Here is a 144179-nt window from a genome sequence, read left to right as displayed (position 1 = left end):
GAAAATGGTTGTTGCATTAGATAAGAAAGGCCTTCTAACAAAACAGAAAAAGCAATAGAAGAAAAAGGTTGATATAAATATAGTAAATCACCATATAAACATTTAAAACTTCTGTATGATAACATAAACCATAAACATGTTACATATTATGGAAGAATATCAGCAACATGCATAATAGAAGAAGGGTTAATATCCAGAACTAGAAATGACTCCTACAACTCAATATGGAAAAGACAACCCTGAAAGAAAAACTAGACAGAGTTTACAAACAGTTCATAAAGGATGGGCCAATAAACATAGGAAATGATATTCAACTTCACCAATGATGAGAGAATGAAAATTTAAAGCAAATAAACATGTTACCATTTTTTTCATCCATCAGATTAGTAAACAATTTAAAGGTCAGAGTCTGAGGAAACATGAAGATATACTGATGATGAGAGTGAAAATTGGCATAATGCTTTTGAAAGGCAATTTGGCAGTATTTATTAAAATTTCAAATGTCCATACCCCATGTTCCAGCAACCCACTTTTGAAGTGTCCATCTAGAGAAACTTGACTGAGCTCAGGAGGCCCCTCCTAGTATGTTTGCTCCCACTCTGTATTAGAGAAAAATGAAACCACTTTAAATATCCATCAGAGGCTAGGGGTATATCAATCTTGTTAATTCTTTCAAAGAAGCAGCTCCTAGTTTCATTGATCTGTTCTACTGTTTTTTAATTTCTATATCATTGATTTCTGCTCTAATCTTTATTATTTCTCTTCTGCTGGATTTAGGCTTTATTTGCTGTAAGGTTAGGTTCTGTATTTGAGACGTTTCTTATTTCTTAAGGAAGGCCTGTACTGCTATATACTTCCCTCTTAGGACTGCTTTTGCTGCATCCCAAAGGTTTTGAACTGTCATGTTTTCATTTTCATTTCCTTCCATGTATTTTTTTTTTAATTCTTCTGTAATTTCCTGGTTGACCCATTCATTCTTCAGTAGGATGCTCTTTAATCTCCACGTATTTGTGGTCCTTCCAAATTTTTCTTGTGGTTGATTTCAAGTTTCATAGCATGTGGTCTGAAAATATGCATGGTATGATCTCAACCTTTTTGTACCAGTTGAGTCCTGATTTGTGGCTCAATATGTGATCTATTCTGTCAAAAAAAAAAAGAGAGAGAGAAATAACCCACATAAATAAAATCATGAATGATAGAGGAGAGATCACAACCAACACTGCAGAAATACAAACAATCTTAAGAGAATATTATGAGCAATTATATGCCAACATATTAGGCAATCTGGAAGAAATGGATAAATTCCTAGAAACCTACAAATTATCAAAACAGAAACAGGAAGAAATAGAACCTGAACAGACACATAACCAGCAAAAAAATTGAATCAGTAATCAAAAATCTCCCCACAAACAAGAGTCCAGGGCTGGATGGCTTCCCAGGAGAATTCTACCCAACACTTAAAGAAGAATTAATACCTATTCTTCTGAAACTGTTCCAAAAAATGGAAATGAAAGGAAAACTTCCAAACTCATTCTATGATGCCCAGCATTACCTTGATCCCAAAACCAGACAAAGACCCCACCAAAAAAGAGAATTACAGACCAATATCCCTGATGAACATGGATACAAAAATTCTCAACAAGATACCAGCTAATAGGATCCAACAGTACATTAAAAGGATTATTCACCATGACCAAGTGGAATTTATTCCCGAGCTGCAGGGGTGGTTCAACATCTGCAAATAAAGCAACACGATACACCACAATATAATGAAAGAAAGGACAAGAACCATATGACCCTCTCAATAGATGCAGAAAACGCATTTGACAAAATACAGCATCCTTTCTGGATGAAAAAACCCTCCACAATGTAGGGATAGAGGGAATATACTTCAGCATCATAGGGACCATACACAAAAGACCCATAGCAAATATCATCCTCAATGGGGAAAAACTGAGAGCTTTTCCCTTCTGAGGTCAGGAACATGACAGGGATGTCCACTCTCACCACTGTTGTTCAACATAGTACTGGAAGTCCTAGGCTCAGCAATCAGATAACAAAAAGAAATAAAAGGCATCCAAATTGGCAAAGAAGCATCAAATTTTCACTCTTTGTAGATGACATGATACTCTATGTAGAAAGACTCCACCAAAAAATTGCTAGAAGTGATAGAGGAATTCTGCAAAGTTGCAGGATATAAAATCAACACACAGAAGTCTGTTGCATTTCTATACACTAACAATGAAGCAGCAGAAAGAGAAATCAAGGAATTGATCTGTTTACAAGTACACCAAAAACCATAAGATACATACGACTAAAGCTAACCAAAGAGGTCTGTACTCTGAAAACTATAGAAAACTTACAAAAGAGATTGAGGAAGACACAAAGAAATGGAAAAACACTCCATGCTCATGGATTGGAAGAACAAATATTGTTAATATGTCTATGCTACTGAAAGCAACCTACACATTCAATGCAATCCCTATCAAAATACCACCAGCATTATTCACAGAGGTGGAAAAAACAATTCTAAAATGTGTATGAAACCAGAAAAGACCCCAAATAGCCAAAGTAATGTTGAAAAAGAAAACCAAAGCTGTAGGCATCACAATTCTGGACTTCAAGCTCCATTACAAAGCTGTCATCATCAAGACAGTATGGTACTGGCACAAAAACAGACACATAGATCAATGGAACAGAATAGAGAGCCCAGAAATGGACCCTCAACTCTATGGTCAATTAATCTTCAACAAAGCAAGAAAGAATATCCAATGGAAAAAGTCTCTTCAACAAATGGTGTTGGGAAAATTGGACAGCCATATGCAGAAGAATGAAACTGGACCATTTCCTTACACCACACACAAAAATAAATTCAAAATGGATTAAAGACCTAAATGTGAGACAGGAATCCATCAAAATCCTGGAGGAGAACACAGGCAGCAACCTCTTCGACCTCAGCCTCAGCAACTTCTTGCTAGATACGTCCCCAAAGGCAAGGGAAACAAAGGCAAAAATGAACTATTGGGATTTCATCAAGATAAAAAGCTTTTGCACAGGAAAGGAAACAATCAACAAAACTAAAAGGAATGTATGGAGTGGGAGAAGATATTCACAAATGATATATCAGATAAAGGGCTAGTATCCGAATCTATAAAGAACTTACCAAACTCAATACCCCAAAAAACAAAAAGTCCAGTCAAGTAATGGGCAGAAGACATGAACAGACACTTCTCTAAAGAAGACACAGAAATGGCTAACAGACACATGAAAAGATGCCCACCACTCACTCAGCATCAGGGAAATAAAAATCAAAACCATAATGAGACACCACCTCACACCAGTCAGAATGGCTAAAAATAACTCAGGAAACAACAGATGTTGACAAGGATGCAGAGAAAGGGGAAGCGTCGTACACTGTTGGTGGGAATGCAAACTGGTACAGCCACTCTGGAAAACAGAATGGATTTTCCTCAAAAAGTTAAAAATAGAGCTACCCTACCCTATGACCCAGCAATTGCACTTCTAGGTATTTATCCAATGGATACAAACAGTGATTCAAAAGGGCACATGTACCTCAATGTTTATAGCAGCAATGTCCACAATAGCCAAACTTTTATGGAAAGAGCCCAAGTGTCCATCAACTGATGAGTGGATAAAGAAGAAGTGGTATATACATCCATGGAATATTATTCAGCCATGAAAAATAATGCCATTTACAATGATGTGGATGGAACTATAGTATATTATGCTAAACAAAATATGTCAGTCAGAGGGGCACCTGGGTGGCTCAGCTGGTTAAGCATCTAACTCCAGCTCAGGTCATGATCCCAGAGTCCTGGGATCAAGCCCTGCATCGGGCTCCGTGCTCAGCGGGAAGCCTGCTTCTTCCTCTCCCACTCCCCCTGCTTGTGCTCCCTCTCTCACTGTCTCTCTCTCTCTCTCTCTCTCTCTCTGTGTCAAATAAATAAATAAAATCTTAAAAAAATATATGTCAGTCAGAGAAAGACCATATGATTTCACTCATATGTGGAATTTAAGAAACAAAACAAATAAAACAAGGGGAAAGGAAGGAAAAATAAAATAAGATAAAAACAGTGAGGGAGGCAAACCACAAGAGACTCTTAACTATAGGAAACAAACTAAGGGTTACTGGAGGGAACGTGGCGGGGGAGGGGTAATTGGGTGATGGGAATTAAGGAGGGCATTTGATGTAACAAGCACTGGGTGTTATATGCAACTGATGAATTGCTAAATTCTACTCCTGAAACTAATAATACACTATAGGATAACTAAATTGAATTTAAATAAAATATTTTAAAAATATATTCATCAGAGGAGTAAGGAAATAAATCAGGACTTGTCTGAGTTATGGAATTCCCTGAACAAGAATTCCAAAAAGAAAACAAGGTTGATTTTGGTTTTGGTAGAAAGATTTCCAAGACATATTGCCAAGTGAAGAAAGCAATTAACCAAATAATATGGAGAGTATGATCCTATTCATGTGAAAATGATAAATATCCATACTAACCTCCATATATCTGTGTTATTATTCTGTCTCTACCCACTGCCAACACAACTCCCAGTGGAGAGGAGCTTGGTTAGGGCAGTGAGACTGTTTGAGTGGCTACAATCCTCTAAAATCACCTACCTCATAATTACCATCCAACAGTAGTTGGAGGCTGCTACATAATTTGTGGGGCTCAATGCAAAATGAAAATGGAGGGCTCCTTGTTTAAAAACCAGGGGAGAGGTGGAAAGTGTAGTTAAGGTACTAAAATATAAAGATTTTTCCTTTAAAAATATTTTACTTATAAAATATAATGGGGGTGAGGTTGGAAGATGGCAGCATAGTAGGAGGACCCTAGGTTCACCTCCTCCTACATAATTATCGAGTCATCCTAAATACCCCAGAAATTGAGCTGAAGACTGACAGAACAAACTTCACAACTAAAGGGAAAGAAGGGGCCACATTGAAGAAGGTAGGAAGTGTTCAGACTCAGTTTGGGAAGAAACAGATTGTGGCTGCTGGAGTGGGGAGGGAGCTGTGTTCACAGAGAAGGCAAAAGACAGATAAGCAAGCAGGGAAAACAAATCCCCATGGCAACTGGCTTGGAATGTGAGAGGGGCCAAATTTCGTGACTTTTGGCAACCAGTGGGACTTAAAGACTGGAGATTTAAAGGGCTTGGCTAGGATAGAGTCTGGATGACATTGCCCTCCCTGCTCTTGGACAGAAGGCAAGCAAACAATCTGCAGACATACAGTGTAGAAAGGGTGATCTGAAGAGCACCTGGGGCACAGTGGGGAGGTTATTTGCTCATCTGAGAGCATGTTCCATATGGACATCATTTAGGGAGAGACCCCTCCAAGAACAAAGGAAATGGCCAGCACCATTTCCCTCTCCCACCACTCAGTATAAGCACAGAGCCTCCTGTGGGAACCAGTGCAGTGCCAACACTCACTACCTAACTCGCTTATGCTAAGCCCTGCCACCCCAAGCTCCAGTGGAACTGCCCTTCTCAGGCACTCTTGCCTCAGTCCCAACACAGTGGGGTCTTTCCATGAGAAGACAGGTCCAACCCCTGCTCACACCATGTCTTCCAACACGGGAGTCTACTGTAGCCTCAGTTCCTGCAGGGGTGGTGACAAGTCTCATTTCACAAATAGAACAGAGCACACCTAGTTGAAAGGCACAACATTCAGGCCAGGGACCAAACACTGCCCACAACAGGCAAACAGAACTTCTGCCTCAAGGAAAAAGTGGCCAGGACACAACAGCAGAGCACATGCAGCACACACTGGAGACACTCCTGGAAGCTCCAGGCCCTGGGGAACAAGGTACAGCACAGGAAAGGGCACTACAGGACCTCTTATTGATAGGGCCATTACACTCATGTACAAGAGACATTGTTGACTTTTCTATCAAACAGAAACAGGCACAGAGACTTGGACAAAATGAGAAGACAGAGAAATTTATCCCAAATGAAAGAACAGGACAAGGCCACAGCCAGAGATCTAAGTGAAACAGATATAAGTAACATGCCTGATAGAGAATTTAAAGTAATGATCATGAGGACTCTCACTGCACATGACAAAAGAGTGGAAGACATGAGCGAGACCCTTAACACAGAGATAAGGAATAATATAGCGAAATAAAGGGCTCAATATACAAATGAGAAGCAAGCTGGGTGGAATGAACAGCAGGATGGAAGAAGCAGAGGAATGAATTGGTGACCTAGAAGACAGAATAATGGAAAGTCATCAAGTTGAACAAAAGAAAAAAAATAATTATGCAACACGAGAATAGACTGAATAGACGTAGGGAACTCAGTGACTCCATCAAAAGTAATAACATTTGTATAGGAGTCCCTGAAGAAGAGAGACAAAGAGGGGCAGAAAATTTATTTAAGGAAATAATAGCTGAAACCTTCCCTATTCCGGGGAAGGAAACAGACATCCAGGTCCAGGAGGCACAGAGAACTCCCATCAAAATCAACAAAAGCAGAGGGGGAGGAGCTAGATGGCGGAGGAGTAGGAGACCTAAATTTTGTCTGGTCCCAGGAATTCAGCTGGATAAGGATCAAACCATTCTGAACACCTACGAACTCAACAGGAGATCGAAGAAAGGAATAGCAGCAACTCTCTGAACAGAAAAGCGACCACTTTCTGGAAGGTAGGATGTGCAGAGAAGTGAATCTGAGGTGAAATTTGGGAGGATAGACGGCGGGGGAGGGGGACTCTGTCAGCCGCTACCGGCAAGTGATAGAGCCGCGGAGCACAAAATCGGAACTTTTAGAAGTCTGCTCCGCTGAGGGACGTCGCTCCAGTGGCTAAGTGGGGGGTGGAACTCTCGCTGGGACAGTGTGGTCTCAGGACCCTCAGGGTCACAGAAAGACCGGGGGTGCCTGAGTGTGGCAGAGCTCCCAGGTAACGGAGCAGGGAAGCTGGCTGCAGAGACGGAGCTGAGGCACAGGCTCTCAGCTCGGAGTTGCCATAAACCGTGATCCACGGCACAGTCGGGCCACTGCTCCTCCAGCAGGGACCCAACAAGCAGCAGATCCGGGGAGATTCCACTTCCTCCCCCAGGAGGAGCGGCGCGGGAGCGCACCACAGGGATCTGCTGGGTTTGGAGACTCCACACCGAGTCGGGTGCCAGAGATAGAAACGTTCGGTCACAGGCCGGGTGAGCACAGAGATGGGAGTGACTGACTGCTTTTCTCTGGGGGCTCACTGAGGAGCGGGGCCCCGAGTTCTCGGCTCCTCCGGGGTGGAGATTGGGAGGCCGCCATTTTCACTCTCGGCCTCCAAAGCTGTACGGAAAGCTTGCAGGGAACAAAAGCTCCCGAGAGCAAACCCGAGCAGATTACTTAGCCCGGACGAGCAAGGGCGGGGCAATTCCGCCTCCAGCAAAGACATCTGGGAACTACGGCAACAGGCCCCTCCCCCAGAAGATCAGCAACAACAGCCAACCAAGACCAAGTTTACTGATCAATGAGAATGGCAGAACACCAGCGATAGGGGAATACCGCACATAGAATCCATGGCTTTTTTCCCATGATTTTTTAGTCTTTCAAAGTTAATTTTTTTAACTTTTTTTTTTTGAATTTTTCTTTTTCCCTTTTTCAACCAACATCTTATCAATCCCTTTTTTAAAAAATCTTTTTTATTTTTCATTTTTAGAGTCATATTCTATCCCTTCATAGTAGTTAACCTTAATTTTGGTGTATATATATATATGTATATATATATATAAGTTGTTCTCTCTTGAAAATTTTGGGATACAGTTTCTTATACTGTATACCCTAAATCTCTAGTGTATGGCTTTGACCAAAATATACCCTAAATCTCTAGTGTATGGCTTTGTTCTAGTCTCCTGCCTGATCACATACTCTCCCTTTTTTTTTAATACTCTTCTTTCTTTTTTCAACCAACTTCTTATCAATTCCTTTTATAAAATCTTTTATAATTTTCATCTTTACAGTCATATGCCATCCCTTCATCATATTTACCCTTATTTTTGTACATATATAAGTTTTTCTTTCTTTAAAATTTTGGGAGGCACTTTCTTCTAACAGACCAAAATATGCCCAAAATCCAGTGTGTGGCACGGATCTATGCACCAGCCTGATCATACTTGATCATATTCTGTTTTTTTGTTTGTTTTTATCTTTTACTTTTTCTTTTTTTTTTTCTTTTTCCTTTCTTTCCCTTTCTTTTCCCCTGGTTTCAGGTCTCTTCTGATTTGTTTAGTGTATATTTTTCTGGGGTCGTTGTTACCCTGTTAGCATTTTGTTCTCTCATTCATCTGTTCTCCACTGGACAAAATGATAAGATGGAAAAAATCATGTCAAAAAAAAAAAAAGAACAAGAGGCAGTACCGACTGCCAGGTACCTAATCAATATGGACATTAGTAAGATGTCTGAACGAGAGTTCAGAAACATACTAGCTGGGCTTGAAAAAAGCATGGAAGATATTAGAGAAACCCTTTCTGGAGAAATAAAAGAACTAAAATCTAACCAAGTCAAAATCAAAAAGGCTATTAATGAGGTGCAATCAAAACTGGAGGCTCTAACTGCTAGGATAAATGAGGCAGAAGAGTGAATTAGTGATATAGAAGACCAAATGATGAAGAATAAAGAAGCTGAGAAAAAGAGAGATAAACAATGACTGGATCACAAGGGCAGAATTGGAGAGATAAGTGATACCATAAGACAAAACAATATTAGAATAATTGGGATCCCAGACGAAGAAGAAAGAGAGAGGCGGGCAGAAGGTATATTGGAGCAAATTATAGCAGAGAACGTCCCTAATTTGGGGAAGGAAACAGGCATCAAAATCCAGGAAGCACAGAGAACCCTCCTCAAAATCAATAAAAATAGGTCAACACCCCGACATCTAATAGTAAAACTTACGAGTCTCAGAGACAAAGAGAAAATCCTGAAAGCAGCTCAGGAGAAGAGATCTGTAACCTACAATGGTAGAAACATTAGATTGGCAACAGACCTATCCACAGAGACCTGGCAGGTCAGAAAGGACTGGCATGACATATTCAGAGCACTAAATGAGTAAAATATGCAGCCAAGAATACTATATCCAGCGAGGCTGTCATTGAAAATAGAAGGAGAGATAAAAAGTTTCCAGGACAAACAAAAACTAAAGGAATTTGGAAACATGAAACCAGCCCTACAAGACATATTGAAAGGGGTGCTTTAAGCAAAGAGAGAGCCTAAAAGTAACATAGACCAGAAAGGAACACAGACAATATACAGTAACAGTCACCTTACAGGCAATACAATGGCACTAAATTCCTATCTTTCAGTAGTTACCCTGAATGTAAATGGGCTAAATTCCCCAATCAAAAGACACAGGGTATCAGATTGGATAAAAAAAAACAAGACCCATCAATATGCTATCTGCAAGAGACTCATTTTAGACCCAAAGACACCCCCAGATTGGAAGTGAGGGGGTGTAAAACCATTTACCATGCTAATGGACACCAAAAGAAAGCTGAAGTGACAATCCTTATATCAGAGAAATTAGATTTTAAACCAAAGACTATAATAAGAGATGAGGAAGGACACTATATCATATTTAAAGGGTCTATCCAACAAGAAGACTTAACAATTGTAAATATCTATGCCCCTAACATGGGAGCAGCCAATCATATAAGCCAATTAATACCAGAAGCCAAGAAACACATTGACAACAATACAATAATAGTGGGGGAATTTAACACCCCCCTCACTGAAATGGGCAGATCATCTAAACAAAAGATCAACAAGGAAATAGAGACTTTAAATGACACACTGGACCAAATGGACTTCACAGATCTATTCAGAACATTCCATCCCAACAACAGAATACACATTCTTCTCTAGTGCCCATGGAACATTCTCCAGAATAGATCACATCCTAGGTCACAATTCAGGTCTCAACTGGTACCAAAAGATTGGAATCATTCCCTGCCTATTTTCAGACCACAATGCTTTGTAACTAGAACTCAATCACAAGAGGAAAGTTGGAAAGAACTCAAATACATGGAGGCTAAAGAGCATCCTACTGAAGAATGAATGGGTCAACCAGGAAATTAAAGAAGAATTTAAAAAATTCATGAAACAAATGAAAATGAAAACACAACTGTTCAAAATCTTTGGGATGCAGCAAAGGCAGTCCTAAGAGGAAAGCATATAGCAATACAAGCCTTTCTCAAGAAATAAGAAAGGTCTCAAATACACAACCTAAACCTACACCTAAAGGAGCTGGAGAAAGAAGAGCAAATAAAGCCTAAACCCAGCAGGAGAAGAGAAATAATAAAAATCAGAGCAGAAATCAATGAAATAGAAACCAAAAAAACAGTAGAACAGATCAATGAAAGTAGGAGCTGGTCCTTTGAAAGAATTAACAAGATTGATAAACCCCTGGCCAGACTTATCAAAAAGAAAAGAGAAATGACCCAAATAAATAAAATCGTGAATGAAAGAGGAGAGATCACACCCAACACCAAAGAAATACAAACAATTATAAGAACATATTATGAGCAACTCTATGCCAGCAAATCAGGTAATCTGGAAGAAATGGATGCATTCCTAGAGATGTATAAACTACCAAAACTGAACCAGGAGGAAATAGAAAACCTGAACAGACCTATAACCACTAAGGAAATTGAAGCAGTAATCAAAAATTTCCCAAAAAACAAAAGCCCAGGGCCAGATGGCTTCCCAGGGGAATTCTACCAAACTTTTAAAGAAGCATTAATACCTATTCTTCTGAAACTGTTCCAAAAAATAGAAATGGAAGGAAAACTTCCAAACTCGTTTTATGAGGCCAGCATTACCTTGATCCCAAAACCAGACAAAGGCCCCATCAAAAAGGAGAATTACAGACCAATATCCGTGATGAACGTGGATGCAAAAATTCTCACCAAAATACTAGCCAATAGGATCCAACAGTACATTAAAAGGATCATTCACCACGACCAAGTGGGATTTGTCCCTGGGCTACAAAGCTGGTTCAACATCCGCAAATCAATCAACGTGATACAATACATTAATAAAAGAAAGAACAAGAACCATATGATCTTCTCAATGGATGCAGAAAAAGCATTTGACAAAGTACAGCATCCTTTCTTGATCAAAACTCTTCAGAGTATAGGCATAGAGGGTACATACCTCAATATCATAAAAAGCCATCTATGAAAAACCCACAGTGAATAGCATTCTCAATGGGAAAAAACTGAGAGCTTTCCCCTTAAGGTCAGGAACACGGCAGGGATGTCCACTATCACCACTGCTATTCAACATAGTATTGGAAGTCCTAGCCACAGCAATCAGACAACAAAAACAAATAAAAGGCATCCGAATCAGCAAAGAAGAAGTCAAACTTTCACTGTTTGCAGATGATATGATACTTTATGTGGAAAACCCAAAAGACTCCACAACAAAACTGCTAGAACTCATACAGGAATTCAGTAAAGTGGCAGGATATAAAATCAATGCACAGAAATCAGTGGCATTCCTATACACCAACAACATGACAGAAGAAAGAGAAATTAAGGAGTCCATCCCATTTACAATTGCACCCAAAACCATAAGATACCTAGGAATAAATCTAACCAAAGAGGCAAAGGATCTGTACTCAGAAAACTATAAAATACTCATGAAAGAAATTGAGGAAGACACAAAGAAATGAAAAAACGTTCCATGCTCATGGATTGGAAGAACAAATATTGTGAAGATGTCAATGCTACCTAGAGCAATCTACACATTTAATGCAATCCCCATCAAAATACCACCCACTTTTTTAAAGAAATGGAACAAATAATCCTAAAATTTGTATGGAACCAGAAAAGACCCCAAATAGCCAGAGGAATGTTGGGGAAAAAAAAAGCAAAGCTGGTGGTATCACAATTTTGGACTTCCAGCTCTATTACAAAGCTGTCATCATCAAGACAGTATGGTACTGGCACAAAAACAGACACAAAGATCAATGGAACAGAATAGAGAACCCAGATATGGACCCTCAACTCTATGGTCAACTCATCTTTGACAAAGCAGGAAAGAATGTCCAGTGGAAAAAAGATAGTCTCTTCCACAAATGGTGTTGGGAAAATTGGATAGCCACATGCAGAAGAATGAAACTGGACCATTTCCTTACACCGCACACAAAAACAGACTCAAAATGGTTGAAAGACCTAAATGTGAGACAAGAGTCCATCAAAATCCTAAAGGAGAACTCAGGCAGCAACCTCTTTGACCTTAGCTGCAGCAACTTCTTCCTAGAAACATTGCCAAAGGCAAGGGAAGCAAGGGTAAAAATGAACTACTAGGACTTCATCAAGATAAAACGCTTTTGCACAGCAAAAGAAACAGTCAACAAAACCAAAAGACAACCGACAGAATGGGAGAAGATATTTGCAAATGACATATCCGATAAAGGGCTAGTATCCAAAATCTATGAAGAATTTATCAAACTCAACACCCAAAGAACAAATGATCCAATCAATAAATGGGCAGAAGACATGAACAGACATTTTTCCAAAGAAGACATCCAAACTGCCAAAGACACATGAAAAAGTGCTCAACATCGCTCAGCATCAGGGAAATCCAAATCAAAACCTCAATGAGATACCACCTCACACCAGTCAGAATGGCTCAAATTAACAAGTCAGGAAACGACAGACGTTGGCAGGGATGTGGAGAAAGGAGAACCCTCCTACACTGTTGGTGGGAATGCAAGCTGGTGCAGCCACTCTGGAAAATAGAAAGGAGGTTCCTCAAAGTGTTGAAAATAGAGCTACCCTATGACCCAGCATTTGCACTACTGGGTATTTACCCCAAAGATACAAATGTAGGGATCCGAAGGGGTACATGCACCCCGATGTTTATAGCAGCAATGTCCACAATAGCCAAACTATGGAAGGAGCCAAGATGTCCATCGACAGATGAAAGGATAAAGAAGATGTGGTATAGGGGCGCCTGGGTGGCTCAGTTGGTTAAGCAACTGCCTTCAGCTCAGGTCATGATCCTGGAGTCCCGGGATCGAGTCCCACATCGGGTTCCCTGCTCGGCAGGGAGTCTGCTTCTCCCTCTGACCCTCCTCCCTCTCATGCTCTCTGTCTCTCATTCTCTCTCTCTCAAATAAATAAATAAAATATTTTTTAAAAAAATTGGTTAAGAAGATGTGGTATATATATATACAATGGAATTTTATGCAGCCATCAAAAGGAATAAAATCTTGCCATTTGCAACGACGTGGATGGAACTGGACGGTATTATGCCGAGCGAAATAAGTCAATCAGAGAAAGACTTGTATCATATGACCTCACTGCTATGAGGAATTCTTTTTTTTTTTTTAAGTTTTTTTTATTTATTTGAGACAGAGAGAATGAGAGAGAGAGAGAGCACATGAGAGGGGGGAGGGTCAGAGGGAGAAGCAGGCTCCCCGCCGAGCAGGGAGCCCGATGTGGGACTCGATCCAGGGACTCCAGGATCATGACCTGAGCCGAAGGCAGTCGCCCAACCAACTGAGCCACCCAGGCACCCGATATGAGGAATTCTTAATCTCAGGAAACAAACTGAGGGTTGCTGGAGTGGTGGGGAGTAGGAGTGATGGGGTGGCTGGGTGATAGACATTGGGGAGGGTATGTGCTATGGTGAGCACTGTGAATTGTGTAAGACTGTTGAATCACAGACCTGTACCTCTAAACAAATAATACATTATATGTTAAAAAAAAAAAAAAAAGTAGAACATAGCAGGAAGGGAAAAATGAAGGGGGGGAATCGGAGGGGGAGACAATGCATGAGAGACTATGGACTCAGAAACAAACTGAGGGTTCTAGAGGGAAGGGGTTGGGGGATGGTTAGCCCAGTGATGGGTATTAAGGAGGGCACGTATTGCATGGAGCACTGGGTGTTATATGCAAACAATGAATCATGGAACACTACATCAAAACCTAATGATGTAATGTATGGTGAATAACATAACATAATAAAAAAAAAAGAAATGATTAAAAAAAAATCAACAAAAGCAGATCCAACCCAAAACATATTGTAATTACATTTGCAAAATATAGTGATAAAGAAAGTATTATAAAAGCAATCCAAAAGAAGACAGTTACATACAAGTGGAAACTCTGTAAGACTAACAGGGGATTTTTCAGCAGAAACTTTACAAGCCAGAAGGGAGTGGCATGGTAAGTTCAAAGTGCTGAATGGGTAAAATCTGTAGCCAAGAATACTCTATCCAGTAAGGCTATCATTCAGAATAGAAGGAAAGATAAAAGAGTTTCCCAGACAAATAAAAGCTAAAGATGTTCATGATCATTAAATCAGTCCTGTAAGAAATATTAAAGGGGATTCTTTGAGTGGAAAGGAGAGACCATAAGTGAAGCATAAAGGTAGGAATAAAGGCAGTAAAAATTAATATTTCCATAAAAAAATCAATCCAGGGCCTCATAAAATAAAAGGATGCACAATATAAAAACCTATACCTAAAAAGTGGGGAGGAGAGGAGTAACAATGGGTTCAAACCTAAATGATCATCAACTTAATATAGACTGCTATATGCAGAAGAGTTTTTATACAAACCTAATGGCAACCATGTGTCAAAACCCACTAATAAATATGCAAAGAATAAAGAGAAAGAAATCCAAATATATAAAGAAAATCAGCAAGCCATGAAAGAGAGAAAGACAAGAAAGGATCAGAGAAAATATTTAGAAACAATTACAAAACAAATAATAATATGAAAATAAATACATATCTATCAATAATTACTTTGAATGTAAATGGACTAAATGCTCTTATCAAAAGACATAGGTACAACCACTCTGGAAAACAGTATAGAGGTTCCTCAAAAAGTTAAAAATAATAAAAAAAAATTTTTTTTATTTTTTAAAAGTTAAAAATAGGGCATCTGGGTGGCTCAGTTGGTTAAGCTACTGCCTTCGGCTCAGGTCATGATCCTGGAGCCCCAGGATCGAGTCCCGCTTCGGGCTCCCTGCTTGGCAGGGAGTCTGCTTCTCCCTCTGACCCTCCCCCCTCTCATGTGCTCTCGCTCTCTCTCTCTCTCTCTCTCTCAAATAAATAAATAAATAAAATCTTTTTAAAAAAAAGTTAACAATAGAGCTACCCTACGACCTGGCAATTGCACTACCAGGTATTCATCCAATGGATAAAAACATAGTGATTTGAAAGGGCACACACACCTCAATGTTTAGAGCAGCAATGTCCACAGTAGCCAAAATATGGAAAGAGCCCAGATGTCCATCAACAGATGAATGGATAAAGAAATGGTATATGCATACAATAGAATATTACTCAGCCATCAAAAAGATTGAAATTTTGCCATTTGCAATGACATGAATGGAAATGGAGGGTATTATGCTAAGCAAAATAAATCAGTCAGAGAAAGACAAATATCATATGATTTCACTCATGTGGAATTTAAGAAACAAAACAGATGAACATAGGGGAAGGGAAGGAAAAAACAAAATAAGATAAAAACAGAGAGGGAGGCAAACCATAAGAGACACTGAACTCTGTTTTTTTTTTTTTAATATTTCATATATTTATTTGACAGAGAGAGTAAGAGAGCACAAGCAGGGGGAGCAGCAGAGGGAGAGGGAGAAACAGGCTCCCCACTGAGCAGGGAGCCTGATGCAGGGCTCGATCCCAGGACCCTGGGATCATGACCTGAGCCAAAGGCAGATGCTTAACTGACTGAGCCATCCAGGCACCCTGAGACACTGAACTCTAGGAAACAAACTAAGGGTTGCTGGGAGGAAGTTGGGTGGGGGAAAGGGATAATTGGTAATGGGCATTAAGGAGGGCACTTGATGAGCACTGGGTGTTATATGCAACTCATGAATCACTAAATTCTACCTCTGAAAATAATTTTTAAAAGTCATTGCAAAAAAGAAAAGACATAGAGGGACAGAATGAATAAAAAAACAAGACCTATCTATATGCTGCCTAAAAGAGACTCATTTTAGACCTAAAGACACCTACAAACTGAAAGTGAAGGGATAGAGAAATATCTATCATGCAAATGGATGTCAAAAGAAATCTGGGGTAGCAATACTTATATTGGACAAAATAGACTTTGTAATACAAAGATTGTAGGGGCACCTGGGTGGCTCAGTCAGTTTTGCCTCTGACTCTTGGTTTCAGCTGGGTTCATGATCCCAGGGTCCTGGGATCAAGCCCCACGTCAGGCTCTGTGCTCAGCATGGAGTCCACTTGAGGTTTAATTTCCCTCTCCCTCTCCCTTTGCCCCTTCCACTGGTGCTCTCTCCCTCTCTCTCTCTCTAAAATAAATGAATGAATGAATGAATGAATGAATAAATAAATAAATAAATAAATAAATAAATAAATAAATAAAACAAAGACTGTAATAAGAGACAAAGAAATACACACATAAAAATAAATGGGTCAATCCAACAAGATGTAACAATTATAAATATTTATGCAGCCAACATAGGAGCACCCAAATACATAAGACAGTTAATAACAAACATAAAAGAACTAATCAATAATAATACTGGGGACTTAACATTCCCACTTTCATCAATGAACAGATCATCTAAGCAGAAAATCAACAAGGAAACAATGGCTTTGAATGACACACTAGAACAGATGGATTTAACAGATGTATTCAGAACATTCCATCCTAAAACAGCAGAATACACATTCTTTTCAAGTGCACATGGACATTCAACAGATCACATATTAGCCCACAAGATAAGCCTCAACAAATTCAATAAGGTCAAAGTCATATCATGCATCTTTTCTGACCACAATGCTATGAAACTAAAAGCCAACCACAAGAAAAATTTCTGAAAAGACCACAAATACATGGAGGTTAAAGAACATGCTACTAGAGAATGAATGGGTCAATCAGGGAGTCAAGGCAGAAATTACAAATGAAAAAGAAAACCCACAGTCCCAAACCTTTGGGATGCAGCAAAAGTGGTTCTTAAACAGAAGTTTAAAGCAATACAGGCCTCCCTCAAGAAGCAAGAAAAATCTCAAATAAACAAACTGACCTTACACCTAAAGGAGCTAGAAAAGTACAACAAACAAACCCTCAAACCAGCAGAAGGAAGGAAATAATAAAGATTAGTGCAGACATAAGTGATATACAAAATAAAAAACAGTAGAACCGGTCAATGAAACCAGAGCTGGTTCTTTGAAAAAAAATCAATAAAATTGATAAACCTCTAGCCAGACTTATCAAGAAAAAAAGAGAAGGGATTCAAATAAATAAAATCACAGTTGAGAGAGAAGAAATAACAACCAACACCACAGATACACAAACAAACATAAGAGAATATGATGAAAAACTATATACCAACATATTGGACAACCTAGAAGAAATGGATAAATTCCTAAAACCATATAAATTATCAAAACTGAAAACAGGAAAATATAGAAAACTTGAACAGACTGATAACCAGCCAAGAAATTGAATCAGTAATAACAAAAACTCCCAACAAACCAACGTCCAGGACCATATGGCTTCACAGGCAAATTCTACCAAACGTTTAAAGAAGAGCTAATACCTATTCTCAAACTATTCCAAAAAAGAGAAAAAACTTCCAAATTCGTTCTTTGAGGCCAGCATTATCCTGATGTCAGAACGAGATAAAGATACCAGCAGAAAAGAGAACTACAGGCCAATATCCCTGATGAACATAGATGCAAAAATCCTCAACAAAAAAACTAGCAAACTGAATCCAACAATGCATTTTAAAAAATCATTTACCATGACCAAGTGGGATTTATTCCTGGGATGCAAGTGTGGTTCCATATTTGCAAATCAATCCACCTGATACATCACATTAGTATGAGAAAGGATAAGAATCATATGATCATTTCAATAGATGTAGAAAAAACATTTGACAAAATACATCATCCATTCATGATAAAAACCCTCAACAATGTAGGTTTAGAGGGAACATACCTCATCATACTAAAGGCCATCTATGAAAACCCCATAGCGAACATCATCCTTTTTTAAAAAAAATTTATTACAAGTTTTTATATAAGTTCTAGTTAGTTAACAGATATGGTAAAATTGGTTTCAGGTATAGAATTTAGTGATTCATCACTTACGTGTAACACCAGTGTGAGCATCATCCTTAATGGGTTGAAACTGAGAGCTTTTCCCCTAAGGTCAGCAACAAGACAAGGATGTCCACTCTCACCACTTTTATTCAACATAGTACTGGAAGTCCTAGCCACAGAATCAGGCAACAAAAAGAAATAAAATGCATCCAAATTAGCAAGGAAGAAGTCAAACTTTCACTATTCACAGATGACATACCATATGTAGAAAACCTGAAAGACTCCACCAAAAAACTGCTAGAACTGAGAAACAAACTCAGTAAAGTCGCAGGATACAAAATCAATGTACATAAACCTGTTGGATTTCTACACACCAATAATAGAGAAGCAGAAGGAGAAATTAAGAAAATCCCATTTACAACTGCACCAAAAATAACTAGATAATAATAATAAGGAATAAACCTAACCAAAGAGTTGAAAGACCTGTACTCTGAACAGTATAAAACACTTACGAAAGAAATTGAGGATGACAGAAAGAAATGGAAAGACATTCCATGATCATAGATTAGAAGAAAAGATATTGTTAAACTGTCTATACTACCCAAAGCAATCTACACCTATGATGCAATCAAAATACCAACAGCATTTTTCACAGAACAAGAGTAAACAATCCTAAAATTTATATGGAGCCACAAAAGACCCTGAATAGCCAAAGCAATCTTGAAAAAGAAAAGCAACGCTGGAGGCATCATAATTCTGGACTTCAAGTTCTATTGAAAGCTGTAGTAATAAAAAAAAAAACTATGGTACTGGCACAGAAATAGACACATAGATCAATAGAACAGAATAGAAAACCTAGCAATGAACCCACAACTCTATGGTCAATTAATCTTCAACAGAGCAGAAAAGAATATCCAATTAGAAAAAGACAGTCTCAGCACCATTTATTGAAGAGACTTTTTTTTTTCCATTGCATGTGTTTTCCTGCTTTGTCAAAGATTATTTGATCATAGAGTTGAGGGTCCATATCTGGGCTCTCTATTCTGTTCCATTGGTCTATATGTCTGTTTTTGTGCCAGTACCATGCTGTCTTGGTGATCACTGCTTTGTAATATAGCTTGAAATCGGGCAACCTGATGCCCCCAGCTTTGTTTTTCTTTTTCAACATCTCCTTGGCAATTCGGGGTCTTTTCTGATTCCATACAAATTTTAGGATTGTTTGTTCCAGCACTTTGAAAAATGTCATTGGAATTTTGATTGGGATGGCATTGAAGCTATAGATTGCTCTGGGTAGCATAGACATTTTAACAATGCTTATTCTTCCGATCCATGTGCATGGAATATTTTTCCACCTTTTTGTGTCTTCTTCAATTTCTTTCATGAGTGTTCTGTAGTTCCTAGAGTATAGATCTTTTACCTCTTTGGTTAGGTTTATTCCGAGGTATCTTATGGTTTTTGGTGCTATTGTAAATGGAATCGTTTCTCTAATTTCTCTTTCTACAGTTACGTTGTTAGTGTATAAGAAAGCAACTGATTTCTGTGCGTTGATTTTGTATCCTGCCATATTACTGAATTGCTGTATGAGTTCTAGTAATTTGGGGGTGGAGTCTTGGGTTTTCCACGTAAAGTATCATGTCATCTGTGAAAAGAGAGAGTTTGACTTCTTCTTTGCCCGTTTGAATACCTTTTATTTCTTTTTGTTGTCTGATTGCTGTTGCTAGGATTTCTAGTACTATGTTGAACAATAGTGGTGAGACTGGGCATCCTTGACGTGTTCCTGATCTTAAGGGGAAGGCTCTCAGCTTTTCCCCATTGAGGATGATATTCGCTGTGGGTTTTTCATAGATGGATTTTGTGAACTTGAGGAATGTTCCAGCCACATGCAGAAGAATGAAACTCGACCATTCTCATTAGAGATAAACTCAAAATGGTTGAAAGACCTCAGTGTGAGACAGGAATCCATCAAAATCCTAGAGGAGAACATAGGCAGTAACCTCTTTGACATCAGCCACAGCAACTTCTTTCAAGATACATCTCCAAAAGCTAGTGAAACAAAAGCAAAAATGAACTTTTGGGACTTCATCAAGATCAAAAGCTTCTGCACAGCCAAGGAAACAGTCAACAAAACAAAGAGGCAACCCACAGAATGGGAGGAGATATTTGTAAATGACACTACAGATAAAGGGCTGGTATCCAAGATCTATAAAGAACTTCTCAAACTCAACACCCAAAAAACAAATAAGTCAAAAAATGGGCAGAAGATATGAAAAGACACTTCTCTGAAGAAGACATACAAATGGCTAACAGGCACATGAAAAAATGTTCATCATCTTTAGCCATCAGGGAAATTCAAATCAAAACCACATTGAGATACCACCTTACACCAGTTAGAATGCCAAAATGGATAGGGAAAGAAACAACAAATGTTGGAGAGGTTGTGGAGAAAGGGGAACCCTCTTACACTGTTGGTGGGAATGCAAGTTGGTACAGCCACTTTGGAAAACAGTGTGGAGGTGCCTCAAAAATTTAAAAATAGAGCTACCCTATGACCCAGCAATTGCATTCCTGGGTATTTACCCCAAAGACACAGATGTAGTGAAAAGAAGGGCCATATGCACCCCAATGTTCATAGCAGCAATGTCCGCAATAGCCAAACTGTGGAAAGAACTGAGATGCCCTTCAACAGATGAATGGATAAAGAAGATGTGGTCCATATATACAATGGAATATTACTTAGCCATCAGAAAGGATGAATACCCAACTTTTACATCAACATGGATGGGACTGGAGGAGATTATGCTAAGTGAAATAAGTCAAGCAGAGAAAGTCAATTATCATATGGTTTCACTTATTTGTGGAACATAAGGAATAGCATGGAGGACATTAGGAGAAGGAAGGGAGAAATGAAGGTGGGGAAATTGGAGGGAGAGATGAACCATGAGAGACTATGGACTCTGAGAAACAAACAGGGTTTTGGAGGGGAGGGAGGAGGGCGGATTGGTTAGCCTGGTGATGGGTATTAAGGAGGGCACGTACTGCATGGAGCCCTGGGTGTTATATGAAAACAATGGATCGTGGATCACCATATCAAAAACTAATGATGTATTGTATGGTGACTAACATAACATAATAAAATTTAAAAAAAGAAAAAGAAAAAGACAGTCTCTTCAACAAATGGTGTTGGGAAAAGTGGACCACGTTCTTATACCATACACAGAAATAAATTCAACAAGGATTAACCACCTATATATGAGACCTGAAACCATAAAAATCCTAGAAGTGAACACAGGTAGTAACTTCTTTAACATCAGCTATAGCAACTTCTTTCTAGATATGTCTCCTGAGGAGGGAAATAGAAGCAAAATAAATTGTTGAGACTACATCACAGCGAAGGAAACAATCAACAAAACTGAAAAGCAACCTACAGAATGGGAGAACATATTTGCCAATGACATATCCAATGAAGGGTTAGTATCCAAAATATATAAGAACTCATATAAAATGCAACACCCCAAAAATGAATAACCCAATTAAGAAATAGGCAGGAGGCATGAATAGATATTTTTCCAAAGAAGATATACAGATGGCCAACAGGCACATGAAAAGATGATCAACATCACAGTGGACTATTACTATTACTCAGCCATAAAAATGAACAAAATCCTGCCATTTGCAATGACATGGGTGGAGCTAGAGAGTGTTATGCTAAGCCAAATAAGTCAGTTACAGAAAGACAAATACCATATGATTTCACTCATGTGGGTAATTTAAGAAACAAGAAATGAGCAAGAGAAAAAAAGAGAGAGAGAGCAAACGAAGAAACAGAGTCTTAACTACAGAAAATAAACTGATGGTTACCAGAAGGGAGGTGTTTGGGGGGATGGGTTAAATAGGTTTTGGGAACTAAGGAGTGCACTTGTGATGAGCACCCCGTGATGTATGTAAGTGTTGAATCACTATATTGTACACCTGAAATTAATATTACACTGTATGTTAACTAGCCGCAATTTAAAGAAAAACTTTAAAAGAAAGAATTTAAAAAATGTTTTTCTGGCTCCCTTTTTGGCAAATTCAATTAGTCATCAAAATTTATATTTTTAGGAACCTCATTTTCTTTAAAAAAAAATTTTTATTTGCGTAGTTTGCACACAATGTTACATTAGTTCCAGGTGTACAACATAGTGATTCAACTCCTCCATACATTATGCTGTGCTCACCACAAGTGTAGCTCCCATCTGTCACCATACAGCACTATTACATTATCATTGACAATATTCCCCATGCCATACTTTTACTACCATGACTTATTCATTCTATAATTGGAAGCCTGTATCTTTCATTCCTCTACACCCATTTTGCCTATCCCCCCAAACCTCTCCCCTCTAGCAAACATCAGTTTGTTCCCTGTAGTTACAGGTTTGATCCTTTTTTTGTTTATTCATTCATTTTGTTTCTTAGATTTAGCAACTTTATTTCCAATCAATATAATGGAAAGCACCATCAGTCACAATGTTGCAAATAATATCTGATAACTTTTCATTTTGAAAGGGACTCTCTGTTGGTGCAACTGTTACTGGGACTGTTTTTTGTAGGCTGTGGCAACATTATGATGAATTTCTGATAAGTTGTTTCAAAAGAAATATTTTACTGCATCTAGAGCTGATGATTCTTGTGGAAGAATTTTTCTAACAAAAATTAACTCTTGGGCGCCTGGGTGGCTCAGTCGGTTAAGCATCTGCCTTCAGCTCAGGTCATGATCCTGGGGTCCTGGGATCAAGCCCCACATCGGGCTCCCCCTGCTCAGCGGGGAGTCTGCTTCTTCCTCTCCCTCTGCCTGCCACTCCCCCTGCTTGTGCTCTCTCTCTCTCTGTGTCAAATAAACAAATAAAATCTTTTTTAAAAAATTAACTCTTCGGGGCGCCTGGGTGGCTCCGTCGTTAAGCGTCTGCCTTCGGCTCAGGTCATGATCTTGGGGTGCTGGGATTGAGCCCCGCCTCATGCTCCCTGCTAGGTGGGAAGCCTGCTTCTCCCTCTCCCACTCCCCCTGCTTGTGTTCCCTCTCTTGCTGTCTTTCTCTGTCAAATAAATAAATAAAATCTTTTTAAAAAAATTAACTCTTCATACAAATCACTTTTGTGAAAGTCTGAATTGAATTTTAGATATAAATTTATACAATGGCATTTGGCGTTTCCTCTGACATTTCCTGTAACTTGTGGAGGTCTGCTATAGACTGAATGCTTGTGTCCCCGTCCCCAGCTTTATGTGTTAAAATCCTAACCCCCAATGTGATAGTATTAGGAAGTGGTGCCTTTAGCAAATGATTAGGCCTTGAGGGCAAAGCCCTCATGAATGGGATTAGTGCCCTTATAAAAGAGACCGCAAAGAGCTCCTTCACCCCTTCCACCACACAGCAAGAAGATGGCCATAGATATGAATCAGAACGTGGGCTCTCACCCGACACTGAATCTGCCAAGCCCTTGTTCTTGGACTTCCTCGCCTCCAGAAATAAAAGTTTGCTATAGCAGCCTAAACAGACTAAGACAGGGTCATACAAGACATGGAAAATGGCTCCACAATTTATTTATAACTCAAAATGCCTGTTTATGTATTCTAGCACTGTATCTTCAGTTACAAGGAAAACACTTTTAAACTGTCTTCCTCATTAATAATCAGCTCATCAGAAGCTTTCATCAAATGTGCCTAATGTGATGATCTTTAAATTTCATTTCCATTTTTATGCCTGTGGTTATTCGCTGCAGCGTTGCAGCAGTTTTCAAAACCAGAGATTCTAAACTCTTCAGAGAATTGTAACTCCCGATGTACTGTACTGCACCGTCCTTGCATACACTTTTATTTTGTAACAATTTCCTGACAAAGTTTACTGCCCTGGCACCAGCAGTCCCAGTGCTCAAGCCAGAGTTCATATTTGTGCAGACGCTGCCAGGACACACTCAGCTGACAGAAGGGCAAGATTGCCTCTCACCCCGGGCCCCATCACCGCCTCTAGGCAGAAGCCATCCTCTCTCTTGGGGCTATAGCCGCCCCACCACCACAGCTGCTTCTGCTACCGCTGCCACCATTGTCGCTGGCCCACTGTCTCCCCTCTGGGCTGCATGGTGCCCCGGACTGCCCCAGATGTGCTCGTGCACACCAGGCAGCCTGACCAACCGCTCAGCACGCACATAACCTACCGTGCCCCTGTGCTGTGCACATTGCCATCCAGTGTATCTCCACCGTTCATGTGTATACTCCATAGTCACGTTGGACTACAATTACAAGACTCAAGTTCAAAGACAAAATTATTAAGAATGTCAAGACAGCAACCCCACAGGTGGCACATTCTTAAGGCAAGCCCTGGAGGAGTGGGTTGGTGTCCTTAACCTACCTAGTTTGGCACCTGAGGGACCATCCTGCTAGTTTTTATCCCAAGTGAGTGTAAACCCTATTTTGCTTTCTGTGATTCAAATTATGCGAAGAATGGTTGATTACCTTCCCCCCCACTACATCGATCTTAGAAACACCAGTTGTTTTTAAATCCAACTAGTGGAATAATGGAGTGGTGAGGGGCATAGACTCTGGACCTGTATCACCAGGAACTCCATCTTGGATACGGACTAGCTATATGACCTCGAGCAAGTGGTAAAGTCTCTAGGGAGGCATACCTCATTTTATTGCACTTTGCTTTATTGTGTTTTGCATATAGTAGGGTGTTGTTTTTGTGTTTTTGTTCTTGATTTTTTTTTTTAAAGATTTTATTTATTTATTTGAGAGAGAGAGAATGAGAGAGAGCACACGAGAGGGGGGAGGGTCAGAGGGAGAAGCAGACTCGCTGCCGAGCAGGGAGCCCGATGCGGGACTCGATCCAGGGACTCCAGGATCATGACCTGAGCCGAAGGCAGTCGCTTAACCAACTGAGCCACCCAGGCGCCCTTGATTTTTTTTTTTAAATTGAAGGTTTGTGGCAACCCTATATTCACCAAATCTATTTGCGCCCTTTTATCCAACATCATTTCCTCACTTTGTGTCTCTGTGTCACATTTTGGTAATTCTTACAATACTTCAAACTTTTTCATTATTATTATTATATTTGTTATGGTGCTCTCTTATTAGCAATCTTTGAGGTTACTATTGTCATTGTTTTGGGGCACCATGAACTGTGCCCATATAAGGCAGGAAATTTAATTGATAAATATTGTGTGTTCTGTTTGCTCCACCCTCCAGCCATTCCCCACCTCTCTCATTCCCCTCAGGCCTCCCCATTCCCAGCAATATTGAAATTAGGTAAGTTAATAACCCTACAATGTCCTCTAAGTGTTCAAATGAAGGGAAGAGTTACAGGTCTTCAAATCAAAAGCTAAAAATGATTAAGTTTAGTGGGGAAGACATGTTGAAAGCCGAGACAGGCTGAAAGCTAGGCCTCTTGCACCAAACAGTCAAATTGTGAATGCAAAAGAAAAGTTTTGGAAGGAAATTAAAATTGCTACTCTAGTGGACACATAAATGATCAGAAACAGCCTTGGGGCGCCTGGACATCTCAGTCCATTAAGCGTCTGCCTTCAGCTCGGGTCATGATCCCAGAGTCCTGGAATTGAGCCCCACGTCAGGCTCTCTGCTCAGCGGGGAGTCTGCTTCTCCCTCTGCCTTCCACTCCCCCTGCTTGTGCTCTCTCTCTCTCTCTCTGTGTCAAATAAATAAGTAAAATCTTTATTAAAAAGAAAAGAAAGTGAAACAGCCTTATTGCTGATATGGAGAAAGTTTAGTGGTCTGGATAGAAGATCAAACCAGCTACAACATTCCCTTATGGCAAAGCCTAATCCAGAGCAAGGCCCTAACTCTTCAGTTGTGTGAAGGCCCAGAGAGGTGAGGAAACTTCAGAAGAAAAGTCTGAAGCTAGCAGAGGCTGGTTCATGAGGTTTAAGGAAAGAAGTAGTCTCCAGAACACAAAGGTGTAAGGTGAAGCAGCAAGTGCTGATGTAGAAGCTGCAGCAAGTTCTCCAGAAGATCTAGTTAAGGTAATGCATGAAGGTGGCTACGGTAAATGTGCAGACAAAATGGCTTTTGATTGGAAGACGATGCCATCTAGGACTTTCATAGCTAGAGAAGAGAAGCCAATCTCTGGCTTCAGGCCGACTCTTGTTAGGTGCAAATGCAGCTGGTGACTTTTAGCTGAAGCCAAGGCTCATCTACCATTCTGAAAATCCTAGGGCCCTTAATGGGGTGCCTGGCTGGCTCACTTGGTAGAGCATGCAACTCTTGATCTCAGGGTCATGAGTTTGAGCCCCACATTGGGCATAGTTTACTTAAAAAAAAAAAAAAAAAGAATGATGCTAAATCTACTCTGCCTGTGCTCTATAAGTGGAACAAAGCCTGGATGACAACACATCTGTTTACGTGGTTTACTGAATATTTTAAGCACACTATGGAAACCTATTGCTCAGAAAAAAAGATTCCTTTCCAAAAGACAATGTACCCAGTCACCCAACATTTCTGATAGAGATGTACAATGAAGTTAATGTTGTTTACATGCTTGCTACACAACATCCATTCTCTAGCCCATGAATCAAGGAGTAATTTCAAGTTTCAAGTCATTATTTAAGAAGTACCTTTCCTAACAATATAGCTGCCACAGTGATTTCTTTGATGAATCTAGGCAATGTAAATTGAAAACCTTCCAGAAAGAACTCGCCATTCTAGATGCCATTAAGAACATTCATGATTCATGGGAAGAAGTCAACATATCAACATTAACAAGAGTTTAGAAGAAGTTGATTCCAAGCAGAGAGTTTTCCCTATCAGAATCTTGATCCCCCTTCAGCCAAAGAAAAGGTGACTGCTTCATAGGCTTGTGCCTATATCTCGGAACCTGCAATGGCCGTCAGATCCCCTGGGGGGATTTCAGAGATACTGAAGGAGAAAGGGGGACTAATCCTGTCTGCACAGCTCCAGATGGTTCTTCACCCCTCTCCCTCCACTCACTGCCACTAAGGAGTTGCTGATCAGGATCCACCCAGGTGGCAGAGCAGACAACCAGAGCTGCAGGGCCCCTTCCCTTCACAGCTTGGAGAGGGGCAGAGTGCCTGCCACCTGAGCCCTTTCTACCAGGGGTCTCATTCTTCCTCTGAGGCTCTGGTGGAGGTGGGTGTCTTCTGCTGGGCCCAGCACATGATGTGAAGAATGAATTCCATGCCAAGTTCTTACTGTTAAGGTTTGATGTGCAATCACAGCTGCCGTGATAGATAATTTTATCAGTGCTTGGTTGGTTTTAAATAAAATGCAAGCTATTTTTTTTTTTTTAAGTCATGGATGACGTTTGACTTTGAGGTGTTCAAGAATTCAGTGGGGGAAGTACTTGCAGATGTGGTGGAAGCCACAAGAAAACTAGAATTAGAAGTGGAACCTGAAGATGTGACTGAACTGCCATGATCTCATGATAAAATTAATGGGTGAGTTGCCTCTTATGGATGAGCAAAGAAAGTGGTTTCTTGAGACGGAATCTACTCCCGGTGAAGATGCTGTGAAGACTGTTGGAATAACAAAGGCTTTAGAATATGACATAAACCTAGTTGATAAGCAGTGGCAAGGCTTGAGGGATTGACTTCACTTTTGAAAGAAATTTTACTGTGGGTAAAATGCTATCAAATGGCACCACATGCTACAGAGAAATCATTTCTGAAAGGAAGAGTCAATCGATGTGGCCAACTTCATTGTGGTCTTATTTTAAGAGATTGCCACAGCCACCCCAGCCTTCAGCATCTACCACCCTGATCGGCCAACAGCCATCAACATTGAGGCAAAACCCTGCACCGCCAAAAAGATTACAACTCGCTGAAAGGTCAGATGATTGTTACCATTTTTTAGCAATAAAGTATTTTTTTAAGTAAGCTCTATGCTCAACATGGAGCTTGAACTCATGACCCCAAGATCAAGAGTCACACGCTCTACTGACTGAGCCAGCCAGGAGCCCCAACAATAAAGTATTTTTAAATTGAGGTATCTATGTTGGTTTTTTAGACATACTGTTATTGTGCACTGAATAGACTAATATAGTGTAAACATAACTTTTATATGCACTGAAAAACCAAAAAGTTCATTTGACTCACTTTATCATGATATTCACTTTATTGCAGTGTTTAGGAACTGAACCCATCATATTTTCAAGATATGCCTGTAATTCCTTATCCTTAAAATGGGGATAGTACCCGTCCTTAACTCATAGGGTTGCTTTAAGGACTGAGTGAGTTAACACATGCATGTAAGGAGCCTAGAACAGTGCTTAGCACATAGTAAGTCCTCAGATAATGTTATTATCTTTATTTTTCTTTTGTCATTATTTTTCTTTTGTTTTCACTGTCCTTGTACTTCTCAGTCTGTTTTGGAGCAAGCCTGTTCTTCCTCATGTTATTTTTTCCATTTTCCCTTCTTTCTCCTGTACTTTATAGTCCACTTTAGCCCTTCTCATTTTGCATCTCAACAGTTAAATGTACATAACATATGCAGAGAGATGAATTGGAAAAGAGGCCACTGAGGTTCCCCCTAAGGAAGTAAACAGGGATTGAGTGGTGGGCAGGGGTATCTTCAGCCTGTCTGAATGTTTACATTGGGAAGGCATTTAGTATTGCTTCTACAGTTAAAAGGAAATTTTTATTTTTTAAAAAGATTTTATTTATTGATTTGACACAGAGAGAGGGACAGCGAGAGAGGGAACACAAGCAGGGGGAGTGGGAGAGGGAGAAGCAGGCTTCTCGCTGAGCAGGGAGCCCCGATGCAGGGCTCGATGCGGGGCTCGCGCGCAGGGCTTGATCCCAGGACCCTGGGATCATGACCCGAGCCGAAGGCAGACAGACACCTAAGGACTGAGCCACCCAGGCACCCCTAAAAGGAAATTTTTATAACTGTTAAGTGGAGGTGGGGTAGGGGAGGAAAGACTCCAGGGCAGCCTCCCTGTCAGCTTTGCCTTTCCCATTATCCTTTAGCACCCCCACCCCACCTCCCGAGAACACTGGGGAGGAAGTTTCAGGGATGAGTACTACTATACCTGGGTCAGACGTCAGCTCCTGTGAAGGCTTTCCCGACATACCAACGGAACACGTTTGAATCAACTGTGGCTCTTTGTTCCCACACATGTTGCTGATACCTGTATAGGCAGAACTTAGGGTTTGACTTTTTTTGGCCTTGTATTGTTCAATGAACCTAGACTCCCTCATTAGACTGTCTACTCCTTAAGGGTAAATACAGGGTCTCTTATTCATGGCTGGAGACCCCACCCCAGTCACCCCCTGTATCTGGGCCAGTCCATCATAAATGCTCAGGAAGTGTTATTGAAAGGGTGCCCTGAACTGCCCTCCCCCCACCACCACATTAAGACTTTTGCACTTTTGGGCGCCTGGGTGGCTCAGTTGGTTAAGCAACTGCCTTCGGCTCAGGTCATGATCCTGGAGACCCGGGATCGAGTCCCGCATCGGGCTCCCTGCTCGGCGGGGAGCCTGCTTCTCTCTTTGACCCTCCCCTCTCTCATGTACTCTCTCTCATTCTCGCTCTCTCAAATGAATAAATAAATCTTAAAAAAAAAAAAAAAGACTTTTGCACTTTTTATTCCTTCTGCCCTGTCCCTGGTCACTTCGTATTGTTCAGATCTCAGATCACATGTCACCTTCTCCAAGAGGCCTTCCTTGAGTACCCTATCTAAAACAAACTAACTTCTACCTGAATCTTTCTCTATCTCATTACTTGCTTTATTTTCCTCATAGCACTCACTGCAATCTGAGATTCTCGTGTTTGACTCACCTTATTGTCTATTTCCCTAGCTGGAATGTGAATCACAGGAGGGCAGGGACCTGGTCTTTTTGTGTTTGCCTTGAGTCCCCGGTGCTTAGAACAGTGATTGGTATATAGCAGGTGCTCAATAAATATATGAATGAAACTGTATTTGTTTGGTTATTGACTGATCCCCAAGTAGAATGTCAGGTCCATGGAGGCCAGGATCTTATCTGGGTTACCACTACATCCTCAGCACCTAGCATGGTGCCTGGTGCATAGTAGATGCTCAAGAATTTCTGGGTCAGTGAATTAATGTCCCCCACACACTTAAACTCAACGTGCTCCAAACTGAACTTAGTTTCTTCTTCCCCACCATACCTGCTTTTCCTTCTGTGCACTCTAGTTCAGTCAATGGCACCATTATCCACTCCTGACACCCAACCCAGAAATGAACTTACACTCCTTTCACTCCTTCACCTACTATTTTCAATTAGTACCCAAGCCCTGCCTATTAAATCTCCAAAATACACCACTTATCTAATCCTTTTCTACCTGTGTGGCAGCTGTCCTGATTCAGGCCTCATCTTTTTTTCATTACTAATGCAACAGCCTCCTCCCTCCTGTCTCCCTTCATTTTTCCTTTTTATTATGGAAGACTTCATAACATTGCATGTCATCCTTGTGCAGGGGCCATGTTAATCTTCTTTGTGTCTTTCCAATTTTATTATGGCCAAAGTGAGCCCCCTTCTGCCTCCTTGTGAAGCTAAGAAAGCTTTAGCTGCAGGACCTATCACTTGTCATATGGTCACATGGTCATAGGTTTTTATAAAGTTTGCAAACTCTATTTAAGGCATAATTGGTTAAAACTGCTTTCCCCTTCCACTGGTTTCCTCCTAGTCACTCACACTTTCTCTTGTATTAGGTGGTGTTGGAGCTGCCTGACATTTTTGAGACTCAGCTAAGTGGAAGTTGATTTAGGGGTTACATTTAGTTTGGGTTTAGTGAGCCATTGTATCTCTTCTATTTATAGTTATTACTCAGGTGTAGGAATAGCTTCTAGAAATACTGTCTACCTTTGAGCCTAATTTTGTACTCACAAGTCTATATTCTTTTCTTAAAGTCCTACCTCACAAACTGTACAAGCTTCAGGTCCCACTGAACCTTGATTTTCCCCTGGCTAAGACAAAAATGTGACTCAGTTGCTCTCGCTCAAACACTTTCAGTGGTTTGTTATCGCTTACAGGATAAAATCTAATATTTGTCTCTTTGTAAATGTTTTCCCATGTGCCTCCATGCATTTGCACATGTTGATCCTTTTATCTACAATGCTCTTGCTTGTTAATTTAGAGAACCTTCAGGTCTCCCTGAAACCTACTTTGACAGGAGTAAGCAGCTTCTGATGCACTTTCCTGACTTTATTTTTGCACTTTGCAAGAGGTACCTGTGTGCTTACTGGACCTAGTAATCCAATTGTTGACTCGCAAGCTTGTCTCCTGCCCTGGCTGGCAATTTCCCCACTGCAGAGTCCCTCTTCAACATTGTATCCCCAGGGCCTAAGCCACCACCACTTAGGAAATTGGTGTGCACACACATATTTTGTTTAAAGTGGTGGGACCCTTTAAGAAAATGAAATAATGAGGATTCCTAGAGAATATTCTAGAATGTCAGGAAACACCAGCGCCATCTTGAAGCATGTGTGTGGAGTTCCATTCATTTAACCTCTTCTCCCACCCCACCCGCAGGCTGTAGTCAGAAAATCCTGGGACTTGGGCACAAAAATTCTTGCACTGTATCTGAAGCAAACTGAACTGAAACAGTGGAGTCAAAGAAAAGAGAGTTCAGAGGAGTTGGGAAGTCGACAGCAGCTTTATGGAGGAACTAGGATTGAGGGACCGACTGAGGGACCAAAGACAGAACGCGGGGCAGGTAGAGGGTGCAAAGTTCAACTTCCCGGCTCTGAAATTCAAGCCACTTGTCTTCCCTAAGTCCGTGTCCTCACCTGGGGATAATAACAGAGCTCTCCTTACAGGGCGAAGAATAAACGTTTCGGAGACCGTGCAGAACAGCCTAGCCCGCTGAACGTGCTCAAAGAACAGGAGCTGCTGTGAGTACTCCACCCCTTCCCTGGCCGAAGCCCGCCCCCGCCGCCACCCATTAGTTTTGCAGTTTGCAGTCACTGAGTTCACCTCCTCTCATAGGACAAGAAGGCGCGGAGGGAGAGGAGGGGGTGGAGGAGGAGGAGGAGGGAGGGGGTGTGGGTGTGGGTGTGTGTGTGTGTGTGGAGGAGGAGGAGGGAGGGTGTGTGGGGGTGTGTGTGTGTTGGTGCCGGGGTGGGAGTGGGGGTGCTTAACTCCTCATTTACCCGGAGGAGGAGGAAGGCTGGGAGGGTTCTGGCCCCACTCAAAATGGAGCCAAGCGACTGCCTCGCCTAAGATGGTGGCTTAAGGTCCTCAGCGTCGATTGGCTACCTAGAGGAAAAGAGCAGGTCCAGAGGTAGCCGAATCCCGTCCCCTTTTCTCAAGGTGGTGCCCCGCCTCTGCTGGCGTCACGCGGGAGCCGCTAGCCTCCCTTCCCCGCCTCTGCCGCGGTTACCTCGTGTGCCCAGCCCTCATAAGATGGCGGTCGGATAGCCTCCCCGCGGCGGCGCCGCCACTCTCAATATGGTAGCTGTTTACCCCGTATTTCTCCTCCCCTCTCCGCTTCAACTTCCTCCTTGTTTTGAATAAACTTTATTGACTACTTCGAATCGCCTACTACCGCCACCGGTCTTCTCCCGGCGGCTTTCCGGGCAGTTTTCCCTCCGACCTGGCCGCCGGCGCATCTCATTCCTGGTTGGTTTGCTCGCGGCGATCTCCTGCTGGCCCAGCGACGACGCTGTTTGCTTGTTCACCGGGCGGCCACCGGACTAGGCCCGAACCGCGGGCTCCAGTAGGCCCTAACGCCGGGCCCGGGGCAAAACCGTGGGGAAAGCTGCCCTGAAGCACCGCCCGGCGCCCAGGGCCGCACGACCCAGCGGGTGGTTCTGGGGGAAGGCGAGCAAGGTTCGCAGCGTTGCCGTGACGATCCCAGAATTCGGCGCGCGCTGCCGGTGGGGCCGGAACTGCTGGCCGATCGTCCGCTGAGCTAGGCGCCCAGGCGCTCCAGAGCGAGCCCAGCAGCCGGCGCGTCGCTGGAACTGAACTCCGCGAGAGTGAGCAATCCCTGCAGCTTTGCAGATGAGGAGGTCTCTGTAGGGCTTGGGACGAAAGACATTCTTGTCAGGTTTGGGGCGTGAGGAGGTTCCTGTCATTTGGGAGGCGTGAGGAGATCTCGTAAGTTTCGGGGGCTGCAAGAATATTCCTGTCAGTCTTGGGATCTGTGATGAGATCTCTGTCAGTTTTGGGGGACAAGGGAGTCCTCCTCACTTTGAGGGGGCTGTGAGGAAATGCCTGCCGGCTTCTGATGGGTGAGGCAAAAAAATCCTTGCTTAGTTGCAGGAGTGTGAAGAAATTCTAGTCAGTTTCAGGGGTTTGGAGGAGATCCTTTTTAGTTTTGGGGGTGCAACGGGAGCCCTGTCGTCTTTGAAGTAGAGGACGATCGGATCAGTTCTGAAATTAAGATTTATTTCATTTGTTGGGGTGATGATACTCCTTCGGGAATGGAATGATTTTGAGAGTGAAGGAGAAGACCATTTAAGCTCTCAGCACGACCCCAGAACTGTGATTTGAGTTGGGCGCCTAGTCTTGTTTGCCTTGTTCCTGAAGGCATCGAGGTAATTCTCGAGTAATCTGAGCCAACTTCCAGGGATCCCTCATCTCTCTCTAGTTGCCCCTAGAGAGATTTTGGGGATGAGAGAAGGGGCTTTTTCTGAGGTACCCCGGCCCATTCAGGCTCTAGTTTGCGTCATAATAGAGCCCTAGAAGAAAGGTGTGAGCAAGGAGAGGGTACCGTGAGGGATTAAAGAAGCTTCCTGAAAAGGCGTCAGATATTTCCCTGAAACCCGGAAAGAAGTTATCACTGACTCTGGGGGCCCGAAGGAGGTAGGGAGGGGAAAAACACACACACACACACACACACACACACACACAAAAAACCCTCGACGGTCGAACGCCGTCCTTTATTTGTTAAGGAAATTCTGGAGGCGGGTGGACTTTTCTCCGATTGCCCCCTACAGCCACACCAGCTGTGTTGCATCCCGGCAGCGCTAACTGCCCATTCGTGAACTGCGGGTTGGCACCCCCGGGGGAGCTGTTTCACTAGGTAAAAAGTGTTGTTTGTGCCCAGCCATCGTCCAGAAAGGACGCGTGCTGCTGCCTCCTGCTTCTCTTGACGCTACGAACCTGGCCCGCCGCCGAGCGCTCCAAGGCCGGGCGAAGATGGCCTCAGTGCCAGTGTACTGCCTCTGCCGGCTGCCTTATGATGTGACCCGCTTCATGATCGAGTGTGACATGTGCCAGGACTGGTTTCATGGCAGGTAAGGGGGGCAGGCCAGGCTGGACAGGTGCTCACTTGCTCCTTTCTCGGCCCTGTTTCAGGTTCCCGCTCTCAAACACCCCCCCCCCCCCCCCCCCGCCCCTGCACAACTCCGGGGCGAAGAATTACCTCCAACCCACCTCCCAGACCCAGGTTCTCTCATCCCTCCTTGCAGACCAGGGCCTAGCTGACGTTGGCTTCTGGTGTCTCTCTCCCCTTTTTCTCTTTTCCCATATATGTTTCTTCTTTGCTCCCTTTTGAGTTTAATTTACAAAATATTTTTTCAGCCTCACAGAATGTATCATTTTTGTATCCTGGCAATTTTGTTTTGCCTTAGACTCCGACTTTGTAGGATACAGTACCCTATTCTTGAGATAACTGAGTCCGATAAATATGGCTTTCCCTTGTGGCTTTGCAACTTAATATCAGAGTGTCCTTGGGTAAGTTGCTTTGCCTCTCTGAGTCCCATTGTCTTCGCCTATAAAATATATCTAATACATCTGTGCTGATTACTTAAAGCATTTTGCATGCACTCAGTGAGTGGAGGCAGAAATGCAATAGTATTTATATTTCTTCAGTATTTATCTGCAGAACCATTCAACTTATTGAGTTAAGCAGAAGAGATATTGGGTAAAACAGCAGGAGTAAAACCACTAATGAACTTCCTCCAGTTAACCATGTGTGCGCATAAGCACCTGTCACCCAGGATCCCAGAGAGGTAGGTTAGTGTGTGGGGAAAAAAACCGATGTTATCCCATTATTGGGACTTAAATCCCAGCTATGGAAAGAAAGCCATGAGAGGAATTTCTGCACTGGAGTACAACAGAACAGTATATGGTGCCCTTCTCCTGTTGCGTGTTAGATTCTACAATTTTCAGTTGTCGCTAGTCCCTTCCAAATGAGTTTCTATTGTTTGACCCAAGACCAAACTGAAGGTGCTGGTACTGCTAAAATTGTGCTCTCAGCAGGGATTGCCCCTTGCAGCACATTCACATTCATGTTCAGCTGATCTTTATTGAGTATTTACTGTGTGCCAGGTGTGGAGTTCTGTTTGCTGCTTCATGTTATTTCATTTAAGAGAGGACAGACCTAGAGGATGGGGCCGCCTTCTTTCCTCTGGAAATCAGCAGGATTAAGATGATTCTCAGGATTCCTGGTATCTTTGCTAGTGCTGATCAAGTCACTCCTCTGTTTAAAATTCTTTTGGTGGTTCCCCTACAGAATAAAATTCAGTCTCCTTTGTGTAACAGACAAGACCTTTTGTGATCTACTTGTTCAGTCTTATTTCCCGCCACTCCTCCTCCCGGTTCTTTCTTTATGTCCCAGCAAGACTGAACTACTTATAGTTCTGGGAAAATTTTATACTCCTTTATGCCTCTTTCTTTGTGCGTGCTATTCCCACTAATGTCCTCCCTTTTACAACTTACAGCGTATACATCCTCTGTAAAAGGCCTCCTTCCTCCTGGTCCCCATTGCCCTTTGTGTACATCTTTATTGAAAGTAATTATTTCATCATATCATAGTCATAAATACACCTGTGTCCCTCATTAGCCAGAGCTACTTGAGGGCAGAGATATCATCTTTTCAGTTTTGGTATCCCCAGAACCTAGTTCAGTGCTAAATATGTCATAGATACTGAGTGCATTTTTGAATGAATGAATGAATGTGTGAGTGAGTGAATGAATGAATGAATGAATGTGTCTTCTTAAAAAAGGCTATTGCCTGTGGCCTTTGCTTTGGATTATGTGAGAAGTGTGTAGGTTCAAACCTGGAAAGTGAATTCCATCCTGCGTAACTGCACAATCTAGGAACAGAAAACTGGAACAAATGCTTTCTCATGTGCCAGGCCCTATGACAGAGACTTTGCATAAATTATTTCAATCCACACCCAACCCTGAAAGTTAGATATTTCCTTTTTTAAATAATATTTTAAGTTCTTTCCTGATTATATATGTGAGATATGCTCATTGTAGAAAAGACAAAAATAATAAAAGAAGGAAATAAAAATAATCTATGGAATCTGCTATCCTGCGTAATCCGCTGTTAAATGTTTCATTGCATTAACGCCTGTCTTTTGACTTACAATATGAAACTGTATTTTAATAACACAAGATTGTATTATAAATACCATTTTGTAGCCTGATTTTTATTCCTACTTAACATTATAATGTATTTTACCAGGTCATCAAATATTCTTCTAAACCTCATTTCTGATATCCCACCATATGTATGTATCATCAATTACTTGGTCATTTCCTCTGTGGTTGGATACTTAACATTATTTCTACTTTTTTATAATAAAATATTGTGATATGAGGGAGACTTGGGGAATTCTGGAAATGTTTTTCATTTTGATATGGGGTGCTGGTTAAAACAAAAAGAAAAACATTATGGTGAACATTGTTGCCCAGTAGAGACTTGACACTTACAATGAACACCACAGAGGCCTTTAAGAATTCCAAATTTACAAATATGGAAATGGGTTTATGGGCCAGTCTCCTCCTTAATCACATTTCTGTGGTGAGTCCTGTGTTTCTGTGAACACCCTGACACAGGTTAATTGCCTTAATTTTTTTTTTCTATGCAAGAGACAAGTTTTTATCTCTTTTCATGCTTCTCTCTATGGGCCAGCAGAAAACAAGGAAGCCACCTGAGAATCAGGTCCTTCCTTGGTGGGTTGCTCTTGCTTACTCAGTGCATTGTGTGCATGCACATGCACACACACACGCCAGGCTCACAGTGCTCCATATAAGATTGTACTTAAGCACAATTGAAAAGTGACTCAATATTGTGGACTTTTCATGGTTGCTAACAATAGTTAAGCCCACAAATGCCTGTAGGTGATACAAACCTGTCCACGTTTCTGATGACTTCCATAGGCTAGATTTCTTAAAGTCTGGTTAGGGAATAGTAATGCCAGGTTACTTCCTGCAAAAGTTATAACAAGGAAGGTGACTATTTCATTTTGCTGGTGAGAATCTACAATTCATGGAATTACTTTCTAACTCTGGATTTAAACTTAGAATTGGCTGGCTCCAGAGCCCAGATTCTCAAAAGTGGAAAAAAGTTGGTATTAGCTTTATTTCTCCTACTATAAAGGGCTGGGTTTTTGCAAATCACTTTGATTTGTAGAACAGTGGTTCTCAAACTTTAGCATGCATCAGAATCACGTGGGAGACCTATTAAAAGACAAGATAGGTAGGCCCCACTTGCAGGGTTTCTGATTTAGTAGATGAGTGGGGGCTACCCTCAGAACCACTGATTTAGAGCATTATTCTGTCTCAATTCCTTCCCTTTCTGTGGAGTGTGACAGCTTCTGATGTTGGGGGATGGGCAGGCTAACATATCATTATTGTACACCATTCTCAAAGTGTGGTTCATTAACGGAATTTGTTAAAAATGTGAATTCCTGGGCTGGGATCCAGCAATCTCTAATGAAAAGGAAGATTCTGATGCACGCTAACTTTTGAGAATCATTGTTGTACACTGGTGGAGAGTTAGTTGGTGAGCATTTATTGACGTCTGGGGCTTTGGCAAAACTTCACCCCTTTGCACTTTTCCTATCTATAAAGGAAGTATTGGTTGGCATATCCCCTGGGGGTGATTCTAAACTCTAGAGAAAATGGCACTGCTTTCAGAACTGGGTTCGAATCTCGACTCTTTTTAGCAAAGGATTTCATCTCTGTGAAGCCTCAGTTTCCCCAAGAGTGGTTGTGATGATTTAAATAAAATGATAATGAAAAAAAATAATGGCCTTTGTTTATCAAGTACTAGCTAATGTGGCAGCCACTATGCTAAATACTTTGCCTAATTAACTTTGTTTAATCTTTTGTAATCATTTTAAAATTATGGATTATATTTATTTAATAGTTTTAGGACTATTAAAGTTATATATTTAATATCGGGTACGGGTACGTTATGGTAGTTTGTGTTTGCCAAGGAATTGATACATTTCATCTCAGGTGTTAAATTAAGTGTGTAGAATTGTTCACAGTGTTCCCACAGGCTGGCTGTGTGGTGATATTTCATTCCTGATAGTGAAAATTTGTTATCTTTTTTTTTCTTTCTCAGTGTTGGTAGACATTTGTCAGTTTTGTTATCTTTTCAAAGAACAAGTTTTTTGTTTCATTGGCATTCTCTGTTGTCTTTCTGTTTTCAATCTCATTGATTTCTGCCTTTATTATTTCCTTCTGCTTACTTTGGGTTTATTTTGTTCCTCTTTACCTAATTTCTTGAGATGGGAGCTTCAGTTATTGATATGAGACTTTTCCTGTTTTCTAATGTAAGCATTTAGTGTTACTAATTTCCCTCTTAGTACTGATAAAGCTGTGTTCCACAAATTTTGATATGTTTTCCTTTTTGTGTAGTTCAGTGTAATTTTTTTTTAAGATTTATTTATTTGAGAGAGAGGGTGAGGGGCAGAGGGAGAGGAAGAGAATCTCAAGTAGACTCCACGCGGAGCCCGATGTTGGGTTCGAACGCATGACCCTGAGATCATGACCTGAGCTAAAACCAAGAGTCAGATGCTTAACCGACTGAGCCACCCATGTGCTCCTAGTTCAATGTAATTTTTAGTTTCCTTAGAGACTTCATGTTTGACCTTTGAATTGCATAGCAGAGTGTTGTTTAGTTTCTGAGTGTTTGTAGATTTTCCTGTTATTCTGTTACTGATTTCTGGTTTGGTTCCATAGTGGTCAGAGAATATACTCTGTATGATTTCAGTTTCTTTAAATTTATTGAGGTTTGTTTTATGGCCTGGCATATGCTCTGTCTTGGTAAATGTTCCATGGTCACATGAAAAGAATCCTGCTGTTGTTGGGTTGAGTTTTCTATAAATGTCGATTTACTCCTGTTGGTTGATGGTATTGCTGAATTGTTCTCTGTCCTTGCTGATTTTCTATCTAGTTCAGTCAGGTGTTGAGAAGGAGGTATTGAAGTGTCCAGCTACAAGTGTCAATTTGTCTATTTCCTTTCAGTTCTATCATTTATTGCTTCATATTTTGCAGCTTTGTTGTTTGATGCATATGCATTTAAGATTGCTATGTCTTGGTGGATTGACCTTTTGTTATTATTATGATGTCCTTCTCTGTCTCTGGTAATTTTTTTACATGGAAGTCTACTTTATATGATATTAAGATAGCCACTCCTTTCTTTGGATTAAAGGTTGCATGGCATATCCTTTTTCATCTCTTTAATTTCAGTTTACATCATTGTATATAAAGTGAGTTTCTTGTAGGTAGCATATAGTTGAGTATTATTTTTTACCCACTCTGCCTGTCTCTTTTAATTGGTATATTTAGACCATTTCTACTTAATGTAGTTATTGATATGTTAGGGCTTAAGTCTGTCATTTTGTTTTGTTTTATTTTCTGTTTGTTTCCTCTGTTCTTTTCTCTGATTTCTTTATCCTACCCTCCTGTGGAATTTTCTAGAATTCCACTTTGACTTACCTGTTATGTTTTTGAATATATCTCTTTGTATAGCTTTTTCAGTGCTTGCTCTAGGTACTAACATAATACATACATAACATACCACAATCAACTGGTATTGACATCTTACCAGTTAGAGTGAAGAGTAGAAACCTTACTTCCCTTTACACTACTTTATGCTTCCCTGTTTATAATATAATTATCTTGAATATTTTCTCTACATACATTGAGAAGCACATCAGATAGTGTTACAATATTTGTTTCAACTGTCAAACTTGATTTAGAAAACTCAAGAGGGTCAGGAAAGTATACTGTACACATGTTTTTACTCCTTCCCTTGTTCTGTCTTACTTCCTGATCTTCCCAAAGATTCCTTCCTTTATCATTATCTTTCTTTTTAGAGAGCCTCATTTAGCCATTCTTTCAGGATAGGTCTGCTGGCAACAAATACTCTTATTTTTCCTTCATATGAGAATGTCTTGCTTTCCCTTGGATTCCTGAAGGTCTTTTTTTTTTTTTTTTTTTTTTAATATTTATTTATTTGAGAGAGAGTGAGAGCAAGAGAGATCACAGAGGGAGAGGGAAAAACAGACTGGCTGCTGAGCAGGGAGCCCGTTGCGGGGCTTGATCCCAGGACCCTGGGATCATGACCTGAGCCGAAGGCAGACACGTAACCAACTGAGCCACCCAGGCACCCCTGAAGGTCTTTTCACTTGATATTAGATTCTGGGTTTTTAGTTCTTTTCCTTTAGCACTTGAAAACTATTGTGCTACTTCCTTTTGGCCTCTGTAGTTTCTGATGAGAGATCCTCAGTCACTTGAATTGGCGTTCTCCTTTAGGTAATGTGTCATTTCTTTATCACTGCTTTAAAAATTTTTCCTTTGGAGGTGCCTGGGTGGCTCAGTCAGTTAAGCATCCGACTCTTGATTTTCACTCAGGTCATGAACTTAGGGCTGTGGGATTGAGCCCCACGTCAGGCTCCATGCATGGAGCCTGCTTAAGATTCTCTTCCCCTCGGGGGCCTGGGTGGCTCAGTCATTAAGCGTCTGCCTTCGGCTCAGGTCATGATCCCAGGGTCCTGGGATTGAGTCCCACATCGGGCTCCCTGCTCGGCGGGAAGCCTGCTTCTCCCTCTCCCACTCCCCCTGCTTGTGTTCCTGCTCTCGCTATCTGTCTCTCTCTGTCAAATAAATAAATAAAATCTTTAAAAAAAAAAAAAAAAAAAAAGATTCTCTTCCCCTGCTGCCCCATGCCCTCTCCCCCCACTCTGCTCTCACGTGCTTGCTCACTCTCTCTGAAAAAAAAAATTTTTTCCTTTGTCTTTTGTGTTCAGGAGTTTGATTACGCTATTTTTCATTGTAGAAATATTTCAGATTGTCTTTGGTTTTAGTTTTATAGGTTGCTGAAGCTCTGTATTTTTTAATCTATTTTTTCTTTAAATTTTGTTAAGATATAATTGACATATAGTACTGTGTAAGTTTAAGGTGTAGAGTATAATTACTTGACTTATATATTATGAAATGATTACCACAGTAAGTTTGGTTACTATCTATCACTTCATATAGATACCCCCCAAAATAAAAGAAAACAAAACTCTTTTTTTTTTTTTTTTGCTTGTGATGAGAACTTTTAGGATTTACTCTCTTAGTAACTTTCAGATATACCATATAGCAGTGTTAACCAGAGTCCTCATATCATACATTACATCCTTTGTAACTGGAAATTTGTACTTTTTGGCAGCCTTCCTCTAATTCCCCCATCCCCAATCCCCCCACCTCTGGTAACCACAGGTCTTAGCTCTTTTTCTATGAGTTTGTGTTTTCTTGTTTTGTTTTTTGTTTAGATTCCACGTATAAGTGAGATCCTATATTATTTATCTTTTTCTGACTGACTTATTTAGCAAAATGCTCTCAAGGTCCATCCATGTTGTTGAAAACAGTAGGATTTCTTTTTTTATGGCTTAATAAAATAGTATTCCATTTTGTGGGTGTGGGTGTGTGTCACATTTTCTTTGTCCATTCATCTTTTGAGAGACACTTAGGTTGTTTCCATTCTGCAGTGAACATGGAGGTACAGATATTTCTTCAACATAGCGATTTTGTTTCCTTTGGATGTTTACCTAGAAGTGGAATCACTACATCATGTAGTTTTATTTTTACTTTTTTTGAGGAACCTCCATACTTTTTTTCATAGTGGCTGTACCAATTTAAAATCCAACCAACAGTGTACAAGCGTTCCTTGTATGGACATTTTAATGATATTCTTTCAATCCATGAACACAGGTTATCTTCCCATTTATTTGTATCTTCAATTTCTTTTATTGATGTCTTATAGTTCTCAGTGTAGAGATTTTTCACCTTCTTGGTTATTTTTATTCCTAAGTACTTTACAATTTTTGATGCTGTTGTAAATGGGCTGATTTTCTTTATTTCTTTTTTAGATGATTTATTGTTAATGTAGAGAACTGTTACTGATTTTTGTATATTAATTTTGTGACCTGTAACTTTAGTGAATTCATTAATTAGATCTAAGTTTCTTGGTGGAGAATCTTACAATTTTCTATATATAAAATCATGTCATCTGCAAATAGTGACAATTTTACTTCTTCCTTTCTAATTTTGATGCCTTTTATTTATTTTTCTTGCCTGATTGTTCTGGTGGGGATTTCTAGTACTGTGTTGAATAGGAGTGGTGAGAATGAGCACCCTTGTCTTGTTCCTGATCTCACAGGAAAAGCTTTTAACCTTTCACCACTGAGTATGATGTCAGCTGTGGGCTTGTTGTATATGGTCTTTATTATGTTGAGGCACATTTCTTCTATAGCCTGTTTTTTGAGAGTTTTTTTTTTTTTTAATATGAACAGATGTTGAATTTTGTCAGATACTTTTTCTGTGCTTTCTGAGATGATTACATGATTTTTTTTTCATTCTATTAATGTGATGTATCACCTTTCTTGATTTGCTTATATTGAAACATCCTTTCATCCTAAGGATAAATCCCACTTGATCATGGTAAATGCTTATTTTAATCTGCTGAATTCAGTTTGCTAGTATTCTATTGAGAATTTTTGCATCTATATTCATCAGGGATATTAGTGTGTAGTTTTCTTGTAGTGTTTTTTAGTGTCTTTATTTGGCTTTGGTATCAGGATAATGCTGGCCTACTAAAATGAGTTTGAGACTCTTCCCCCTCTTTGATTATTTTTGAAGAGTTTGAGAAGAATTGAAATTAATTCTTCTTTAAATATTTGGGTAAAATTCCCTGGTGAAGCCATCTGGTCCTGGGCTATTCTTAACTGGAAGTGTTTTGTTGTTGTTGTTGCTGATTCAGTCTCCATACTAGTAATTGGTCTGTTCAGATTTTCTATTTTTTCCTGATTCAGTCTTGGTAGATTGTATGTTTCTAAGAATTTATCCATTTCTTGTAGGTTGTCCAATTTTTTGGTGCAGAGTTGTTCATAGTTCAATCTGTTTTCTTTCTGTTGTTCAAGTCGGGTAATCTCTGTTTTATCTTCAGGTTTACTGTTTTTTCCTCTGTTGTCTCCATTTCGCTGTTGAGCCCATCCAATGAATTCCCATTAAAATTATTGTAGCGTTCAGTTCTAAAAGCGCCATTGGTTCTTTTCTGTCTCTTCTACTTTTCAGAAATTCTCTATTTTTGCTGACATTTTCTATCCATTTGTTTCTGGCATGTTTGTAATTGTTCGTTGAAGCATTTTTATGATACACCTTTAAAATCCTTGTCAGATAATTCCAACATCTGTGTCATCTCAGCACTGAGATTATTGATTTCCTTTGCTCATTCAAGTTGTGATTTACCTTGTTCTTCGTATAACGAGTGCTTATTTTCATGATCTCCTGGATATTTGGAGTATTATGTTATGAGATTCTGGGTATTATTATATCTTCTGGTTTTGCAGGCCTCTTTAGACACTGCACTTTAGTGGCAGGGGAAGGGGGTGCTACTTAGTTACTGACAGGTGGGAATAGAAGTCCAGGTCTCCTGGTCTCGGTTGACCCCCACTACTTCAGGTCCTGCTGTCCCTAGTCAGGTTGCCTTCTTCTCTCCATCTAAGTTCGTGTATCCAGTAAGTGGCAGAGGTGATTCAAACCCAGGCAGTTTGGCTCCCAATGCTTTATTTTTAACCTCTGTGCTATAGTGCCTCTGAATACTGTATGAATGCCCCAATTGTGGAGATTAAATGTGATGATATATGTATCATTCATAGCTCAGTTTTCTATTCAGTTCCTTCTATGCAGGCTTCACATTCACTCGTTTTCCCCTCATCCCCTTAGCCTGCTTTTACTTTTTGCCACTTGTGAAACTTTTGGCACCGCTTGCCCGTCTCCCCCTCTAGATTGTCCACTTCATGAGGACAGTGGCTGTTCTCAGTCAGTATTTATTGAATTTGTGCATTCACTCCTTTAACAAATCCTGCTGAATGCCTACCATGTACCGGGATCTGTGGCACACGTTGGGGATAACTCATCTTAATCTTGAGACTTGATGCTGTGATAATTGGCCTCTTCACTAAGGAAGCAAATTAACATTTAGGACCCTGGGTCCCAGGTGATAATTTTTTTTTAAAGATTTTATTTATTTATTTGAGAGGGGGAGCGGCAGGCAGAGGCAGAGGGAGAAGCAGGCTCTCCGCAGAGCAGGGGGAGCCCGGTGTGGGACTCGATCCCAGGACCCCAGGATCATGACCTGAGCCGAAGGCAGCCACTTAACCAACTGAGGCAACCACTAAACCAACTGAGCCAACCAGGTGCCCCCCAGGTGATAATTATTGAGACAGTGCAGCCAGAAGTCTGGTTTTCATTCATCTGTCTTCCTGATGTGAGGAATTCTCTAGCCCAATGAATATTGAATTGAGTTGAAGAATAAATAAAACAGGACTTGGGAGGGGGCACCTGGGTGGCTCAGTCGTTAAGCGTCTGCCTTCAGCTCAGGTCATGATCTCAGGGTCCTGGGATCGAGCCCCACATCGGGCTCCCTGCTCCGTGGGAAGCCTGCTTCTCCCTCTCCCACTCCCCCTGCTTGTGTTCCCTCTCTCGCTGTCTCTCTCTGTCAAATACATAAATAAAATCTTAAAAAAAAAAAAAAAAAAAAAAAACAGGACTTGGGAGATGGATAAGGTGAAGACTTCTGGTGAACAAGATCAGTGCTGTCTGCCAAATGTAGTGGGGGCAGATAGCAAGTAAATGAGCAGTTGCAAGTCCACATGGTGAGTGTTGAAATAGGGATAGTGTGTGGGGGGTGCCATGGTGGCAGGGAAGAGGAAGAGTAGGAATGTTCTAGGCACAGGGAGCCATGTGTGATGAGATCCAGAGACCAGAAAAAGCATGGCACTGAGAGACCAGCTGACTTTTTAGAGCAGGTCTGACATCATGGGCGTGTGACCAGTCACACAGAGCCTCATTCGAAAGGGGACCCCATGCTTGAGTTTTAATGCTTTGTGGTTGTTGTCTTGAAATTCTTAATAACTTTACCTTTGAATTTGTGTATTGTATGTGAAATCCAGTGGGACAGTGGAGTGTGTCCTAGAGACTTAGAGCTTTCGCTCACATGTGGTCCTCCCTCCTGCAGCCTCCCTACTCCCTAAACAGGTTCTCGGTTGGCTGCCTGGGGCGCCAGGCCCAGATGCAAGTGCAAGAGAGTCAGGGTTAGGTGCATACATCCTATGCACTGAGTCACAGGCCGTGGCCTGTACTTGCCCCTTGAGTATTCTCATGCCAAGGGAACATGACAATAAATAACAAAAAGCCCTATGACAAGTTGAGAGAGAGACTGCAGAAGAAAGGAAAAAGCTTTTTTTCCCCCCTGTTTTATGAACAAGGGGCCCCTGATTTTGATTTGCACCGGGCCTCACCAATTATGTAGCTGACACTGCGTGTCAGAGGCCAGAGGTGAGGCCAGAGAGGCAAGGCCTTTTAGACTGTGGTAAGTTTAGACTATACCTTAAGAAAAATAGGAAGCCTGTGAGGGGTTTTGAGCAAGGGTTGACAGGATCAATTTGTGTTTTTAAAACGATCACTCTGGCTGTAGTGTGGAGGGCCAGTTGGGTGAGGACAGAGTAGAGGCCAGGAGCCCAGTTAGGAAGACAGGACAATAAATCCCAGTTAGAGGTAACAGGGGCCTGGATTAGGGCAGGGGCAGGAAGGATGACAGCAGGGCACAGCTGATAGCTAATCAGGAGACAGAGCGATGGGACATGATGATAACTTGAATGGTAATAGCAACACGTACAGACACTTAACTGTGTACCAGGCACTGCTGTAAACACCTTGTATGGATTAACTCATTTACTTTTGATAACCTTATGATGTACATACAGTTTTTATCCCCACCTTAGGGATGAGGAAACTGAGGCATGGAGAGGTAACATGCCCAAGATCCCACAGCTAATAATGGCAGGCACAGCCAGGATATAAACTCAGTCTGAAGTTACGGTGCCAGTTGCGAAGAGAGGGAGCAGGTTTAGGGTGCAGGCAGAGGGAGAGTTTGAATTTGGGCATGTGAAATTTGAAATATGTAAGGAGGCTATCCAGTAAAGTACAGGGAGGCATTTTGAGGGAGGGGTCTGAAACTCAGCAGAGGGATCTGGCTTGCTGTTAGAGGTGTGTAAGATCAACAAGGGAAAGTGAGGGGAGAAGAATGCCTAGGCAAGAAGGCCTCAGAAACATCAACCTTTAAGGAGTGGGCAGAAGAAAAAGAGTGTAGTGGGAAACAGAAGTAGCAGCCAGAGACATAATTAAGGTCACATCATGTCCCTATTCATAATTGTCCCATGGATTTCACCCAGTTTTTCACTCAGGAAAAGCCAACATCCTTTATGATGGCCTACAAGTCCCTAATACATGAGCCCATTGCCTGACCCACTGTCCCCTCTACTCTCTCCATTCCAGAACACTGTCCTCCTCTCCATTGCTTCAATAAGAAGCACACTTCTGCCGCAGGGCTTTTGTACTTGCTATTCTCTGTAATTGTGATGCTCTTCCCTCATATCCATATGGCTTGCTCCCTTACTCCCTTCAGGTCTTTATTCAAAAGTCATTTTGTGAGGCATCTGGGTGGCTCAGTGGGTTAAGCGTCTGCCTTCGGCTCAGGTCATGATCCCAGGGTCCTGGGATCAAGCCCAGCATCGGGCTTCTTGCTTGGTGGGGAGCCTGCTTCTCCCTCTCCCTCTGCCTGCCGCTCCCCATGCTTGTGCTCTCTTTCTGTCAAATAAATAAAATCTTTAAAAAAAAAAAAGTCATTTTGTCATTGAGTTCCTACATAAAATTTCAGTGCCTTTTGGCTTCCCTACCTAAAATTTCAGCACTGTTGTCATCCCCAACCCGTGTGTGTGTGTGTGTGTGAATATATATACACATGCATATATATTCCCCTTCCTGCTGGATTTCTCCGCTTGGCTTTTCTCACTATGATCAATATATTTTACTAATTACATTGATTTATTTTGTTTCTTGTTTGCTTCCCCCACTAGAATGTCAGCTCCATGAAGGCAGGTATTTTTATATGCTTTGTTCTGTCTTTACCTCCCTGGCACTTGGACCAGGGCCTGGCAGATGCTCATCAACTCTTGTTAACTGAAGAATTGGACATCAGACAGACGGGGTGTTCTGGAAGTCAAGGGTAGAGAGCTTGTCAAGTGGAGAGAGCAGAGGGTCAGCACCCTCTGTGATAATGCCGCTAAGAGATCAAGTGAGATAAAGGAGAGAGGTGCTTATTGCGTGTATCCCTAAGGAGGTCAGAATATCGATGAGCTCTGTTTTAAAGGTTTTGGCTCTGGTAAAACGTCTCTGGACAATACCAGGTGGCAAGAAGTAGGTGGACTTTTCACTGTATACAGTTTTATACCTTTTGAGTTTTGTACTATGTATAAGTGACGACTGTCCAGATAAGTCATTATGAACCTGCACAGGTTTAAGCAAAGAAGCTATTTGGCTGTGAAGCGGCAGAGAGGGGCAGACCGGAGGGAGCGTCTTCTCCTTTTTATCTGTAAAGATCCAGGTGAGCTTGTGTAAATGCTATTGTGAAGGAGAAGGAAGAAAGGAGGGCGGGAGAGGTTGAAGATACTGAAGAAAGAAGGGTTAATTGATTGAGAAGATAAAAAAGATGTGACCCAGGTGGAAAAGCTGACTTTAGTAAGGAGGAAGGATATTCCTTTCTTTGTAACAGGAGGAAAGGATGGGTGCAGAAGGAGGTGGCTTCAGTGTGGGAAGCCGAGATAGTTCCCCTCTAATTACTTCATTTTGCCTAAGAATCAGGCAGGGTCATTTTCTGAGAGAGGAGAGGGAGGTAGTAGAATCAAGGATTTGAAATAGCCACTGTGGATAATGGGAGAGAGACCGGAGCAGGGAAATACAGGAGGATTGTGAGGAAGCATGACCCAGATATTTTTTCAGTAGACTTTATATTTTAGAGTAGTTTAAAGTTCCCAGTCAACTTCAGAGGAAGGTAGAGAGATTTCCCATATTCCTCCTGTCCCCACATTCATAGCCTCTCCCACTGTCAACATTCCTCACCAGAGTGGTACATTTACCATCGACAGACCTACATTGATGCATGATTATCACCCAAAGACCATAGTTTACATCAGTGTCTACTCTTGGTGGGTGTACATTCTATGGGTTTGGACAAATGTATAATGACATACATCCACCATTATAGCATTTTCGTATCATTCAATGCCCTAAAAAGATTCTCTGTGCTCTGCCTATTCATCTCTCTCTCCCCTCCTAACCTCTGGCAATCGCTGACATTTTTACTGTCCCTGTGGTTTTGCCTTTTCCAGAATATCCTGTAGGGTTGGAATCATATAATGTGTAGCCTTTTCAGATTGGCTTCTTTTACTTAGTAATATGCATTTGAGTTTCCTCCATGCCTTTTCATGGCTTGATAGCTCATTTCTTTTTAGCGCTGAATAAACATTTCATTGTTTGGATGTACCACAGTTTATTTATTCATTCACCTACCTCTTAGTTGCTTCCAGATTTTGGCAGTTATGAATAAAGCTGCTATAAACATCCATGTGTAGGTTTTTGTGTGGACATAGTTTTCAGTTCCTTTGAGTAAATGCCAAGGAGTGTGATTGATGGATTGTATGTTAAGAGTATGTTCAGTTTTGTAAGAAACTGCCAGACTTTCTTCCAAAATGGCTGTACATTTTTGCATTCCTACCAGCAGTGAATGAGAGTTCCTTTTACTCTGCCTCCTCATCAGCATTTGGTGTTTTCAGTGTTCTGAATTTTGGCTATTCTGATAGATGTGTAGTGATATCTTGTTTTAATTTGCATTTTCCTAATGACATGTGATGTGGACCACCTTTTCACATGTTTATTTTCTATCTGCATATCTTCTTTGGTGAGGTGTCTATAGAGATCTTTATGCCCATTTTTTAATCGGGTTTGTTTTATTGTTAATTTTTAAGAGTTCTTTGTATATTTTGGATAACATCCTTTATCAGATATGTCTTATGCAACTATTTACTCCCAGTCTTTGGCTCCTCTTTTCCTTCTCTTGACAGTGTCTTTCGAAGATCAGGTTTTTAATTTTAATGAAGTCTATTTTATCAATTCCTTCTTTCATGGATCATGCCTTCAGTGTTACATCTAAAACGTCATTATTGCCATACCCAAGCTCATCTAGATTTTTATCCTATGTTATCCTCTAGGAGTGCTGTAGTTTTGCATTTTACATTTAGATCTGTGATCCATTTTCAGTTCATTTTTGTGAAGTGTACAAGGTCTGTGTCTAGATTCATTCACTTGCATGTGGATGTCCAGTTGTTCTAGTACCATTTGTTGAAAAGACTGTCTTTTTGTCCCATTTGCTCTATTGTCAAAGGTTAACTATATTTACGTGGATCTACTTCTGGGGTCTCTATTCTGCTCTATTGATCTGTTTGTCTATCTTTCATCAGTACCACACTGTCTTGATTACTGTAGCTTTATTTTTTTTTCAAATCTTTTTTGTTTTTTATTTTTATTTTTTTAAAGATTTTATTTATTTATTTGAGAGAGAACGAGAGAGAGAGCACATGAGAGGGGGGAGGGTCAGAGGGCAAAGCAGACTCCCTGCCGAGCAGGGAGCCCGATGCAGGACTCGATCCAGGGACTCCAGGATCATGACCTGAGCTGAAGGCAGTTGCCCAACCAACTGAGCTACCCAGGCACCCTCTTTTTTGTTTTTTAAAGATTTTATTTATTTGAGAGAGAAAGAGAGAGTGCATGCATGAGCAGGGGGAGGGGCAGAGGGAGAGCGAGAAACAGACTCCCCGCTGAGTAGGAAGCCCGACATGGGGCTCAACCCTAGGACCCTGGGAGCTGAAGGCAGTCGCTTAACCAGCTGAGCCACCCAGGCGCCCCTGATTACCATAGCTTTACAGTAAGTCTTGAAGTTAGGTAGCGTCAGTCTTCCAGCTTTGTTGTTTTCATTCGATATTGTGTTGGCTATTCTGTGACTCAGATATTTTGGACAGTGTGAATTTTTTGTGGCACCAATCCAATGGGTGATTTTTCTCCAGCCATGTCCAATGGTCCAGTGTTACGTGGTTGGATTGAGCCAGGGTTGGGATTTGCACATGGGGGTGATGGAAAGGCAGCGGGACAAGGGAGATATCTGTAGGAGAATGGCTGAAGTGAGGAATGCTAGAATATAAGCCGGATTGGGGAAAAGGGGTGAAGTTAAGAATAGGTGAAAAGTAGGATCAAGGGATTTTGAGGGCAAAGAACATGTATAATGAATGAGAGCTGGATGATTACATTTGTGGTCACATTGTGTGATGTATGAGTTTCATATTCCAGATGTGGAGCAATTGCAAGTGTTGACAAGGTCTGGTTGATGACCATGAGAATTGATAGCTGAAAGGGGAGTGGGCAGAGCAGCCTCTGAAGATGAGAAAGTCAAAGAGCTAAGAGGCCAGGATGTTGGGCCTCTGCATCAATACTGATGTCATGTGGGATGTTGGCAGGACGTGGGATGGAGAGAAATCTGTGAGCCGGTTCTTTAATGAGTGAAAGGGTTATGCTGAGGAGTTGAGTAGCTGACAGTGAAGAGGAGTGGGAAGAGGCATGGCTAGATGATACGAAGCTCAAGGGAGTAAGAGATCTTACACAGGGGTAGAGGAGAGATGATCTCAAAGTCTCACTGGAGAGTGAGGGGAATGTCTACCCCCAGCGCAGCCCTGAGTTACAAGGGGCTGGTAGAATGCACAACTTCTGCCTGACAGGGCTCTAGCACAGTGCTTCTTAGACTTTCTGTGGCTAAGAACCAGATTGGTTGGTTTAACTTTCCAATCCGTAATGGACCAATCATTTGGCAAAATCAAAAATGAATTGCTAGAAAAATGGTTGAACAAAAAAAGCTATACAAAGTACAAGCCCCAATTTTTTTTATTGTTAGATTCAACAATAGACATAAAATTACTCAGCCAAATTGCCATACAAGTTTTTGGATGCTTACTCTGACTTTTTGTACTTAACATTAGTCTGTGGACCACAGTGAGTGGCACTCGTACAGGGAAATGGCTTTCTCCTAGGAGAAGCTGCCATCAGTTAAGCCAGGAAGGTGAAGAAGGAGTTTGTTGAAGGGGATGTGAATTAGAGAGGTTTTTTTACCAAGGAATGGGGTTGCTGGGGGTACAAGAGAAAAGTTAAGAATGTCGATGACCAGTGGATGTTTGGGGGTAGAAAACACACATAGCTATATGGGATGAAAGTTCAGGAGAGAGGAACAACTGGAGGGGTTCCTTCTTGAGCGGTGTCCAAGGCTAACGAGTGTAAGACAGAAAGTATATAGTCCAAGGAAGTGAGTTAATGCTACAAGGTCTGGGGAATATATTTACAGAAAGTTTAGGGGTGCCTGGGTGGCTCAGTCGGTTAAGCAGCTGCCTTCTACTCAGGTCATGATCCCAGGGTCCTGGGATCGAGTCCTGCATCTGGCTCCCTGCTCAGCGGGGAGCTTGCTTCTTCCTCTCCCTCTGCCTCTCGCCCCTTGCTTATGCTCGCTCGCTCTCTCTCTCTCTCGTGCTGTCTCTCAAATGAATAAATAAAATCTTAAAAAAAAAGTTTAGGCAGGTGAAGGGTGAGGTGTGCTTCTCTGTGCTCACTGTGCTAAGCACTTTATATACATTCTCTGAGCCCTTAAAAAAAAAACCTACCAAGTTGATGGTGATATCCCCAATTTATATTGATATGCAGCAGGTTTTACAGGCATAGGGTTAGCGGTTGGGACGGTGGTGGGGTCCTGATCCCAGGAAGTCACTTTGTGAACATGATCTCAGACAAAACAGTTAATAGAGTTCTGCCCTATTTTTATGCTCCCTGCTGTGTGTGGCTGAACAAGTAATTTAGGAGTTTGATCTTAGCCAGAAGTTATTAGGAGGGCTGCTGATGACTTCTTTGGTGAGGAAGGGTTTAATTTTGTAAGATTGCCACCTCACATACATGCAAACTCAAATTTTCAAAATGAAATCTTTTTTAGACATTACAGTATGAAATAACACATGTTCATTGTAGAGAATTAGAAAATGCAAATAAGGAAGAGAAAAATGATTACTTGTGATCCTTTGCTCAGAACCACTGTTGATTATAAAATACTCTTTTCAGTCCTTTTCATTTAGTCAAGTAAAATAGCTCAATAAAGTTTAAATTTTTTTTTTAAGGATTTTATTTATTTATTTGAGAGAGAGAATGAGATAGACAGAGCATAAGATGGGGGAGGGTCAGAGGGAGAAGCAGACTCCCTGCTGAACAGGGAGCCCGATGCGGGACTCGATCCCGGGACTCCAGGATCATGACCTGAGTCGAAGGCAGTCGCTTAACCAACTGAGCCACCCAGGCGCCCCAATAAAGTTTAAATTTTTGATTATATGTTGAAGTAAGAATATTTTGCACATATTGGTTAAAATAAATATTAAAATTAATTTCACCTGTTTCTTTTTACCTTTTTAATATGACTATTAGAACATTTAAATTTACATATTTGGCTCACATTATATTTCTGTTGGACAGCACTGTTCTAGAATCTCTTCTAGCTTTGACCATTCTGTGTCTTTTTTTAAAAAAAATAAATATTTATTTATTTTAGAGAGAGAGTGTGTGTGAGCAAGGGGAGGGGCAGAGGGAGAGGAAGAGAATCTAAAGCAGACTTCCTGCTGAGCATGGAGCCCGATACAGGGCTCGATCTCAGGACCCTGAGATCATGACCTGAGCTGAAATTAAGAGTCAGATGCTTAACCGACTGAGCCACCCAGGCTCCCCTTGACCATTCTGAGTCTTAATGAAGCTTTGCTGTCTACATTTTAAGCTCTGTTATAATTGTTTTAGACCAGTGTGGTTCAGTATAACTTTTTGTATTAATGAATATGTTTGATGATATGCCCAATACAGTAACTTTTAGCCACATGTGGCTCCTGAGCTTTTGAAATATAGCTAGTATGATGCAGGGAATGCATTTAAATTTTATTTAACTTGAATTAATTTAAATGTAAATAGCGATGTCTACTGAACAGCACAGTTCTAGACCTTATGAAAAATAAAATTTCTATAAACCTTGACTGATTTTTCTCTTTTCTAGTTGTGTTGGTGTTGAAGAGGAAAAGGCCGCTGACATCGACCTCTACCACTGCCCCAACTGTGAAGTCTTACATGGGCCCTCCATTAGTAAGTAGATCTTGGGGTTTCCAAGAGGAGATGGTCCAGAGGTGAGACAAAGCAAAGGAAGCTTGGAAGGGAGATTGCCTTTGCCTGAATGCTTGGGAAGTAGCAAAAGCCTGTGTAGGCCCTGCAGGCTATAGCAGCTGTCCCACTGAGAGGGCAGAAGTGCAGAGCTTTATCTCCCTCAGGACGTCCCCAGAGGAAGCACCAGCCTCACCAGGAACTTGCCCTGAGTTTGTCAGGGCCTCGTTGACTCCAGGTGCTCCAAGAGGTTGTTAGATTGGAAGAGAAGCAGGATCTGCTGAAGCCTTTGCTCTTGGAACCATAGCTCATGGCCATTTGGACTCACAGTCTCATGTCTTTTTCTGGCTTAGTGAAAAAACGCCGTGTATCTTCAAAAGGGCATGACACACACAAGGGGAAGCCAGTGAAGACTGGAAGCTCTACATTCATTCGAGAGCTCCGGAGTAGGACCTTTGACAGGTAAGGGTTGGTGAATGCCAGGGCTCTGGGAGGCTAGGATCCATCTCTTCCCAACTTTCCCACTAGCTGTCCTATTAGGTGCCTCCCCCATTTGGGAATATCTGTAGGGTTCTGTGTGTTCCCTTTGGGGAGGGATCTTCTGTTTTAGTCATTTTCTTTTTTAAGATTTTATTTATTTATTTGAGAGAGATCAGAGAGAGCACAAGCAGGGGGAATGGCAGAGGGAGAGGGAGAAGGTGACTCCCTGCTGAGCAGGCAGCCCAATGTGGGGCTTGATCCCAGGACCCTGGGATCATGACCTGAGCCGAAGGCAGACACTTAACTGACTGAGCCACCCACGCGCCCGTTTTAGTCATTTTCTAAGAAACATTGTTAGAGTTTCATTTAACATGCAGAGTATGTTAACGTCTGCTTGTAAAAACTTTTGGTAGATTGGGAATCAGTTTTCGCCTGTCAGGAGAGGGTAGTTACATGCGCCTAAGGAATGCTTCAATTAGGAGTCTAAAAATTAGAAAGTTTAATTCTCTCATTGTAGAGAAAAGGAAACTTTAAAAATAAAAAAAAATGTTTGGGTGGTCAAGTATTTCTTTTAAATCAAAAAATATTTCCCCCTTTTAATCTGTGTTTTTTTTTTTTTTAATTTTTATTTCAAAATTAAACTCTGCCCAACATGAGGCTCGAACTCATGACCCAGAGATCAAGAGTCTCATGCTCTACTGACTGAGCCAGCCAGGTGGCTTTTTTTTCCCTTTTAAAAATATCAAAATGGGCTTATTAAAAATAAAGTACTTGAATAAAAATGAGTTAGAAAAAGTAATGAATAAAGTACTCTCTTTTGCTTAGCTTTTAATTCATGCAACCATTTTCAGTTTTCCTGTAATTGAAATGTTATTTAGAAAATATGTGTTTCTTCAACTTAATATTCTTTGATGTGTTTATTCAAAGGCAGTGAGTCTCCTTTCTCCTCCCTCAGATCTCTTCAGCCAACCAATGTCTTGTGCATTCTTTAAGAAATAGTTTTGTTTATATAAATGTGTGTGTGTGTATGTGTGTGTGTATCCTGCTTTTTCTAAAAAAGCATAAATACACTCTGTATTCTGCATCTTGCTTTTTTTTTTTTTTAACTTAAATTATATATCTTGGAGATTAATCCATAATAGCATATACAAATGTTTTTCATTCTTTTTCATGGACATTTAGTATTCCATTGTATGCGTATATAACTTATTTAACCAATCCCATATTGAACATTTAAATTGATTCTAGTATTTTGCTGTTAGAAAAAAGTGCTGCAGTGAATGTCTTTGTACTTAAGTTTTTGCATATGTGGATAAGTATATGTGCAGATTTACTACCTAAAGGTGAAATTGCTAGACCAAAGAATATGTGCTTTAAAAATGTTTATAAATGTTGCTAAATTGTTTGCAAAGTGACGATCCATTTCATACTACCACTAGACACTGAATGAGGGTGGCTCTTTCCCTGTATCCTGGCCAAAGCACTCTTTACTATCAAACTTTTTTTTTGCCTTTCTGATAAGATAAAAGTGAAATGTTTTCCCTTGCATTTAATTATGAAGAAGGCACATATATTTTTGTGCCTTTATAAGTCGTCTTTATTTCTTTTTCTGTTTGCTGCCTGCTTATGTCATTTGACAATTTTTCTATTGGGTTACTGCCTGTTTTTTAACTGATTTATAATAGCTTTTCTGGAAGAAAATTTTATTTAAGCATGTATTATTGTTGAAGTATAATTAACATACAGTGTTATGTTAGTTTCAACTATACAGTATAATTGAGCAATTCTATGCATTACTCAGTGATCATCGTGATCCACATGAGTGAAATCCTATAGTATTTGTCTTTCTCTGACTTACTTCACTTAGTTATATCCTCTAGGACCATCCATGTTGCAAATGGCAAGAGCTCATTCTTTTTTATGGCTGAGTAATATTCTGTTGTGTGTGTGTGTGTGTGTGTGTGTGTACACCCACATCTTCTTTATACATTCATCTATGAATGGACATTTGGGTTGCTTCTATATATTAGCTATTGTAAATAATGCTACAGTAAACAATGAGGTTATCACCTTACACCTGTCAGAATGGCTAGAATAAAAAAGATAAGAAATAACAAGTGTTGGAGGGGATGTGGAGAAAAAGGAACCCTTGTGCACTGTTGGTGGGAATAAAACTGGTGCAGCCACTGTGGAAACAGTATGGAGGGTCCTCAAAAAATTAAAGATAAAAATATCATATGAACTGGTAATTCTACTACTGGGTATTTACCCAAAGAAGATGAAAACACTAATTCAAAAAGATATATCACCCCTAAGTTTCTTTGTAGGAAATTTTAATTTTTATATAGTTAAATTTATTTATTGCTATTTTTAATTACTACTGGGCCTTTGGCTCTCCCATGTTTTTTCTACTACTCTATGACTTCATGTTTTTCAATTTAATCTTAGATCCATCTAGAATTATGTAAAAGAGTGAGATAAACATTGAGCTTAATATTTTTCCAGATGTTTGTTCCAACACAACTTGGCCAAATAGTCTATTTCTAGCATGATTTAAAAAAAAAAACTGTTTTCTAGTTAACTAAGTATATGTGTTGAGAAAGTGGTTGTAAAAATTGTTTTTTTAATCAGTCTTGTCTTTTTCTTCTTTTTTAAATTTATTTTAATTCTAGTATAATTAACATACAGTGTTATATTAGTTTCAGGTGTACAATCTAGTGATTCAACAATTCTATACATTACTCAGTGCTCATCATAATAAGTGTGCTCTTTAATTCTCGTCACCTATTTCGCCCATCCCCTCCACCCACCTCCCCTCTGGTAACCATCAATTCGTTCTCTATAGTTAAGAGTCTGTTTTTTTGGTTTGTCTCTTTATTTTTCCTTTGTTTGTTTTGTTTCTTAAATGCTACATTTGAGTGAAATCATATGGTATTTGTCTTTCTCTGACTGATTCATTTAGCTTAGCAATATACTCTGTAGCTCCATCCATGTCATTGCAAATGGCAAGATTTCATTCCTTCTTATGGCTGAATAATATCCATTGTGTGTGTATATATATATACACATATATACCACATCTTCTTTATCCATTTATCTATTGATGGACACTTCGGCTGCTTCCATAATTTGGCTATTGTAAATAATACTGCAATAAACATAGGGGTGCAGATATCCTTTCGAATTAGTGTTTTCATATTTTTGGGGTAAATACCCAGTAGTGTGATTATCGGATCATATGGCAGTTCTGTTTTTATTTTTATTTATTTTTAAATATTTTATTTGAGAGAGAGAATGAGAGAGAGAGAGAGCACATGAGAGGGGGGAGGGTCAGAGGGAGAAGCAGGCTCCCCGCTGAGCAGGGAGCCCGATGCGGGACTCGATCCAGGGACTCCAGGATCATGACCTGAGCTGAAGGCAGTCGCCCAACCAACTGAGCCACCCAGGCGCCCTTTATTTTTATTTTTTTGAGGCATTTCCATACTGTTTTCCATAGTGGCTGCACCAGTTTGCATTCACACCAACACTGCATGAGGGTTCTTGTTTGTCTACATCCTCGCCAACACTTTTTTCTTGTTTTTGATTTTAGCCCTTCTGACAGGTGATATCTCAGTGTAGTTTGGATTTGTATTTTCCTGATGATCAGTGATGTTGAACATCTTTTCGTGTGTCTGTTGGGCATCTGTATGTCTTCTTTGAAGAAATATATGTTTGTGTCTTCTGCCATTTTTTAATTGGATTACTTGTGGTTTTTTGTGTTGAGTTGTGTAAGTTCTTTATATATTTTGGATACTAACCCTTTATTGGATATGTCATTCAAAAATCAGTCTTTTCTCTTTATTTGCCAATGTTTTAAATGGGTGATGCTGCTCTGGGTTAGAGGAAATTAGCTAAATTTGCAGATACATCTTTTCTTTCTGAGCAGGCTATTGGCTGATTTCTTCTTTTGCCATGCAGCGAAGAGTACCCTATTGACAAGATATCCTAGGTTTAGCTCCCCACCTCTGCCAGTGACCAGGCTTCTTGCCTCAGACAGGTCATTTCTTTCCTGGCACATGAGGTGTGTGCCATTAGTTGCCGGCCCACATTAAGGTCCACTAAGGAAGGCCCCACCCCTTGGTGTGAATGACGTGAATGACGGCATCAAGTGAGGCCTTCAGTGGCAGAGCCTCTGGGGCTCAGGCTTTCTCTCACGTGGCCCACAGCTCAGATGAAGTGATTCTGAAGCCCACTGGAAGTCAGCTGACTGTGGAATTCCTGGAAGAGAATAGCTTCAGTGTGCCCATCCTAGTCTTGAAGAAGGATGGACTGGGGATGACGCTGCCCTCACCATCATTCACTGTGCGGGACGTGGAACACTATGTTGGTAAGCACCATGTACCCTCTTAACTGTGACATTGTTTACTCCCATCAAGTCTCGTGACCCTTCCCCTCCAGTCTACCTTTGCATTTCTTTTCTAGCCATCTTGGGAATCTGAGGTAAAGTGATTTACCCAGAGTCATTCTTTGGCAAAACTAGAACCTAAATCCTGCTTTTCTTTTCCTTTTTCTCCTAGTAGGCCACAACCCCCCAGGCTGAGCCCCATTTTTTCTTTTACTTGGGGAATTCCAGGGATCATGGTGGTCTCTCTTCTATTGAGATGAGAAAGCCTTTGACTTTTGCCCTCATGTGCCAGTTGTCTCCTGGGCATGAGTGTTTGGGGATAGCAAGAGAAGTGAGGAAACGGCCCAGGCACATAGATTGTACTGTGAGTGAGGCTGTATGTCAGGCTGTTCTGTTGCTCTAGCAGGCCTGGATCCAACACATAGATCTAAGGAGAGTGTGAGGGATTTCTACCCCTACCTCCTAAACATGTGCACACAAATACAGTGTCTGAGGTGAGAAGTTTTGAGCGTCAGTCCATTCTAGGGACAGGTGAGGAGGGGAGGGAGGCTTCCCTGTTCCAAGACCACTTGGTGCAGAACCCATCTTTCTATTCCAGGTTCTGACAAAGAGATTGATGTGATTGATGTGACCCGCCAGGCCGACTGCAAGATGAAGCTCGGTGATTTTGTGAAATATTATTACAGTGGGAAGAGGGAGAAAGTCCTCAATGTCATTAGTTTGGAATTCTCTGATACCAGGTAGGAAGGGCAGGGGTAAGTAAAAAGCTAACAAAGTCCCTGGAACTTGTGATATACTGAGTATAAGTCTTTCTTTCCCTTCCTCTTGGTAGTTTCTTCCTTTGGGATGATGAGTTGGTTTATACTTTCTAGGGTAGATACCAAATTGTGTTTCTCTTCTACAGTTTCTAGCATTGGATAGAGTATATAGTAGCTATTTTAATTAATTTTTGTCTCCTTCAAGAGCTAGGGCAGCTTTCTTAGACCTTTTTTTTTTGGTATTTAGACTGTGATATGGTCATTGTTTAACTCCCAGGATAGGTCCCTGGAAATAGATTTACTGAATTAACCCCAAGTAGTTTCTCTAGGGATAAAGTTTCTTAGATTTAAAAGAAAAAAAAAGCTGATAACCTTTAAATTATTCTCTGTGGACTCATGGACTCAATAGATATATGTAGTCTTCTCTGTGCTCAGAACTGTGGGAGATCCCCCAAAATTATAACATATCTGTACTTAGAAAGCTTACTGTCTGATTACTTATTTAACTTTTAATTTTGACATAATTATAGATTTACAGGAAGTTGCAAAAAATACACAGGGAGGTCCTGTGTATTTTTCAGCCAGTTTCCATCAATGGCAGCATCTTACATAACTATAGTGCAATATTAAAACCCTTGCTGTTGGTTTTAACATACAAAGTTAACAACCTGAGGATTTAAAAAAAACTGTTTGTACCTCACTTCATCTTGAAAGACTGTTTGAAGTAGCTTACAGAGATACAGAGGGAAAAAATAGACAAAATTAGAACAAAAGGAAAATAAAGGTGGGGAAATAGGATGCATCTGGTGGGTGATCTGCACACAAAATGCATGTATGAGTGTCTGGATAGTTGGTAGAGAAGGACTGTAGAGTTTTCATTGAATTTCCTGAAGGTCAGGACAAGGAAGGGAGTGCAATATTATAAGGTTTGTGGTTTTACATAAGATAAAAACAACCAGATATTTGGGAGAAGTACTCCTTTACCTGAAACTGAGCCCTTGAGAGGTTTCTCTAATGATTCCTCATAAAGACAGTATGGGATGGGGACAGTACAGTAACTGTTATTGACCAAGTACCAAGTGAGTGGATCTGGGTTGGGAGAGTTATGAGCATTTAGTGGAGGAAATGATCTCCTTTAACTGGGGAATTCTGTGGAGCTGGGACTTGAGACTTCTAGAGCTGAGTGGAATGAGGATGCTGGCCAGACTTACTGAAATAAGTGTTTTGTCTTATTTGACTCTCACTGGGATGGGGAACATTTTATTCAGGCTTTAACCTTTAATTCCCAGTCAGCTGACATCTGCTTTCCACCCCTTCCTTGCTAGGCTTTCTAACCTTGTGGAGACTCCCAAGATTGTTCGGAAGCTCTCATGGGTGGAGAACTTGTGGCCAGAGGAGTGTATATTTGAGAGGCCCAATGTGCAGAAGTATTGCCTCATGAGCGTGCGGGATAGCTATACAGACTTCCACATTGACTTTGGTGGCACCTCGGTCTGGTATCATGTGCTTAAGGTAGGAATGAATGTGACTTCTAGAGGCAGCCTGGCCTTGGGCCTCCCTCTGTTTCAGGTGGCAGCAAAAAATAGGCTGCTGAGGTCTACCAACCTCCCAGATTCTGTTTGGGTGACATTTCCATATAACTACTCTTTTGTGGTTGGGCACTTAGTGGATATGCCATATAACTCTCTCTACAGTTTTGATGCTTAACATTTTTTTTTTAATAACCTAAGGTTTTCTCTGACTTTTTATCTTAATTGAACCAATCTATACTCCTATGACTATGTATGGAAATGTCCATATTTACTGTAGAAATTCTTGGTAACATGAGGAACTTCGCCTCCCCCTTACCATCTTTATTGAGATATAATTTATACACCATAAAATTAGTCTATTCCAAGTGTATAGTTTGATGACTTTTGACAGTTATATGTAGTCACATAACTGCCACTACCATCATAATAGAGCATAGGGGCACCTGGGTGGCTTAGTGTGTTGAGCGGCTGCCTTCGGCTTGGGGTATGGTCCTGGCGTCTTGGGATCGAGTCCCACATCGGGCTGCTGCTCGGTGGGAGTCTGCTTCTGCCTCCTACTCTCCCTCTGTTCTGTCTGTCTCTCAAATAAATAAGTAAAGTCTTATTTAAAAAAAAGATAACAGCATATATGACAAGTTTTTTTTTTTTAATGTCAACCTTCCTATGGGTAGTTTCCCTTTTAGTGGTTGTTAAAATTTTGTAATTAGCATATTAATTATCAATGACTATGAAGGACTTTTGAGGTCTGGAAAACAAATTTCTTAAGTATTTTTGATTCTTGTCCACCATCACACTATTTAATTTTCTTATCAGAAATGCCAAGGAAAGAGCAGAAAACTTGGATATGGCTCTTGTCCAAATGATCACGAATCTTAAACTAGTTGTTTCCATTGGTTTAACATGAAATTGGAGAATGTAAATCACTATTATGCAAATGTTAGACTTAACTTTTTTATTTTATTTTACTTATTAGAGAGAGAGCACAAGCGGGAGGGGCAGAGGGAGAGAGAATCTCAAGCAGACTTCTGCACTGAGCACGGAACCCGATGTGGGGCTCGATCTCATGACCATGAGATCACCACCTGAGCCAAAACCAAGAGTCAGATGCTTAATTGACTGTGCCACCCAGATGCCCCTAACTTTTTTATTTTAAGATAATTCCTTTTTTGTAGAAAAATTTCAAAATGGTAGGAAGAATTCCTGTGTGCCCTTTACTTAGATTGCCCAATGTTACCATTTTATTATATTCTTTCTCTAAAGCAAACATAATACAGTAGTTGCCTCTATATATTTTTTTCTGAAACATTTGAGAGTAGTTGCAGACATGGTATCTCTATCTTATAATAATTCAGTGTGTATTTCTTGAAAATAAGAGCATTCTCTTATAACCACAGTATAGTTATCAAAATCAGGAAATTAATATTGATATAATACTATTATCTAATCTGATCTGATTCAAATTTCTCCAGTTTTACAGTAGGTAATTTCTAATGTTGCTTTTCTACATTGAAACTTATTATCATGAAATATTGGTTAAACTAATCAAGCTGTAGGTTGGGGATATTTTTGTACTAGTGGGCTTTTGTTTCTTTTCTGCCAAATAATCTATCTGGTGATTGCCCAAGCAAAACATAATTGGGAAATAAAATGTTTTTCCAACAGATAATCACCTAACATATAATCTTCTAGAAGTCCTTGGGCAATTACTGAACTTTTAAAGTTTTATTAGCTTTGATTGCAGGTGTGAGAAGGAACACTCTCTGTAAATGGCATTTAAAGGCAAATTCAATTTTCTTTTCATCAGTAATGTGGCCTTAAATTCTCTTAGGGCTAGTAGTATTGATCTACTCATCTATAGAGGCCATTTCTCATTTGGCATTGCATCTAAAATAGGAGCTTTTGGTGTACATTTGTCCTAAGTTGAAAATTTTGTTTGAAATGCCCTTTCCAAATTTTTTTGTCAATCTTATAGAAGCTTAAAAGCACAAAGTGCAAAAGGACCTTTTAAAGTTTTCAAATCTACATGAAAATGATTCTTGGATGGGGTTGGGAAAGAATTCTGGCATATTACATGGTCTTGGAGCATGAGAGAGAGAATATCCTTTTGGAGATCCTCTGGAGGATTTTTCTGGAAACTTGATATTTTTGGCACCTCAACCTCTTTTTGTTTCAGGGTGAGAAGATCTTCTACCTGATCCGCCCAACAAATGCCAACCTGACTCTCTTTGAGTGCTGGAGCAGCTCCTCTAACCAGAACGAGATGTTCTTTGGGGACCAGGTGGACAAGTGCTATAAGTGTTCCGTGAAGCAAGGACAGACACTTTTCATTCCTACAGGTCTTCCCTGGGTCCCTCTGGGAGGGTTTCAGGAGGGCGGGAAGCAGATGGGAGGTTGTGGCACCAGAGCCAGCGCCTTCCCATGATGTATTGATTTGATTATGTGGGATATCCCTCTCATATCAGCTGATAACTCAGAACTGGACCACAGGAAAATTCACATGATGGCCAGTGGGCAGCATGGTCACTTCATGAGGTTGCAAGTGGGGAGTTCCAGGAAGAGGTTGATGGACTCCCTTGCACTGGGCTGATGTCAGCTTGGTGAACGGATAGGGAATAGGTCTCTCAGCCCCATGACTCTAGGGATAGTGACTGGGAGGCTGGCATTGCAGGCTATAAATCAGAGTGACTTGGGGTGGGGTGGGGCTTTTCCCCCCCTAAACAATACATTCCAAGGCTTCACCCCTAGAATTATGAATTTGTAGGTCTGGGGTGGGATCTCAGTTTGTGTTTTGAATAGGTTCCCCCAGTTGTCTCAATTTGGGGAAGTTGACATCTTTACCATGTTGAGTCTTCCATGAACGCAGTATGTCTTTCCATTTATTTAGATTTTCCTAATCTAAATAGGGAGGCGGGGAGAGAGAGAATCTTAAGCAGGCCCCCAGCACAGAGCCTGAGATGGGGCTTGATCTCACAGCCCTGAGATCACGATCTGAGCTGAAATCAAGAGTCAGATGCTTAATCGACTGAGCCACTCAGGTGTCCCTGTTTAGAGTTTTAGGGTAGGTCTGCTGGCAATAGATTTTCTTAGTTCTCCTTCATCTGTAAATGTCTTGATTTCCGTTTTATTCCTAAAGGATATTTTTGCTGGATATAGAATTCTGGGTTGATAGTTCTTTCCTTTAAGCACTTGGAAGAATGTTGTGCTGCTTCGTTCTGACCTCCATAGTTTCTGATGAGATTTTGGCTGTCATTCAAATTGTCTTTTCCCTTATATGTGTCATTTCTTGCTATTTGTAATTTTTTTTCTTTAGTTCCTAATAGTTAGACTATAATGTGTCTTGGCATGTATTTCTTTGGGTTTATATTACATGTGTTCATTGAGCTTCCTGAATGTGTAGGTTTATATTTTTTGTCATATTAGTGAAGAAATTTTTAGCTATTATTTCTCTGGATGCTTTTTCAGTCCCACACTCTAACTTCTTTTCTTTTGGATCTCTGATTATATGAATGCTATATATATTTTGTTGTAGTCCCACAGGTCCCTGAGTTTATGTTTTTCAGTCTATTTCCTCTCTCTTGTTCATATTGAGTACTTTTTCTTGTTCTGTCTTGAAGTGTTTTGATTCTTTTCTCCATTGTCTTTATTCTTCTGTTGAGTCCGTTTCATTATTTATTTCAGATATAGTATTTTCCAGTTCTAAAATTTCCATTTGTTTCTTATTTATATCTTCTCTTTTTTTGTTTCAAACATGTTTATAATTGTTCATTGAAGCATTCTTATGATAGCTCCTTTAAAATTGTCATATGGGGTGCCTGGCTGGCTCAGTCAGTTAAGTGACTGCCTTCGGCTCAGGTCATGATCTCAGGGTCCTGGGATCGAGCCCCACATCGGGCTCCCTGCTCAGTGGGGAGTCTGCTTGTCCTTCTTCCTCTGCTCCTCCCCCACTCGTGTGCTTGCTTACTCTCAAATAAATAAATAAAATCTTTTAAAAAATAAAATAAAATTATCATATAGTTCTAGCATCTTTGTCCAATATGATATTGTATAATTCTGGATTTTCTTTTCTGTTGCACATATCTGTCTATTCATATATCAATATCATGTTGATTTGATTACATTGGTTTTATATAGCATGTTTAATATATGGTGAGGCATGTTACCTCCCCCCATACCCATCCACTTTTCTCTTTTATAGTTTTCTGTGCCCAGGCATTTATTAATTCATTTATTCATCTTTGAATCCTTTGCCTAATAGGGTGTCACATAATACCTTTTCTACTCTGGGCATTTAATAACTGTTTGATGAATTGAATTCGCCTACCAGAGATTTCAGTTGGATTGATTCGCTTATTGGTATGAAGTCCCATGAACTGGGTATAATCTACTTAGTTTCACAAGTATTGCGTATCTACTGAATACCCCCACATGGGGCTAGGTGCTAGAGACAAAAGATTGATAGGCCATTTCAGTATCATGTTCTAATAGCCACAATAGAGACATTTACCGCAAGTTTTGGGAGTGTGGAGAAGAGCACTTAGTCTAGCTGGAAGTTTGTGAAAATCTTCTCAGAAGAGTGACACCTGACAGGTAAGTATGGACTGACCAAGGAAAGAAAGGCAGAAAAGTCCTCTCAGACATAGAGAAAGGCATAAGCAAAGCAAGGCTGTGTGAAGTAGTTCATGGATACTGGAGCCTAAAGATCAAGGAGAAAGTGAAGCTGAAAAGTAGGCAGACTGAACTTATCCCAGAGGTGACTGGGGGACCATTGAAGGTTTATTTGTTTATGTAGCAAAAGAGACAAAGAATAATATAATAGACATTTATGTGTTTGTAACCCAACTAAAAATATAAAATATTACACATATATTTGAAGACTCCCATATACCTCTTCTCAATTCCATTCCCATTTTTCCCTCTCTGAGCTAGCCATTATTCTGAAGTTGGCAATATCCTCATGCATTTCTGTTCCTTTATTATACAGGTAATGGCTCATCAAGCCAATACCTAGGATTGTTTTACATGTTTTTGAATGTTATATAAATGGAATCATATTAGGTAATTCTTCCCAACTTGCTTTTTTCTCTGAACACTATGATTATGAGATTCATGTTGATAAATGTTCACTCATTTTACTTACTTTCCAGTATTCTGTGTATGAGTAAATGGCAATTTATCCATTCTCCTGTGGATGTACATTTCATTGAAGAATTTTGTGCGGGGATGACATGGGCAGATGTGTATTTTAGATATATTGCTTAGGGTTGAGATGTGGAGGATAGACCTCAGAGATTGAGATTGGTATAGAGCAGTGGTTTGCAAACACTTTGGACTCAGGACCCCTTTATACTTTTTAATATCACTGAGGACCCCAAGACTTTTATTTATGTGGTTTGTATTCAATATTTACCACATTATAAATTAAAACTGAGAAAAATTTTAAATATTAATTCATTGGGAAATAATAAACTCATTACATGTTAGCATGACTAATAATTTTTATGAAAAATAACTATTTTCAAATCAAAAAAATGTAGTGAGAAGAGTGACATTTACATTTTTGCAAACCTTTTTAATATCTGGATTAATAGAAAATGACTGGACCCTCAGGGCACCTGGGTGGCTCATTTGGTTAAGCGTCTGCCTTCAGCTCAGGTCATGATCCAGGGTCCTGGGATCGAGTCCTGCATCGGGCTCCTTGCTCAGCAAGGAGCCTGCTCCCTCTGCTTGTGCTTTCTCTCTCTCTCTCTAATAAATAAATAAAATCTAAAAAAAAAAAAAAAAAATGACTGGACTCTCAAGTCTGCTTCTGCATGTTGTGATATCATGTCATTTACCCTCTGGAAAACTCCACTGTATACCTGTGAATGAGGGTGAAAAAGACAAATAACTTCTTAGTATCATCATGAGCATAGTTTTGACCTTGCCTGTGCTCTCAAGGAGTCTCAGGGAGCCCTAGGATTCCCTGGACCATACCTTGAGAACTGCTGGTGTAGAGGAGCCAGTTTGAAGACTGTTGCAAGTAGCCTAGGTGACAGGTAATGAGGGATCTGAACATTGGTAGGATGGATGGATGGGGAAAGGGAGATGAATATGAGAGAGGTTTAAGAAGAAAAATTAGAAGGTCTCAGAAGGCAGTGTAGAGTCAAGGGGAAGGAAAATAATTGAGTTCCAACTAGGTGCATACTTCACAACCAACATATGAAGTAGATGTTTAGCTGGAAAATGGCAGACTTTGAACTCAGGTTTATTCAACACAAAAGCTCTTTGTGTTTTGTTTTTTTTTTCCAATATTTTATTTATTTACCTGACAGAGAGAGACAGAGAGGGAACACAAGTAGGGGGAGTGGGAGAGGGAAAAGCAGACTTCCCGCGGAGCAGGGAGCCCGATGCGGGGCTCGATCCCAGGACCCTGGGATCATGACCTGAGCCAAAGGCAGACGCTTAATGACTGAGCCAACCAGGAGCCCCCAAAAGCTCTTTGTTTTACCTAGAGTAAAGTTAGAAAGGGGAGACTTGGCGAGGAGGTAATGCCCTTCTAAGAGATGAGAGAGAAGATGGGCGAGGCAGCAGAGAGACTCGAAGTCAAGAGGAGGGAAGTAGAAGGAGTTTAATAACCCCATAAGTTGGTGCAGTTCAGGGTTATAATGGTGGCAGAATGGGTATTGGGAGAGTGGAGGAACTAGAACTTTCTAGAGTCACTGCCAGGTTGGCTGCTCTAAGAAGTTGTGTTTGAGCTGATTTGAGACAGTGATGTCCAGAGGAAGTAAGGCCCTCTGCCAGCTGTGATTTTGCCATGTTACCTACAGGATGGATTCATGCTGTGCTGACCCCGGTGGACTGCCTTGCCTTTGGAGGGAACTTTTTACACAGCCTTAACATCGAAATGCAGCTCAAGTGAGTGCTGAAGCTATTGTTATCCCAAGCTGGCCATTCGCATCTGCTAGAGTCCTTGGGTTCTCCCCTATAGTGAGGAGTGCAGCATAGGAGGAGGCAAGATGATCAGAAAGGAATAGATACTGGTTCCTGATAATGATCAGTGTGAGGATGAATACCCCTTCTTCACTTAGTCATTTATGTGACTTTGGGCAAGTCACATAACCTTTGAGCTCAAGTTTCCTAACCCACAAAGTTGGATTTTGCAGGGTAGTTGTGAGGATTAGAGATAATGGATACAAAGCATTCTAGAACATACCCCATGCATAGTAGGTGCTCAGTAAACAGGATCCTTGTTATCATCGTTGTTGTTGTGCCTACTTCTTCTAGAGCCTATGAGATTGAGAAGCGGCTGAGCACAGCAGACCTCTTCAAGTTTCCTAACTTTGAGACCATCTGTTGGTATGTGGGAAAGCACATCCTGGACATCTTTCGAGGTATGGATCCCTTTGCCAGCTGCCCCTTTTGCCCTGCTTCCCTGAGCGTGTGCATGCACGTGTGTGTGTACGTGCAGATAACCATCACCTCAATGAAGATACAGTACTATTCCATTGCCTCAGAGATCTCCCTAGTGCTACCCCTTTATAGTCTCACCCATTCTTTCCCTTTGCATTATCCATAACTTCTGGAAACCGCTGATCTGTTTTCCATCTCCGTAATTTTGTCATTTCAAGAATACTATAAAATGGAATCATATATTGGGGCGCCTGAGTGGCTTAGTCAGTTAAGCGTCTGCCTTCGGTTTAGGTCGTGATCCTGGGTTCCTGGGATCGAGCCCCGCATCGGGCTCCCTGCTCAGCGGGGAGCCTGTTTCTCCCTCTCCCACTCTGCCTGCTTGTGTTCCCTCTCTCGCAGTCTCTCTCTGTCAAATAAATAAATAAAATCTTAAAAAAAATAAAAAATAAATTTAAAACATGGTATCATATAGTGTGTGAACTTTTGAGATTGGCTCTTTTACTAAGTATAATGTAAGGTAGAGCATGGATTTTAACTTTATTTAGCAAAGGTGGCTGAAAAAATTGAATTACAGTGAAATTATCCCTATTTGCTGCTAATTAAAGTAAAACTCAATCTGGACAATCTCAGAGTTTCCTGAGTGTGCTTCCTATGGGGTGGGGACAAGGCCCAGTCCTGACCAGCCTGGCATCATTGTGTTGGTTCCCAGGTATCAGCCCAGGTAGAAGCCAGCCTGCTTTGATTCCTCTTTGCTGGTCTGTTTTGAAATAGAGAAGCTCCCTTGCTCAGACCTGAGATTCTTCAAGGTAACTTGGACATGAGGAATCCGTATTTTAGTTACAAAGAACCTCAGAAGCAGGGGTGCCTGGGTGGCTTGGTCAGGTTAAGCATCTGACTCTTGGTTTCAGCTCTGGTCATGATGAGATCGAGCCCTGCATTGGGCTCTGTGCTCATTGTGGAGTCTGCTTGACATTCTTTCCCTGCCCTCCCTCCCTTCTCTGCTCCTTCCCCTGCTTGCATGTGTGCACGTTCTCTCTCTCTCAAATAAATAAATAAAATCTAAAAAAAGAACCTCAGAGTCCAGTGAGTACAGTCTCCTACCCACTACTTCAAGCCCTTACTCTGCTACCTAGACTGGCTATCACTTAAGTGTTCTATCAGAGGCTAGATGACTAACCAGTTATTGCCTGTTCAGAACAGCTCGGTTCAGTAGAAAATTCTGTATTGAGCCAAAATATGGCTATTTTTCATAACCTCCTCCTGGAGTAACTCAGAATAAGGGCATTTATTAATGGCCCTTCAGATCTGTGTAGGTGGCAGTCAGGGTCCTCCTGAGTATGGTTGCATTTTGAAACCCAAGAGGCAGAGCACTTCCAGTGTGGTAGAAGGAACACAGGCCTCAGATTCAGATAGACATAGCTTCAGTCTTGGCTTTGGCTCTTACTGGGTATATGCCCTTGGTTAAGTCTCTTTGCCTCTCTGAGCCTCAGTTTCCTGAACTGTAAAGTGAAGATAATGATACTTGCCTTAGAGGGCGGGCATAAGGATTACTGAGATAGTAGATATTAAATGCCTGGCATGTAGTAGGTACTCCTTAAATGAACGCTCTTATAAGAACTGAGATCTGGAGTTATGCTTAGAACTTTGAGTATTTTCTCTGGTTGCCTGAAAAAAAGTAACAATTCCTTCACTTCCCTGCATGGCTTCATGACCTTCTGCCTTCCTCTTTCCCCCTTTAGGTTTGCGAGAGAACAGGAGGCACCCAGCATCCTACCTGGTCCATGGTGGCAAAGCTCTGAACTTGGCCTTTAGAGCCTGGACAAGGAAAGAAGTAAATACACATTTTTCTCTACGTCCTCTAGAGTTCTGCCCTCAATAGGGGCTTGCTTTGAGTAGATGCTTTGGGGAGGTGGAAGAGACTGGGGAGGCTTGTGGGCTCCTGGGGTTAGAATGGAGGACTGGCCTAGGACTTCTTGGATTACATTTTTAAACCTTTCTCTCTGATTATAAAAAGTAATACATGCTTACTCTAGAGAATTAGAAAAAATGCAGAAGAGTATAGGAAGGAAAAACATCACCTGTAATTTTAACACTCAGAGGGAATTAACATTAACATTTGGGTATATTTTCTTCTGGTCTTTTTTATATGCATTTAAGAAACATGATTGCTATCACTCTGTACAGTTTCGTATCTGAGTTTGTTGGCTTATGTTCATTTTCCTGTGTCCTCAAAGCTCTCCAGAAACATTTAATAGTTAAATGATATTGTTTTGCAGGGTTGTACCATCCTTACCTAAGCACTTGTTCATTGTTGCTTTATTTATTTGGGGGGTAGTTATAGAAAATCATGCAGTGACTGTCTGCACCAAGCTTTGTCCCTCATCTCTTGATCATTTCTTCAGGATAGATTCCTAGAAGAGCAATAATTGGCTCAAAGTATATGAAAAAATGTAAGGCCCTTGATGCATACTGCCAAAATGGCTTTTTAGAAATAACACCTATATCCATCTATCCAATTGAATATGAAACAGCTGTAAAAGAGATTAAGGAAGTTTTCTCTGTACTGACTTGGAAAGATCTCCAGAATTTGTCAAGTGAAAGTGTACAACCATGTGCATAATGTGCCACCTTATGTGTTAAAAGGTGTGTGTGGGGGGGGGAACAAGAATTATATTTGTATGTGCTTGTATTTGCCTGAAGACACAATCTGGAGGGATGTAGAAGACAGTAATAAAGGTGGTTACCTGTGGGTGTGGGTTAATGGGACTGATGGCAGGGACAAATATATATTGAGGCTTTTCAATATGTATCTTATTATATTGTTCGATTTTTGAGCTATGTAAACGGATTACCTACTCAAAATGTTGACTTTAAAAAAAAATTTTAAGAAATGGAAAAAAACAGAAGAAGAAATATTGATATGTTCTCTTATGCTTTTGATATTCTTTGTAGACTTTTCCCCCTGTATACAGTGGCTTAAGGAGACGTTCCAGCCATTATACGCTTAACTTGTACAATCTCTCCATTCTCGTTGCCAACCTTCCCCTCAGATATCCTTGGACTTCATGTTTTGGGCCTTCTCTTCTCCTTGGACATATCTACACCTGGGCCTTAGCCTAGTCTTCTGTTTCTCCATATCCCTCAAGTGTGGCTACCTTGGGTTTCATTTCTGATGCCCCCCCCACCATGAAGTGAACTTTAGAGGGATTCTGTCCCAGGAACAACAAAAGGGAAGGGGGATGAGTCCTAATTACTCATGCCCTGAGCCAGGATGGCCCCAAATAGCGTGGCCAAAGGGAGCTGGAGAAGAGTAGAACACAGATCCGAGGAGCCCATTCTCATGGACATAGTCTTTTGTGAAATGAAGATGACTTCCATGGGAGGTATTTGCTCCCTCACCTTTCCAGTGCCCCTGGGCCAGGAGGAGGGAGCTATTAAATTTATCCAGCTGGATCACATGGGTTCTCAGACCGCACCCCTGTCCAGCCACCAAAATAGATTCCAGATGGCTTAAAAGAATTAAAAAGAATCAAACCATGGGAAATAAGAAGGTAATGCTGAGGAAGTTTTATCAGTCCTCTGGATACAGAAGTGAAGTGAAAACTGGTAGAAAAAAATCACAAGGGAAAAGCTTGAGAGATCGGTCTACATAAAGATGTAAATCTTGAGGACTCAAAAAGATTGCAAACAAATTAAAAGAGAGACACCCAAGAGAGGTCTCAGCCTGGGTTGCTGTTCCACTTCATTACAAGTGGAGAGACTGGGTTGTCCCCAGGGATCTCCTCCAGGTCTTGACTTTTTGAGGGGTATGGCCCAAGCCCACCACTGAGTTCCTCACACCCCTGGTGTGTGAGGTTTTGCAAATATTTCCTCATAGTCTGTGGTTTGTCTTAACAGCGTTTTTCAAAGAGAAGTTTTAGTTTTTTATTAAGCCCAATTTATCCGTTGTTTTTCTTTTAAGGTTCATGCTTTTCGTATCCTCAGAAATCTTGGTCTAACCCAAGGTCACAAAGATTTTCTCCTCTGTTTTCTTCTAAAGGGGTTATAGTTTTAGATTTTACATTTCAGCCTTTGATCCATTTTGAGTTTGTGTGTGTGTTGGGGGTGGGCGCGGTACAAGATATGGATTGAGGTTCTTTTTTTGCATATGGATATCCAGTTGGTCCAGTACCAGTTGTTAAAGAGACTACCCTTTCTCCATTGAATTACTTTGGTACCTTTGTCAAAAATCAGTTGTCCGTTTATGTGTGGGTCTATTCCTCATGCCTTTTGTTTGACAGGCTCTGCCAGACCACGAGGATGAGATTCCAGAGACAGTGCGGACCGTACAGCTCATTAAAGATCTGGCTAGGGAGATCCGCCTGGTGGAAGTAAGAAGCAGGGGAGCAGGGGAGGCGTTTGGGAAGGGCTCAAGGCTCAAGTGGCAGGTCAGCCTTCTTCAGTTGGCTTGAGAGCTCAGGGGAAGGGTTGGGAAAACCCCACCAAGGACTCTGTTTATTCATTTAAATAATTATTGTGCGCCTCGAGTGTGCCTCACATTGGGCTAGGTGCTTATAATACATAAATAATTCATTGCCCACAAAGAACTCAGAATCTTGTAGAGGACCCTGGGCAAAGTCCACTGCCTGAGCCCCAGTTTCCTTGTTTCTAAAGTGGGGATAATTATACCTACTCAGGGGTTGTTAAAAGGGTTAAATAAGGTCATACAGGCCGAGCACTAAGGATAGTCCTTGGCACATAGTAGGTGTTCAATAAATTCTAATGGTGGGTCATGGTAGTTGTGGGTGGAGGTCATAGTAGTAGTCGTTGGTATTACTATTTTGACTCAGTCTCTGCATTCTACAAAATGACAGTTCTCCCAGGTTAAACATGATTACAAAGCCATCTTTCAACAGGTGGCTTATACCACAAGGCAGTAAGGTGTAGATGGTAAGAGACTCAGAGAAACTTGGATTCCGGTTCCTGCTCCGTCACTTGCAAGCCTTTCAGAGCCTTAGTATCCTTATCTGTAAAGGGGGAATAACACCACCTTTTCAGAGTTTTAGGCTCAAGAGCTAACGTATGTAGAGCCCCTCGCACAGTGCCTGGCAGAGTAAGTACTCAATAAATGCGAGCCATTGTTATTAATAGACTTTGCAGCAAAGAGAGAACTCGGTGTGGGCTGGTGAAGTAGCAGAGGCACCAGAGGAGAATTGGACTTATGGAAGTTTAAACTCTCCTTTAGCTCAGGAGCTGTCAGTTTCCGTTTAGCACTCAGGCTCAAGGCACTAAGTCTATGCTGAAGGGTGGTCAGAGTGAGCTACTGGGAGGTTGGGCTTCTAGCCTCACCGCCTGCAGCATGTTTCACTGCCTACACCATAGCTTACATTGTCCACCTCCTACCTCCTTTTCCTCCATTCCCATCTGTCAGAATCCTTCAGAGTTTAGTTACAAGGCCTACCTTTTCTCTGGCTCTTTCCACTTAAACCAATTTTGTATATACAAAGCTCTGGGCTCATTAGAAAAGGACTTAGAGATGGATCATATCTGGTCCACTGGCTTTCAAATGTTTTAAAGTGATGGAACTTTTTTTTTTTTTGTCAAATGAGATCTTACCTGGAAGGTCAGTATGCAACCAATCAAAGCATAGCCGCTGTGAATAAGGTGAAGGCAAGAGGCTTCGACTTCCACATGTTCCTCTTGTTTGCCTTCCACCTACCTCCAGTCTTCAGGGCTCCTCCCAAGAAGTTCAGAGGAGCCACAAGGCATCTCTGAAAACCACCTTTCCAGTCTGCTCCTTTAATGTTGTAGCCGAGCAAACAAGGCCTCAGAGTAGTCCAATCACTTACCTGAGGTCACAGCAGACTTCGGACTAGAACCTGTCTCACATCCCGCAGTCCTTAGCGTTGGCCCCACACCATTTAGTACTCAAGTATTTTCTGTCTCATGCCAGCTGCATTTGGAGTCTTGTCTCCAATTTTGACAGTAGTGCTGGGCTTTTTCTCTGCTCGTCTTCTCCTTACTTGTCAATGGCCGGGTGAAGGAATGCCACCCAGTAAATTCTTGATGACGGACTCGTTGTGAAAAAACTAGGGTGTGCATCTGGATGTGGAGCATCTGGAAGCCACTTCCACGGCAGTACTTCCAGTGCCATGAACAGACCTCTGCTCTTAGCATAGAGAGAACCCTGGAGTAAGCGCTAACCCCGTCGTGTACTGATACTCTTGTAGGATATCTTCCAACAGAACGTTGGGAAGACGAGCAATATCTTTGGGCTGCAGAGGATCTTCCCAGCTGGCTCCATTCCCTTAACCAGGCCAGTCCATTCCACTTCAGTATCCATGTCCAGGCTGTCACTGCCCTCCAAAAGTGGTTCAAAGAAGAAAGGCCTGAAGCCCAAGGAACTCTTCAAGAAGGCAGAGCGAAAGGGCAAGGAGAGCTCAGCCTTGGGGCCTGCTGGCCAATTGAGCTATAATCTCATGGACCCATACAATCATCAGGCACTGAAGACAGGCTCTTCCCAGAAAGCAAAGGTGGGTGCTGGCCCATGGGTTCAGCCCAGCCCTTTTGGGTCCCTTGGAAGAGCAGGGGATCGAAAGGATTGTCCTGTCTTCCCACCTCCCTTAGGGCCCCTGGTGTTTAGCTACCAGTCCCACTCATTTAACAGGCATTTATTGAGACCTTGTCTGTGCTGGGCACTGTGATAGGTGCTGTGACCATAACCCTCAAGAGGCTGACAGGCTAGTGAGAAAGACAGGCATAAAAACAAATGAGTGCAATGAGGTATTGAGGATGCCATAATCAAGGGTGTGTGGGGGACCTTCAGACACAGAGGGGGGATGAGTTTATCCGGTTAGGAGTGATGGTCAGGAGCTCTTCTCAGAAAACATGACACTTGAGCTGAATCTTGAAATGCTGGATGGGAATGACATTTAAGAACATGGCATATGAGTGTCAGGTTGGAGTCTTGAACAGGTCCTTAAGAAAAGCCCTTCTCCAGGGCTCCACCTTGCTTCAAGATTGTGGTGCTCTCCATGGGCACGTGAAGATGCACTCCCTTCTTTTTAGGGAACACGTTTTGCAAGATTGATAGGTTTCCCCTGAGGTAGCCATACGTTCTCAACCTCCTGTTCTTGTGATCATTGGGGGTGGGGGTGGGGGACAGTGTAGCAGGAGGCCTTGGTTCAGGTGGTTTTAACAGTGAACTCAGCCAGTGAAACCGGAAGGAACTGGTCATCGTGATTCACATGGGAGTCCCAGACAGGTGACAACTGAGCCTCCTCCTTCTGCAGTTCAACATCACTGGTACCTGCCTGAATGACTCAGAGGATGACTCGCCAGACTTGGACCTTGATGGGAATGAGGGCCCGCTGGCCCTGTTGATGTCTAATGGCAGGTGAGGTGGGAAGAAGGAACACAGAGATACTGGGACTGTCAGTGGCAACATGTCACTGAGACCGGGCATGGAGTTGGGACCTGGGGCTGGGACATGGGTGGGGGAGGGACTGTACTTGGGGAAATACATTATCGGGTATCATTGCTTAGTTCAGAGAACCATGGTAGTGTTGTGGGAGAGGCCTGGAATCTAACTGGCAGTCTGAGAAAAATCTTGTATGAGTTTTAGAAATTTCAGATAGTCAGTGGGTCAGAACCACTGGCAGAAATAAGAGGGGATATAGCATGCTGATTAAGAGCATTAGTTTTTGTTTTTGTTTTTTAAAGATTTTATTTATTTATTTGAGAGAGAGAATGAGAGAGAGCACATGAGAGGGGGGAGGGCCAGAGGGAGAAGCAGACTCCCTGCTGAGCAGGGAGCCCGATGCGGGACTCGATCCAGGGACTCCAGGATCATGACCTGAGCCGAAGGCAGTCGCTTAACCAACTGAGCCACCCAGGCGCCCAAGAGCATTAGTTTTTTATATGCCTTTTGCTATTAGATTTTTAGGAATTTTGCAGAAATATTTACACAGGTATGTTAAGAGAAACGTTCAGTGTTTACAGCATCGTTGTTTGTAAATAGTAATTGGAAACGTGTTCATCAATAAGGGTTGGTTAAATGAATCATGGTACCTCTGTAGAATAGAATACCATGTAGCTGTTAGAGAGAATGAGTTTAATATCTGTTGGCATGGAAAGGTGTCCAGGATATATTCTTAAGTGAAAAAAATCAGGTTACAAAATAATACATAATAATAGTCCTATTTTAATTTTTAAAAGAAAGGTGTGTGTGTGTGTGTGTGTATGCTTGTGTAGAAAAGTGGCATAGAAGACTTCTTTATTTTTAATTTAACTTTTTTGAAGAGGTTTAAAATTTAATATATGCAGCTTAAAATTGAAAAAGTATGCAACAATATAGAGTGAAAAATTTTATTCCCGCTCCTCCCTGTTCCCCAGCTCCCCTCCCCACAGACAACCAGTGTCAATGATTTTCTTCTAGAGATAATCATACATATTCATGCAAATATATTTGTTATATATTTTATACTTGTCATATTAAACTTATAAGAGTAGTTGTCTCTGGAAAGTAGGATAAGGGAGCCAGGAGAGGAAATTTTCACTTCAGTAGCATTTGAATTTTGTACAATGAGCATGTATTACTTTTCTTAAAATAATTTCTAACAGAACATTTTCTAAAAGAATAAAATAAAAGCATTCACAACAAAAAGCATGGGCTTGGGAATCAGACAGTCCTGAGTTTGAGTCCCAGCTCTGAACATGAATTCACTGTGTGACCTTGGCAAGTTAATTAACCCTGCACCTCAGTGTCCTCATTATAGCTCTTCTATAGATAAAACTTCTACCCTAGGGTTGTTGGAGGACTAAATGAGATAATGTATGTTGAGTGCTTATCACAGGGCCTGGCACATAGTAAATGCTTAATCAATGGTAGCTCTTACAATTAAAATGTTAAAGATGAAAGATGATGGTGGTAGTGGTGGTGGTGATGGTATGGGTATAGCCAGAAGCTAAGTAGATCATCACAAGCCCTGAAACATGTAGGGAGGCAGAGGAAGACCGTAAGAGGGATCATCTGGACACTCAGAACACCAGACAGGAGCAGTCAAGAGCCAAGTAAAGTGTGAACAGTATAGGAACACAAGTGCCAAGGATACCTTCATAGCCTTTTTGTGGGAAAAGGTCTTCGGATCCCAAGGGCAAGTATAGTAGGTCCACCTGGCCGGGAAATAAGGGACAAGGGAGTGTGAGAGTAGGGCAGATTCTGAAAGCAGTAAGGCTATTCTTGGGGTTTGAGACCTAGTAACTAAACAGTAATAGAGAGACCATTGAGCATTGCCTTGGTCTGTGGTAGGTCTCCTGGGGAGGAGAAAATTGAGAGTCCTAAGGGTCCAGCTTGTAACAGCTGTTGAGGACACGAGACATTTTCCCCTTTCCCACTGGTCTTCTTTATGCTGCTTCTATTACCTCCTGCAGCTGCCAGAGACTGCAGTTAAATGAACCTAGAGAGACAAGATACAGAAATATTTACAGACAATATGATATTACATCTGGGCTTCTCTCCAGAATCATCCAGGGTTTTGCAAGGACTGAGGTGTAGATGAAACAAGATTGGCTGTGTGTTGATAATTGCTGAAACATAGCTGGGTGAAAGGCACATGAGAGTTAGTTATACTTTCATATTTTTGTTTATGTTTGACAGTTTTCATATTTAAAAGTTAATAAAAGATCAGGATATAGGGGCACCTGAGTGGCTCAGTCATTAAGCGTCTGCCTTCGGCTCAGGTCATGATCCCAGGGTCCTGGGATCAAGTCCCGCATCGGGCTCCCTGCTCGGCGGGAAGCCTGCTTCTCCCTCTCCCACTCCCCCTGCTTGTGTTCCTGATCTCGCTATGTCAAATAAATAAATAAAATCTTTAAAAAAAAAGATCAGGGTATAAATAGCTACCATTTATTGAGCTCCTGCTCTGCATCAGACTTTAATTTAGCTGTTTAGTACATTATTTTATTTAGTCCTCACAACAACCCTGAACGGTAAGTGTTGTTATCTCCATTTTATTAATGTGGAAACAGGCCCAGAGAACTTAATTATAAGGTTAGCTACCGTTGGGCACTTGCCATGTGTTGGTCTCTGCATTAGCTCATTTAATCTTCCTAAAACCCTGCGAGGTAGAAGACAGGTCAATTTAATGGCAGCCAGTTTACTGAAAGCCAGTTCACCAAATGACTGCTGAATGTACGTATCAAGTATACTGATTTACCAAAAGCTTGTTTCTTTTTTAACTGTAAGGTTTATTTCAGCAGTTTGTACTGGTTAATACTGTTTACCGTATGTAATGGGATTACTTAAGCCATTTTTTCGTTTTTCCCATTTCCTTTATATATTTTTAACAGCTTTTTTGAGGTATACTTTACATACCATACAATTAACCTGCTTTAAGTATACAATTAAATGACTTTTAGTAAGTTTAAAGAACACGCAACTATGGGGCGCCTGGGTGGCTCAGCCGGTTAAGCGTCTGCCTTCGGCTCAGGTCATGATCCCAGGGTCCTGGGATCGAGCCCCGCATCGGGCTCCCTGCTCTGCAGGAAGCCTGCTTCTCCCTCTCCCACTCCCCCTGCTCGTGTTCCCTCTCTCACTGTGTCTCTCTCTGTCAAATAAATAAATAAAATCTTTTAAAAAAAAAAAGAACACGCAACTATCACCACAATCCAATTTTAGAACATTTTAGAACATTTCTATCACCCACTTATACCTTTGGTTCTCTTCCCCAGGCCCAAGCAACCACTAATCTACTTTCTGTCTATAGATTTGCCTTTTCTAGACATATCATATAAATGGAATAATATAATGTGGTCTTCTATGTCTGGCTTCTTTCACTTAGCATAATGTTTTTAGGTTCATCCATGATGTAGTGTGTATCATTAATTGGTTCCTTTTTATTTCTGAATAGTACACCATTGTATGGATATACCACAGTTTGTTTATTCATTAACTAGGTGACGGTTATTTGGATTGATTCCACTCTTTGGCTGTTGTGGATAATGGTGCTATGAGCATTTGCGTACAAGTTTTTGTATGGATGTACGTTTCCGTTTCTCATTTAGGAGTAAAACTTTGGGTCACATGGTAACTTTATGCTTAACTCTTTGAGAAACTGCAAAACTTTATTCTGAAGTGTCTGTACCACTTTACATTCCCACCAGCAGTATCCTGGCTAACAATTGTTATTGTCTGTCTTTTTTATTATAGCCATTCTAATGGATATTAAGTGGTATCTCATTGTGGTTTGGATTTGCATTTCCCTAATAACTAATGATATTGAGCATCTTTTTGTGTGATTATTGGCCATTTGTATATCATCTTTAGAGAAATGTCTATTCAGATCTTTTGCTCATTTTTAAATTGGCTTGTTTATCTTATTGAGTTCTAACAGTTACTTAAATGTTCTGGATACAAATCCTTTCCCAAGTAAATGATTTGCAAATATTTCCTCTCAGTCTTTGGCTTGTCTTTTCATTTTCTTGGTGGTATCTTTTGAAGCACAAATGTTTTGAATTTTACCTAATCCCAGGTCATAAAGATAGTTTCCTATATTTTTTTTCTAGAAGTTTTATAGTTTTAGCTTTTACATTTAGATCTAGGATCCATTTTGAGTTAATTTTTGTGTATGATGTGAGGTAAGAATCCACATTCATTTCTTTGCATGTGGTATCCAGTTATCCAGTTATCTCAGCACCATTTGTTGAAAAGACCATCCTTTCCCCACTGAATTGCCTTAGCATCTTTGGCAGAAATCAGTTGACTGTAAATTAAAGGGTTGGTTCTGGACTCACAGCTGTGTTCCATTGATGTATATGTGTATCTTTTTGCTAATGTCACACTACCTTGACTACTGTTGCTTTTTAGTAAATTTTGAAATTGAGCAGATAAGTCCTCCAGCTTTGTTCTTTTTCAAAATTCTTTTGGCCATATTAAGTCCTTTGTATGCTTCTATACATTTTAGTATCAGCTTATTAATTCCTATAAAAGAAATTAGCTGGATTTTGATAGGGATTGCATTGAATCTATAGACCAATTTGGGGGGAATTGCCATCTTAACAGTATTGAATGTTACTGTCTTTATGCTCTCCTTCTCTTTCTTTTTAGTACCAAGAGGGTAAAGAACTTATCCAAGTCTCGGCGAGCCAAGCTCACAAAGAAGGCAGACAAGGCTAGGCTGGTGGCAGAACAGGTGATGGAGGATGAATTTGACTTGGATTCAGATGATGAACTGCAGATTGACGAGAGATTGGGAAAGGAGAAGGCGACCCTGATAATAAGACCAAGTGTGTACCTGTTCTTTCTTGTTCCTTTCTTGCCCATTTCACATGTTTTGTGTCCTCTTGATAGACCAAAGGCCTTAGGCCTGAGCTTGTTGACATTCTGACTTACCAGCTCTTTAGGCTTCCATGTATTCTTTGCTCTAGAGAGTTATTTATAAACCAGTTCCTAACCTCCCTAAATTAGTTGTCTGTGGTCATTACTTTTAGGAAAATTATATTCTTTTTTCCCCTGGATGTTTGGCTCAGATGCTAATCTTAGCTTCACAATACGTGCATTTCATTATTTTCTAGAATTTCCCCGAAAGTTGCCCCGTGCGAAGCCTTGCTCTGACCCCAACCGAGTTCGTGAACCAGGAGAAGTTGAATTTGACATTGAGGTAGGAGCCTGCCCTGTTGTCTGGTCTTCTGACATTTTGGTTATAGAGATAGAAGACAGATTGTCATTCTAGTTGGGGCGGGGGTCGGGAAAGATACCCTGTGCATTCAATTCCTAAAATATTTATTAAGTGAAAGATGGTGTGCTAAGTACAGGGCAGCTGAGCATATAACAGGAAGACCATAATTGAGATGAAATATTTTAAAAATCCTTTAATGCAGGGTAGAATAAAAGGCATTGTGATGTAGCAGAAAGAGTATCTGATTTGAAATATCTGGTTAAGACCTTACACAACTTATTACTTTCCTGAGCCTTAGTTTCCTTACGTGTAAAACAAGTTAAAATACCCACCTCACACACACACACAAAATAATAATACCTACTTCACAAAGATGCTATGGAGATTAAAATGAAAGAGTGAATATTCTGCTTAGGACTTGGTCTGTATTTGGTGCTCAGAAGATACTAGCATCCCGAGTGAAAATGTCAACACTGTACTGGGGCCTTACCAGACCAACCCTCAGCAGCTGAGATGATATCCTCTTTCCCCAACAGGAGGACTATACAACAGATGAGGACATGGTAGAAGGGGTTGAAGGCAAGCTTGGGAATGGGAGTAGCGCTGGTGGAATTCTTGATCTGCTTAAGGCCAGCAGGCAGGTGGGGGGACCTGACTATGCTGCCCTCACGTGAGTACTGGCTTTGATCTCCCCTTTCCAGGTGATCAGACAGCACACTCTCCCACCCCCACCCAAAAGGCTAGATCAGCCAATCAGCAGATATTTATTGAGACATTTAAAGGGACAAAGAATTAGCAAGGGCATTCGGGCTGAAAGAATAAAGTAGACATGAAATCCGTCCTGAGGAACTTAAGATCTGGCGGAGAGTAGATGTATAAACTTCAAGAGGGATTAGTTTTGAGTTCTTTGGGAGCTGGAAGAGGGGCTAGAAGAGTCATGGAAGGAAAACTGGGCCTTTTCTGGGCCCTGTTTTTTTAAAAAATGAAAGAATTCAGCATGGGTGAACAGGAAGGGAGGTGCACCCCTCTTTTTGCCACCTTCCTTGCTCTCTGTGGAAAGACTTGGGGCAAGAAGGACTGGCCTTTACATGAAAACAGTCTTTGGTATACTATCTTGATCTGTTGGTTTAATTTCTGGTTTCTCATCTAGAATGGTCCTCTCCTTCCTCCTACCCTAACCCCTGTAGCTATTGTCCCTCCTCCCTGACTATTCTGATGACTGGTTTCTTCCAACAACTAGAGAAACTCCCTCAAGCATTTCTCCTCTGTCCCTTGCAGCGAGGCCCCTGCCTCTCCCAGCACTCAGGAGGCCATCCAGGGCATGCTGTGCATGGCCAACCTGCAGTCTTCATCATCCTCACCAGCTACCTCCAGCCTTCAGGCCTGGTGGACTGGGGGCCAGGACCGAAGCAGTGGGAGCTCCAGCAGTGGGCTGGGCACTGTGTCTAGCAGTCCTGCTTCCCAGCGCACCCCAGGGAAGCGGCCCATCAAGCGGCCAGCATACTGGAGAACCGAGAGCGAGGAGGAGGAAGAGAATGCCAGTCTGGATGAACAGGACAGCTTGGGAGCATGCTTCAAGGATGCAGAGTATAGTAAGGGCAGCCGAGCACTTGGGTCCAGGCCAGAAGTGCTCCCCCTAGCCCCAGTCTCAGACCCAGTCCCAATCCAGGACAGCCTGTGACAATAATGAGCAAAGACCTTGCCTTAAGCTTGATGCTCACTTTCTCTGAGTCATGTTTTCTTAATCTGTAAAATGGAAATATCTACAGGTTGATGTAAGAATTAGAGATGATTCTTCTACAGAGCACCTGGCACATTGTCTTGCTCATGGAAGACCCTCAGAAAATAATTAGCTATCATTCATTTTTTTAAAGATTTATTTATTTATTAGAGAGAATGTGGGGGGGAGGGGTAGAGGGAGAGGGAGAGAGAGAATCTCAAGCAGACTCTGCGCTGAACGTGGAGCCCAACACGGGGCTCGATCTCACAACCCTGAGATCATGACCTGAGCTGAAATCAAAAGTCAGGTGCTTAACTGACTGAGCCACCCAGGTGCCGCAGCTATCATCCATTTTTTTTATTATGTTCAGTTAGCCACTGTATAGTACATAATTAGTTTTTGATGTAGTGTTCAGTGATTCATTAGTTAAGTGTAACACCCAGTGCTCATCACATCCACTTTTAAAACTGTCTAACCTTCTTTGCTGGAAACTCTTTTTTTCAAACTCTCTTGCCTGTTTTATTTCCATCACTTCCACTTCCTTCTCTGTTGTTTGGTTCATCCCTTGCAAAGGTATATAATGACCTTTCGGCGGGCTTTTTACATTTAAGAGATGACCTTTTTTTAAGCTAAGATTTATTAAGTACTACATTATATAATGCACAGTTTTGTGTAGTGCAGCAGACTTTAATGTGGATTTTAATATTATTTATTTAAATTCAATTAGCCAACTTATAGTACATCATTAGTTTTTGATATAATGTTCAATGATTCATTAGTTGTGTATAGCACCTTTAAATCTAATTGCCTAAAATTTGAACAAGACAGAGAAAGCAAAAGTTACCTTTGACTAATACTCTTCTTTCTCTGAGGAAGGTTACCCAAAGGTAAACTGTTATCAGTTGATACATACCTTTCATTTTCTTATACTTAAACCACATGTAGACACAAATACAGTTTTGTGTAGTATTCATGGTTCTACAACTTGCTTGGACATCTTTCAACATCAGTACATAGAGATCTATCTACTTCATCAGTACATTGAAATCTACCTGTTGTGTAGTAGTCTATAGCATAGATGTGCCATCATATTTTTAACCATTCCCTACTGATTAACATTTAGGTTGTTTCTCATTTTATAGTTTGACTAACAATGCTGCAGTGAAAATTCTTGTAAATAACTCTTTGTGCCCATGTGCCCGCTAACATTTCTGTAGGGTGCTAGACCTGCTAGGTTGAACGGTATGTACAAAATAAATGTTAACAGTGCCAAATTCTCCTCTGAAAGGGCCAGTGTATGAGCAGTGTATGAGCCTTAACCAGCAGTGGATATTACCAGTCCTCTTGATTTTTGGAAATCTGATAGCAAAAAATGGTGTTTCAGTTTGTTTTATATGTTTATTGGCTCTTTATTTTTTTTTTAATTATTTTTTTAAAAAGATTTTATTTATTTATTTATTTGACAGAGAGAGAGACACAGCAAGAGAGGGAACACAAGCAGGGGGAGTGGGAGGGGGAGAAGCAGGCTTCCCGCCGAGCAGGGAGCCCGATGCGGGGCTTGATCTCAGGACCCTGGGATCATGACCTGAGCTGAAGGCAGACGTTTAACCATCTGAGCCACCCAGGTGCCCCTTTTTTTAATTTTATTATGTTATGTTAGTCACCATACAATACATCATTAGTTTTTGATGTGGTGATCCACGATCCATTGTTTTCGTATAACACCCCATGCTCCATGCTGTATGTGCCCTCCTTAATACCCATCACCGGGCTAACCAATCCCCTCTCCCCCCTCCCCTCTAAAACCCTGTTTGTTTCTCAGAGTCCATAGTCTTTCATGGTTCATCTCTCCCTCCAATTCCGCCCCCCCGTCATTTTTCCCTTCCTTCTCCTATTGTCCTCCATGCTATTCCTTATGTTCCACAAATAAGTGAAACCATATGATAATTGACTTTCTCTGCTTGACTTATTTCACTTAGCATAATCTCCTCTAGTCCCATCCATGTTGATGTAAAAGTTGGGTATTCATCCTTTCTGATGGCTGAGTAATATTCCATTGTATATATGGACCACATCTTCTTTATCCATTCATCTGTTGAAGGGCATCTCAGCTCTTTCCACAGTTTGGTTATTGCGGACATTGCTGCTGTGAACATTGGGGTGCATATGGGCCTTCTTTTTTTTTTTTTTAAAGATTTATTTATTTTAGAGAGCAAGCGAGCACAGGGCGGGGGAGGGGCAGAGGGAGAGGGAGTCTCAAGCAGACTCTGCACTGACCGTGGAGTATGACGCAGGGCTCGATCCCACAACCTTGAGATCACAACCCAAGCCTAAATCAAGAGTCGGCCACTTAACAGACTGTACCACCCGGGTGCCCCTTCTTTATTTCTTTTCTGTGAATTAATTCACTCAGTTTCACCCATTTTTCTATTAGGATGGTGGTTTTTTTTAATTGATTTGTAGTTCTCTATGTAGTCTAGATTTCTTAGAGTGTTTTTTTTAATATATTCTGGAAATGTTGCAAAATGTTTTCTTTTAGTCTGCTGCTTGTATTTTAATTTTAGTTATGGTATCTTTTAGCATGTAGATTTCAGTTTTTGCATAGTTACCTTTATAAATTTTTTAAATATTTTGTTTTGTGAAAGAAGATTCATATATTTTTACCAAAAACCTGTATAGATGTTAAAATTTTATCTCTTTCTCTGGAATTAAGTTTTATGAATTATGGGAGGTAAGAATCTAACTTAATTTTTTTCCATATGGTTAGTCATTTGCCCCAACACCATTTATTCACTAGTTCATCATTATCCCCCTGGTTTGAAATTCTTCTTTTGTCATAAACTAAATTCCCATCTGTATGTGGATTTGTTTTTCTACTCTGTTCCCAGCTCTCTCACTTAATAGCTGTGTGACATTGGACAAGCTCTCTGTGCTTCTCTGTTAGAATAGTACCTACTTCACAGGTTGTTGTGAGGATTAAATGAATTAATATACATAAAGCACTTAGGACATTGCCTAGCACGTGGTAAGTGCTGTGTGTTAGATATTATAAATATTTTTCTGTTCTCTAAAATTTGTCCATTTCTGTTAGGTTACCACATAGGTTAGTTACTATAGGCCTTGTATCTCGTAGGGCAAATCCCCTCTGCAGAACTTGCATTAGACCTAGGGAGGGCACAGATTTCCAGCAAGCCCATCATCTCTGAATGGAGCTGTGATTGGTCTTAGGGGCATGCCACGTTCTCCTGGCCACTCACCTTAACCTTCAGCAGTCACATCAGCCTACAGCTAAAACATCTGCCCCTGGTCTAACTACTCCCCTCTGCTTCCTGCTTTGCCCAGCGACATGAGAAAGGCAGTTTAATAAGGAGATGCCAACCTACTTGTTCTTATTCTTCCAGACTTTCTAGGCCATTATTGTGTTTTTTCTATTCCAGATGGATTTTAGAATCAGCTTGTCAAATTCTATGGAAAATCCTTTTGGGATTTTTTTATTATTATTATTAGGATTGCATGGCATTGGTAGATTTATGGAAACCATCATCTTTCATCAGAGGCCTTTCTGCTATAATAAGATGTATGTATTCTTGAAAAACTTTGTGTCCTGAAAACTTGTACACTAAAAATAATAGGACTTACAAGAAAAAGAGGGCTAGGGGCACCTGCCTCAAAATTTCTGTGGCTTTGAAGCCAAAACAGGATTATTATTAGGACTGCCATTATTTGGGTGTTTTGGGATTTGCTAACTGGCATTTGCCCTTAGCATCAGAGTCAGTGGGTTCTTGGTAGCCTTAACCCCTGGGCTGAGGCTTCTTCTTTGCAGATGGATGTAGGTTTTTGAGGGCATTTGCTTAAGATAGATATCCGCATCATCAAATTAAAATCTGATCCAGGGCCTAAGCTTCAGCAATCTTTTTGTCTTTTTCAACACAGGGCAAGTGTCTCCATAGTTTCCTGATGTGCTTTCTTAGCCATCCTCTTCTCCCATCAGAGCTTAATTTTGTAGAAAACAAAGGCACCATTTGCTCTTCCTCTAATGGGAGGCACTATTGTGGGATTTTTGGCTTTTGTCTATAGGTATTCATGTATTGCTAAGGCTTTCTTGGTAATTGTGAGAAAATTCAGTGCAACTTCTGGATGGCTTTGATGTCATTCTGCTATTTACCTTTTGGGCATGACCAGTCACAAAACAGGCCACCTTGTCCTTCTGTCTTCAGTCATGGTCGGTCTCTCTATTCGGGTTTTCTTATATATGTCTTCTTCAGTTTACTAGGTGTTTTTTAGTTTGGTTCCTATTGAAAGTGGCATCTTTTTATCTATTACATTTTCCATTTGGCTGTTGCAAGTATGCAGGAAAAGAATTGATCTTTCCATTTTGATCCTGTATCAGACCGCCTTACTATACTCTTACTAGTTTTATTAATTTTTCAGTTCATTGTCTTGGGCTCTTGAGGGAGGTGATCTTTGTCCCCTCTCTTAGTCTGCTAGGGCTGCCATAATAAAATACCACAGACTGGATGGCTTAAACAACAGAAATTTATTTTCTCACAGTTTTGGAGGCTGGAAGTCCAAGATCAAAGTGCTGGCGGTGTTGGGTTCCCCTGAGGCCTCTCCTTGGCTTGCAAATGACCACCCTCTTGCTGCTTCCTCATCTGATCTTCCCTTTGTGAACACGGGCCCCTGATGTCCTTGTGTATATCCTAATCTCTTCTTAAAGGACACAGTCAAGTTGTATTAGGGCCCACCCTATTGGCCTCATTTTAACTTAATTATCTCTCTGAAAGTCTTATCTCCGAGTACAGTCACATTCTGAAGTACTGGGGGTTAGGAACTCAACATTTGAATTTTGGAGGGGGTTGGGGAGACACAGTTTAGCTCATAATATCCCTTTTCTTTCACGTATTCATACATCTAGATTTTTCTAGTTTTATTACAGTGTTGAGTAGTCACAGTGATAAGGGGGCATCCTTGTCTTATTTCTGACCTTAGAGGTAATGCTGCCAGTGGTTTTCCACTTAATACATAGGGCTCTGTAGGTCTCTGGTAGGCTATGTTCATGAAATTCAGGGGAGTATCTATCTCTAGTTTTAGAGGTTTTTGGTTTTTTTTTAAGATCAGAAATGGAATTAGGTTTTAGCAAATGGTTTTTGGCATCTTTTGATTATAAATACATCGTTTTTCTCTGTTAATTTGTTAGTGCTGGTTTACAGTAAGAAATAGAATTACTGCTTTTGAGCTGACATTTTCTTCTTGGGATTGGCTGTACTTGATCATGGTATTTAACAATTTTGTTTAGTTCATTTGATTACTAATCGTCTTGTTTGTTTACTCAAGTTCTGGTTTTATTTTACTCCTTTCTCTTAATGTTCTTTGTACAACATCTCAGGTTGAAAGCTCTTTTCCTTTATTTTCAGTCTGTTTTCCCTTTTGATAAAGGTTTTTTTTTAATTTTATTTTTTAAATTAGCACGAAGTAAAATTGGCTTTGTTGGTATACACATGTTTAGATTCTTGTAACCACCACCAAAATGAGCATATAGAACCTCCTCAAACTCCCTTATGTTGTCCCTTAGTAGTCATGCCCTCCCTCTACCCCTAACACCTGGCAACCACTGAGCTCCTCTCCATCCCTGTGGTTTTTGCCTTTGCCAGGATGTCACATAAATGGAGTTGTACAGTGTGTAATATTTTCAGATTAGCCTCTGTTACTCAGCATAATGCTCTTAAGATTCATCCATGTTGTTGTGTTTCAATAGATTGTTCCTTTTTATTGCTGTAGTCCATTGTATACCACAATTTCTTTATCCGTTCACTCACTGAAGGACATTTGGGTTGTTTCCAACTTTGGGTGATTATGAATTGAGCTGCTATGAACATGCACGTGCAGGCTTTAGGTAAATGCCTTAGAATGGGATTCCTGGACTGTATGGGCAGTGTATAAGAAATGGCCAAGGTGTTTCCCAGAGTGGTTGTGCCATTTTACGTTCCTTCCAGTAATGTGTGAGAGTTTCAGTTATTCCACAAGCTTGTCAGCACTTGGTGTTGTCATTGTATTTATTTTAGCCATCCTAATATGCATATAATGAATAGCTCATTTAGTGGCTTGTCTAATGGCTACTGATATATCTATTGGCCATTCATGCATACATCCTCTTTTTTGAGATGTCTTTAAATAGACACTTTGAATAACTTTTGCCTATTTTTTATTGAGGTATAATTAACATAGAGTATTATATTAGTTTCGGGTACACAATATAATGCTTCAGCAGTTCTGTACATTACTCAGTGCTCATCAAGATAAGTGTACTTTTGGCCCCTGGGTGGCTCAGTCTGTTAAGTGTCTGCCTTTGGCTCAGGTCATGATCCCAGGGTCCTGGGATCGAGTCCTGCGTCAGGCTCCCTGCTCAGCTGGGAGCCTGCTTCTCCCTTTCCCTCTGCTGCTTCCCCTGCTTCTGCACTCTCTCCTTCTCTCTCTTTCTGTCAAATAAATAAAATCTTTTTAAAAAAGATAGGTGTACTCTTAATCCCCTTTATCTATTTCACCCATTCCCCCTAATCACCTCCCTTGGCAACCAGCAGTTTGTTCTCTGTATTTAATATTCTGGTTTTTTGTTTGCTTGTTCCTTTGTTTTGTTTCTTAAATGAGTAAAATCATATGGTATTTGTCTTTCTCTTACTGACTTATTTCACTTAGCATTATACTCTATAGGTCCCTTTACATTGTTGTAAATGGCAGGATCTCATTCTTTTCTGTGGCTGAGTAGTAGTCCATTGTGTGTGTGTGTATAGATATGAGATATATATATATATATATCTTGTATCTTCTTTATTCATTCATCTGTGGATGGACTTATCTATGGATGAGTTGCTTCCATATCATGGCTATTATAAATAATGCTGCAGTAAACATAGGAGTGCATATATCTTTTCAAATTGGTGTTTCATTTTCTTTGGGCAAATACCCAGTAGTGGAATTACTGGATCATGTGGTAATTCTTTTTAATTTTGAGGAACTTCCATACCGTTTTCCACAGTGGCCATCTTACCACTTGCATTACCACATACAGTACACCACAGTTCCCTTTTCTCTGCATCCTCGCCAACAGTTGTTATTTCTTGTCTTTGATTTCAGCCATTCTGACAGATGTAAGGCGATACCTCACTATAGTTTTGTTTTGCATTTCCATGATGATTAGTGATGTTGAGCATCTTTCGTGTGTCTGTTGGCCATTTATATGTCTTCTTTGGGAAAATGTCCTTTCAGGTCCTCTGTCCATTTTTAAATCAGATTATTTGGGGTTTTTTGGTGTTGAATTATATAAATTTTTAATATTTTTTGGATATTAACCCCTTATTGAATACATCATTTGTAGATATCTTCTCCCATTCCGTGGGTTGCCTTTTTGTTTTGTTGATGTCTGCAAAAGCTTTGTATTTTGGTGTAATCCAAATAGTTTAATTTTGCTTTGGTTCCCCTTGCCTGAAGAGACTTATCTAGAAAAATGTTTCTACTTCCAATGTCAAGGAGATTACTGCCTACATTTACTTCTAGGAGTTTTATGGTTTCAGGTCTCACATTTAGGTCCTTAATCTATTTATAGTATATTTTTTGTATGGTCCAGTGAAGATGGTCCAGTTTCATTCTTTTGCATGTAGCTGTCCTGTTTTCCCATCACCATTTATTGAAGAGACTTTCTCCCCGTTGTATATTCTTGCCTCCTTTGTTGTGGATTAATGGACTGTATGAGTGTGGGCTTATTCCCAGGTTCTCTATTCTTTTTGATTGATCGATGTGTCTGTTTTTGTGCCCGCACCATACTGTTTTGATTACTGCAGCTTTGTAATATATTTTGAAATTCAGGATTGTGATACTTCCAGCTTTGCAGCTTTGTTCTTCTTTCTTAAGATTGCTTTGGCTATTCAGGGTCTTCTTTGGTTCCATGCAAATTTTAGGATTGTTCTAGTTCTGTGAGAAAATGTTGTTGGTATTTTGAAAGGGATTGAATTAAATCTGTAGATTGCTTTGGGTAGTATGGACACTTTAACATTATTTGTTCTCCCAATCCATGAGCATGGAATATCTTTCCATTTGTTTGTGTCATCTTCAATTTCTTTCATCATCGTTTTATAGTTTTTTAAAATACAGGTCTTTCACTTTATTAAGTTCATGCCTAGGTATTTTATTATTTTTGGTACAGTTGTAACTGGATTTGTTTTCTTAATTTCTCTTTTTGCTACTTAATTTTTAATATATAGAAATGCAGCAGGTTTCTGTGTGTGCAATTTTGTTTCCTGCAACTTTACTGAATTCATTTATCAGTTCTCCTAGATTTTTGGTGGTGTCTTTAGGGTTTTCTATTTGTAGTATTATGTCATCTTCAAATAATGAAACTTTTACTTTTTCCTTACCAATCTAGATACGCTTTTTTTTTTTTTTTTTTTTTTTAGATACCCTTTATTTCTTTTTCTTGTGTGACTGCTATGGCTAGGACTTACAGTTCAGTGTTGAATAAAAGTGGTGAAAGTGGACATCCTTGTCTTGTTCCTGATCTTAGGGGGAAAGCTCGCAGTTTTTCTTCATTGAGTATGATGTTTGCCGTGGGTTTTTCATAGATGGCCTTTATTGTGTTGAGGTATATGTTCCTTCTAAACCTACTTTGTTGAGAATTTATATCATGAATGGATGTTGTACTTTGTCAAATGCTTTTTCTACATCTATTAAAATGATCGTATGGTTTTATCTTATTGATGTGATGTATCATGTTGATTGATTTGTGAATATTGAACCACTCTTGCATCCTGGGAATAAATTCCACTGGAGTGTGGTGAATGATTTTTTTAATATATTGTTGGATTCAGTTTGCTACTATTTTGTTGAGGATTTTTGCATCTGTGTTCATCAGAGATACTGGCCTGGAGTTTTCTTTTTTTGGTGTCTTTATCTGGTTTTGGTATCAGGGTTATGGTGGCCTTGCAGAATGAATTTGGAAGCTTCCCTTCCTCTTCAATTTTTTTTTGAAATAATTCAAGAATAGGTGGGTATTAACACTTCTTTTTTTTTTTAAGATTTTATTTATTTACTTGACAGAGAGAGACACAGCGAGAGAGGGAACATAAGCAGGGGGAGTGAGAGAGGGAGAAGCAGGCTTCCCGCCAAGCAGGGAGTCCGATGCAGGGCTCATTCCCAGGACCCTGGGATCATGACCTGAGCCGAAGGCAGACGCTTAACGACTGAGCCACCCAGGTGCCCCAACACTTCTTTAAATGTTTGGTAGAATTCACTTGTGAAGCCATCTGGTCCTAGACTTGTTTGTTGGGAGTTTTTTGATTATTGATTCAATTTCATTGCTGGTAATCAGTCAGTTCAGATTTTCTATTTTTTCTTGTTTCAGTTATGGAAGGTTATATGTTTTTAGGGATTTATCCATTTTTTCCTGGGCTGTCCACTTTGTTGGCATATAATTTTTCGTAGTATTCTCTTATAATCCATTGTATTCCTCTGGTGAGGATTGTTATTTCTCCTCCATTCTGATTTTGTTTGAGTTCTCTCTTTTTTCCTTGATGAATCTGGCTAAAGGTTTATCCATTTTGTTTATATTTTCCAAGAACCAGCTCTTTTTTAATTGATCTGTTCTATTGTTTCTTTATTTCTGTTCTACTCTTTATTATGTCCTTCCTTCTATTTAGCTTGGCTTTGTTTGTTCTTCTTTTTCTAGCTCCTTTAGGTGTCAGGTTAGGGTGTTTATTGAGATTTTTCTTGTTTCTTTAAGTAGGCCTGTATTGCTGTAATCTTCCCTCTTAGAACAGCTTTTGCTGCATCCCAGTGATTTTGGACCATTATGTTTTCATCCTCATTTGTTTCCATGTATTTTTTAAATTCCTTTTTGATTTCTTGGTTGACCCAATCATTGTTTAGTAGCATGTTATTTAGCCTCCAATTATTTGTGCTCTTTCCAGAGTTATCCTTGTGGTTGATTTCTAGTTTCATACTGTTGTAGTCGGAAAAGATACATGGTATAGTTTCACACTTTTTGAATTTATTGAGACTTGTTTCATGGCCTAACATGTGATCTGTTCTGGAGAAGGTTCCACGTGCACATAAAAAGGATGTGTATTCTGTTGTTTTTAGGTGGAATAGTCTGAATATATCTGTTAGGGCCATCTGGTCCAATGTGTCATTCAAAGCTGTTGTTTCCTTGTTGATTTTTTTGTCTGGATGATCCTTTCACTGAGGTAAGTGGGGTGTTAAAGTCCCTGACTATTATATTACTGTCTCTTCCTTTGTCTGTTAATGGTTACTTTATGTATTTAGGTGCTCCCATGTTGGGTGCCTAAATATTTACAGTTGTTCTATCCTCTTGTTGTATTGTTCCCTTTATCATTAGGTGGTGTCCTCCTTTGTCTCTTGTTGCAGTCTTAGTTTTAAAGTCTATTTTGTTTGATATCAGTATTGTTACCAGCTTTCTTTTTGCTTCTGTTTGCGTGGTAAATGTTTTTCCATCCTTTCACTTTCAGTCTGCATATGTCTGATGCAAGTCTCCTGTAGACAGCATATAGATAGGTCTTACTCTTTTATCCATTCCACCACCCTGTGTCATTTGATTGGAGCGTTTAGTCTGTTTACATTTAAAGTAATTATTGCTAGGTATGTACTTACTGCTATTTTGTTATTTTTCCATTGTTTTTATACTTCTTTGCTCTCTTCCCTTGTAGTTTAATTGCATTCTTTCATGATATGCTTGGATTCCTTTCCCTTTATTTTTTGTGTATGTATTACAGATTTTTGATTTGTGGTTACCATTAGGTTCATAATAACATCTTATGCGTATAGCAGTCTATATTAAGTTGATGGTCACTTAAGTTTGAACCCATTTTAAAGCATTACATTTTTACCACTCCCCATGTTTTATGTATACAATGTCATACTTTACATCATTTTATTTTGTGAATCCCTTGACTGATTTTTTTAGATATAATTGATTTTACTGTTTTTGTTTTTGTGCTTTAATCTCCATACTGGTTTGATAAGTGATTCATGTACTACTTTTATTATGTGTTCGCATTTTACCTGTGAAAATTTTCCCCATCATTTGCTTACTCATGATTATGGCCTTCTCTTTCCACTCGAAGAATTCCCTTTAACATTTCTTGCAGAGCTTGTTTATTGGTGATGAACTCCTTTAACCTTTGTTTGGCTGGGAAACTTTTTTTTAAAAGAGAGGGAGTAAAGGGAAGGACAGAGGGAGAGAAAGAGGAGAATCTTAAGCAGGCTCCATGCGCAGTATGGAGCCTGATGCAGGGCTCAGTCTCACAACCCTGAGATCATGACCTGAGCTGAAATCAAGAGTCAGACGCTTAACTGACTGAACCACCCAGACACCCCTGGCTGGGAAACTCTTTATCTGTCTTTCTATTGTGAATGATATCCTTGGTGTGTAGAGTATTCTTGGTTGCAAGTTTTTTCCTTTCAGCACTTTGCATGTATCATGCCACTCTCTTCTGGCCTGACAAGTTTCTGCTGAAAAAAATCAGCTGATAACCTTATGGGGTTTCTCTTATATGTAACTGTTTTATTTTCTCTTGTTGCTTTTAAAATTCTCTTTATCACCACTTTTTGCCATTTTAATTACTACGTGTCTTGGAATGGACCTCCTTGGGTTAATTTTTTTTTCCCCTTGAGTTAATTTTGTTGGGTGCTCTCTGTGCCTATGGGATCAGGATATCTGTTTCCTACCCCAGATTAGGGAAGTTTTCAGCTATTATTTCTTCAAATAAATTCTCTGCCCCCTTCTCTCTCTTTTCTTCTTCTGCAATCCCTGTAATGTGAATGTTAACCACACTTGATTGATGTCACAGAGTTCCTTAGTCTATTCTCATTTTTTTCTTTTTGCTGTTCAGCTTGGTTGCTTTCCATTATCTTGTCTTCCAGATTGCTGATCCATTCTCCTGCCTCCTCTAATCTACAATTGATTCCTTCTAGTATATTTTTATTTCATTTATTGAGTTCTTCATGTCTCACTGGTTCTTTTTTATATTTTCTGTCATGTTTGTTGAAGGTCTCACTGAGATCCTCCACTCTTTTCTCAAGTCCAGTGAGTATTTTTATGACCATTACTTTGAATTTTCTATCAGGCATATTACTTATCTTCATTTCGTTTAGCTCTGTTGCTGTGGTTTTGTCCTGTTCTTTCATCTGATACAGATTCCTCTGTCTCCTCATTTTATCTGACTGTCTTTGTTTCTGTGTATTAGGAAATTAGGCTACATCTCCTGATCTTGAAAGTAGTGACCTTATGAAGAAGAGGTGTTGTAGTGCCCTGTAGCACAATGCCCCCTGTTCACCAGAACCAGGCAATTTAGGGGTGTCTCCTATGTGGGTGCATGTGCCCTACTGTTGTAGCTGCTCTGTGTTTGCCTTCAGTCCAGTTGGTTGCAGTGGCCCTCTCTGCCTACTTTGGGCACACAGGGCAGGGTTTGGTCCCTGTGCTGTTAAAGGGCCTGTCTGGGGTTGCCAGTAGCTACATGAACTACTGAGGTATCAGTAGTTAGACACTTGCCTGCCCTCAGCCCATCTGCTGGGGCTGCAGTCACATTGACCTGCAGGGCAATCTCCCTATGTAGTACTCTGGAAGGCTTTCATTGGTTGGTGGGGCTGACAGACCAGATGCCTGCTCCCAGTCCAGGACTGATGGGCAGAGCACTATCTCTGTGCTGCCAGTTATAAGGTTTGGGTGCTGGAACTGAGGGCATTCTGGTGTGTGTGGTTATCTTCCCTTCTCCCCAGGGCAGTAGTCACTTTGGAGTGGCACTCTTCCCTGCTGGGGTTGCTTGCAAGGTGTGTTGGGACAGGAGGAGTAGCTTTGGAGGGAGCCCTGCCTCCTGAGTTGGATGGGCTGATTGGCAGGAGAGCATGGGGGTAAGGCACATGATGCTAGCAAGATAGGTGGACAATGTTTGCACTGGTTCCCACCAAGTGGCCTATCTAGGCTGGGGATGGGGGAAGAGAAATGGTGCCCACCAATGGTTTTGTTCTTAGAGAGGTCTCCTAAAAATCCCCGCCCCTCCAGCACAAGTTCTGAGATTAGTAAATAAATCTTCAGTATAAAAGCACCCCAGGTGCTTTTCAGACTGCTGCTTCTATGCTTTATATTGGCTGGGTTGTTACACGGGCCCCTAAGGGGCTGGGACCCAGTTCCCTGTTGCCCCCCAGCTCTCCAGGATCTAAGCCCTCTCTAGGATCTAAGCCTGTTGATTTTTAAAGCACCCAGAGGTAAACCCTGCTGACTGTAAAAACTCTCAAAGTGAAGCCCCACTTGTTTTCAAAACCAAATGTTATGGAAAATTTGTCTTCCACAGTCTTCCTCTGTGCCTGGGGTGCCTGGAGTGGGGTCTCATCCTCTCACTTCTTTGTGCTTGTAGTGTCCCTTCTGTTTATGGTTAGTCTTGTTTCCATCCCTCCTACCGTTTTTGATGTGGTCTTCTGTCTATAATTAACTGTGTAATATCTGTTCTGCCAGTCTTTGTGTCATTTTCAGGGTCAGTTGCACGGATGTGGCTGTTTATCTTGGTGTGTCTCTGGAACAAAGTAAGCTCAGGATCCTCCTATTCCTCCATCTTCCAACTTTGCCTGTTTTTTAATTGGGTTTTTTTTTCTTAAATGTTGAGCTTTGAAAGTTCTTTATATAGTCTGAGTTCAAGTCTCTTGTCAGATACAGGATATTTTCTCCTAGTCTGAGCTTCTCTCATTCTTAACACCTCCTTTCTTAAAACAAGCACTTTCATTTTCTAGAAAGTCCAGTGTATCAGTTTTATCTTTTAATGATTATGCTTTTTGTGTCTCATTTAACAATTCTTTATGTAAACTCAGGTCATAACAGTTTTTGCCTCTCATCTAAAAATTTTACGGTTTTAGGTTTTACATTTCTAACCATGATCTATTTTGACTAAAGTTTTACATAAAGTATGTTTAGGTTGAGGTTCACCCTTTTTTTGGTGTATGGATGTCCAGTTGTTCCAAGACCATTTGTTGAAAAGACTTTTTTTTTCCCCATTGACTTACATTTGCATCTTTGTAAAAAATCAAATGGCCATATTTGTGTGGCTTTGTTTCTGGATTATTTTTTTTTTAATTGATGTATAGATCTATCTCTTTGCCAATACCTCACTGTCTTGATTACTGTAGCTTTACAGCAATTCTTAAGATCAAGTGGTATGAATTCTTCAATTTTGCCTTTCCATGTAAATTTTAGAATTAGTTTGTCTGAATCCACAAAAATTTCTACTGGGATTTTGATTGGAAATGTGTTTAAATGTATACATCAATCTGGGGAGAATTGGCATCTTTTTTTTTTTATTGAGGTAAAATTCACAAAACATGTAGTTTAACTATTTTAAAGTGTACAACTCAGTGGCATTTAGTGCATTTTCCAAGACATTTTTTTCACCCCAGGAAAAACTCCCCATATCCATTAAGTGATTGTTACCCTTGCTGCCCCCTCTTCTTGTCCTCTGGTAACCACTAATCTGCTCTCTGTCTGTATGGGTTTTCCCATTATAGAGATTTCATATAAAAGTAATCATGTAATATGTGACCTTTTGTGTCTGCCTTCTTTTCTTTAGCATAATGTTTTCAAGGTTCATCTAAGTTGTAGCATATATAAGTATGTTGATCCTTTTTATGGATGAATAGTTATTTCATTGTATGGATATGCCACAATTTATTTATCTGTTCATCTGCTGATGGGCATTTGGGTTATTTCCATCTTTTGGTCATTATGAATAATGCTGCTACAGACATTTGCGTCTGTTTCTGTGTGGACATATGTTTTCATTTGTCCTGGGCATACACCTAGGAGTCGAATTGCTGGGTTGTATGGTAATTCTATGTTTAACTCTTTGAGAAGTCATCAGACTGTTTCTACAATGACTGCAAGACAATTGGCATCTTAGATATCAAGTCTTCTATGTATATGGTATTCCCTCTGTATTTAGTCTTTTTAAAATATCTTTCATCAGTGTTTTATAGATTTTAATACAGATCCTGCACATGTTTTGTTAGATTTATCCCAAAGTTCTGTATTTTTTGGAGATGTAAATGGTACCTTTTTTAACTTTTGGTTTCTAATTGTTTAATGATAGGATACATAAATGTGGTTGATTTTGTGTTTTGACCTTGTATCCTGCAACCTTGGTATATTCACTTACTCTAGGAGTTTTTAAAAATATATTCTTGGGATTTTTTGTATAGATAATCATGCCATGTGCAAATATGGACAGTTTTATTCATTTCATTCTAATCTGTAAGTCTTTTATTTCTTCTTGCCTTTTTGTTCTGGCTAGGACTTCCAGCACACGTGGTGACAGTGAGCACCCTTACCTGTTTCCAATCTAAGGAGGAAAGCATTCAGTTTTTTCACTATTACAATGTTAGCTGTAGGTTATCAGGTTAAGGAAGTTCACTTTTTTTTTTTTAAAGGGTTACTTTATTGTTTATATTTTCCCCATGCCTTTAGTGTTTTTTTGTTTTTTTTTTTTAATTTCGGGGCTCGATCCCAGAACCCTGGGATCATGACCCCAGCCAAAGGCAGACACCTAATGATTTAGCCACCCAGGCACTTCTATTCCTGTTTTGCTGAGAGTTTGTTTACGAGTGGGTGTTGAATTTTGCCCAGTATTTTTGTTCCATCAATGGATATGATCACATGGTTTTTCTTCTTTTGTCTGTTAATATGGTAGGTTACGTTGATTGATTTTCAAATATTGAACCAGACTTAAAATTACAGTATAGACCTTACTTGATCATGGTATATTATTCTCTTTATATATAACTGGATTTGATTTGCTAGAATTTCACTGAGGATTTTTGTGTCTATGTTTATGATGGATATTGGTCCGTAATTTTCTTTTCTTTTACTCTCTGACTTTAATTTTGGTATCAGGGCAGTACTGGCCTCAAAGAATAAGCTGGGAAATATTCCCTCCTCTTCTATTTTGTAGAAGCAGTTGGGTAGAATTAGCGATTCTTTTCATTTTCGAATGTTTAGTAGAATATGTGAGTGAAACCACCTGGGCCTAGAGATTTCTTTTTCAGATTTTAACTATGGTTTTTATTTTCCTTAGTAGGTTTGGGTTATTCAGGTTATCTGTTTCTCCTTGGGTGAGTTTTGATAGTTTGTGTCGTTCGGAGAATTGATCCATTTCAGCTAAGTTGTAGAATTTATGGGTGCAGAGTTGTTTGTAGTATCCTCCTATTATCCTTCTAATGTCTGTGAGGTCTTTAGCATCTCTCTCTTTTTATTCTTGATATTAGTAATCTGTGTCTTGTCTTTTTTTCTTGGTCCTTCTTGCTGGCATTTTATCAATTTAATGGATCTTCTCAAAGGACCTGCTTTTGGTTTTATTTAATATTTACTACCATTTGTTTTATTACTCAGGGTTTAGTCTATGTTGATAATTTTGCATTATGAACTTGAGAAGAATGTGTATTCTACTAATGTTGGGTTGAGTGTTCTATAAATTTCAATTAGATCAAGTGGATTGATGGGTATGTCTTCTTGTCATTATGTTATTATTTCATATCAGGTAATTTTCCTTGGTGTAAAGTTACTTTGTCTGATGATACAGTCAATCAGCTTTCTTTAATTAATGTTGGTATGGTGTATCTTTTTCTATCCTCATTTATTTATTTGTTCATTTATTCGTTCATTCATTCGTTTATATTTACCATGACCCAGAACGCCATCTGTATCATTTATCTTTGTTTCCCAAGTGATATTCAATTCACAGTCACACAGAATTAAGAGAAAAAAAGCTTGAATCTGTTCTCTCTGCTCTTCACTGAAATAATTTAGAATAAGATGAGGCCTCATTTCTCTCAACTAATCCAAGAGGAAACTGGTATTCACTGTTTGAAAAAAAAGAAAGGAAAATAAACTTCTAAGACTGAACTGACCCATTCATTGTAGGTCAGGAAACATCTATACACCTCACTTATCAGCAGGAAAATGCAAATGGATACAACCACATAATTACTTAGTATAATTTAGAATTCTTACTTCAGTGCTTGCAGGGATGTGGCGGGACCAAACTGGTGCAGTCTGGTGACAGGAACATTAATCGTGAAATCTCACTGTGGAACATGTAGCCCAGACAGTGTCTCCCACAAATCCATCAGGAGACCAGTTTGCCAATATTCCTGTAGGGGGCCTTGATGCCCATCCCTTGGGGAAAGGAGAAGTCAAGGGTGATAAATGTTAGCACAGTCAGAAATAATGAGCTAGATTTGCACACAGCACTAGATATTTTTCAGGAGAAATTTAAGTGACTGTTATTCTTTTATTTTTAACCTATCTGTATGATTCATTTAATGTGAGTTTTTTGTAGCCAGCATTTAGTTGAATTTTGTGGTTTAAAAAAAAATCCTTATTGATAATCTATTTTAGACCATTTACATTTAATGTAACTAATGATATGTTCAGGTAAAGGCTTACCATTTTATTATGTCATTTATATTTGTTTTCTCTGCTTTTTGTTTCTCTTTCTCATTTCCCCACCTCATTTGGATTGTTTGGATAAATTTTAGTATTTGATTTACATTTATCAATTGAGTTAAAATTTTACTATTTTTCTTGTATAACACCAGTTTTTTTTTTTTAGGGGGGAGGGACAGAGGGAGAGGCAGACTCCCTGCTGAGCAGGGAGCCTGATGCAGGACTCGATCCCAGGACCCTGAGATCCCAGGACCTGAGCCGAAGGCAGATGTGTAACCGACTGAGCCACACATGCGCCCCTGTATAACACCAGTTTTTAAAGAGACTGTCCTGGGGCGCCTGCGTGGCTCAGTCGTTAAGCGTCTGCTTTCAGCTCAGATCATGATCCCAGAGTTCTGGGATCGAGCCCCGCATCAGGCTCCCTGCTCTGTGGAAAGCCTGCTTCTCCCTCTCCCACTCCCCCTACTTGTGTTCCCTCTCTCGCTGTCTCTCTCTCTGTCAAATAAATAAATAAAATATTTAAAAAAAAAAAAATAAAGAGACTGTCCTGTCCCCATAGGATGATCTTGGCACCCTTGTCAAAAATCAGTTGACTTTGGGTGCCTGGGTAGCTCATTTGGTTAAGCATCCTATTCTTGATTTCAGCTCAGGTCATGATGTCAGGGTCGTGAGATCAAGCCCTGCATTGGGCTCCATCTGGGCTTGGAGCCTGCTTAAGATTCTCACTCTCTCTCTCTCCCTCTGCCCTTCTCCCCCCTCCCATGTTCACACATGCTCTCTTTCTCTAAAAAAAAAATATCAATTGCCTATAGATGTAGGGTTTTTTTTTTCTGGACTCTCAATTCTGTTCCATTGATCTATATGTTTATCCTTATGCCAGTACTAAAAATGTACATATCACTGTAGTTTTGTAGTAAGTTTTAAAATTGGGAAATGAAATCCTCCAACTTTGTTTTTTTTCAAGATGGTTTTTGCTATTCTGGGTCCCATTTTGGGATGAGCTTTTCCATTTCCGCAAAAAAATGCCATTGGTATTTTGATAGGAATTGCATTGAATTTGTAGAATGCTTTGGGTATTATTGCCATCTTAACAATATTAAGACATCCAATCAATGAACATAGACTGGTTTTCCATTTATTTAGGGCTTCAATTTCAGTAATGTTTTGTGGTTTTCAGTATTTAAGTCTCATATCGTCTTGGTTAAAATTTATTCTTAATTGCTTTATTCTTCTTGATGCTATTGTGAATGGAGTTGTTTTCTTAATATTCTTTACAGATTGTTATTTGCTAGTGTATAGAAATACAACTGATGTATTTTTAAAGATTTTATTTATTTGTCAGAGAGAGAGCACAAGTGGGGGGAGCGGCAGGCAGAGGGAGAAGCAGACTCCCTGCTGAGCCAGGAGCCCGATGTGGGACTTGATCCCAGGACCCTGGGATCATGACCTGAGCCGAAGGCAGATGCTTAACCAACTGAGCCACCCAGGCGCCCCTAGTCTTTCACTTTTAAGTGTGATGTTAGCTGTGGGTTTTCATAAATGCCTGTTACTGTATTGAAGAAGTGCCCTTTTCTAGTTTTCTGAATGTTTTTATCTTGAATGGGTGATGGGTTTTGTCATTCTTTACCTGCATCAACTGAGATGATCATGTGTTTTCCTTCATTTTATTAGTGTGTGTAGTATATTGACTTTCCTTTATTAGGAAAAGGAAATACATTTTTGTCATTAAACCTCAAATGAATTTAATTTTTTCTTTCACATAATTTTGAAAAATATTCCTTTTTTCTTTACTTTTCTTTCAGTTTTATTGAGAAATAATTGACATAAAGCATTGTATAAGTTTAAAGTATATGGAATAATGATGTGACTTACATATATTGTGAAATAGTTACCACAGTATGTTTAGTTAACATCCATGGTCTCATATAGTTACAAAAAAAGAAAAAGAAAGGTTTTTTTTCCCTGTGATGAGAACTTTTAGGATCTATTCTCTTAGCAACTTTCAAATAAACCAGACAGTTGTATTAACTATAGTTGTCATGTTGTACACTGATCCTTATACCTGGAAGTTTGTACCTTTTGACCACCTTCATTTAATTCCCCCCACTGTCCAATCTCTGCCTCTGGTAACTACAAATCTGATCTCTTTTTCTATGAATTTGGATTTTTTTCTTTTAGATTCCACATGTAAGCAAGATCATACAGTATTTGCCTGTCTCTGACTTATTTCACTTTGCATAATACCCTCAAGGTCTGTCCAGGTTGTTTCAAATGGTAGGATTTCCTTCTTTTTGTGGCTGACTAGTATTCCATTACACATATACCACACTTTCTTTATCCATCATGCATTGATAGATTGATTTTGTTGATTAATTTTCTTACTTTGAACCACTCTTGCATTCCTGGGATAAATTCCTCTTGGTCATGGTGTATAATCCTTTTAATAGGCTGCTGAATTTTCTAGCATTTGATTGAGGATTTTTGCATCAATACTCATAAAGCATATTGTTTGTAGTTTTCTTTTCCTGTAGTATCTTTTTCTGGCCTCATAGTATGAGTTTAGAATGTGTTCCCTCCTCTTCTATTTCTTGGATGAATTTGATAAGGATTCTTTAAATTTTTCTTTAAATGCTTGGTAGAAATCACCAGTGAAGCCATTTAGTCCTGCACTTTTCTTTGTTGGAAGCTTTTTGACTACTGATTGAATCTCTGTACTTGTAGGTTAGTTGAAATTTTCCATTTCTTTTTAAGTTAGTTTAAGTGATTTGTGTGCTTCTAGGAATTTGTCCATTTCATATAGTTTATCTAATTTGTTGGCATACAATTGTTCATAATACTCGCTTACAGTTCTTTTTATTTCCGGAAGGTCTGCAGTTATGTCTTTCATTTCTCATTTTAGGTGTTTGTGTCTTTTTTTTTTTTTTTTTGGTCACTCTATAGTTAAATACTTGCATATGTTGTTGATCTTTTTGGTGTCACTGATTCTCTTTATTGTTTTTTATTCTCTATTTAATTTACCTGTGCTCAAATTTTTATTATTTCCTTCCTTCTGTTAGCTTTGGATTTAGTTTAGTTAATCCATTTACATTTAAAGTGATTACCAGTAGGGAATGACTTATTTCTATTTTGCTGTTTGTTTTCCATGTATTGTATCATTTTGTTCCTCATTTCCTTGTAACTGCTTTCTTTTGTGTTTAATTGATTTTTTTGTAGTGTACCGATTTGATTCACTCCTCATTTTTTAAATGTTTTTTAGTTTTTTTTCCCATAAGGTAAGCCCTGGAGATTATAATTAATATCCTAACTATATAACTTTATAAGTTTAGTTTGAATCAGTACCATTTCACTTCCATAGCATACAAAGACTTCGTTCGTATACAGTTGTCTTACTTCATCTGTTATTTTTGTCACAACTTAAACCTTTATATATTGTGTTTCTGTTGACACAGATTTATAGTTATTATTGTATGCATTGGAATTCTAAATCATATAGCAAACAAAAAGAGGAGTCAGAAACCACAAATACAACAATACGGGCTTTTATATATACCTCTGTACTTACTTCTACTGGTGGTTTTGTTTCTTCATGTAACTTTGAGTTACTCTCTAACATCCTTTCATTTCAGCCTGACAGACTCTATTCAGTATTTCTTAAAGGGCAGGTTTACTAATGACAAGCTCTCTTAGATTTTGTCTACTTGAGAATGTCTTAATTTGCCTTCATTTTTGAAGGATAATTTTACCCAATATATTATTCTTGGTTGACAGTTTTTTATTTCAGTGTTTTAAATAGGTCACCTAACTGCCCGCTGGTCTCCATTGTTTTTGATTAGAAATTGATTGTTAATCTTATTGTGGATCCTCTTGAGATGACAAATTGCTTGTGTCTTGGTACTTTCAAAATTCTCTCCTTGTTTTTATCTATTGACTGTTTGAATATAATGTAGCTCATTGTGGATCTCTGAGTTTATCCTACTTGGAATTCATTGAGTTTCATAGATGTTTATCTTCATATATTTCGTAAAGTTTGGGAAGTTTTTGTCTGTTATACCTTCATATAGTCTTTCTGCCTCTTTTTTCTCTGTCCTCTCCTTCTGGGACGCCCATATGAATACGTTGGTAAGCCTGATAGCATCCCACAGGCCCCTTTGCCTCTGTTCATTTTTTCTTCTTTCTTTGTGCTCATCAGACTGGATAATTTTAATTGTGCTTTCTTCACATTCACTGATTATTTCTTCTGTCTGCTCAAAATCTTAACTATTGAATCCCTGTAGTGAATTTTTCACCACCACATTGTACTTTTCAGCTCCAGAATTTTTTTTTTTTTTTTTTTTTTTTTGACAGAGAGCTAGACAGAAGAGCACAAGCAGAGGGGGAGTGGCAGAGGGGGAGTGGCAGAGGGAGAGGGAGAAGCAGGCTCTGCACCGAGCAGGGAACCCGATGCGGGACTCGATCCCAGGACCCTGAGACCATGACCCAAGCCGAAGGCAGATGCTCAACCATCTGAGCCACCCAGGCGCCCCCAGCTCCAGAATTTCTATTTGGTTCCTTTTTATATTTTCTATCTCCTTGTTGATATTCTATTTTTTGTTGAAACAGGGTTCTCTTTGATCATATAGGGCAGTTGATTTAAAGTCCTTTGTATAGTAAGTACAATGTCAGCTTCCTCATGGACGGTTTATATCAATTTCTTTTTTTCTGTAAATAGGACATACTTTCTTGTTTCTTTGCATGCCTCATAAGTTTTTCTGAAGCTGAGACATTTTGAATATTATATAATGTGGTAACTCTGGAAGTCCTATTTTCCTCCCTCCCCAGAGTTTGCTGTTGTTGCTTACTGTGAGCTACAAGTTATCTGTTTATTTAGTGACTTTTCAAAGGATTTTTGTAGACTGTCCTTTTGTGTGTGGTCACTGAAGTATCCATTCTGTAGCCTCAGTGGTCAACTGAGATTTCTTGACAGAAATTTACTTAAATACCAAATTGAGCAGATTTTGTTGTTGTTGTTGTTAAGCCTTCCCCTTGTTGCAAGTTTTTGATTGTATTCCAGAGTCCCCAAAATGTTTATTCTTACAGTTTTTGCTAGCTCAACAGTTGCTACAGTGGAGGGACAAATACTTGGAGCTCCTAATTCCATTTGGGGGGCATCACTCCTTCTACCTTTATATTTTTAATATGCATATTTTAACTTGTATTTTCTTTAAATGTCTAGACTTACTTATTATCTACATCTTAACCTCTCTTGAATAAGACATGAACCTTAGAATGGAATTTCTTTTTGCATGTTACTTTATGCTTATTATCTCTCAATCCTCACAACTTTTCAAAGCAGGTGGTATTATTTCAATTTTACGGGTGAAGATAGTGAGACCTAGAGAAGTTTTCCTAAGTTACAAAGATAGTGAGTCAGTCCAGGATTTCAAAGTCATATCTGATCCCTAGACTCAAGGTTTTTCTGCCATACCATACTTCTTTCCTTGAGATGGAAAACCCTTTCAGACCCAACAAAATAACATTGACAGCCACTGGGGCTATTAGGGATGGGATCTTTCTCAAACAACTGTTACCAGCAGTCATTTCTTTTGAGGGACAATCGGTGACCCCTCTTTTTTTTTTTTTTTTTTAAAGATTCTTTAATAAAGGCAGGGGTTTTACCTCTTTGCCCAAGAAAAGAAGGCCTGAGAAATGAACTCATTTTCCTATTACTAGAAGGAAGTGTGAGACTGGATTCCTCTGATGAAGCAGAATTCTAGAGAAATTTGAGGCTGGTCATTAGGAGGAGTAGGATCACTAGGAAGAAGTTTCACTCTCACTTTGCTTCTCTTTTAGGTTTAGAAGCAGTAACAACAGAGTTTGACTTCATCAGTAGGATCTATCTACATCATTGTCCCATTAAATTCTACACGTGTTGCCTGTGGATTGTGAGGAAAGTGATAAAACTGGATGTTTGTGTGTATGTGTATAGAATGAGATACTTGTGTATGTGTGTTTTGCCGTTCAGATCATTCAGTTTCAGTAATCTTGTTGCCAGTTCAGCCCAAGTGGTCTTTTTGTTCCCTTTGTGTGAATAATGTGTATAGCATTTCTTTTTCCATTTCAGCCAACATTTATTGAGTACCTACTCTGCATTGTGTTAGGCTCCCTTATTTTGAAATCAAATAATACTTATCCCTGCCCTCACAGTAAATTGGGGGTAACATATTTGCTTTTCAACTCTCAAATACTATATAACAAATAACTCCAGTAGAGGTACACCCAGGATACTCTGCAGAGTTGAGACATCTGAATCAGATTAGAACAAAAAAGGCTTCTTAGGAAGTGAATCTAGAGCTGAATTTTGCAGGGTCAGTAAAGTAACTCATGAGGTTACTCACTAAATGGATGTTGAATGAGTGAATCAGAATTAGGTGATGCTTGGAGAAGGATATTTGCAGCAAAGGTACAAAAGTAGAAAGACATGAAGAGTATGTGGCACATTCAGGGATTCCTGCATTTGAGTCTGGATTAAGTAAAGGGTCTACTGGTAGGGGAGTGGGAGGAGCTGAGGTGTAAGTATCATTCTGTCTTCACCCTTCTGGATGAAATCTCAGTTTACCCTGCTTTTCCCTCTCACTGCAGTTTACCCTTCCCTGGAGTCTGATGATGATGACCCTGCTTTGAAATCTCGACCCAAGAAAAAGAAGAATTCAGATGATGCTCCATGGAGTCCTAAAGGTGATCCAGTATTCTGTCCTTAAACTCTGTAGGTATGGTTTGGGGAAAATAGGCTGGGGGTAGTTGGGATATTTAACATAAGAAGACATGATTCAGTCACTCATCTGTTTACTCAGCAAACATTTGTTGAGTACCACCTGTGTGCTAGGGTACCGTGTTAGGTGCTGGAGTGAAAATGATCGTGATAAGACACATTTCATGCACTCAGCTCAGCAAGGTCAGAGGTAATGGAGCATGTTGCTTCTGAATTTATATGGCTTGAGATGAAAAGAAGACCTTGAGCGGATTCCAGCCAGCAGTCTGAGGCTTCTGAGAACATTCTGCTACCATCATCCCAGACCTTTAGTAATATGTTGTCAAATGAAGGAAATTCTGCTGACTGTTGAACTCTACAAGGCCCAAGACTGCTTAGATTGTCACCTGTACTGGCTGAGAGGCCAGCTCTGAGGAAGGAAGAAAGAATGATCATTGAGTTGAACATGGAATTTAGAGGGTATAAAAGAATTTTATTCATCTCACTGGTTGGGTAGTTTCAAGTTGGAGGGTGTGTCAGTTAGCTTTTGCTGCTTATCAAATGACCCTAAACTTAGTGGCTTAGAACAATGACAGCCGATCATTTCTCATGATTCTGTAGGTTGGCTAAGCTATTGTTCTAGTCTTGACTGGCTTGGCCCCAGGCTGGGTGGTCTAAAAAGATCTTCTTCAGGAGTCTAGACCTAATTTGGGGTGGCTAGTGCCTCTCTCCATGTGGACTCTCCTGGTCCACCAGGAAGCCAGCGCAAGCACTTTTTCACAATAAAGCAAAAGCATGTCCATTAGCAAGAGAGGGAAAGCCCCAGTTTGCAAGCACTTTTCAAGCCTCTGCCTGTGTCTTGTTTTCCGTTGTCCCACTGGCCAAAGCAAGTTACATGGTCAAGCCTCAATTCCAGGGGTGGAGATATAGATTACATCTCTTGAGACAGGGAGCTGCAGAATCCTCGTCTGCATGCAGGGAGATGTGGGCAAGTTGAAAGCCAGTACTGCAACAGTCTGCCACAGACGGTGCTCGCACCTCAGTACCCATGGTTCCCTAGGAAATCCCCTGCTGGCTCCACCCATCCTTATCTGGCCTTTCTGCTATTTGCTTGGGGTTGGGGGAATGGGGTGGTAGGGTAATCCTAGAAGTGCTGTCTTAGTGAGTCAGTCAGCAAATGTTACTATTTTCTGATTGTATTTTTTCCCTATAGTTTCTGGCTGATTAGCACAGTAGGAAAGTTGGAAAATACAGAAAATAAAAGAACGTGTAAGGAAGAAACCACCCATGATTCTGCTACCCAGAGGCAGCCCCTGTATTAATGTTTTGACGTGTTACCTTCAAATCTGTTTTTCCTATGTGTTTCTTTTTATGGTTGAAATTACAGTGTGTATACAATCCTGTATCTTGCTTTAAATTTTTTTGACTTTTAAATTAATGTGTATATGATAGCAAATCATATAGCACAGAGGAGTTTAGGATGAAATATAGTGGTCTTCACCTCTGCTTTCCTCACCTCCAGTCCCATGCCTGAAAGACAACCTTCTAGTTTTCTTTTTTTCTGGTCATTACCTCCAAAACTCAAGCTAATAGGGTTTATACCACTATTTCTTGATGTATAAACTTAGCCTCTGTTTCTCTTCCTCTCAGCTTCTGTCAGTCTCTCTTGATTACCCACTTTATAAGATACAGACATTAGTACACTGTTCTTTCTTCTTCTGACCTTCTGTGAATCGTACATTTTCCTTTACATTGTCAAGGTTGTTAGCATTTACATTGCCTTGTGATTAATACTCTATATTAACTAGGGGTTGACTGTAAAAGTTGAAAACCAATTCATAAACCTGGCCTTTTAAATATTACTTCATAAGAATGTCCTTATGCCATTGTTTATAAATATTTTAATAGCCACAAAATATTCTACCCCATGGATATGCCTTTTTTACCTAACTTCTTTAATGTGAGGCATTTAGCCTATTGCCTAGTTCACATTTGGGATGAACATATTTATATGTGTTGGTGTCTCTGATTATTTACTCAGGATGGATCCCTATTAAACTCCAAAAGGACAAAACTTACATGTGGGTATATAGTAAAATCTTTCCCTCTCACCCCTGTTCCACAGCCTTCACTTCCCAACTAGAATCCTCCACTGGAGGGTTGCTATAAACCTTTAGTTAATTTCCAGAGTTCTGAAAAAGTTTATTCTGACATTTTTTACCAGTTTTTTCATTGTTTTAATTCAGGAGTGTTTGGAGGTCCTTAACTTTGCCATTTTTGCTGTTGTCATCCATCGTAACATACTAAATAGTTCAGTATGCACGTCTATGAAAAAGACATTTTCTTCTATAACCATAGTACCATTTTATGACACCTAAGTAAAGTAACATTTACTTTCTCATATCATTTAGTACCAAATCCTTATTCAAATTTCCCCCCAATTGTACCAAAAATATCTTATGATTTGCTTATTCAAACCAGGTTCTTTTTTTTTTTTTTAAGTAATTCTTTTTTTAAGATTTTTTATTTATTTATTTGACAGAGAGAGACACAGCTAGAGAGGGAACACAAACAGGGGGAGTGGGAGAGGGAGAAGCACGCTTCCCGCTGAGCAGGGAGCCTGATGCGGGGCTAGATCCCAGGACCCTGGGATCATGACCTGAGCCGAAGGCAGACGCTTAACGACTGAGCCACCCAGGCGCCCCTCAAACCAGGTTCTATTCAAGGACTAAATTGAATTTAAATTTAAAAAATTTTTTTAAAAAGACATTTTGTGGGGCACATTTTGTGGGGTTTTGATTTGTATTTCCCTGATGATGAGTGATGTTGAGCATCTTTTCATGTGTTTGTTAGCCATCTGGATGTCTTCCTTGGAAAAGTGTCTATACATGTCTTCTGACCACTTCTTAACTGGATTATTTGTTTTTGGGGTATTGAGTTGGTAAGGTCTTTGTAGATTTTGGATACTAACCTTTTATCCGATATGTCATTTGCAAAGATCTTCTCGCATTTTGTCAGTTGCCTTTTAGTTTTGTCAGTTGTTTCCTTCATTGTCCAGAAGCTTTTTATCTTGATGAAGTCTCAATACATCATTTTTGCTTTTGTTTCCCTTGCCTCTGGAGACGTGTCTACTAAGAAGTTGTTGCAGCTGAGGTCAAAGAGGTTGTTGCCTGCGTTCTCCTCTAAGATTCAGATGGTTTCCTGTCTCACATTTAGGTCTTTCATCCATTTTGAATTTATTTTTGTGTATGGTGTAAGAAAGGGGTCCAGTTTCATCACATTCTTTTTTCCACTGGATATTCTTTCCTGCTTTGTCAAAAATTACTTGGCCATACAGTTGTGGGTCCATTTCTGGGTTCTTTATTCTGTTCCATTCATCTATGTGTCTGTTTTTGTGCCAGTACCATGCTGTATTGATGATTACAGCTTTGTAATACAGCTTGAAGTCTGGAATTGTGATGCTTCCCACTTTGCTTTTCAATATTCCTTTGGCTTTTCAGGGTCTTTTCAGGTTCCATACAAATTTTAGAATTGTTTGTTCCAGCTCTGTGAAAAATGCTGGTGTGTTATTATGATAGGGATTGCATTGAATGTGTAAATTGCTTTGGGTAGTATAGACATTTTAACAATATTTGTTCTTCCAATCCAAGAATATGGAATGTTTTTCCATTTCTTTGTATCTTCTTCAGTTTCTTTCATAAGTGTGCTATAGTTTTCAGCATACAGATCTTTTACCTCTTCGGTTAGGTTTAGTCCTAGGTACATTATGATTTTTGGTGCGATTGTAAATGGGATCAATTCCTTGATTTCTCTTTCTCCTGTTTCATTATTAATGTATAGAAATGCAACAGATTTCTGTATGTTGATTTTATATCCTGTGACTTTGCTGAATTCCTGTATCAGTTCATAATTTTTTGGTGGAGTCTTTCAGGTTTTCTACAAAGAGTATCATGTCATCTGTGAAGAGTGAAAGTTTTACTTCTTCCTTGCTAATTTGGATGTGTTTTATTTCTTTTTGTTGTCTGATTGCTGAGGCTAGGGCTTCTAGTACTATGTTGAACAACAATGGTAAGAGTGGACATCCCTGTCATGTTCCTGACCTTAGGGGAAAAGCTCTCAGTTTTTCCCCATTGAGGATGATATTAGCTGTGGCCCTTTCGTATATGGACTTTACAGTGTTGAGGTGTGTTCCTTCTATCCCTACTTTGTTGAGGGTTTTTATCAAGAAAGGATGCTGTGTTTTGTCAAATGCTTTTTCTGCATCTATGGAGAGGATCATATGGTTTTTATCCTTTTTTTTATTAATGTGGTATATCACATTGATTTGTGAATATTGAACCACCCCTATGCAGCCCAGGAATAAATCCCACTTGATCATGGTGAATACACCTTTTAACAGACTGTTGGATTCCATTAGCTAGTATTTTGTTGAGAATTTTTGCATCCATGTTCATCAGGGATATTAGTCTGTAATTCTCTTCTTTAGTGGGGTCTTTGTCTGGTCTTCGAATCAAGGTAATGCTGGCTTTTTAGAATGAGTTTGGAAGTTTTCCTTTCATTTCTATTTTTTGGAACAGTTTTAGAAGAATAGGTATTAAGTCTTCTTTAAATGTTTGGTAGAATTCCCCTGGGAAGCCATCCGGCCCTGGACTCTTGTTTTTTGGGAGATTTTTGATTACGGATTCAATTTCTTTGCTGATTATGGGTCTGTTCAGCTTCTGTATTTCTTCCTGTTTCTCTTTTGGTAGTTTATATGTTTCTAGGAATGTATCCATTTCTTCCAGATTGCCCTATTTGTTGGCATATAACATTCTCTTATAATTGTTTATATTTATTTGGTGTTAGTTGTGATCTCTCCTCTTTCATGTGTGATTTTATGTATTTGGGTCCTTTCTCTTTTTGATAAGTCTGGCTAGGGGGTTATCAGTTTTGTTAATTTTTTCAAAGAACCAGATCCTAGTTTTGTTGATCTGTTCTACTGTTTTGTTTTTTTTTTATTTCTATATCACTTATTTCTGCTCTGATTTTAATTATTTCCCCTCTGCTGGCTTTAGGCTTTATTTGCTGTTCTTTTTCCAGTTCTTTAGGTGTAAGTTTAGGTTGTGTATTTGAGACTTTTCTTGCTTCTTGAGGTAGGACTGTATAGCCATGTACTTCACTCTTAATACTGCCTTTGCTGCATCCCAAAGGTTTTGGACTGTCATGATTTCATTTCCATTTGCTCCCATGTATTTTTTAATTTCTTCTTTAATTTCCTGGTTAACCCATTCATACTTCAGTATGATGTTCTTTAACTTCCATGTGTTTGTGTTCTTTCCAAATTTTTTCTTGTGGTTGTCTTCAAGTTTCGCAGTATTGTGGTCTGAAATATGCATGGTATTATCTCAGTCTTTTTGTACTGGTTGAGGGGTGATTTGTGAGCCAGCGTGTGATCTGTTCTGGAGAATGTTCAATGTGCACTCGAGAAGAATGTGTATTCTGCTGCTTTAAGATGAAATGCTCTGAATGTATCTGTTAAGTCCATCTGGTCCAGCCTGTCTCTCAAAGCCATTGTTTCCTTGTTGATCTTCTGCTTAGATGATCTGTCCATTGCTGTGAGTGGGGTGTTAAAGTCCCCTAATATTATATTATTATCAGTGAGTTTCTTTAATTTTGTTATTAATTCACTCATATATTTGGCTGTCCCAAGTTAGGGGCATAAATATTTACAATTATTAGATCTTGTTTGATAGACACCTTTATTGTGATATAGTGCCCTTCTTCATCTCTTATTATAGTCTTTGGTCTAAAATCTAGGTTGTCTGGGAGTGCCTGGTGGCTCAATTGGTGGCTCAGTCGGTTGGGCATCTGACTCTTGATTTTTGGCTTGGGTCGTGGTCCCAGGGTCGTGAGATCAAGCCCCACACTGGGCTCTGCACTGGCTGTGGAGCCTGCTTGGGATTCTCTCTCTCCCTCTGCCCATCTCTCTCCTCCAAAAAAATCTAGTGTGTCTGATGTAAGTATGGCTACTCCAGCTTTCTTTTGATGTCCGTTAGCATGATGGAGCCCCTCACATTCAATCTGGAGGTGTCTTTGGTTCTAAAATGAGTCTCTTGTAAGCAGCATATTGATGGGTCTTGTTTTTTTTTTTTTTTTTTTTATCCATTCTGATACCCTGTGTCTTTTATTTGGAGCATTTAGTCTATTTACATTCAGAGTAATTATTGATAGATACGAATTTAGTGCTATTCTATTACCTGTAAAGTTGCTGTTCCTGTAGATTATCTCTGTGCCTTTTTAGTCTTTGTTGCTTTTGGTCTCTCTTTCCTGCTCAAAGTGTCCCCTTTAATATTTCTTGCAGGACTGGTTTAGTGTTCATGAACTCCTTTAGTTTTTGCTTGTCCTGGAAACTCTTTGTGTCTCCTTCTATTCTGAATGACAGCCTTGCTGGACCAAGTATTCTTGGCTGCATATTTTTCCCATTTAGCAAATTGAATGTATCATGCCACTTCTTTCTGGTCTGCCATGTTTCTGTGGCCAGGTCAGCTGCTAACCTTATGTGTTAACCTAACCCTTGTAGGTTAAAGACCTTTTGTCCCTAGCTCCTTTCAGAATTCTCTCTCTTTTTTTTTTTTTAAGATTTTATTTATTTATTTAATTGACAGAGACAGCGAGAGAGGGAATACAAGCAGGGGGAGTGGGAGAGGGAGAAGCAGGCTTCCCACCGAGCAGGGAGCCCAATGCGAGGCTCGATCCCAGAACCCTGGGATCATGACCTGAGGTGAAGGCAGTCGCTTAACCAACTGAGCCACCCAGGCACCCCCAGAATTCTCTCTTTATCTTCGTATTTTGCAAGTTTCACTCTCATGTCTTGGTGTTGGCCTGTTTTTGTTGATTTTGAGGGGAATTCTCTGTGTCTCTTGGACTTGAATGCCTGTTTCCTTCCTCAGATTAGGGAAGTTCTCAGCTATAATTTGTTCCAATAAACCTTCTGCCCCTTTTTCCCTTTGTTCTTCTTGCTTCAGATCATTTTTAAACAAATAAAATATCACCTTTAAAGAAAGGACTTCAGCCTCCTGAATTGCTTATTCTAGAATCTGCATACTACTTATACAGAAAAGTTTTATAATAATAATAATAATAATAATAATAATAATAATAATAATAGCTAATCGACCAAGGAATCTTCAAATCTAGATTGATAGCACTACCACCTCTTTTTTTCCTGTGACATTCACTTTTTTCATTAATTAAAAATAGAATAGTACAATAAATTTCCATACACCCACCACTAAGAATCACAGTTATCAAAATTTTGCCATGTTTGATTCATCTATTATTTTCTTTTTTTTTTTCCAAAATTGTGCTTTAAAGCAAATCCTAGATATTGTGTCATTCCCCACTTCCAATGTACTTTAATATACATCTCTAAAAAATACATTTTCTCAGATAACCACAATCCTGTTATCATCCATAACAAAATTAGTAATAATTTGATAATTCCTGTACATTATCTAATACTAAGTCCATAATAAAATATCCTCAATTGTCTAACCAAAAAAAGGTATTTTTATAGTGGGTTTGTTTAAATCAGGATTGAGCAGAGTTTTACATTGCATTTGGCTGTTGTGCCTTTTGAGTCTCAATCTAGAGCATTCCCCCCTCTTTTTTTTTTTTGCTATTTATTTGTTGTAAAAACTAGTATATTTGTCCTATGACCCATCCCACCTTCTAGATTTGTGTTTGCTTTCTTGTGTCATTTTCTTTTTAATGAAACCAGGCCAGTTATCTAGTAGAATGTCTGATTGTTTTCTCATGGTGTCATTTAACTTGTTCTTTTATTTCTGTTTCCTAAAAACTGGAAGTAACAGGAACCACTTACTTGATTTTAGATCTTTGGCAAAACTACTTCCAAGGTGATGCTGTGAATTTCGTATTGCATTGCATCAGGAGGCACATGAGGTCAGCTGTCTTACTATTAGTAACAATCAGGTTAATACTTAGTTAAGGAGGTGATATGATCTCACCATTGTAAAGTTAGTTTTTTCCTTGTTGAGGCTAGCAAGTAATATGTGAGGTAATAGTTTGGTACTCTAGAATCAATTGTTTTATTAGGGCTTGCAAACCTGTGATTTTCCAATTTTGTCATTTCTTCTACATTTATTAGCTGGCGTTCTTCTGTATAAGTACCGCACGCTAACCGATTGTGCCACTGGAGCTCCGGGCGTTCTTCTGTAAACGGGAGCTTTCCTTCATCATCTGGGACTGTTTGATAAAATACACTTGCTGTGTAAAATGTGTGATAAATAGCTATTTTTTTCTTTTCTTTTTTTTAAAGATTTTATTTTTTTGACAGAGAGAGACATAGCGAGAGCAGGAACACAAGCAGGGGGGGTGGGAGAGGGAGAAGCAGGCTTCCCGCAGAGCAGGGAGCCCGATGTGGGACTCGATCCCAGGACCCTGGGATCATGACCTGTGCTGACTGTGACGACTGAGCCACCCAGGCGCCCAATAGCTATTTTTTTCAATAACTGTTTTTTGATTCAAGGTTGTTAAGGCACTATAAAAGGGTTATACAAGAAGACAGTCTTCTTCAGGAGCTCACAGCCTGTTGGGTTGGCAAAATAACATGCACAACAGCACATCAAAGCTAGGGAATGAGACAGGATGGTATGGTGCTATAAATTAAGTGACTGATGCACATCATAAATTCAGGAGAGGGAGAGGTCAATATGAGCAAGAGAGGACCGAGAGGTTTTTTTGTTTTTGTTTTAAGATTTTTATTTATTTAGTTGACAGAGAGCACAAGTAGGCAGAGCAGCAGGCAGAGGGAGAGGGAGAAGCAGGCTCTCCGCCAAACAAGGAGCCCGATGTGGGACTCGATCCCAGGATGCTGGGATCATGACCTGAGCCGAAGGCAGACACTTAACTGACTGAGCCACCCAGGCGCCCGAGGTTTTGTATAGAAGGTTGATTTCAGCTTACCTTTGAAGGACGGTCAGGTTTTGAATAGGTGGACAAAGGAAAGAGGGTACTCTAGGTAGTGTGGATGGTGAGGAGGAAGGCAGGGGGAGAGAGGGTGAGCTGTACATATTCTGGAGGTATAATAAGGAATCCATTCTGTCTAGAGAAGCTGAGAATATGGGTGTGGAAATAAGGCTGAGGAGGTAGGTAGGCCAGGCGCAGAACATGGACAACCTTAAATGCCAGTTCAGGAAAGTTAACTTTTATCCTATAATCATTGTGTGCTTTGTGTACTTTGAGCATTTGTAAATTAGCTTCTTACCTGATGGGAGACAAAATCGGACTTTGTAAAAAGCTAGAATCTGGGAGACCAATGAGACCACCTTTGAGGGGCTCAGAGGTAGGGAATATGCTTGACATTGAGATAAATGTTTTCATCCTGTTTCCTCTGCAGCCCGTGTGACCCCAACTCTACCAAAGCAGGACCGTCCTGTGCGTGAGGGGACCCGGGTAGCTTCCATTGAGACAGGCTTGGCTGCAGCAGCTGCGAAGCTAGCCCAGCAGGTAGGTGCTGACACCCAGGCAGTGGCCCTGCTACTGATCCCAGTTTGCCTTTAGGACAAAAACTAGAAATGTCTCAGAGGCTGTTGTTGGGAGCCAGTGGAGACTAAGCAGGCCAACTTCTCTCTGTCCTTGAATGAGAGCATTTGCCTTCAGATGAAGCCCTGAGGAGGTTACCAGCTGAGTATATTTGAGTTCACAGCCACCCAACCAGTATCAGAATTTGTTTTTTGGGGAGAAGCTTTCCTTGTCCTCTATACCAAATAGTATTATTATTTTTAATTTAAATTCAGTTAGCCAACATATAGTACATCATTAGTTTCAGATGTAGTGTGTTCGGTAATTTATCAGTTGCGTATAACACCCAGTGTTCATCACATCATGTTCCCTCCTTTAATGCCCATCACCCAATTACCCCATCCCCCCACCCACCTCCCTTCCAGCAGCCCTCAGTTTATTTCCTGTAGTTAAGAGTCTCTCATGGTTTTTCTCCCTTTCTGATGACTTCCCATTCAGTTTTCCCTCCCTTCCCCTATGATCCTCTATGCTATTTCTTATATTCCACATATGAGTATTTAGCTTGGGTCATGGTTGATATTTTTGATTTTGTCCTCGTGTTCATCCATTCTTCTCTGGGCAAAATGACCTGAAAGAGGAATTCACAACAAAAGAAAGAACCAGAGGTATACCAAATATTATTGCCTTAATATTTACTCCCTACTTCCCAAGAAAACTTCAGCCACTAGTTTTTATCCTACAGGGTCACTTCACTAGAACCAACTTGACCTCCTAGCAGGTTACAGTTTGCAAAGTTCTTTAATGTGTATACTGTGCTCAGCAACCCTGGGAGCAGTTGGAGTTGAATTTTCTGATTCTCTCCTTATCAACATCCCCTTGGCTCCTTATGCTTAGAGCATTTGTTGAGCATCTACTTTACGTTAGGTGCTTCCATGTACAATGTTTCATATAATCTGCCCAGTAGCCCGGTTCAGTAGGTGATATTTTCATCATTTTGCAGGTGAAGAAAAGGAGGCTCTCTTTAAGTGACTAGTCCAGAATAATACAGCCAGTAAATGGAGGAGACAAGATTCAAACTCATGTCCTCTAGCTTCAGACTTCCTTTTACTTGCTATTTCAATAAAAACAGTTAAATGTTTACATAATTTAATAATTATATCCTATTTAAGTAGAATTTAATAGAATGATGTTTTTAATATGCTGTTATATGGAGCTCTAGAGTTGCTTAGAAATGTCTCAGTAGCTGTTGTTGGGAGCCAACGGAGACCAAGCAGGCCAGGCAAGCCTTCTTTGACCAGAACTTCTGTTATGTATATCCTAGTGCCATCTAAGATGTAATTTGGAAAAAAAGGGAGGGGGGTTTTACTGTTTTAAATAAACAGATAAATTAATTAAAGGTGTGAAAACTACTACTAGTGCCTTCTTAAGGAGCTCACTTCTGTTCGGTTTGGTCAGGGATGACCTCAAAGAAGAGGATTTGAAATTTGGGAGGGGTTTTGCAGGCTAAGCTTTTAGAAGGAACAGGGAGGCATTCCAGGAGCAGGGAAATGCTTGGCAAAGCACCCAAGGTCCTCTTAATTGGGTCTCTAGTCACCTCTCCTCCCTAACCTCCTACCAGCCCCGCTTTGCACCAGCCATACTATTGCACCCCGGTGCTTGTAATTCGCTTAGTGTACATCACATTGTCTCATGCCTCTGTGCCTTTGCACAGGTTGTTTTCTCTGCCCATTGGGGATTGTCCCTTTCAGATGCCCTTACCTAACACTCTTTCATACCACCTACCACCAGTTTATTTCAGTGGCCTTCTGTGCTTCTGTCGTATTCTCTCATGGTACTTATAATCATAAGGATGCTTTTCTGTGTCCCTTATTAAACTGTGAGTGCCTCAAGGGTGGGGATATATCTAATTTAACTTGATATCCCCCCTATACTAAACATGTGTTTAGTCCGTGTTGGGCAAGTGAGTGAATGGATGCATGAATGAATGAGCAGATCTTTCTGCATTGGAGGCTTCATGTTGGGGAATGGGGTAAGATAAATTCAGATTAAAAAAGGAATTGTAGAGCCAGCCTGCCTGAGTTCGAATCCTCACTCTACCACTTTAGCACATTACTTGATTTCTCTGTGCCTCAGTTTCCTCCTAAACTTTGAGGACTAGATGAGGTAATGTGTGGGAAAGCTCTGAGAATGGCACTTGCCACAGAGCAAGTACTATAGACATGTTAGTTTTTCAGTGTTATCATTATGGATTGGGTAAGTATGAATGACCAGACAATGGAAGACCATGAAAGTCACACCTGCTAACAGGTTTTTGAGCAAGGAAATTTGCAAGGTGTAAGTGGTCCTGTCCTAAGACGGTCTAGTGTTTAGTGAGGGAATCTGGATGAATTATACAAGGAGACTGGCAACGAAGATAGAAAAATTTAGGATGTGTGATCTAGATGTGGATAGATAATTTCTGGGTTCAGGTGAGAGAAATGGGGGCAGAAATGTAGTTTCTGGCACGGGTGGAATAGCAGTATGGTTGAGAAAAGAGATTCTGAAGCCGGATAGCTTAGGTCTGAATCCTAGCTTGGCCACATATTGGTCCTATAACCTTGGAAAAATGGCTTAATCTCTCTGTGCCACAGTTTCTTCTCCTAAAAATGGGATTTTCATTCTTTCTTCTCATACTTCTTCTGAGTATTAAATGAGTTAAATTATAGAACAGTACCTGGCATGTATTACTAATATTATTATTCTTATCTCCCAGAAATTCCTATGATAGCCACAGCCTGTCAGATCTTCCGAAGGCAGGAGTAGGCCTGTGTTGCCAAGGCAAAGAAATGTAATCCCTGAGTTGGTGTGGCTGTGTAGCATTTCAGAAGGTGAAGTCGTTCACATGCTCTCAGCACCACCTTTCCAGGTTCTCAGGGCTCCAGATGCCAATTGTACAGGTACCCGCTACACAGTGGATAGTAGATCCATAGAGCAATGGATGGATGAAATCCAAGATATTGGGAGAATTGACACAACTCCTTATTTATCCCTCCCATCCAGAATTGAGGTTTTTAAGACCCAGTGAGCTGGAGGATTGCCAAGTCCTCTATTAAAAGAAAAGACGAGCAAGAGGAGGAGAAACCATTGTAAGAGATGAACATAGAATAATAGTTTACCACTTGTTGAGTACCTACTGTGTGCTATATGTTGTTACATCATTATTTAATCTTTCTGACAACCCTAAAAAACAGATTTATTTTGCCCATTTTACAGATAAGGCGATTGAGAGTCACAAAGGTTAGTAACTTGACGGAGGTCATCCCACTTAGGGAGCACAAACCTAGATTTAAACCCAAGTTTTTTTTTCATTCCAAAGCTACTACTCTTTCACTCCCAGAGGCCCCTTTTTGAAAAGTGTGCAGGGTGGGTATTCAGATAAACCTGGCTGAATCCTGGACCCAACAACTTCGCCTGTGAGGCTTTGGGCTCAACTTATTTAATATCCCTGCGCCTCAGTTTTCTCATCTATAAACTGAGGTATTCTCCTTCTCATGGCTACTCTGAGGAATAAATGAAGTAAAGTATACAGTTGGCCCTTGTACAACACGGGTTTGAACTGCACAGGTCCACTTATACATAAATATTTTTTTTATTACAATAGTACTCTAAGTGTATTTTCTCTTCCTTATGATTTTCTTAGTATTTTCTTTTCTCTGCCTTACCTTATTGTAAGGATACATATAAAAAAATATATGTTAATCAGCCATTTATGTTCTTAGTAAGGCTTCCAATCAACAGTAGGCTATTAGTAGCTAAGTTTGGGGATGTAAAAAGTTAAATGTGGATTTTTGCCCACATGGGGGGTCAGTATCCCTAACCCCTACGTTTTTCAAGGGTCAACTGTATAAAGGGCCTTAGCTGCTGTCATAAATTTAGCTATTCTTATAAGTGTCCATGGTCCACCTCATAAATGGCAATGCTAGGACCAAAACCCAACTCTGAATTCATTTACCCTTCCGTTACCACTGTACTGTTTCGTGGCAGTGGTAACTTAAGGATGGATGGTACCAAAGAGATGATCGCTGATGTTACAAGGCCTGGGCCTTGTGTGTACATACATCCAGGCTAGACTTGGGGTGGGGGCGGGCTGCAGGACCACATTGACCAGTGTCTAGTTTCCTTTCTGGGCAATTACCTTTTTTTCCGCTTCTGAATTTTCCCCTCCCACTTGGCTTGTATTTCAGGAGCTGCAGAAGGCCCAAAAGAAGAAATATATCAAGAAGAAGCCTTTGTTGAAGGAGGTAGAACAGCCTCGCCCTCAAGAGTCTAATCTCAGTGTGGCAGCACCAGCCCCAACTCTGGCCACTACACCCCAGCTTCTCACCTCCTCCTCACCCCCGCCTCCTCCTGAACCTAAACAAGAGGCCCTCTCAGGGAGTCTCGCTGACCACGAATATACTGCTCGTCCCAATGCCTTTGGTATGGCCCAGGCAAACCGCAGCACCACACCCATGGCCCCTGGCGTCTTCTTGACCCAGCGGCGCCCTTCAGTTGGCTCCCAGAGCAACCAAGCAGGACAAGGTACGACGGCCATAGGGTTGCAGAACTGAGAAAGATCTTAGGGTCACCAACTCCAAACCCTAAGCACTCTGGTAGATGAGAATACCTGGGAGGGAGGGACACTGATGGCCAACCTAAGGTGCTTGGATTTGATCTCTTAGGCCGTGAAGAGACATTAACTGGTGTTAAACAGAGGCATTTCAGGTGTGGGTTTAGAAGGAGCCTTCTGGTGACCAGAGTAGAGGGTGGGCTCCAGGTGGGACGCCTAGGGAGGAGGCACATACATAGGTTCAGGCTGCCGTGAAGAGAGGCTGAGGCTATAGCAGAGGGACTGGAGAGGGAGGGGATAAATCGATCAAATATGGAGGAGGTTCCATGGGACGTGAGAGGTGATTTGATGTGAGGAGAGAGAGGAAGAGGTGATGCGAGGGGTGCTCAGGCCCTCCTTTTCCTCACTTTGGCCCTCAAAGCCCAGTCCCTAGATATGCCGCTCAAGGGTGGTGAGGTCAGTGTGGCAGTGGGTGATGAGGATGGGGGTTTCTTTTCTTTCTTCTTTCCTTTCTTTCTTTCTTCCCTTCTTTTTCTTCTTTTCTTTCCCTTCCCCTCCCCCTCCCCTCCCCCTTCCCTTCCCCTTTTCTTTTCCTTCCCTTTTTCTTTTCCTTTTCTTTTCTTTTCTTTTCTTTTAAGATGGGGGTTTCTAATGAAACAAAGCCCCGGGGATGGCACCTTCAGGGACTCTGAGCTCTAATCACTAACCAGGTGCTTATATAATCCCAGTGGTTAGGATAAGAGGACAGAGAGGCATAACCACAACCCCCACAGAATTTAGGAAGGAAAATGATTGGGACCAAAGAAATCTGAGGAAAAGGAACCAGACAGACTAAGCAGGGAGTCGATAGCTGCTGCAGGAGGTCATAGGAGGCAGAGCCAAGGCATCTGGTATTGGATGGAAGTGGGTAAGGCAGGCTTCTTGCCCAAGATGTGCCTGGAGCCAGCATAAGGATGGGGAGACTCTGTGGGCAGAGGAACAGAGGAGGGGGGTAGACTGAAGATAGTTGGTGCTGGAGTTGCTGCTGAAGCCCGTGCCATAGCCTTTACTTACCTCTCTTTTCCCCACAGGAAAGCGTCCTAAAAAGGGTCTGGCCACAGCAAAACAGAGACTTGGCCGTATCCTGAAAATCCACAGAAATGGCAAACTACTTCTGTGAACCCCCTAGTGTCCTGCCCCTCACCCCTTCACCCCCATTGCCTTCTCCATTGTCAACTCTCGGGGCACTCCTGGATCCTTTCTGCCCCGGACAAGGTGCTGAGGCGCACTGTCCTGCTTTCTTGGAACTGACCAAAGGCATGGACTCCCCAACGGGCCCCTTCACCAACTCCCCTAACTCCCTTCCCTACTTCCACTAGAGCATCCTGCCTTCCTTCTCCATACCTCTGAGTAGCAGGTGAATGGGAGAGGTTTCTGGCTGACTAGAATCCTCTTTGCTGCTGCTCCAACCCATTTCCTTTGTACCAGCCTTGTCTGCCCTTTACTCTCATCCCCACTTAAAGCTGGAAGGCAGGATGAGGAGAGGCATAAAGTGAGCCTGGGCCCCTTGCTGTTTGCCTGGTCATGAAGTGGGAGGCCCAGTGCTCAACACTTCCTGCAGCTCCAGCCCTGTCTCCAGAAGCCTGTCCACCTCTGCCCATATTTCCTTCCCCTTCCTCCCCCCAACCCAGTGGACATGTCCCATTCCAGACTCGTTCCTGGGAGAAGGGTCTAGCCTCTGCCCCCTCTTGCCAAATGCTTCATGAAAATAAAGAGGAGATTCCAGAGTCTCCGTACTGCCCCACCATGGGCCATTTTCAGAGGTGGACTAGAAAGGTTATGGGCTGACTTCACTCATCTTTGGGAAGAAGAGAGATTTCTGTCACTTCTCAAGGTGGGGAGAGGCCCGACACCCAAGCCTTTGACCATGACTTTGTAGCCCGCTGGAGGAAGCTACTTTCGGGTGGCTACGGATGAGGTCCCCTGTCCCAGGGTGAGCTTCAGGGTTTTGCCTGGATTTTGAGGTCCTGCAGAACATTATCCACATGGCTGTAGCTGGGCCCCAGCAGGTGAAAAACCATCTTCCAAAAGTCTGAAAGTTCCTACCGCTGAAACAGCTAACCCTGGCTGTGTGTACAGCCTGCTCTCTTCACCTGTACCACAGAGCACAGCCTGGACCTTCTGGAGAGGATGTGACAGGACAGCTCACCCCTGGGTTCCATCAGGAGCCTCCCTGCTTCTTTCCCCACCTAAGGTCTTGGTCTGAAGAAGACCTCAGAACTCGCATCTTCACTTCGGGGCCTTTGTGCTCCCAGACATCTGGTCAACGCTCAAGCAGAGTGCAGATGGGTTACTCGGGAGCCTGAGCCTGGGAGAGCAGATGCCCATCTGTAAAGGAGCAGATCACCTGATCCTCCACTCCCTGTCTTCCCCTTGTGGATGTCTCTATTGTCCAGACAGTGCCCAACCCCTCTCCCTCCTCCTCCTCCCCCCAGCTCCCTCCACCTTCGCCTGTCTTGCCTCCCTGGCACCCTAGACTGGATGGAGAATGCCCCACTCCCTCCATTTTGGTACTGCCCAAGTGGAGTGCATCCTTGCCCTCTACTCCCCACTTCAACCTCACCCCAGTTTGCCCAGTGCTTCTGGGGAACTTAACAGCTACCATGCAGGCCACAAGAGGATGTGAGGCTTCCCTTGTCGTCTTTGTGTCTCCGGTTTGTCTTTCTTTTCTCTACAGCCCACATCTACGCTCCTTATTTGGAATCAGGGGTCCCTTAAACCCATCCGCTTTTTTTTTTTTTTATTTTGGGGACCCCAGGGGCCATGAAGTCCTCCATCTAGTCACACCAAAGGCAAAAAGCCTGGCTACCTCCCCCCTAGCACGTGAGGTCCCCACTCCCCTCTCCTCGGTTTCCACCCAGCTTTGCTTTCTTGGGGATTTCAAGGCAGCAGAGGGTAGTGAGGGGAGGGAAGGGGGGCAGCCTGTGTCCCTGTGTAGGCAACTGCCTGACTAGGCCCTGACTGCTGTAACCAAGACCAGGACCCCAGCCCTTCTGCCCATTAACACCCACCCCCTTGATCTTTAAAAGGCAGCTAATTGCTAGCAAATCCCCCTGGTTCCGGGCCTCTTTCCCCTCTGTTTCTTTTTTAGAAGTTTCTGTGGAGCTGAAACCCAACCTCCATTTGACTGGGTTTCCGTTTAGTTTAGTTGGGCTCTCAGCCTCCTGTTTGTTGTTTTGTGTTTTAAATGAAAAGCAAGTTTACCCTCAGAGTTATGCTTTTCCAAAGAGGCTAGTGTGCTTTTTTTTTTTTTTTTTTTTTTTTTAAATGTTTCAGGTTCTAAGTGAAGTGAGTTGGGGAGGGGTTGGGAGTGGTAGTAACTAAGGTGTAGAACATGGTGAGAGTTACCTCTGGTCTCCAATCCCCGGCACAGAGCTGGGGGCTGGATAGGGGGCAGGGAGAGAGGATTTCTATTCACCTTTAATATATTTTTACAAAAAAAGCAAACAATTTAAAAACAAGCCCACCGCTTCTGTACATGTCTAAATATATTTTTAGAAGTGGGTAGGATTGTGAATTTCTGATGCAGGGCCTTTTTATAAACAGGTTAGAATAGCATCATACAGGCTTCTCTGTTGTTTTTTTCCCCTGTTTTTTTTCTTATGTTGTGTTACTAATGTAATTTATATTTTTTTTAGATCCTCCCTTTCCTATAGAGATAAAAGTGATTTATCTTGGCAATTGCTTTGCTTGGAATTCTTTTTTTGGTGGTGGTGGGTGGTGGGATGGTGGGATGGGTCCAGGAGTGCCGCCTTCTCTTTACATTCTCTCTGTCCCTCCCTTTCATGAACTCAGCACAACCTTACACCTGAGCTGGGGAAGGGACAGAATCCCAGCCTTCATGAGAGACACAGTTGACACACCAGAAACAAATAATCAGAAGTACAGTGAGCAGAAAAGAAAGGGGGCAACAATTCAAAGTCGCCTGACAAGTTTGTTGGGAAGCCTTTCCATATCTCCCATGGGCTATTTTTAGTAGCTATACCTGTGTCCTCTTTGAATGTGGAGTTTGGGGGTTTTGTTTTTCTTCCCTCTCTCTTTTTCTGACATGCTCCTCCGGGCTGAACTTGATTACCGTGCTTAAGTCCCGTTCAAGGGATAGAATATAATTATTAGAGCTAACACGGCACGCTCATTTCCTTGCGCTAGACACTGCTCTTAGTGTTCTATGTATAGTGATTCATTTCATCCTCACTGACATCCTCATCCTGCTGATAAGAAAACAGAGGCAAAGAAACCTTGCAGCATCAAACATCTTAAGTTGTGGGGCCAGCCTGGTTCCAGAGTCTGTGTTCTTATCACTGTTCCACCGCTTACTGATAACCACTACTATTTATAAAGTGCCTTTTCTGTGCCAGGAATGGGCTAGGGGTTTTACTAGGATATCCCATTTAATTCTCACTGACAACCTTTGAGATAGTAAAGGAGACTGAAGTTTGCCAGTGGTCTTCCACAGCAGGATCTACCGGAGTCCAAAACTCATGTTCTTTCCCCTCACTGTCTTAGAAAATCTTTTGCAGATCAATGACCCAACAGATGTTTATTGAGCACCTGTTGTGTGCAAAATGTAGCATTGAGAATTATGTCCTGAGGAGAGCCCGCTGGGATAATGTCAGGAGCCTCAGTTCCAAATCCACTACCACCCTGAATCTGTGTGACTCAGGATGGACTGCTTACTGTCTGAGAGTCACTGTAAAAGGAGTTTGGACCCAATGAGAATTTCTTCATCCTAGAGATTCTACTACTGTGGGTCTGGGACCTGTTGGCTGAATGGCCTCCTCCAGCTCTTTCAATCTGAATCTTGGTATTAGGATCTAAGAGAAAAAGTTCTTGTCTGGGGCATGGGGAACTGTGTCTTCTGGTAGAAATGCTACAGGAAAGAGGAGGGATTTCAGAGCCTTTGCAGGAATGATGGGCTGGGTTCTCTTTGTCATCAACTCCCAACCCACCCTCCCCAGGGAGGGGCCCAAAGCACGGTCACCAGCCTCAGGTTAAAGGATAAGCTAGAGTCTTGGTCACCTTGCTTCTCATCCAGGCAGGAGGTGCCAGCAGATCAGAGGCTCCTGTCTAAAAATTAGGAAAACAAGAGCACCCAACTCCAGTCTTTCCTCTTTCCAATATGGAGTGGAAAAGTACACAGGACTTGTCACTAAGAGCCTGCCTTTTCAATGACAAAGTAATTTGGGGGATATTGCTCATCATCTGGATCTCAGTTTCTACACTGCCCAGATGGAATTATTTCAACTATGAAGCCTTCTAGAAGCATGGTCACCCCCAAACTTTATGGATACTGTTGATTCCCAAACCGAATCTTCCTAGACCTGACCTGTCCTGAGTACAGATCCCCAATTCTGCTTGTTCATATTGGGTTCCCTGCCTCAAGTACACAGGCCCTTCCCTTTCCAACAGGACCCTGTTCATGCGAAGTTGACTGAAATGGCACTTGCCCTCCACTAAACTGAGTGAAGGAGAAGAGCACCATATGGTACAGTGTGGTGATAGAGATGAGCACAGGGTGGTAGTCAGGGAATTTGTCCTGAGGAAAAGCAGGGAATTCAGGAAGCAGGTAGGTCTTCCTGTCAGGGGTGATGCCTGAGCTGAAACATTTAAAGTAATTAGCCAGTCTGGTGGAGAACAGTGGGAAGAGTAGTCCAAGCCAAGGCAGTAGCATGAATAAAAACAAGTGGGAGGGGGGCACCCATGTGTGTATAGAGGACAAGCAATTTAGTATAACTGCAGCTGTGACTTTCACCTGGAGGATCATCATGCAGGATCTCCAAGGGGGAATGTGTAGTTGGAGAAGACATGATCAGAGCTGATTAGTTTTTAGGCATGATATTTATTTTTAATATCAGATATGTAATTGGGGGAGATGTAATTTTGATGTTAGTCAAAAAACTGTATCCCATGAATGACAACCATTAAAGGGTTTTAAACAGAAAATGACATGATCCAACTTGCTTTTTAAAAATATCCCTTTGTCAGCAAAGTCAGGAGTGGATTAGAAGGAAGCAAGATGAAGTCTGGGAGACCAGTGAGGAAGTTAGTGAAGAAGGGGTGGAGAGGGCACCATCTCATCTTCTAATGCCCCATCAAATGCCACTTCCCTAAGGTAGCCTTCACCCAACTGTCAAGTCAATTCTGACCTTTTCCTGGACTTCTACATCTCATAAAGGGCAGAAATCCTGGGCTATTTCCAGGAGGCAGACCCATGGAGTTGTCCACTCATACAACCCACAAGACAGAAGTTGCACTCCTTTATCCCCCTTTTGGCTTTTTAGCTCTCAAAATAGCTCACCTTTTGAGGCCCTGTCCTTCCCCATAGGACCACAACATAATGCCAGCACTCACCAATGAATGTGGTAAGAGATATACAATACCCATTTTATATTTTTCTTGTCAGGAGCCTCGCAAGCCTCCCTCACATTCCATTCTATCATACACAACTTTTCAGTGTTATCCCCTGAAAGTCCTCTTTTCATCATCCCCTCCTGCACAAGAACATTCCTGGCTTCCTGGTGCCTATTATACCTTCTGGGTTTTAAGGCTTTTCAGAACCTGGCCCAACCTGAAGACAATGGGCTGTGGTAGAAAGAGGATGTGCCTGGAAGTTGAAAAGACCCAAGATTGAATTCCAGCTCTACCACCTATGTGATCTTGAGCTGGCTACCTTCTATTTCCTTGAGTCAGTTTCATCATCTGTAAAATGAAGATACAATCTTTACCTCATAGGGTTGTTGGGAGGAATTAAAGTAGCTAGTTTCTTTAAAGAACTTAATTCAGTATCTGACACTCAGGTGATCAGTGAGTTTTCCCCACTTAAAATTTTCCCAATAAATCCTATAATCTTATAAAGATTACAGAAATATCAAGCCTTCAAAGGAATTGGAGAGAATATTCCAAACTGGCAGGAAATTGACTTGGCTCCATGATGAAAGTGCTTAAAAGACATAGAGAAATGACTGAATCAATAGGTGTGGTGAGCCTTACTCACCTGTAAGGGAGATACAACTAAGTTCATGACACAAAGTTGGTGAAAGATGCCAGAGTATCATCCATGCTAATTCAATATCACTGGTTCAGTTTTACAGTGGTTTATCAAAGCCTCTTGTGTCAGGCCCTGTGCAAGCCATTGCAGGGCTTGATCCTCAAGGAGCATAAAGTTTAGTACCCAGACTTGGAAACCCAAGTACAGCATACTGGGATAAATATTGTTACAAATAAACATGGGGTGCTATGGAAGCATGAAAAAAGGAGACTGAACCCTGTCTGAGGAGCAGAAAAGATTTTAGCAAGTCTGAGTTGAATATTGAAGGGCATTCACTAGGCAAGGGAAGGCAGAAGAGTGTATTGGAATAAAGCATTCCAAGCAAAAGGAATAGCATAAGCAAAAGTGGAAAGTTGAAGCCTGTGTGGGTGGAACTACCAGCCCTTGAGTTGGCTGGTGTAAAGGCTAGAGTAAGATGGCAAGTGTTGGGGAATGAAGCTAAAAAGGTTGGCAGGGATCTGATCATGGATGTTTTCTCTGGTGATACCTTGGGGTGGGAGAGACAGAAGCGGGTTAGTGTGGAGGCCAGTGTGAAAAGGGGTTGCAAGATCCCAGTTAAGATGCAATGAGGTCTAAACCAGGGCAGTGGCTGTGAAGATACCAGAGATGTTAAACCACACTCCTTTTTTTTCCCCTGACATTTTACTATGAACATTTTCGAACATTCAGAAAGTTAAAGTAGGGGCACCTGGGTGGCTCAGTCAGTTAAGCATCTGCCTTCAGCTAGGTCATGATCTCAGGGTCCTGGGATTGAGCCTACATCGGGCTCTCTGCTCAGCAGGGAGTCTGTTTCTCCCTCTCACTCTCCCTCTGTACTCTCCCTCTCTCTCAAATAAATAAATAAAATAAAATCTTAAAAAGGTTAAAGTAATTGTTCCATGAACACCCATATATATCCACCATCTAGATTTTACAATTAGCATGTTACTACACTTGCTTTGTCACACATACCTATTCATCCCTCTATCTATCCATCAACCCATCTTATTTTTATGTACCTCAAATTAGACATTTGTATATGTCCCCTGAACACTTCTGCATGCATGCCATTAACCAGAGTTTAATATATGTTTGTGATTTTTTTAGCTAAAATTTCCATATAATGAAATTCACATATCTTAAAAGTATAGTTTCATATGTTTTGATAAATGTATATACCTGTGTAACCCACACCCCTATCAAGATACAGAACATTATCCTTGACCCAGGGAATTCCCACGTGTCCCTTCCCAGGAAATCACAGCCCTTCGCCTTCCAGAATAGGCCTTGAGTTTGAAAGTGTAGAATTTGAAATGTGTGAAAATAGATGATCCAGGTGGAGAGAGCCTGAGTGGCTTCCTCTCCAGTGAAGTCATGAAGGCAGGTAACCAGAGGGGATACACAAGCATTAGTAAACAAGCTTGAATGGATGCCTTTCAGCCTCTCCAATACCCCCACAGAGCCTCATCTTTATAGGTCAGTACATGAAACAGTGAAGCAGAGAAGAGTGGAGTCAAGGGACTGCCAGGCCCTCAGGAGTTTACAATCTTGCAGGGGGAGACAAACACTGATGGTCACAATTCAGTGTGACAAATGTTGAATGTTGCATTGCACCAGGTTCAGTGCTATAACAGTCCCGCATTGGGCTCCCCACTCTGCAGGGAGTCTGCTTCTCCCTCTGCCCCTCCTCCCACTTGTTCTCTCAATCTCTTTCTCTCTCTCTCTCTTTCTCTCTCAAATAAATAAATAAAATCTTTAAAACAAAAGAAGAGCTTCACTGTCTTCTGTTCCGTCTCAATTAGATAAGAAATCCTAAATTTCCCAGGGGGTCATTGCCTGAATCCTACCCCCTGATATCATTTCCATTGTCAGCCAGGATTTTGGACTACAACCAACATAAACTGATTCTGGTCAACTTAAGCATAAAAGAATTTCTTGGAAGTACATGTTGGGGTGAAGATTGGGGGGCATCTCACGGAATCAATGAGAAAAGAGTGGACCAGGATTGGGAATGGGAAGAAATTAAAGAAAATGAGGAGAGCAGGCAGCAGGAATCACAGTGACCTTGTAAAATCAGAAAGAGTCCAGTAAACACACTGCTTTGGTGTTGACAAATCTCCAATCTTTCCTTCTCTCCTTACTTTACTTGCTGAAGATCCATAGACCGAGCTTGAGCATATGATTTGAACAGCAGGAAGTGGATGAGAGCAGCATAACAGCTCCACTTAGGGGTGGTTCCAAAAGATAACTGAGAAAAGAATTCTTCTCAAGGGGCAAAACTTTGACTGTTACATATGATTGTTCATTTTGCCTCGAAGGTGAGATGGCAACAGCTAGGATCTGTACTAAGTAATGGTTAGCCACAAAAGGTTTGGTCAGTTGTTCAGGCATTAAAGGAATAAGATTACAAAATTAAGACAAGGAGACCATGGCAAGAAGTATGTGAAAGTGCTTCTAGAAAATGGCACCAAGTACCTATGTTCCTCAGCTTCTGTCACAGCAAACTATATATGTGACTAAGTTCTGGCCTGTGAGATGAAGAAAGATGTAGTACTTCTAGGAGGTGATTATAAAAGGGGGATGATCTCAGCTGAGGAAATAGCATGTATGGAGTTACACAGATGGGGGAAGAGATTAAAAGAATTTAAAGAATGACTGTGTCTAAAATACCTAAGACTAGATATCCTGATTTACCACCCTCTGTTTTCTTCTAGTTAATTTAATGATAGTCACAACCCACTACATTAATTTCACAACACATTCACTAAAATGCCATAGCCAGCAATTTGAAAAAGTATTGCTCTATGATATACACCTAAAAGTAGAATTTGCTGGATCATAGATCATGGGCATCTTTGACTTTCCTAGGTTATTCTAAATACCTATAGTTGTATAATACATATCATATTTAAAATTAGTATAAATATGTTGCATATAATATATATATAGTATATATGTTCCTGACATGAAAAAGAGTTTAAAGTGGTTAAGAAAGTAAAAGAAAGCCAGTAATGCCAATCTGGAGATTGAGGAGGACCAAGGTTGAGATGAAGCTAGAGAGGTAGGCAAGGTTCACATCACATAAGGTCTTATAGGCCCTGTAAGGAGTTTGGACACAACTCTAAGTTAAGTAGGAAACCACTAGAGAGTATTAAGCAAAGGGATGGCCTTGATCAGATAAGTTTCTTTAAACACATTACTATTGCTGGTTTTGGAAAATGTACTGGAGATGGGCCAGAGGAGATGTGTTAAGAATGATTTTCAGTGGTCCGGGAGATAGATGCTGCTAAATTAGACTGGAGAGGTAGCAGCAGATATGGAAAGATTGGAGAGATATTTAAGAGGTAGAATTGATAACATTTGGTGATAGGATGTTGAGGTGTGTGTGGGTGCAGAAGATTCAAAGGAAACTCATGTGTTCCTGACTTAGACAACTGAGTGGGTGGTGTAAAAAGTTACTAAAATGGAGGAGACAAAGGATTTAGTGAAGAGAGGGGCGCCTGGATGGCTCAGTCAGTTAAGCGGCTGCCCTCGGCTCAGGTCATGATCCCAGGGTCCTGGGATTGATCCCCACGTCGGGCTCCCTGCTCAGCCAGGAGCCTGCTTCTCCCTCTCCCTCTGCCATTCTCCCTGCTTGTGCTCTCCTGCACTCTCTCTGTCAAATAAATAAATAAATAATCTTCAAAAAAAGAGTTTAGTGAAGAGGATCATGAGTTCACTTATGTTCATTTTGAGGTGTGTGCATCACAGTTAGTAATTCTTTTGGCTGCTGATACCAATGCAGATGCCAACGGAATGCCCAATTAGGGGTAGTTTAAACAAACGGGGCCTAAACTTTCGCAAAACAAAAGGTGTCGATGTGAACGTGGTTGTTGGAGTTGGTTCAGTGATTCAAAATATCATTGCCGACATCACTGTAATTCTCTTGGTTTTTTCCCTCATGGTCACAAATGCCATTCAATGCATCCAAGTCCAAGGCAGGAAGAAGAGAAAAGCAGGAAAAGGTTTTCTTCCTTTGATGCTTTGTCATTTTGTTCAGAAAGGGAAGTTTCTCCCTGGTAGAATTCCTCTTGTATCACATTAACCTCCCTTGCATGCCCACCCTTAGGCCAATCAACAACTAAGAGGATTCTGAACACTATCACTCATTTAGATCAGTTCTCATTTCCTCCTTGAAATCAAGGGATTTCTGTGAAATATCTGCATGGGAAAGGTGAGGCAGGAAATTGTTGTGGGTAGGCCAAGGACAGTGATTGCCACAACATAGAAGGGGGGGTGTCGATGACTCCATTGGTTATATGAATCCAGAGAACAAAGCTAAGTCCAGACTGGAAATATAAATTATGCCATCAGCTGCCAGGAAAAAGCATGGTGGCATAAAGTCAAATCATAGAATTTCCCTCCTCCTATGCCTACTAAAATGAACCCCAAAGAAAAATAGTAAAATCCAGCAAAAAGCACACAAGGCACAACAAAACAAAGAAGGAAGCTAACCCCATGCCATAAATCTGAAAAGCGTTAGAGCCCAGACCCTCCAAGTGACTACTCACCACCACCACTATTACCACCATTCTGTGAACCCTTAAACTACAGTGAGATGGACAATTAGACACACATCTTACAGTGTAGTCCTGAGAAGGGGGACAAAATTTTCCAGATAAGGTAAATAAGAGTGTGGGAAAATTCATCTACCCCATATCAGAGAAAATAGCAGACTGAACATGGCTTTCGATTTAAGTATAAGCAACATGAAAAGAAACAGACTTTTACGCAAATGTAGTAAAGCAAAAAAAAGTAAACAGGAACATAATATGCAAAGACAGGTTTAAAACCTTGTTTGAAGGAAAACACAACCCAAGGGACAAAAGAAAATTGCCCACTAATACATCATCTTATAGAAGAACTTAATGACAACATTTTCTCATGCATTGGGAGATGTCTGAAATGATGTTCACCTAATGTTAATGATGGCTGATTTGGAGTGTGGCATTTTAAGGTGATTTTTTTGCTTTCTTCTTTGTACTTTTCTATATTGCTTGAATTTATTATAATAAGCACTTTTTATCAGCACACAGGTGGTACTTAGATCCATAGGTGTGTGTGAGATTTTTTAGGGAGATAGCATAAAATACAGAAGAGCTTTAGGAGATATCTCTGAGGAATTTTTGTATTTAATGGTTACGTATAGTAAAAGTTTATAGCAAACTGGTAGGTATGTGTTACCAAGAAAGTTAAGGCTGAATATTCAAAATAGGAGGGAATAATCAACTCTGTGTTAAATGATATTGAGAAGTCAATGAGTTGAGGACTTAAAAGTGGTCATTGAGTTCAGCAATTTGTTGGTCATTAATGATCTTAGCAAGAGCATGTTTAAGAGTTGTTGGACCCAAACCAGACTAAAGGAGGTTGGAAAGTGCATGAATAATGACAAAGTGAGGACAGTGCTTTCAATACAGTTAAGCTGGAAATACAACAACACAAGGGGATATCAATACTTAAAGATACTGAGAATGCCAGAAGGACAAAGAAAGTACAGGTGGTGGTTGAGGTTTAAAAAAGAGGAGGGAACATGTGAGGTTTGGTGCAAATAGAGATAGTTTTATAGATTTAGTGGTGGAAAGGTGAGGTTGTTTCTAGGTGAGAGTTTCTTTTCTGTCTAAATGAGAAGACAAGGTCATTTGCTAAGTGTAAGGGGATAGGAGATTGAATGAGAGTTTTGATGATAATGGAAGAGTAAATTCACAACAGAAATATGATAGGACTCCTGGGCAGTTTGAAGGGTTCATTTATCACCATTTATCTAGAGTGGTAGCAATGTGCCACATTATATGACTTTCTGTAGCTGTGCTTGACAGCCAAGTGCAAGCTGGGAGGGGACATAGTATCCACGGTTGGGATTTGTCTAATGATTGCAAAGAAAAGTCAATGGGGAAAAGGAATGAAGGTATTTGCAAAACAGTCATTGAAAATATGAACCGTGGATTCTAATTTGGATAAGGGGAAAATGACACAGTAGAGGGGGGAAAAAGAAAGGAAAGAAGTAGATAGGTCAGTTCTATCAATCCTGATGAAGTCTACAAAGAGGTGGAGTGAAAGCAGTGGAGTATCAAACTGTAAGGAGAGAAGGCTTTGGTCGGAGTAGATATTTAAATAAGTTTCTGAGGTGGAGAAATTTTACTTTATGATAAATCTAGGATGTAATTGTAGGCATAAAGGAATGGAGATGAGTGGAGGAAAAAGACATTAGAGACGAGAACATGGAAAGGAGACCAGGTGTTTTGATAGGATGAATATTTGAATTTATTCAGGATGATGGCAGGAGTTGAGGTGAAGAGGACTATGAACCAAGTGCCAAGGTTATAAATGTGTGAGGTGATGTGTCTACTGCGTTTGTAGGTGACAGTAATGAAGAGTGGTAGAGCCAAATGGCAGAAGCCTCAAAGGAGCATGGTTTTTTTTTCATAATAAAGAGGAAGTACTGTTTGAGGTGGCACTGTGAAGTAATGATGACACCATCTTTATGTCTCCACCCTGCTTTATGTGGGGAGTATGAGAATGAGCAGCCGCACTGCAGAGAGTTGCTATACAAGTTGGGTGACGGGATAGCTATGGTTGAGTTAAGGCAGGAAAAGAAAAGAATATTCAGAGAATTTGAGAACGTAGAAGAGTCTGTATTACAAAGCAGAAATTCCAGAGAGTACATTGTAAGGATATGAGAGACGAAGGAGAAGGGATAGAGTGCAGTACATGAAGGGTGATGAAGCCAGAGCATTAGAGAGAGAGAAAAATGAGAAAATGTATTGATCCAGGCAGTGACCAGGGAAACAGGGACTGGAGGCAGGATGGAATTAGCTAGGTCACTAGATTGTCAAGATAGTAATCTTTATCATAGATTAATGGACACTAACACTATCAGAATTCTATAGCAGACTGGTGGAGTAGCTTTAAAGCCAGCCCAATGGACCATGTGTTTCTGGCTTAGGAAACTTCAAGGACCCTCAAACTGTAAGGATTAGATGCAGTGATGTTGCCTAGTGCACTGGGCCTGGGGTAGTGGAGATGATGCTGTATGGTCAGGGACAGTTTTTAACTGATGGAGTGATTCTGGGGATGGGGATCAGTGTCAGCAAGTGCATGGTCCTGGGAGTTGGGTGTGGAGTTAAGTGCCGTGGTAGAAATGTTACAAAGAGTTAATTTAGGTTCAGAGAGTTTAAATAACTTGCTAAGGACACAGTTGGCAAGTGGCAGAGCTGAGACTCAAAATAAGATCTGTGCCTTTGAATCTATAATTATTTCAAAATAAAAAGTTTTTTAAAAGGTCAAAAATATCAGATGTATGTAATTCTGAAACATTGTCCTGACTTTTCAGACAGAAAGGGATACCTACAAAAGAAAGAGTGTCAAACTAACTTCAGTGATTTCATTCCCAAATCTGAATGCTATAAGATATTGGAGCAATTTCTGGCATTGTCCTATGGACAACAGAGTCTTGAAAAATCAAAATTTACAGATCACCAGGAGGAGTCATGTCACCAGAATAATCTCAAGCCTTGAGAACACAGGCTGTATACAACTTAACCAGCATGGCCGGGAGTCCTAGCTCCTCTGGAAGTCCCCAGACTCCAGGAGAAAGATGCCAGCCCCAGCCAGTGATGGGCTGATGTACCCATACAACTCCCTGGGGTCAACCTCCCCAGTAATCTTTCCAGGACTGTCCCTGAGACAAGGACAAGAGAAATCTGCCAGGAGCAGAACCTAGGGAAGCCAGATTTGCTGACAAGAGACTTTTTTCTCTTTCAAGGACATAAACCCAACAACAGATGATCATGAGATTCACTGTCCTGTCATGTATGTGTCTTGCTGGATGCAATATATGCACTAAACAGATGATGCTGAATGAAAGGTTTCTTCTTTCTTTCTCTTTTGAATTAGTTTTGTTGTGATTGCAATGTTTTTCTTCCACCATTTTGATGAGTCAAACTTCTGAGTCTCTTTCCTAGTAATTGGTTATTTTGGTATTTTTAAATGGCATTAAGAGCACATGATTGTCAGAGGACCCAGGGTTAATGGAATCTTTCCCCAGGCCACTGTCAACATTCCCTATAAAGTTCTAAATGGAGATATATATTCAGAAAACAACAAATGAAATATAAGATGCAACTTCAAATGCCTGCTAGCTTGATAGCACCTACTCCTGTAATGGTAGGATCCAAGCTCTACCTCAAAGTATTCCCCAGTTATTTCTCTGTTTAAGTCTCCCCCTCATGCTCCCTCCTGGTCACTAAGTTTCTCCAAATAATAGGTAATAATCTATCTGTTAACAATTTAGATGAGTTTTGCTTGTTTTTGAACTTTATATAAATGGAATTATATAGTAAGATAGTCTTCTGTCTCTGGCTTCTTTTCCTAAACATTGTGAGATTTGACCCCGTTGTGTCTAACAGTGGTTTATTTTATTGTGATTATTATAGAGTTTTCCATCTTATAATATAGTTTTTTTTTGTTGAAAGAGAAATTTTTCAAAGTAAGGGTGCTTTTAAAAGTCATTGACATGGAAAGGGAAGAAAGTGCTAGTGATTGGCTTCTGATTTGATTGAGCAACCTTACAAATAATTATTTAAATCCATTAGTAACACAGAGATGTCAACTGCAACATTATTACCAGGGCAAAGATTTTATCAAATAAGACAACAAATAAGAATTACAGGCTTCTTTTAGAGGTGATTTTAACAGGACATTGCAACAATTTCTCAAGCTTTTGGAATCTTACAATATCTTGTACAAATGATATTTCCAAGGCTATATTTATATAAAGAGAGAATATAACAATTTATAACAGCTATTCAATACACAGAAGCCTCTATTGTGCACAGAGAAACAAAACTGATATTGTTGTGACTATTTTCAACCTTACAACACTTTATCAAGTCAGATTCTTTTAAATAGTTTGGGATGAAGAATGGTAACCCTATCTACAGAGGAAAGGGGACAACTTCTACATGGGTTTCTGATACTCTCTTTTTAAAAATAATCTTTATGTTGTAAAATAAAACAAACATAGAAAACCACATGGAATAAATGTGTGGCTTAATGAATTTGTTATAAGGTGAAAACCACTCAGGTATGAAATAGAATTTTGCCAGTCACCTAAGAAGCCCCTTCCATGTACCACATTCCAATCACAGACCCTCTTGCTGCCAATAGGAAACCATTATCTTGAATTTTATAGCAATCATTTGCTTGTAATTTTTGTAGTTTTATTAACCAAATGTGAATCCCTAGACTGCAGTTGAATATTGTCATCCTCATCTTCTTCACTTACTTACCATTTATATTTATACCAATAATACTATCAATATAATTACTGGAGATAGTAAAGCGTTTTTGGTACATGTTATCCCCAGTTTTATCTGCCACCAATTTTTTTTTCTGCCACCAATGTGTAAAAATAGTCATATATATTTACAGTATCAGAGCAGATAGCTTACATAATACTCTTTCCCACTTAACCTATGTTAATTCTTAGTTCTATCATAATTATATATTTAATGCTCACAATCAGTCCTCATGTTTGATTATAAACATATATTTGGTTATCTGAAGCTAAGTCTTCTCAGTAGATTCTTCTTCAGGAAGGGCTCAGGGAAATGATATTCTTTGAGTCTTGCATATTGATAACAGTTTTTCTGTGTCATTTATACTTGAAAGTCAGTTTTGCTGGATATAAAATCCTTAGCTCACACCACTTTTCTATTAAATATGTGACCCCATTTTCTTTTGGTATAAAATGTTTCTGTTGAAAAGTCTGATGATAATCTAAATTTCTTAACATTGTAAGTCACAAGTTCTATTTTTTCCCATGCCCTAAATATTTTCCCTTAAAAAAAAGGCCCAGTAATTTTGCTAAAATGTGTCTTAATATTGATCTCTTTAGGTCACTATTCTCTAGTACATGGTGTGCTCTTTTAGCGTGTAAGGAGAGGCCACATGGTTCTACCCTTCCTCTTTCCTGTTAGTTGAATATTGATGAGATATTTGACCTGGACTGCTTCTCCCCTAGCTCTTGGCATTTAGGTTTTCTTTGATTTCTTTCATCAGCAATGCATAATTTTCATCATACAGGTTTTGTACACTTTTGTTAGATTTATACATATGTATCATTTCCTCTGGAGCAATTGTAAATAGTATTGCATTTTTGTGTTTTGTTTTCCATAGCATATAGAAATGTAAATGACTTTTGTGTATTGATCTTGTATTGTGTGACCTTGCTGAACTCACTTCTTAGTCTAGGTGGGTTTGTTTGTTTGTTTGTTTTTGGTAGTTTCCCTTCATTTTCTACATAGGCAATCATATCATCTGTGAAGAGAGTTTAATTTCTTCCTTTCCAATTTGTATTACTTTTTTTTTTAATTGCCTTAGTTCAGTGGCTAGATCTTTCAGTACTCAGTCTTAGAGAGAGAACATTTAGCTCACATCATTATGATATTACCTGTGGGTTTTTTTTTTTTAAGAAACCTGAAAAATAAGTTTTATTCATTCTGAAACATTCATTTAGAATTAACCATCTGTCAAAATCATATTATTATAAGTATATACATAGACATTTAGTATATTCTTGACTATGAGAGGATAAGGGTATGTTTGCAAGGATGTGGAATATAGTGGCTTGGAATTTATTTTTTTATAATTTTTTTATTATGTTATGTTAATCACCATACAGTACATCATTAGGTTTTTTTTTTTTTTAATTTTTTTTTAAAGGTTTTATTTATTTGACAGAGAGAGAGACAGCGAGAGAGGGAACACAGGCAGGGGGAGTGGGAGAGAGAGAAGCAGGCTTCCCGCGGAGCAGGGAGCCTGATGCGGGGCACATCATTAGGTTTTGATGTAGTGTTCCATGATTCATTGTTTGCGTATAACACCCAGTGCTCCGTGCAATTTGTGCCCTCCTTAATACCGGTCACCAGGCTAACCCATCTTCCCACCGCCTTCCCCTTCTAAAACCCTCAGTTTGATTCCCGGAGTCCATAGTCTCTCATGGTTTGTCTCCCCCTCTGATTCCCCCTTTTCATTTTTCCCTTCCTTCTTCTAATGTCCTCCATGCTATTCCTTATGTTCCACAAATAAGTGAAACCATATGATAATTGTCTTTCTCTGTTTGACTTATTTCACTTAGCATAATCTTTTTTTTAAGATGCTCTTTTCAAGTTGAGGAAGTTCTGCTCTATTCCTTGGGTAGTAAGATTTTTCTTCTTGCAATCATGAATGGATGTTGGATTTTTATCAAATCCTTTTTCTGTGCAAATTATGTGCCAATCCTGAAGATCAACAGTATCTGAAAAAATCATATGGTTTTTCTTCTATATCTTCATATATACGATCATTTTATTTTTCTTCTTTATCCTATTGATCAGCTGGATTGCACTGACTGACTTTTGAATATTGAACTAGACTTGTATACCTGTAGTAAATCCTACTTGGTTGTGACATACTATACTTTTTATACATTACTAGATTCCGTTTGTTAAATTTTGGGGAGGGAATTCTTGAATTTATATTCAGGAGGGATATTGGTCTCTAGTTTTCTTTTTCGTATGCAATCTTTTTCTTCTTTGGTATCTGGGTAATTCTGCCTTCATAAAATGAGTTGAGAAGTGTTCCCTCTTTTTTTTTTTAAGATTTTATTTATTTATTTGATAGAGAGAGACACAGCAAAAGAGGGAACACAAGCAGGGGGAGTGGGAGAGGGGGAAGCAGGCTTCCCGCTGAACAGGGAGCCTGATGCAGGGCTTGATCCCAGGACCCTGGGATCATGACCTGAGCTGAAGGCAGACGCTTAACGACTGAACCACCCAGGCGCCCCTGAGAAGTGTTCCCTCTTCTGCCATGTGTATATAAAATTGGTGTTATTTTTTTGAATGTTTGGTAAAATTATCCAGTGAAACCATTTGGTCTTGGAGTTTTCTTTTTGGGGAGACTTTAATATATATTTGTTTAGTGTAATGGTTATCTGTATATTCAGTTTGTCTATATTTTCTTGGCTGCATTTTGGTAGTTTGTGGTTTTTGAGGATTGGTCCATTTTTACCCAGCTGTTAAATTAAATAAACATAAATTTATTTTTAGTAACCCTTGTTTTTTGAATTTTTTATAATTGTGTTTAAAATATACATAACATTTACTATCTTAACCATTCTTTTTTTTTTACTATGTTATGTTAGTCACCATACAGTACATCATTAGTTTTTGATGTAGTGTTCTATGATTCATTGTTTGCTTATAACACCTAGTCCTCCAACCATTCTTAAGTGTACAGTTCAGTAGTGTTAAGTACATTCACAAATTTTTCATCTTGCACACCTGAAACTCTATACCCATTAAACAACAACTCTCCATTGCCTCCATGTTTCCTCCCAGGACCTGGCAGCCACCATTAAACTTTATGTTTTTATGAATTTGACTGCTGTAATACACCCCATATAAGTGGAATCATACAGTATTTGTCTTTTTGTGACTGACATATTTCACTTAGCATAATGTCCTCAAGGTTCACCCACTTTGTAGTATACGTCAGAATTTCCTTCACTTTTAAGTCTGAATAATATTTCATCGGATGAATATAATACATTTGTTTATCCATTCATCCACTGATGGACACTTGAGTTGCTTCAACATTTTGGCTATTGTGGAAAATGCTGCTATGAACATGGGTGTACAAATATCTCTTCGAGACCTTGATTTCAATTGTTTTGGATATATACCCAGGAGTGGAGTTGCTGAATCATACGATAATTCTATGTTTAATTTTTTGAGGAACCACCATACTGTTTTCCAGAGTGATTACACCATTTTACATTGTCACCACAGTGCACAGGGTTCCAATTTCTCCACATCCTCACCAACACTTGTTACTTTCTGTTTTGTTTGTTTTGTTTTTAGAGAATCAGCAAAACTATAAAGGACATTTAATTTGCAATTCAAATGACAATTCTGGTGCTACATATATGAGTTACTAACAAATACCAAGTGCAGCTAGGTTCTTGCCTTGATTCCTCTAGTTTTCAGCTTCAGGTGGGCCAAAATTCAAAGCCAGATCATCTTCATTAGAATGTAAAATGGTTTAAATGGTTTAAATCATTTCCTTTCCTCTATATGCTCAGTTTTTGAAAGCCCCAGTTTTAAGCCATACTTTTTTTAAGCCATACTTTTCTTTTGAAGTGATTCTTTTTTTATTGAAATAAAATTGACACACAATGTTACATTAGTTTCAGGCATACAACATAGTGATTCTACACATTATACTATGTTCAGAACAAGTGTAGCTACCACTGTCACCAGCCAGTGCTATCACAATACCATTGACTATATTCCTTATGTTGTACCTTCCATCCCTGTGACTTATTCATCTCATAACTGGAAGCCTGTATCTCCCACTCCCCTTTACCCATTTTGCCCATGCCCCCACCTCATTTCCCTCTAGCAACCACTAGTTTCTTCTCTGTATTTATGGGTCTGTTTCTGGTTTTTCTTTGCTTGCTTGTTTGTTTTGTTTTTTAGATTTCACATATAAGTGAAATCATATGGTATGTGTCTTTTTCTGTCTCACTTATTTCACTTAGCATAATATCCTCTATGTCCATACATGTTGTCAAAAATGGCAAGATACCATTCTTTTTATGGCTAAGTAATATTCTTTGTTATCCATTCATCTAACAATGGACACAAAACTTGCTTCCATATCTTGGCTATTGTAAATAATGCCACAATAAACATAGGGGTGCTTAATATTCTTTCAAATTAGTGTTTACATTTTTCTTGGGTAAACACCCACTACTGGAATTACTGGATCATATAGTATTTCTATTTTTAATCTTTTGAGGGACTTCCATACTTTATTCCACAGTGGCTACACCAATTTACATTCACACCAACAGTGTCTAGGGTTCCCTTTTCTCCACATCCTCACCAACACTTATTATTTCTTGACTTTTTGATACTAGCCATTCTTACAGGGCTTCTTCTAATGATTTTTTCATGACATATCCTTTTCAATTTTTTTACCTTTAACCTACTTATATTCTTATGTGGAAGTGAAATTCATGTAGACGGCATACAGTTGAGATGTGTTTTTATCCTGTCTTTGAATCTGTCTTTAAATTGGTGTGTTTAGACCATCTACAATTAAATTAATTATTGATGTGTTAGGGGGTTAAGTTCAGTATTTGTTTCTGTTAGTTTCTTCTATTACTCATTCTACTGTTTTTTGGTTTTTGGGGGTTTTTTGTTTTTTTGTTTTTTTGTTTTTGCCTTCCTGTGGGTTATTTCAATATTTTTAGGGCTCCATCTTGAATTATTTTAGTGTTTTTGAATATATAATTTTGAATAGTTCTCTTTGTGGTTACCTTGGTATTACCATATACATACATAATCTATAACTGCCTACTGTTATTTCTGTTACCACCTTGAGTAAAATGTAGAAACATTAATTCTATTTGTCACATTAGCTTCCCAATTTTTTTGTAGCCAAATACACATAATGTTAAATTGATGATTCTAACCATTTTTTTAAATTTTAACCATTTTAAATGCACAATTCATTTGTGGTAAGTACATTCACAATGTTATACAGCCATCACCACCATCTATTTCCAAAACTTTTTTATCACTCCAAGCAGAAACACTGTTAACCATTAAATAACTTGCCATTAGTGTGTGGGGGGGGTGCAAGATGGTGACAGAGTAGGGGACCTCATTTCATCTGGTCCCTCAAATTTAGCTGGATATCAAACCATTCCGAACACACACAGATTCAATCTGAGATGTAAGATTTATCTGGATCTCCACAAGCAGAAAAATGACTACTTTTTGCAAGGTAGGAGGTGTGGAACCTTGAATCTTTGGGAGAAATATCAGAAGATGAACGGAGTGGGGAGGGAGCCTCCATAAGCCCGCCACCAGAAAGTGATATAACACTAGAGCAAAAAATCGGGACCCTTAGAAATCTGCTCTAGTGAGAGGCACCCCCTTCTGAAAAGGGCACAGGGGATGAATAGGGCAGAATTCTAGGTGGATCAGTGTGGTCTCAGGATTCCAGGAGACTGAGAAAGAACGGGGGAGCCCAAAAAGATAGAGTGCTCAAGCAGTGGAGTGGGGAGCCTGGTTATGGTCAGCGAGCCCAAAAGGGACTCTCAGCTCCAGTCACCTTAAACCACGAGCCTGGCCAGTAGGGAGTCAGCCCTCTGCCTGACCACCCTGAAAAGGACTAGACAGTGTGGGCTGTTTAACATCCTAGGGGAGATATAAAACAGCTTGTGCCCATGACAGGGCAACAGCTCTCAGGGCGGTGTGGCCTATGAAAGGACACTGGGGCAGCACCCAGCATGACCTGGAGGTGTGAAGAGGGTACATGCATGAGCCCATGGCAGCTGGCAGTTGTGGAGTAACAAAGTGCAGAGACGTTCACGGCTCCCCATAATTCCCCCTGGGAGAGGTGTGATGGGCACTAATTGCACAAGTCTGTGGAGTTTGGTACAAGCAGAGGTGGAGATGGATTGACCTGGAGAATTTTTTTTGGGGGGGGGGATCCTCAACGTTGCAGCTCTGGGCTGGAAATTCCCTAAAGGCCATATTTGCTCTAACCCTCTAAAGAGAAGTGGAAAGACGCCAGGGAACAAAAGCCGCCCAGCCAACCAGCTGACAAGGGGTGGGGCAACTCCACCCAGGCGAAGATGCCTGAGAAGCCGAGCAGTAAGCCCCTCCCCCAGAAGACTGGAAGAACAGGTGAATGATAAGCTTATTTCCCACAGGACTGTAAAACTCCAGCGCCAGGGGAAAATAATATAGGGAACTCCAGGTGTTCCCTCACGACTCGTTTATACATCAGGATAAAATTGTACATTTCTTTTCTAGTTTCTTTTCTTATTCTTCTATTTTTTTACCCTGTTTCCATTTCAAGTAGATTCTTTTTTTTTTTTAAAGATTTTATTTATTTATTTGAGAGAGAATGAGAGAGAGAGCACATGAGAGGGGGGAGGGTCAGAGGGAGGAGCAGACTCCCTGCAGAGCAGGGAGCCCGATGCGGGACTCGACCCCAGGACTCCAGGATCATGACCTGAGCCGAAGGCAGTCGCTCAACCAACTGAGCCACCCAGGTGCCCTCAAGTAGATTCTTATTTCCCAACCTATGCTTTTAAGTCTCCTCTTAACTTTTATTTTCTTCACATCTATGTTTTATAGATTTATGCCCCATACTAGCCTGTTTTTCAATCTACTCAATTTTATCTTGATATATATATAGGTACTGATTGCTTTGCAATTTGGGGTAGCGTGTCTTCTAACACACAGACCAAAACTCAATCAGGAACAGGCAGATCACCTTGCTGTGTCCACCCTGAGAGATTATAATCTCTCTCCCCTCTCCCTTTCTTTCTTTCTTTCTTTTTTTTTTATTGTTTTGGATCACCTTGGCTTTGGTTGCATATC

General features: G+C 40.4%; 1 protein-coding gene, 1 long non-coding RNA gene and 1 other non-coding gene across 9 annotated transcripts; 1 reads left to right on the top strand and 2 right to left on the bottom strand.

Annotated features, from left to right (window-relative positions):
• Window positions 1-28897: 28897 nt before the first annotated feature.
• On the bottom strand, window positions 28898-32012 carry LOC117999418. The gene is made up of 3 exons (XR_004676266.1): window positions 31821-32012; window positions 29100-29198; window positions 28898-28936 (listed from the first exon to the last, which is right to left on the bottom strand). It is a non-coding gene; the product is annotated as an uncharacterized LOC117999418 (long non-coding RNA).
• On the bottom strand, window positions 30464-30572 carry LOC118001752. Its single transcript, XR_004676838.1, has one exon. It is a non-coding gene; the product is annotated as a U6 spliceosomal RNA (small nuclear RNA).
• Window positions 32013-32485: 473 nt separating the features above from the next.
• Window positions 32486-124352, top strand: PHF8 (PHD finger protein 8). 7 transcript variants are annotated; one of them, XM_034988057.1, is made up of 23 exons: window positions 32486-33044; window positions 34085-34274; window positions 53288-53373; window positions 53742-53850; window positions 58074-58234; window positions 58851-58992; window positions 60336-60522; window positions 62716-62878; window positions 67349-67436; window positions 67806-67912; window positions 69671-69762; window positions 72212-72301; window positions 74141-74443; window positions 75203-75306; window positions 80017-80195; window positions 80484-80569; window positions 81124-81257; window positions 81866-82179; window positions 106414-106509; window positions 115920-116029; window positions 119297-119320; window positions 120268-120604; window positions 121703-124352. In XM_034988057.1, exons 2-23 carry the CDS (start codon window positions 34177-34179, stop codon window positions 121789-121791), a joined length of 3099 nt encoding a protein of 1032 aa, XP_034843948.1. In that variant the 5' UTR covers window positions 32486-33044; window positions 34085-34176; the 3' UTR covers window positions 121792-124352. The 7 variants fall into 7 exon arrangements, with proteins under 7 accessions (XP_034843948.1, XP_034843886.1, XP_034844024.1 ...); XM_034987995.1 differs by having other exon boundaries at window positions 32487-33132; XM_034988343.1 differs by having other exon boundaries at window positions 32883-33011.
• The last annotated feature ends 19827 nt before the right edge of the window (window positions 124353-144179 follow it).

The sequence above is a fragment of the Mirounga leonina genome, unplaced genomic scaffold, assembly GCF_011800145.1.
Source record: "Mirounga leonina isolate KUSES-001 unplaced genomic scaffold, KU_Mleo_1.0 Mir_101529, whole genome shotgun sequence".
Classification (NCBI taxonomy): domain Eukaryota; kingdom Metazoa; phylum Chordata; class Mammalia; order Carnivora; family Phocidae; genus Mirounga; species Mirounga leonina.
Note: the sequence above shows the minus strand (reverse complement) of the source record. Positions and strands in the feature narration are given on the sequence as shown.

What these genes read in the sequence shown, in the direction of transcription:
- PHF8 (XM_034988057.1), top strand. Translation starts at nt 34,177, where the DNA reads ATGGCCTCAGTGCCAGTGTACTGCCTCTGCCGGCTGCCTTATGATGTG. An exon ending in CTTCAAGGATGCAGAGTATA is followed by an intron (nt 82,180 to 106,413) that starts GTAAGGGCAGCC and finishes CTCTCACTGCAG; the next exon opens with TTTACCCTTCCCTGGAGTCT. An exon ending in TGCTCCATGGAGTCCTAAAG is followed by an intron (nt 106,510 to 115,919) that starts GTGATCCAGTAT and finishes TTTCCTCTGCAG; the next exon opens with CCCGTGTGACCCCAACTCTA.